At 41.3% G+C, this 138287-nt stretch overlaps 6 protein-coding genes across 8 annotated transcripts; 4 read left to right on the forward strand and 2 right to left on the reverse strand.

Annotated features, from left to right (window-relative positions):
- Positions 1-17503: 17503 nt before the first annotated feature.
- Positions 17504-26692, forward strand: stom (stomatin). Of its 2 annotated transcripts, XM_063890318.1 has the most exons (8): positions 17523-17690; positions 18817-18849; positions 19072-19181; positions 19515-19587; positions 21832-21914; positions 22056-22259; positions 24148-24282; positions 25007-26692. In XM_063890318.1, exons 1-8 carry the CDS (start codon positions 17630-17632, stop codon positions 25193-25195), a joined length of 888 nt encoding a protein of 295 aa, XP_063746388.1. In that variant the 5' UTR covers positions 17523-17629; the 3' UTR covers positions 25196-26692. The 2 variants fall into 2 exon arrangements, with proteins under 2 accessions (XP_063746389.1, XP_063746388.1); XM_063890319.1 differs by lacking the exon at positions 18817-18849 and having other exon boundaries at positions 17504-17690.
- A 57-nt stretch (positions 26693-26749) lies between these two features.
- gsna (gelsolin a) lies at positions 26750-44450 on the reverse strand. The gene is made up of 16 exons (XM_063890317.1): positions 44301-44450; positions 36866-37069; positions 35471-35625; positions 34821-34982; positions 34487-34636; positions 34320-34409; positions 34100-34232; positions 32997-33301; positions 32762-32895; positions 32552-32642; positions 30307-30477; positions 29425-29599; positions 28307-28428; positions 28113-28190; positions 27953-28013; positions 26750-27525 (listed from the first exon to the last, which is right to left on the reverse strand). The coding sequence occupies exons 2-16, from the start codon at positions 37059-37061 to the stop codon at positions 27356-27358; spliced, it is 2193 nt and encodes a 730-aa protein (XP_063746387.1). The 5' UTR covers positions 37062-37069; positions 44301-44450; the 3' UTR covers positions 26750-27355.
- A 3339-nt stretch (positions 44451-47789) lies between these two features.
- ppp2r2ab (protein phosphatase 2, regulatory subunit B, alpha b) lies at positions 47790-59127 on the forward strand. Its single transcript, XM_063889763.1, has 10 exons — positions 47790-48068; positions 50099-50167; positions 52380-52477; positions 53293-53458; positions 54266-54378; positions 55198-55375; positions 55511-55675; positions 56658-56827; positions 57093-57184; positions 57523-59127. The coding sequence occupies exons 1-10, from the start codon at positions 48062-48064 to the stop codon at positions 57800-57802; spliced, it is 1338 nt and encodes a 445-aa protein (XP_063745833.1). The 5' UTR covers positions 47790-48061; the 3' UTR covers positions 57803-59127.
- Positions 59128-59656: 529 nt separating this feature from the next.
- bnip3lb (BCL2 interacting protein 3 like b) lies at positions 59657-70670 on the forward strand. Its single transcript, XM_063889676.1, has 6 exons — positions 59657-59955; positions 64301-64532; positions 66757-66835; positions 67070-67173; positions 67409-67558; positions 68571-70670. Exons 1-6 carry the CDS (start codon positions 59898-59900, stop codon positions 68617-68619), a joined length of 672 nt encoding a protein of 223 aa, XP_063745746.1. The 5' UTR covers positions 59657-59897; the 3' UTR covers positions 68620-70670.
- Positions 70671-78075: 7405 nt separating this feature from the next.
- On the forward strand, positions 78076-107615 carry dpysl2b (dihydropyrimidinase like 2b). 2 transcript variants are annotated; one of them, XM_063889962.1, is made up of 14 exons: positions 78076-78591; positions 91681-91769; positions 92268-92452; positions 95225-95389; positions 95477-95538; positions 97102-97182; positions 97817-97885; positions 99332-99452; positions 99579-99735; positions 99814-99955; positions 100186-100356; positions 101952-102131; positions 102322-102487; positions 103807-107615. In XM_063889962.1, the coding sequence occupies exons 1-14, from the start codon at positions 78325-78327 to the stop codon at positions 103896-103898; spliced, it is 1947 nt and encodes a 648-aa protein (XP_063746032.1). In that variant the 5' UTR covers positions 78076-78324; the 3' UTR covers positions 103899-107615. The 2 variants fall into 2 exon arrangements, with proteins under 2 accessions (XP_063746032.1, XP_063746033.1); XM_063889963.1 differs by lacking the exon at positions 78076-78591 and adding an exon at positions 80859-81147.
- An 8137-nt stretch (positions 107616-115752) lies between these two features.
- adra1ab (adrenoceptor alpha 1Ab) lies at positions 115753-127835 on the reverse strand. The gene is made up of 3 exons (XM_063889803.1): positions 127678-127835; positions 122080-123378; positions 115753-117153 (listed from the first exon to the last, which is right to left on the reverse strand). Exons 2-3 carry the CDS (start codon positions 122993-122995, stop codon positions 116681-116683), a joined length of 1389 nt encoding a protein of 462 aa, XP_063745873.1. The 5' UTR covers positions 122996-123378; positions 127678-127835; the 3' UTR covers positions 115753-116680.
- Positions 127836-138287: the final 10452 nt, after the last annotated feature.

The following is a 138287-nucleotide window of genomic DNA, read 5'->3' on the forward strand; positions in this document are numbered from 1 at the left end:
AAAGAGTGAGATTGCATTTATATTACATGTATAGGTGACAGCCGGTGTTGCTGAGTGTCTTGGTGATCGACAGTAAAGCAGAGTATTGTTGAGAGCCCGGTGAGAGTTTCCGCAGAGCTGTTACACGGACAAGTGTCTGTCACGCTGGGCTCTGTCTCAGCTTAACTCCCTCCCTGCGTCTTCTTAAACAGCTTCTCTCCCACAGCTCCGGGCCAATTCAATATGACAGTCCATTGTGTGGCCGGTGTGGCCCGAGGTTTAGTGCGTTAAGGCTTTTTGTGATTCGTGTTTACAGACGCTTTACGTTCCCGGGCAGAATTCAAAAAAGCCCTCGCTCAACTCCCACACCTTTGCACAAACCAAACGGCCTAATTCGCCTAATGCCCCGGCTATTATCCCTGAGATTGAACGGAGTCGAGCAGCTTTATCAAATCATCCCGTCACGTTTTTCACACACAGCCGCTGCCATGGAGAAGTTGTGGTTTCACACAAGAGGCTTGGATTGACTCATGGCTGTATGAGGAGAGAGTTGCTGTCCATCAGTATTTTGGGCAGTTCTTGTCATTACTGTGGTCTGCCTTTTTTACACTGAAAGGTTTAGCTTCAGCTGGAACATGACACTTATGTCTTACTGTTGGTAGTCAGTCAGTCAGTCAGTCAGTCAGTCACAGTTATCAACTTGTCTTTAAGTCACTTAAGCAGAAATACCAAACATATTGAATATCTTTGGGTCAATTTGGTGATGCTGCCCTGAGCTCTGGGACATACTGAAGATATATTCTGACATTGTAAAGCCTTGACGAGTGATCAACTAATCCTAAAGATGATTGACACTTTATCGAAAAAGAAAATCGGAGTTAAGGCCTGTCGGATAATATTATTCTCCTTAAATCTTCAATCTTAAACCTGCATGAAGAAGAAAAACAATCTAATTGAACCCTAACCCTAGCATGGAAAATAACATTGAGTGTGTTTTTCCAATGAAAAGTGTTGTCATTATTATTCACATTAAAAGTTCTATTAGGTACTGCAATTGTTATTGGGATTATTACTTTAAAAAAAGAAAAGAATAATCCCATAAATAACATTTGTTTAAGAATATATTTCTGAATAAAAATCATTAGATAAACATACACGGATACACAATATATAGCAAATATGTTATATAAACTACCGTCATGTTTGATGTAAAAGTATATTTCATTTGCTATCGTATACAAAATAATTGTTGAATAATTATTTAACTATTCATAGATTTTAATTTGATCTGATTATTGTAATCATTGTATAAAATGAGTTTATATTTACAAGATAATCCCACCACAAATTGCTCTTAACGGATCTTATCTTTATCATCATGATATTTGGATCGCACATGTTAAAATATAAGGCTTTAAAAATGACTTTTAAATGCTTTTGATTATTAAGATCACTGAAAGTTGAACAGAATCTCTTTGACCTGCAAGTGACCTCAAAAACTGCTGGAAATGTTTAACAACAGGAAGAGTGTGGAAGTCAGCAGAGACTTTCCTGTTACGTGACACCTTTCAAATTGCCGTGATAGAGCCCAATCACCTGCAGTTTTTATAACATGCAGTTAAACCTGAGTTCACCCCCACCCACACCCCAAGTCCTACACCACCCACTGCCAGCTCCCAGTATCACCCTCCCTCCTCCTTTCCACTCCTTCCTTCACCCTCACCGTCGCTCTAATTTGCTCTCCGTGCGCAACCTTTGCTGTTTATTGAGATGCTAACTCTCGTTATGAGCACCTAATCCCGGGGCGGGGATGGGTGGTTGGGGGGGTGGGGGGGATAATTTATGAAGCATTTACATGTAGAAGCCCGGCTAATTGGAAGCATGTGTCTGAGTAAGCCTCCCAAAATGTAGACTCGCTGCAGATGAGCAGGCCAGGAATTCTCCCTGCATGTAACATAACATCATAATCATCATTTCCAAAATAAAAGTGATTCCGAGGCGGGCAGATCCTGAGGCGCGTTTCAGCGGAGCCTTATGTCAAAGAGGCCAAGCTCTCAGCGCGGAGAGGCAGGAAAAGCTGCCTTTTGTTTGCCTGGACACGTACGGAGGCAGCATTTTTCTCCAGCTAACTGCCCCATCAGCAGAGAACTGAGGCACTCAGCGCCGCCCCTTAAGGCTTGACCCCCCACTCTGCTGTGTCCAGGTAGAGGTCAAAGGTCAGGTAGGCAAGTCTTTGCCAGCCAGCCAAGAGGTCCAGTGGCCACTTTGACGACAGATGACACCTCGATTCTTTATTTACCGCATCCGTGGCCCTATTCTCTCCCGACCCAGCCAGAAAACAGCCCCATCCTCATTTACATCAGGTCGTTTGTTATGACTTTATGATTATATATGGGGCTTTGTCTGCCTGTGCATGTACCTTCACCACTCCCAGCTGGTCCCCATTAATAACAGGGCCCTGGTGTAGACAGAGCAGGGGAGACGGAGGAGCTTGTTAGCGTCATAGCCGAGCGCAGGGGCTCAGCGTGTGAGTGGAAGGGCCGACAGGACAGGAGGGAGATGTACAGTACACACACATACATTCACAACACACACACAGTCACCTGGAGTATCCTTTTACACTCCATCCACAAATTTGAAGTACATGACATGATGTCCGGCATTTGTCCCAGCAATTGCACAAAAGCCATCATGGCTATTTGTGAGAAACTACATGTGTAAATGTGTCAGTTTGCGATTGTTGGTGTGTGTGTGTGTGTGTGTGTGTGTCTCTGTGTGTGTTTGTGGGCCACTGGGCATGTGTTGGGGTGAAAGCATAATGAGGCTGACTGGACGGGCTCCATTGTGGGTCCCAAACGGGCGGCAGAAGCCCCTAAAAATCTGCGTCCCTGATCTGCGCTCCAGGAGTCGGTTGGGAATAAAGGCGTGGAAATAGGATTTATTTAGCACGCCTCATCAAAAGGGAATTAGCAGGGTTTGGGGAGGGAAGACGGGGCTCTGTTTAGAGCTAGGATGAATGGCAGGATCATCTCTGTAATCCCGGGACCCCCCCTCTCCCCCCGTACTCAAGAAAAAAAGAAACGAATCACCCACATTACCTCGGAGGGTGCCTTCTGTAGCCTCACCCTGAACCTCAAACCAGTGATCCTGAAAGGAGAATCACTTTGTAAGATCTTAGCAGGTGAGCACCTGGAATCCTTTCTTCCTTTCTCCCAGCCACGTCTATCTTTTAATTCCTCCTCTTCCTTCAAAACATGGCCGCGGAGCTGTCACACTCGATGATAGCGGGGCTGACGGCAGAGAGCTGGCGCGTCAACATGCAACAAACAACGAGCGAGCGTGTAAACTAAAGCAAACAAAGCCCCTCTCCGCTCCTCCAAAGGCAGGATCCCTCCCACCTGCCACCCTGCGCCCCTGATGAAACATACAGTAACAGAGAACAGCCATTAAATGGGCGCGCGGTAAAACCCAGTTGTACAATGTGAGGGGGGCTTGTTGTGGCACACTCGCTCTCACACACACAGGAGCGTGTTCATTATCATCCCTGCTCGTGTTTGTGTTTTCCGACTCCTCAGCCCCCTAGACATGGAGGCTAGGTGCATTGTGGGGGATTTGTTACCTGAGAAAAGGTGACAGGCTAAAGGGTCCTTGACTGGCAAATCTCTGTCAACGAGGCAATAAACTCAAGTTCCAGAAAAATCTCATCAACATTCCTCCCAGTATTTATATAACCCGTTTTTCGGTGGGGGGCATCAATAATTGACAGGAAGCTCAATTTCCTGGAGTTGTGCAAAATAAGGTGTAACTATCCATTCTTAACATGCCACCGAAGGAAAGCAGAAGTATTTATTTCTGGGGAGCTGTAAATGCTTCCTGGTCAATAGCTTAATTTCTCAGCTACCGATGCTTAAATGAGGCTAAAATCCACACATTTAGACAAATGAAGTTTTAATTGTAGTAAAATATGCAACAGTATTAATCTACATTTTCTCCTCCCATGGGCTCGTCTCGCTCCCGCTCTGCGTCTCCCCTCCTCCTCCTCCTCCTCCTCAGGAGCAGGGCTGATATAATGGGCCTGGCCAGAATAAGCAATGCTTCCGTGCCCGTATATATATCTCAGCGCCTGGGTAATTCCAGCTCACTTTATGTGTCCTCCAGGCTGCGTCAGGCCCCGGCAGACCCATAGCTCCTTTATGTAACACCCTGGAGAATCTGCCCCCTACACAGGTACAGGCCTATGAGAAACAAACACCATCAGTAACCTGTCTTCCGTACACAGGGCTGCTGGGCCGTCCTCCTCCTCCGATACATCCGTCCCCTCTTTTCTCTCTTGCCACCCCGCAACCTAATCATCGCCGGCCCCCATTCCCATGATTTATCGCTCCACGCGCCGCTGAAAACCAATAGATCAGGCTTGCGGCGGGGTGCCCTGGAGGCAGAAAGGGACATGGGGATGGGAACGGTTGTAGGGGGGCCGTATGGTAAGGGGAGGGGGACCTGGAGAAAAACCCACCTATGATGAAGTGCTCTGTGACGCGGAGAAGAAGCAACAGCGACATTACAGCTCGCAGTCGGCGTCCTGCGGTCCCTGTGAGCGCATTCCTCTTCCCGCCTTTACTCCATCTCTTCTCCACCCCTCTCCAGCGTCCTCCTCTTGTGTCTCCGGTGCTCTCATCTTTTATCTTTATGAATAGCTTCCTCCCTTGTTAAAGCTGTTACTCCACAAGGATTGGAATTCAACTTAGCACAGGGATAATTTCCACAATTAGCTTGGATCAGCGGGCTGCTCAGTGATCACTGAAATGGAACAGGGCCGTAGCCAGGATTTCAGGAGAGCTGGAGTCATGAGTATAACTTTACGCAATTACTCTTGTCTGTCGGGGGAAAAGGTGGACAGAGTTTGTCGTTGTAATAGAGCCACAGAAGCCTCAGAGGAAGCAGCTTAGGATTGTTTGGTGGGTCAGCAAAACGGCGACCACTGATCACTGTAGACCCTTGATCGCCTACTGTATGCAACCCCAACCCTTACCCTAACTTTTAACCACAATAGTTTCCTAACCTGAACCAAGTAATTGTCTTGCCCAAATTAAATTTGAACTTGACCTTAACAATGGTGGTGTGAGATCAGCATCGCACAGTAAAAATATATTTAGTTGGAAGGCTTGCTGGACTGCCCACAGAAACTTCCTGAAAAGTTTCATAAAAATATTATATTTAGCTTCAACTTTTAAACAAACAATGATATTTACTAAAGTGGGATATTCACTCAATAAAATGCAACAGAAAAAAACGATTATGTTGAACATCTGAATTAAACGTCCACAATGGCTTTGGTTTCACTCAAAAGACCATCAGTGGCAGCAGACAGAAGTATACACGAAACAAACAGGAATGTGATGTTTCCAAGGTATTCTATTCAATTGTCATGTCGTCGGACCCTTATTTATTTATATATATAAAATATATATATATGGCAACATGGAGAATAAGCACCACTAGATGTTCATTTGTTTTGATTGTGGTTGTGGGCTACTGTACCTGAGGTTGGTAAGACCCAAGTTCATCTTTAACCTATATTATTTATTATATATTTAGTTGTAGAGAGGTGAACGTAAGAATTTCATTGTACAGTAAAACTGCCTGTTATATTGTAAATATGACAATAAAATATCTTGAAGAAAAAATACTTGAATCTTGAACCTTTAGAGGAGGAGCAAGAATAGTACACCTGTAGTCCAACGACAGAGCATAATGAATTCACTGTGAGTGCTTACAACTCTCCAAAAACAATCAGTACTTGAGACGCTAAAATGACTGAATCATTTGAATAACTACTTGATTAATGAGTTTGGCGAAATACCTAAAAATAGCTCTTACATAATTGCTGTTATATTTATTTCAGATTTAAATTGGTTATTCGGATTTCATAACCCCAACAAAAAATTTTAATGGAAAACGTTTCATACATTTTAGCCAAACTATTTGTAAATGGTTCAACCAATTGTTTTAACTACTGTGTCTAGGATCACAGTTTTTTTTGTAATGATGTTAATGTGCGTGTACTATTAACCCTGTAGTTTATCATACTGAATGTTGACTGCATCGCAACACCATAGTTCCATCCCAATGTGGACGTGTAGCGCTCCCGTCTTGGAAACCAGAATGGCGCAGGTACAGCCGAACACTTGACCTCCCGACCACCTGGCCTCTGCGCACAGACACATGGTGCCAGTCCTCAGAGAGTACACTTCATTACAAACATAGATTGGATTATGCCTTCCCAAACAGACTGACCGTGTCCAATCACTCTAGTGCGCCTTTGAATGAACAATATTCACCTTATGTCTGGACTGGTGCTTGGGATGTTGAAGCACGCACACACACACACACACTCTCTGAGGCTGGCCCTCCTGGGGACTGGTACACGGGGCTGACGGGGAACAGAGGGGGCATAAAAAGAACCGAGGGGGGAGAGGGAGAGAAAGAGAAATGTCTTTTAAATGACATCCCCATTGTGAGCCCGAGCAGGACGATGGCACTTTGCAAAACTGCTAACAATGAGCACAGGAGAAATCTCTTATCCTACAGGGGCCCGGCAGCATGCTCAACATTACCATAGTCATTTAAATACAGTAATCTCATTTTCTGCCTCAGCCGAGGGGGCATGCTAAATTTCCCAGTGTGTGGGGAGGAGGGAGGGGAGTGCATGGCGTCCAGGGCATTCAGGATTACTGACTTCTACAAATCTGTGTGCAAGCCTGAGTTTGTGGGGCTGTAGTGGTGGCACACTGCAAAAAGGAACACATTTTACCAAGACGTATACGTCTACTATTGGGTCCTTAAAATGTTGTTCCACTTTATTATAATTTGGGTTTAATCGCCATCATATACTGTAAGCAACACTCGCAAAGTGAATTGCTAAGATCTGGATCTATGAAGTGACATCATTTAAAAGAAATCCAAAGATCAATAAACTTGGTTAGACAAACTTATGTGTAAGAGAAAATAAAGAATAACTTATATTTTATTAAATTGTTGCCAAAAATACCTGTTTTCAGACCAATATCATGCTCCAAATTTGACCTTCCATATGCTTGCCACAAGCAATTTCTTCCTGTGCATAGAGGGACTATTACACACATTTCTGTCTTGCTCTCTTAGTTTTATATCCAGTCATTGCGATGTACATGTAGCAACGCCACATTAACATATCCTAGTTATCAATCTGGTGATAACAGTGAATCATCACCGATAGAGATGAGGGACAAACTTACAAATGTCTATTATCCTGTGATGCCAGTACACGTCAGCTTTGTTTCCTTTTTTTTTATGCTACTCAGGCTGCAACCAATTGGTATTTTCACTATCAACTCAATGCATCGATTTTCCAGAGATTAATCCAAAAGTGTATTTGTCTATAACACATGTTTGTCTGAAGTGTCTCGGCCCCAAGGTGTTTTTTTATTAATTTAATTTTTGAATGTCTTGTTTGGTCCAACCAATTGCCCCCAGGCCTACAACGTTCACAAGACGCTGATATAAAACAGAGATAAGCAGCAAATCCTTGTCGTTAAGAAGCTAGAACCTTTGAACTGTCGTCAAAAAGGAAAAGCATTTTGTTTAATCGCATTTCAAGTCTTGATATCCCGACATTTAGCCCAGATTCCTAACATTTTGTCTAATACAGTTCCCATAAAGCAACTCAACGCTAAAAAAAAATCCGTTATTTGATCAATCATTTCAACACTAATGAGGGGTGTGAAGAGTCTTAATTTGTCTTGTTTCAAAAGACTGCAGGTGCCCCAGCGACATCACGGATTCAAGAAAACTCAACTTTTAGGACTTTTTGACAAAACAATACTCAAGAAAGGGTGGACATTTTTTGCAGTGCAGCTGTCTGTGTCTGTGTGTGTGTGGGCGTAGGTTGGGGTTGCGGCAGCAGCTTTGGGGATATCATATCAGATCGAACAACAAAAGAGGAGCGGGGGAGAAAAAGCTGTTTCCACATAAGCTGTTTTCATTCTTCTCCGCTTCCGGTCCAGTGGAACAGTTGATGAAGTTTAAATGAAGCAGAATTAGGAGATCAAGCAGACACGGGGAGCTGCTGCTGATGGTATTCGTGAGGCCCCCCGTGCTTGGGGAATCGAAACCGGGGGACAGCTGACCTGGATGAAATCAAGAGAAAGAGAACCAGGGAGAGAAGAAGGGAAAAAAAGGCGAGGAGGTGGTGAAGGGGGGAGAGCTGAGTGAGATAAGGGGATGAAGTATCTCCTAAATGTGATAATCTCCAATCACCTCTAACATCAATTCTGCCAAGGCCCGGGTTAATGAGCTCACAGCCGATCAAGCGTTATGCACCGCCACCCCCCGAGTCTCCCTTTCTCTCCCTCGCTGTCGCTCTCATCATCATTGTTGTTCTTTTGATTTAATCCCTCTTACTTCAGCTGATTTGAGCAAGATGGGAGAGAGGGATGGAGGGGAAGGGAAAAGCCTATTACCCAAGCTCCTCTGCTCTCAACTATCTAAATGCTAACGATGTGAGGGGGCGAGAGCGAGGAGGGGAGGAGAGGATAGGAGAGGAGGAAAATGATGATGGGAGGAAGACGCCGAGGGGAAATGGGAAGGAGAGCACGAGCGTGTTGGCAGGAGAGGACAAGATGCAGCAGAGGGGGGCTAATCTGCTGTTGCTCGGGGTCTCCGGGAGCTGTTTGGTTATTTTGAAAGCAGGTTAGGTGAGAAAGCCGGCCGTCCCGTGTTCTGACCCTCCGTCCCCGGGGTCAAAGCACCTGATCTCGCCTCTTTACTTCCACTTGAGCAGTTTTTGACACACCAACATCCCCATCTCCTGTCTCTGTGTGTGATATGTTTACCTGCTTTCTCTTCTCTTATTGATTAAAACTCAACCTCAGCGTGTCTGCCTGCTGCAAACAATTACATGTTGCAGATGTGATTGGCTTCGGCTGGTGTAGTTGGTCGGAAAATGCCGGGGTAAAAGCTGTGGGTCACCTTGAACTGAGAGTAATGTGTGTTTCGATCGAGTTCTCTGCGGTGCACCGGGGGACCGGGGATTGTTTCGTTATGAGTTTTTCGCTCCTCGCTCTGCCTCCTGAACAATTGTTTTCTTAGTTAGGCTTCTGGATACAGTACCCAGAGGCCCTAAAAAAACAACTGAGTAAATATTTGGCAATTGCTCGAGCTGAAATGATGATGATTATGAGCGAGGGTTTGGCACGGACAAACGATGCCGTGTCTGCGCCACCACAATTGAAACCTACTGCTCTAATTGGACTACAAATTCTCCAAAGAGAGCACACACAATGCAGCGTTTCCCTTGTTTAATTTCCCTTTTTGTGAGCTTTGCAATTACGCTGCGGTAGGTAGCAAGGCAGCTGTGTGTCGCGCATTAATTGCCTCGCAAGTTCACACGGCAACGCTGCTAATTTACATGGCGATATGAGGGAGTGGAACACGCTGCAATGTGCCACTCTTTCAACTGCTACAATCATTTTGATTTGTTTTCACTGCCTGGCACTCAAGCATTTCAATTCATCTGGAATACACAAGAACAATGGGAGGAATTTGCTCGAAACACATTTGGCGCGTCGACGTCTTCCTCGAGAAGCACAGTCACTTATTCTATGCATAACAACTCTACCCCTCAGGTTCTCCTCTTTCAAGAGTCCCATTTGATTTCATATTGGCCAATGAAACAGTGGAGGGTGAGAGGCAAGTGAACAATCAATCTTTGTAATGTGATCCACGGATTGAGCGCGGTGAGTAAATGTTTGCACAGGCAGCCATCCAAGCCTGCAGTCAAACGAATTCTGCAGAAAAGGAATCTATCCAGGGCAGGCCTCTCTCTTTATCTCTCGCCTGCCCGACAGCAGCAGGGTATCAAGCACATTATATTCCAGCGCTCTGTGCATTTTTCATATAGGCTCGCCTTTTATGTTTTATGTACGCCAGCTCAGGGGAGAACAGCTGTGTGGGCGCCGCATCCTCTGTAAGTTTAGAGGGAGAGGGAGAACTCATTTCGGTGGGAGAAGTGGAGCAGAATGCCAAACGCAGCGAGCGCAGTACCTGCGAACAAACAGCAGCCGCAGACCAAGGCCTGCCTCAGCTATTACATTACCATAATACACGGAAACAACACCTCGCATGCTGTTACCGCAGTAATTTGAAAACAGATTGACAGGATTTACAAGTTCTCAGCTTATCTTCGCCGTGACCTCGGTGACCTCAATCTTCACTGTCAACTTTTGGAGTAAAATCAGATGTTGGAAGCTTATTCGTGGTTGTTGCAGACTTTCCCAGGATAATCTGGTATTATATATAATAATGGAAATTGATTTGTTTTTTGTAATATGTCGCCTTTTGTGATGCTGTGGAACTACGCTTGGATCGAGACGAAAATACAAAATATATAGTGCGATTTTATAATTGACCCTACTTGCTCTTTCATACAGAGATGGTAAATCCTTCGAGTTCCTTCTTCCACTGTCAGCCTGTTTATACGACACGTATGTGGAAAATACTGGGAGTAGAAGAACAGCTGGATTAGGAATTAGAAATTGGTTAAACTCTGTCAGGAAGAAATGCAATCAAGCCTATATAAAACTCAGACCCATTCTAACTTTACAGACACACTATTTGTATAGCATACACAATGCATCACTCACATTTCAAGTACAAATTCATTTAGTGTCGTTTCCATACAAATTCATTTTTTGATGGATTAAATCAAACAAATTGAAGGCATTTTTCAAAAACGTATAGGTGCTGTATTTTTAATATTCGCACCTGTCCTAATCTAGATAGCAGATACAATTCGATGTATAATTCTTATTTGGATGCAGAGAAGTGCGTACAAATATTGCCCTGTGCTTTATCCAGCGGTACGGTTTAGTTTCTGTAGGATTATTTACTTGTAATAGTCTTGATACTTCATCAAATCCAGTTGAGGTGTACTGTAAATAAGCCTCAGAGACACACTCCTGACAGACTGAGCTTCACTGCTGCAGACAGGAGGTGAAAGATTTTTGTTTAGAGGGACACACTGCCACCCAGTGTTACAGGCTGAGAGGCAGGAAGTTTACTGAAGTTTGTCCATTCCTGAAACTAGCAACTTCACCTAATCCTCCTCAGCATGAATGATCCTGTGTCATGTTTCAGCAAAGTAGTCCAGGGAAAGTGATTGTTAGAGGTACCCACAACACTGAGCTTTACGTTTAAAGGGGGAGTTTTAAAGACTTTAGTATCCAACTTAACTCTGCTTAAGGTGCTTCCCTTGTCATTCTCAACAGGTGTACACGTTTTAGACAGAGAGTTTGCATTACAAGCCATAGAGTATACAGATCTTTCTCAACCTGTAGATAAACATGTCGATAAACATGACTCATATGTTGAAATATCTAGAATCCAGCGATCATACCCATCCGTTACCGTTTGGTGTTTGCCCAAATATTTCTATAACGTTTACATTTTATTGAATAACTTAGCGGTAATTCAATATTTTGAGAAATTTTTCTTCTCATTTCTGTACACCAAATATGAAGCTAGAGACAGCAGGCCTGTAGCTTAGCTTAGCATAAATCCTGGAGTGTTGAAACAATTTCTTGGCCGGGAAGTCTGCCGACAAGCCAAGAAATTGTTTCAGCTCGTAACTCTTGGATTTTGTACGGATTAAACAAATTAGATTGTGAGAGACTGTTTCCATTATTTATGCTAAGCTAAGCTAACTGCCGCCTGGTTTCAAGCTGCATCTCGCACACAGACATGAGAGATGTATTGTTCTCCTTGTCTATTTCTTGCTGGGGAAGCAAACAAGCATATTTCATCACATTTTCAACTGATAAAGTCTGGTTTCTAGGGGCAGTTTTTGTACATCATAAAATGATATTTCATAAGTTAAAACCACTCATAATTTCTCCAAGCTTCTGTCTGAATGATTCCATTGTTAAACCCTTTTTTTGGTAAACGTTAGAGGTGTGATGGTAAAAGAGGAGTTCCACAGGGTTCTGTCTTTGACCCACTTGTCTTACATTATATACAAATGATTTACCAGAATTAGAGTTGTATGCAGACAATAATGTTGTTTATCTGGTAGCTCTATTGAGGAACATTATTAAGAAACCAACTGTACATTTGTCTATCCTGAGGAACTACTTAGTTTGGTTAGAGCTAAGTACAACTAACCACTGAATAAGACATTTTAGGCTCCCAAACTATTACAATTATCTCAGAGGACAGTGATGAGATTATCCTATCATTCTGGAACGATCTACATTCACTAAAATTGCATTGATCGGCCCAAAAACCTAAAACTTGGCCATAAATAATGAGTTAATCAATAGACCTATCACAGCATTAACTTCAGACAGTACGCCTCTAAAGCCATTTGTTTTATCACTATTCCTTGGATACACAACTACATACATGTCTTTATTTTTAATGGAGTGACTCTATAAGAGAACAATCATCCACTTATATGAGAAAAAATATTTGTTCTTGCTCTCCGTCTATTTCTGTTTTTATAGCACAAGAGTTCTGTTTCTCTTATTCACTCTAGCACTTTCATGCTCTTTTTTTCAGAACTTGATTGCACTCAGCTAGTCGTTGGGCTGGGCTGTTGTCTGCAGATGGAGAGCACTTATAAGCAGGGAACTCACTGGAACCACCTCAGTGACCCCCAGTGGTCACTTATCCCATCACGTATCCAACATATATGTTACACATCTAGGATTTTTGAAGAAATCAAAACCCGCTGTGACATCAGAATTCATATTTTGACAGTTGCACGTATCTATTTTTGGATTAGCACCACAGAATTTATTTTATGTGCTCAGTTAGTGCATCTTTGGGCAAATACTTTCAGCGCTGTGTCTCCATTTCCATTAAATCGTACATAAGATACAACATTTTTACATGTGACACTTGCTTAAAGACATGCAAGTAGACCTGAAGCAATGTTATAACTTGTAATCTACTACAGATTATATTACTTTGTACATTAAACCGGCTTCTGTAAGCCCTATCTTTACATGTTCAAAGATCTGAGTGGGAAGCACAGGCTATTTGGCTCTTAATTGATTCTTTTGTTCACCTCAACCCCCATCAGCATGAGGCTCAGCTTTCATTATTTTCCAAGAAAAGAAGGAGGGATGGAGAAATGGACAGATAGAGCATGAAGAGAGATAGTTAAGGATGGTGAGCGATAACGAGGAGAGCAAAGTACCCTGTAGGATTAGCAAAAAGGGTGGATAATAGGGAGCAAGTGTGACCGCCGATACAGTAGTGAGAGTGAAAAGGGGAGAAGGCATTGGAGATGAGTGAATCATATACTGTAACTTATCCTCCCAGTTCACCAGAGACCAAAGATATAGAAGCAGGAAGACCAGACTCCAGGTAGCCTCAGGGAAATGAGAGGGCATTTTTTCACGCTCGAAAGGCTCTTCCCTGTACCTAACTGGCCACTCTGGCCACCGGTCCTGTACACTGGTCCCAGCTTGGTGCTTTGTCAATGTGCTGTGACTAATCCAGGAGGGGTCCCGCATTTTCTCTCACCCTAATTAAAAGAGGATTAGATGGGATGGAGCTCCACGCCACTCCAACATGCATAGCCACCGTCCCCTTCGCTTTCCCAGGATAATCACACTTACTGGAATTGCCTGGATTTCTGTTGCAGGCCACCACCTGAACACCGAAATAGTTGGTGTTGCTGAGACTTAAAGGCTTACAATTATGGATCGGTCAAAACACTGTAGCCATTCCCAAATGGGTGTCTACTTAGTATATACACTCCATAATTGGCTTTGTTTCCGATCTATACTTCATAAATCGTGATTATAAAAATCCTGGTGGCTTCACCTCATTCAGTTTTATGATAATTTTTGCATGCGTATGGGATTGTCTGAGATTATTTAAATCATATTAACACCCGTGGTCTTTTTTTTTTAAAGAAAACCTAGTTGATTCAGTCTGATCAAAGGATGTATTTATTTTTGCATTTATTCATTGCATTCAACAGCATTTTGAATAACCTTAAATTATTGTTAGCTAAATAAAAAAATGAAAAGGTGAAGTAGGCGACTGCAGAAATGGAGGAGTTTTAATGCCCATCATCCGGTCTTAAAGGCAACTTGACTTTGGACCACACAGAGAGAATTCTGGCACCAGTTGTCACCATAGCTAGATTTCCATCCAAATACTTCCTACCAGCTTCGTATTTAACTATTATTTGATCATTTATGATATATACAAAAACTAAAAAGCATATTTGCAAACTTATTGGAGCAACATGAAATTACAAAAATGATAATAGAATTTAGATAAATAATATAAATTATAATATGGCTCCTATTGTGTGCATAATTAGAGCAGAATGTTAATTTGGAAGGTAAATAATCAAAGTTGCGTTCAGCTGTTAACTAATTCTGCCCAGTGTCCTATATATAGCCATGAGAGATTAGCCAGTTTTGAAGTGCTGGCTAATTTACACACCAGCTGCCACAAAGAGCACATCCCCACTGCTGATGATTGTTGATATATGTTGAATCCTTTAAAAATGGCCCTCTGAGTCCTTGACCTCAACCCAGGACAATATGTCAGTGCCTGCTATGGGTAAAGGCTACAATATATGTCCGAGATTTACAGCTTCAATTGACGGTCAGTTTCTTTCTGAGATGTTACCATACAGATTGCATCACACATCAAACATGGGCGCAAATCTCAGCTATTTTTTTCAATGTTTCACTAAAACTCCAAGCATTATCTTCTTCATTAGAAGGAGAATGAGCCGGGGTATTAATAAGCAGTATATTACTAGGATGTATATACATTGGAGACGTTCATATCAGAGTTGAAAAAATGTTGATTCAAGTCCACATGCTCTTTTTTTCCTCTCCTCAGAACATGGATGTAAGAGCCAATTAAGCACACAGTCATATTTGGGGAAAATGCTAATGTTGGCTTGACATATTACATGGTGCTAAATTTCATTTATACTATTATTTGTGTATAGTTTCGTGTATAGTGATATAGGTGGATTATGCTAAGGTTATGTTTCTGTTTACTGCTTTTTGATGTAAAATGCTAGGTTTCCTATTTCCAACATGGTATTAGGGCCTTGATTGTAGCTTTCAGGACACATGGGAAAAAAGAGTTTTAGGAGCTATGCTGGGCTAGTTGGATGCTGGAAGTCTGCAAGATAGGATCGCAACAAGTTTTTGACCGTGTTTACTGCTACGTGTTATATCAAACTTCAAGTCGGTATTGGACCGAACGAGATGTATTTGTGGATGAGAATCACCTGCAGTGACGCTGTATTTATTTTGAATAAACCCTCGTTCAAGTTTACCTGCCTCCCGTGACTACATTGGGTCTTCACAAAAGGTTTGGAATTAATTGGAACACGAGTCAGAACCAAGATACATTGCAGACTAAGTGGCCTAGGAACTTTGGACAATATTAAAACGGCCACTACAATGGAGTTTGCTCAGTCGTCATCCCCTGAAATGCATTGTTACCGTTAAGATGTATTATCGAACATTAACTCTAGCTCTATAGTAAGTGGACAGTTTGGAGAAAGTAAAGGAGAACGGTTTAAACTAGGGACATCCAAACGTTTTGCACTGAGGGCCACATACAGAAAAACATACGAAGGGCTGGGCCCCTCGAGGGCAGATATATGGCCTCGTAAGTGAAGTTATACATTAGAAAAATCGAACCAAATGTAGCTAAGTATTTCTGATAATTGTGAAGTATATCTTGTAGCGATGTTTGTGAAGATGATGAAGAAGTCTCCGGAGACACCAGCTTGTATATAATAAGGTGTATTACAACAGCATAGTATCAGACACCAACACGGGCAATACGAGGTTCCCAGAGCCAATTGTGGAAGTCCGCCGAACTGTGTTTGTGCATACCATTTATAGGAGAAATGTGGGTGTGTCAAAATGCGATGTTCTATGAGGATGTGGACCCAAATAAGGTGAGATATACGTTAGTCTTTGTCTTACTCATCCCTGGAGGTCTTCTGACGTAGTCCAGAGGTTTGTTCTACAACCTCCTGTCGTACCACATCACTCTCTGCACTCTCTATGACCTCAGGGAGTAAACAACTGCATATGAACTGATTTACTATACCACCTAGGCCCTAACTTTGTATGCCCCACTCGGTGACCTAGGGCATCTTTAACGTATTCAAGATGTTGTTTTTCACTCTTCTTCCACCCAACCTTCCTCTGACCTCAGGGAGTATCTGCCCTGATATATCTCCAGATTTAATACACCACAATTGAATGTGCGTTAAGAAAACAACCTACATCACAGCTCTCCGTATGGTTTCATTTATTCTGGTGCAGCTCATCCCTTACCACAGCAGCCTCAGATTGCTAATAATAGGAGGGGGGGGGGGGGTACATTTCAACCTGGTTAAGCAAATAAGTTATTGGGTTTTAATTATCAACTAAGATTTGTTAGAAAATGATTTCAACCTTTATTGACTGAGTTTATTTGAAATGTGGGCTTATTAGCACATGGATACTACTGTGTAATATCTGTTTAAATATATATTTAAGAAGTATAAGACCAGCACAAGTTTCAGATGTGGGCCATATTTCCATTATACTTGAGAATTTTCTGAGGGCCAATTCAAAAATGGACAACGGGCCGCAGTTGTCCCCTGGGCCGTAGATTGGACACCACTGGTTTACACTATATTTGCTTCTGCTTCAGCGAAAGGCCATTTAAATTAATTGTACATATGAATTTGGTCTATTGTTTTGAATTGGTTGAATTCATGTTCACTTTAAGATACAGTATATCTTTTTATTCAAAACAAACGTACAAACCTTTCATACATTAACTTAATGACTTACCATAATTAAAATATATTTAATCATTTTTATTTGACAGTTTTAGGACATTAGAAAATACAACAACATTTGGGGAACTTTTCGTTTTTATATTTATGTGAGTTAAATTACTTCAATAAAATCAATAAGTTGTGAAACATAGCCTCTCATGTTCAAAATGTGTAATGCCTGCAGTGGTGTAAGTAAATAAGTACATTTACTCAAGTACTTAAGTAGAATTTTTGGGGACTTGTACTTCACTTGAGTATTTCCATGTTATGCTACTTTGTACTTCTACTCCACTACAATTCAGAGGTAAATTGTGTACTTTTACTCCACTAAATGTATTTAGTACCTTGAGTTACTTTGCAGATTTGGAGTAATGATGTGAAATATAGTTACACCTGGAGTAAATTCACAAGCTACCCTGCAGCGTACAAAGGAATTAAAACTAGCTGCACTTTATAAAGAAATAAATACGTCCATAATTATAATCAAAACATATAATATATATGATTCTGAAATTGGACAATCTGCCTAATGAGTGCTTCCTACACTCTGGTACTTCTCAGATCTCAGTACTTCTCCCACCTCTGAAAATGTGTAATTACACATTACAAAATGTGCTTTGGAAACGCGACGCCCTTTTCTGCGTCATAGCACCTACAAGTCAGAGTTGAGGGCAAACCCCTCTCCACTCTCTCAGCAGCAGCCGCAGCAGCAGCTCTTTCCAGTAAACAGTCAGGGCGGCGGTTGCTCCTTGCTACGGTTAAATATATACGTTATTTACCTCATCTATGGGTAACTCGGACGAAGAAGTTACAATGAGAGAATCAAAAAGACGAGAGCGTCAATCAGGTAACGCTTTCTCACTGCTTTGTGGGGCAGTTTAGGTAACAGTATTTACTCAGCAGTAGCAAAGCAAAAGTGAACACGAATACCAACTCATTTGGCTCGTGCATTAATGATGTATTAAACTAGAATTGTTTACGTGGTGTGAAATTATCGAACGCAGCGTTAGCAGTAAATGCTATTTCCTGATAGCTAATATTGACTAGTACGTTAGCATGCCCCACTCACAAGCTAGTATTGCGCAATACACATTAGCTGTCGATAACATGTCAGTATTTAGAGTGAATGTGCCAAATGCGAAACAAATACGGTTGGGTATATCAACACTGGTTGTATTTGTGGTGTATTAAATCTGTTCATACATTGGGTTACTCTCTGGCGTCATAGGGGGTGCAGAGAGGATGCTGTTCAGGAAAATGGGGGACCATAGGATGTTGCTTAACTACAGCTGGAATACGTCAGGGGGCCCCTAGGACCGACACATGTCACTTTAGTGGGGCACACCTTTTTATTGAACAACACACACTTTGGACACGCGCATACATGTTTCTCCTATAAATGGTATGCACAAAGACAGTTCGGGGGGACTTCCATAATTGGCTCTGGGAACCTCGTATTGCCCGTGTTGGTGTATGATACTATGCTGTTGTAATAAACCCTATTATATAAAAGCTGGTGTCTCCGGAGACTTCTTCATCATCTTCACAAACATCGCTACAAGATATAGCCTACCTCATATTCTAAATGAACCCAACGTTAAAATAACGCTAACGGTTTTGCGGTTGTTGTTGTTTTTTCTCAGGTTATGTTTATAGATAAACTGGCATCATAAAGGTGGAAAACTAATTGTAGATGCTGACATCCTGAAAAGTAAGGTTAGCTAGTGTTTTATGTGTTTAGGACATGATGACAAACCTTGTTAGCAACGTTAGCTACACTGCAGGGTGGGGTCAGTTAATGAAGCCCAGTGGTAATCAGTATTGATTGTCAGTGACGTCATGGCAGGGATGAAGAGCAGCATCAGCACCAGACCAGGACAGTTATGGGCTACACCCTAACTTTAGATTAGTCGTTTTTAAACCATGTATTGTAAGTTGTTCAATGGCGCTCTGACTTATAACTTTGTCTGTAGGTTCAAGCAGGTATGCTTTACATGATGTTGAAGGTACGGATCTCCCTCATTTAATGGTTGCATGTCACAATCTAATGTTTACTAGAGTAACATGTGGGTGGAGGTGACTTTCATCTTAACTAACCAAAAGGTGGGTGTTCAGAGATGGATGAAAGCTGCTCTGACACATGATTGCATTAGCAATGTATGTCTGTAAAAAGAGAGTATTGAGAATTGGTCTGAACATTTTTATCAATTGTGTTTTTTCCCCCCCAGCCTTGGAGGATTCTGACTCTGACATCGGCTTGTGTGGCTGGCTGTTGGTGGCGCTGTCCATCCTTCTCATGCTGCTCACTCTGCCCATCTCCATATGGATGTGCATAAAGGTCAGCTGCCGGTCAAATCCAGTGTTTATTTTCCACTTTACAAATAAAGCTTGCCTGTAGTACATTTCTGAGGAAAGCCTGCTCTGTTTGTTCAGTGTTTTGCACATTATATGGCTTCCACTGCACACTCCTCTTCTATATTACGTGTATTTACTTAACAGCTATTGTTTTGCCTTTACTTAATTAAAAGGCATCCACAGCGAGCAGGGCAATTGCTCACTGCTTTTTTCATTTTACATATCTCAATATCTGTTTACATGTGCAAAATGTCAAATAATAGAGAAAGGGAAAACGCGGAAATAAGCCATTTATATGGTTTGTATTTGTACGCAGATTGTGAAGGAGTACGAGCGAGCCATTATCTTTCGCCTGGGGCGCATTTTGCGAGGAGGAGCCAAAGGACCAGGTCAAAAAATCCTTTTATTCACCAGCAAATGCTTTTTATCCTCTGCACATCCTTGTTCTTCTTCACGTATATAGCACATGGTAATTGTATTAACCTTTGTTGGTGTGAATTGCAGGATAATAAGAATTATACTTCTAATTTTGTTATGCCTTATCATCTGCCTTTTTCGAGAAATAACCCAGTAAAACTAAAATATCTTCTATACCAGTTGTATCACAAGTTCAAGTTTAGATTGTCACATTTCAATTTAGGTGTAGTTGCCTTCTATAACAATAAAGCTTATAAAGAGCTTTGTCTTCCCATGTTTTGAACTATATGGTTTTCGAGATGAGTCATTTGGAGAAACACTGAATCTTATCCAAACCAGTGGCTTACAGGCAGCAGAAAGCACAAAACAAAAAAACACACCGCTCAGAAATGGTGCCAGGGCTGCGTGGGTTTCCTGTCTGTTTATCACTTAAACTTTAAAACCTCTTAAAAACAATCAGATAGTCTTCGTTATATCGCGTCAATCACAATTTCTTTTTGACCACATGTCCATTAAAATGTCCTAAAAACTATAAGAGCAAACAGGACTAAAAGGTTTGCATCGACAAACCTGCTGTTGACTCTCTGTTTTCAATTCAATTCACTGAGATGTTTGGCTCTGCTCGCTGTCACACTGCCACACTCACTCTAAACAAACACACACACACACACACACACACATAGAAGCAGCCACTTGGTATTTTCCAAGCCTCCACTGCAGCCATGTTGCTCTTGTTTCGGGGGCTTTTTGTTTTAAGACTCCAGTGGTGAGACACATGTGTTCTTGGAAAACAATGTAGTATGTTTTAGCATAATTGACCAAAATTCAGGATATTTTCTTCAACTGCAGTCCCAGGTTTTTTACCCAATATGAAAAACCTTGAACCTTTAAAACTAAAAAGTCAATTGAAAAATTGAAGCATGCAAGAGGAAGGGCCTCAATCTACTTCCCAAATATGTGTATCCTGCTGGGCAGTAAGACAAAAGGCAAGGCCATGGTACAGATAAATAAAACAATGAAAATATTTTAGGCCTAATAATAATTCAAAAGTTCAGCCAAGTACACTGACGCCCAATTCATATGGGCTCCCTCTACACACAGCCATATGTCTGGTAATGCTACCATATTTGTATTTTATGTTCAAGGTCTCTGAATGACTTAATCATTCTATTCTCAGTGATGCGACTGTCTGTTTTGAAAGGCAGTGGATTTGTTTAAGCAAAGTAACACAGACTCCCATGAGGAATAATTTGCATACATCTCATAACTCGCTGTCTTTTTATCTTTGATTTCTAGTTTTACGGGATCTAAAAACCAGGCAGTGTCCTCTCAAAATGCTGAAATGTGACTCTTCAGGGTGCCAGGGGACCCCGTTTATGACAGTGTGGAGTAATAATAGCTCTGTGGCAGCAAACTTCACATTCCTAAAGAGCTGGAGGAGCTAAAGTTGAATTTAGCATTTGGTTTCCCATAATGCCACTCAGCCTTGCGCTCCTTAACCGGCTCCCTGTTATACTGTGGTGACTTTAAAACACATCCCTGTATGTCTAGGTTAAAACACGCTTGCAGGAATAGTTTGTCATAAAATGAAAGGTGTGTGTTTGTGGAAAATGTAGCATCTGTAAATACTTTCCCCCACCCCCACTCCCTATAAACGGAGATGTGTTTAGTGAAAGCTTTTTCCACTCTGCCTCAGTGGAATTTCCCACTTCACCACAAGATGGTTTACGGAGTCTATGTGAGAGCCACTGAAGTTTCTTATCATGTCTGATAGAAACAATAACCATTGCTGTAAATGTCACAGAGAAAACCACGAGAGGAGTTGTCTTCCTGTGCTGTGATCTCACCACTTAAACACATGCATTATCCTGACAGGAAATGCAGCCCACAAGTCTCTATCTAGTGTGGCATTAATGTTTTCTAAGTGATTGCACACCTAGCACATGTCTGTTCCACTCAGGCACATGCCTAGTATTGTTTAATGCACTAATTCAATCGTTGTGACTTGAAACGGGCTTATGAAAGCTGCAAATATCTGCAGCTTTGCCTCGCTGTCGGCACAGCTGCAGTCTTATAAAGAGAGCTCGACTTGGCCTCTTGCCAGCATTTCCTTCATCCCGGTGTTTTCAAACATTTGCGAAGACGCGTCCTCATTATTGTGTTTACCGTGGCTTTAGTCTTTGTTAAAAACTATTTGCATTCTTGTGATTCCGCAGGGCTGTTCTTCATCTTGCCGTGCACTGACAGCTTCATTAATGTGGACATGCGCACCATCACCTTCGACATCCCACCACAAGAGGTACACTTCTTTCAATTACATTAAACAAACACTTTGTCACATTCACAGAAATTCAAAGAACATCCAGATGACTGTGCCGATTCTTGATACAGCAAATCAGAAATCATTTGTATACTTCCCTTGATGCTTTTTTTCCTCTAGGTTCTGACCAAGGACTCTGTGACAGTGAGTGTGGATGGTGTGGTGTACTACCGGGTCCAGAATGCTACCCTGGCTGTGGCCAACATCACTAATGCGGATGCTGCTACCAGGCTGTTGGCCCAGACCACCCTGAGGAACGTCCTGGGCACCAAGAACCTGGCACAGATCCTGTCAGACCGGGAGGAAATTGCCCACAGCATGCAGGTGGAGTACAACAATATCTGTTAGACACACTGGTAGCTGGGATTGTGATCCATCACAGCATACCTCCCAGCATGACCAGTCTGTACACATAAGAGCAGTCACCAGTTTTTCTCACTCTTTTTGAATGGGGGAAGTTATGAGATATTCAAACTGTTTGAAATAGTTTGCCTTGTGGTGCAGGATAAAGCGTTTACAATCAGTATCTTCATTAGTGAGGCCATATTATTTGGGCCAAAAATACACTTTCTGACATATTTAGCATTGCCCGTTGCCTCTGCTCAGGAGGTGGGTTTAACAAAAATGTCATCAGATGTCGCAGCAGTTGACAGGGTAGGCCACTTATTAGTCAAAAACGTTGCATGTTCTCTCCAAAATGATCATTCTGCTATAACATTGTCTCTTATATGACATGTACATGATGCTATGAGGCTAATCCTGCTACAGGTATAATGTCAACATCCTGAGATGCCTTCACTGCAATGCAAAAGCTCCTGTGACTGCTTGAAAAGAAGCTGTTGCAAATAGTCTGTTTTGAGAGGGGATTGTTAACAAGCAAGCAAACAGAAAAGCAGAATTTGAATGCCACCCGCCACTTTACTTTGAGACAGCTTTCCTGAACAAGCTGCCGTTCGAATGTGTATCCACTGTAAGCGAAGAAGTCCATGTAGAGCCCAGCTGTTCGTCTGATGTAAAGCTCAATTATTTATTATTCCCTTTCAGCTTAAGATGAGCCTCTGTATGATTAGATATGTTTGTCTGATGCACACAGAGTCCTATTCATTAATATCAGTTATATATCTACAGAATATTAATGTCTTAAAGTCAGAGACACCGTTAATGTGGGGTTTCCTCCACAGCAGCAGAAAAACTCTGCTCCATCTCTTCATTAATCATACTGGGATTTGCTCATGGCAAGTTGTGCATTGCTGCCCTCTTATGGCATTTATTGGGGTTGAATTGATTGTAATCACACAGCTAATATCTCTCGGATCCAGTTGTCAGACAACTTCAGAAGCACAATGATGTGCTTGAATCGAAGGACCTTTGAAGCAAGAGTGATTCCTTTACCGCTGCATCAACAGCCCGAATCGAAAGACTGTTATTAGTCGTACAAACCATAAACGACAACACAAAAGCTTCTATACACAGATTAACCAGCATGCAGCACAGAGCATAGCGTCAGATGTTTGCTCTAACAGTAAGAGGTCTGTCTGATTTGATTAAAAGAACAGAGCTGCTTTCTGCAATAACACCACCGTTTTAAACAAGATATATCTGTTGATCTGAAAACATCCTGTATTAAAGCATAACATTCTGCAAAATCTACGTTGTGCAGGTGCTTTAGTCTGTGATAGTGTGTCCTTATTTGTTTTAACCTAAACACCAACTGTGAATGTCTCTCTGCAAGAGAAAAACACGCGCTTAGTTTGAGCTCCACCTGCTGGCCAAATTGAAAACTGCAGCACCGTTGAAGGGAGTGTTGAGCTGATGAGTAACTTCTTTAAAACTCTTCCACAATGCCTTTTTGATGTCAGTAACTATGCTCAGCTACAGACTGGAAGACCTTATCTGGACTTATTGCCCCTTGCTTACATATGACACTAGGGATTCTGGTACCATGTAGTAGTTAGGGTTAGGTTCGGTTACTTTATAAGGATTTGGATAGTGTTTCGTGTTTTTAGGCTTGTACATTTGTGTGTATTATACATGAACTCTTTAGTTATAGATGGGTTAGTAATACATACTGAAAATACTTTATGCAAACTGTCTTGGCCCCTATGTTTAAGCTTTGGATGGCTTTTCAAAGTTTCCCATTTCCTCATTATGTCTTACCATTGTACTTAAATTGAAATGAGAAAACATGTTGAATTCTCTGTGTCTTCTCCAGTCCACTCTGGACGATGCTACAGACGACTGGGGGATCAAGGTGGAGCGGGTGGAGATCAAAGACGTCAAGCTGCCCGTTCAGCTGCAGAGAGCGATGGCTGCTGAGGCCGAGGCCACCCGGGAGGCCAGAGCCAAGGTAAGAGCGCTCTGTTCAAACCAGCAGATCCTCTCAAGCAGATTTCTAAATATTATTACTACATGGCTCTTTCTCAATACCAGACCATTGTTGAGGACGCTCTGATCAACAAACTTTCTGCAGTCCTATCAATCCGCAGAAAGAAGTCCGGTTAATTAATGTCAGTTCTGATCAAAAAGACACTAGTGTTTTGTTTCTGTTTATTTTTGAATTTATTTTTATAGTTGTGGTGAGTATGAATTTTTGGACCCATGATGGCTTAACTGTCCTGTGAGGGAAAGAAAATAAGAACAAGAAAACAACGCAAGAAAGGAAAGAGGAGAAAAGACACAGAGAGCTGGAGGACAGAAGACAGACAGGAAGTAAAGACTAAAGGAAACACAGTATGGGTTTTGTCAGTGTTTAAAGACTGGTTAATGGGAAGAACATGTGTACAGACTTGGCAAAAAAAAACCTCGATCAGTGTTTTTTTGTTATGTTCTAGCCGTTGGTACACAGTAGAAAGGACTATCTTACCTTAGCGGAAGCAATACGATCATTTTAAACCCAAAAGTTAGGTCATAATTCATTCATTTAGTGAGTAGCCATGTAAAAAGCAAACCCTGCTTATTGTAGCTTTGCATCGGGGACCGCTGGATAACATCCCATACGTATTGAGTTGGGACAGACACCCCTCAGCCTGTCTTTTCCCCTCACCTCTCTCCCCTCCTGTTCTCCCCTGAAGGTGATCGCAGCGGAGGGAGAGATGAACGCGTCCCGCGCCCTGAAGGAGGCGTCCCTGGTGATCGCCGAGTCTCCGTCGGCCCTGCAGCTGCGCTACCTTCAGACCCTCAACACCATCGCCGCCGAGAAGAACTCCACCATCATCTTCCCGCTGCCTCTGGAGATGATGCAGGGCTTCATCAAACGTTGAGGGAGAGTCGCGACACACACACACACACACACATACACACACACACACACACACACACACACACACACACACACACACACACACACACACACACACTCACACTCACATAACACACCTTTAGAACCTGTGTCTATTAAGTGCTCAGATCTTCCATTTTTAGCACCTTTAGATCAAAACTGACAGCCTAGCCACATCTGAGCCTGAGAGGCAATCTGTATTAAAAGATACGCGGCCTTACAAACACACACGAGCTGCACTGACCTCATCTAAATGGATTCAGAAAGTAGAAATCGTCCAGAGTAGCATTAAAAAATTCCCACAGAGACTCCCATTGCCTCTCTGTAAATGCAGGCCAGCACTAATACCTTTTGAAACATCTTTATTAGATATTAAAACTCTCACAAATAACATCTAACGGCTGTCCCCGACATACAACAGGATGTCAGATCGTTGAAACTGAAACAAGTGCGACATTCTAGCAGATTGGGAGATTAAAAAACCACTTTACTCAAGACAGGAAAATATTGTCCTTAAAGAGCTTCTAAATAAGGGGGGGGACCTTGCTTAAAAATGAGCTTAATTCTCGCATGGTGTGTACATTTCATTACACATCTTTTCTCCATGTGCCGATATTTAAGTCTTGTATGGACTCAGTCAGCAGGATGTTACTAATGTTTACAGTATTTTTATTATTCATAGCAAGCAGTTTAGACGGGTGGACAAAAGATTTAAACATCACAAAATAGCATAAAACCTCCTCAGAACTTTTTCTCTGCTAGTTATTCAGCCAAAAGCCTTAAATCACTGCCATGGATCATTCTACCGCCTGACGACACATTTCTATGCACCTACTTATGAAATCACGTTGCATTTTTAACAGTATTTTATCTTGTAAGTGTCAACAAGCCAAATAGTTCCATGTATTTGAATTTATCTCTCGTAAAACTAACATGTAGTTGTTATAGTTTCCTCCTTTCAACATATAAAGGGCCGACGTGTTTGTAAATGTGCGTAACAGTATGTAGTGTATGTCTGACATCGTTAGTATATTATGTGTGTTTGTATATACAGAATATATCTCTTTACAGTCCTGTGGATTATATATGGTTTTGCTGTGGTCTGCAGCGGTTTCAGGTTTAAATTTGACCTTTTTAATAGATTTTTTTTGTGAAATACAAAGATTGTTACATTATTTTACAAAACAAAAGGGTATTAGAGAGTCTAAGTGTTATTTTTGCTACGGCTACATAGCAAATGATTTTTGATAACCTCGGTTTCTTCCAGGACAAAGAGAATTGAAGTTCAATTACTCACATTGCTGTCTTCTACACAACACCTCGCTATTATTTTTCTAAGGGTTTATTCTGAATTTATGGTGGTTAGTTTCTGCAGCTAACCTTATTTCTTTGTACAGTTTGCTAATGTTTGCTATAGTTTTATCCTGACAAAATCCGAATATACAGAAGAAAACTTGAAATAAAGCAGAATCAAACAGCATTTCTGTCTGCGGTTTAAATTCTTTTCGGCGTTAGTTAAATCAGAGACATAAAAGACTTCACGTTTCATCTGGTTTTATTGAAATGATGACAAGGCTTAGGGAAACCTTAGAAAGATTCACAGAGGACGTGACTGGTTTTGAAAAGCAGCAAAGCGTTGGTTTCCCTTTTTAGAGTTGCAGCATCACACAAGCTTTCCTGGGTAACATCTGTGACGTTTAAAAACAATAAATACAAGAAGCATCTAAACTAAATATCTATAAAGGCAACTTTAAAGTGGAAAAGTACCTTTAGTAATACAGCAGGTTTACTGTAACTACAGGAAGAGAGTATTAAGGCGTCAGCTGTATTGCTTTCTGCGGTGACTTTGTTTGCATTACATTTCACTAGTGACCAGGTGGAAAGTCCTCGTATAGAAAAGAAAAATTAGTTTCATTAAAAATCTTTTTAGTGCAAATCCTAAAGGAAGCCTGTGTTAAAGCTCTATTGCTATTTGTTGAGACAAAGTGAAAACACTGGACCTGTGTCCCTCAAACACGATAAAAGGTAAAAAAAAAACAACAACATCTGGGCGTTTTGGCAGCTAACAGTCTTCTGATTGCTCAGTGCTTGCGGGGAAGCAGCGGGGTCGAAGGTCAGGGCTGATTGGGACGAAGGGGACGCCTCAAAGGGCCAGCTCAGCCATGGCGCGCTCCAGGGGGTCGCTGGTCCAGTACTCGTGGTCCCAGCCCAGGAACCAGCCGGTGAAGGTGGGCGGCTCGAAGCCCTGCTTGATCTTGACGATGGGTGTACGGGGGTCTCTGTTGGCCGGATCCGTCTCAATGTAACGGGCCGCTACAAAAAAGGAGGAAAATCTTGAATAAGCGCTAACAGGAATTTGAATATGCGTAACAACAAAAGGGGAATCGAAATCTGATTTTACCGAATTTTAGGACCAACAACCTCATCAGTGAAGTTCAGTATCAGGTAAGTCACTTTGAAATAAGTTTGATTATGTAATGCACATATGCTGTTTGACACTATTATATTTAACAAGGTGAAATAGGATTTAATTCGCCTTAAAAGGTATTGTATTGCTATTGTTCCTATGGTAAAACAAAGTCAGTTTAGGATGCCAAAGAATTCTTTTGAAATATGGATACATGGAGGCAAGATTTAGCGGCTTTTACCTTTTCCTCTACAAGTCTAACGTTGTTCATCTTCACAGAACTAAATCTATCTTAATAACATTAGGATGAGCTGATTTCCCAGATGTCCTTACCAGACTTCATGGCTTCAGTCTTCTCCTCCTCTTGGGCCTCATTTCCGATCCAGACAAACACCTAAAAATAAAGGAATGTTTTAAACTCATTGGTGCCTTATATTGTGAGGACTGCTTTTAATGTGTATGTGTTAGACTGTCAAAGCTCTGGTTTCTTTACCTGCTCCCAGGAGTCCAGGATCATGACATCATCGGTGGCGAGGTCGTCCTGGGTCATCTCCCCGGGTACCTCCTCAATCTGAGGAAGAGAAAGATTTATGATCATTTTTTGTGTGGATTTCCAGAGTAACTGGGACATTAATTCTGGAAAGGCATTGTTTATGACTTAAGGACATTCACAGTTGATTCACTTACAATGAAGTTTCCTGTCTTGTTGGAGCAGGCGAAGAGTCTGGGCGGGTGAGCGTCCATCTTGTCCTTGAGTCTGGTAGAGGTGCGATAATCTGTCTTTCCTCCCAGAGCCTCCCAGAACTCATCTGTGAAGAAGATGGACACACTTCAGGTTATTATAGTTTTATATATTTAAACAGGATGTAAAGTAAGCATATAAACACTTAAAGGGCTTCAAGTTATTATGTATTCACGTTTTCGGAACCATCTTTATTTACATCTGTCAGTTAAATATGAAGCTACAGCTCAGAGGTTGGTTAGCTTAGCTTTGCATAAAGACAGTAAACCAGGATGGAAAAGCTACCCCTGCTAAGGGAAAGGGTTGGGAAAATGTCTACCAGCACCTCTAAACCTCACACATAAACCAGTGGTATCTCTTTACTTAACACTATAAAGTGTAAAAAGAACACAGTGTATTTTTTGAGCATTAGCTTACACGCTAATGTCAACCTTTAATTTAGGCCTTCATGACGGCAGTATACATCTTCACATCCAAAAATATCAAACACTTTCATTAGAGCTGAATTATTATATATTTGTGCCACATGGGGGGAGAATAACTAGTGATTTGATCCATTGTTGATGTGAAAATGTAAAAAGAGTTGTTTTTTTTAATACACATGTTGAATGAGCTTCTTTATACTGGGTGCAATTAGAATAATCACTGTTATAAACTAAAGCTCAGAGAGAAGAAGTGTTGAAGGAATTTCAGTTTTTTGTCTCCTGCAGCCATCGATTGAGGCTGGTCTTTAAAAAGCAGACTGTTTATTAAATATTGACTCTGTTTTGTTTTAGCCTGAGGTTTTCTATTTGAAATTGAGAGCAGAGAATTCAGTTTCTTCTTGAGCTTTGAGAGCAAAACGCAAGATCACTGAGAACATCTGAAGGGCTGATGCAATCAGGTCTGCTTTGTTTTAATATTGATGATCACAAGCTCTTTCTTTACCACAGATAGGAAAATAAATCTATTTAGCTTCACATTAGAGTGTTATTTTAACAGTTACACAGTTTGTAGCTGGTTAACCGCTGCTGGGTTACAGTTTGACTGAACAGCATTTATTCTGTTCATCACGTTCCCTCACCAGTCTCTCCTCCCTCGGACAGGTCTGAGGCCGACACTCCCAGGATGTCACACAGCTGCTGGGCTCCCTGCTTCTCCGTGTCACTGGCACCCACACCCAACCACATGAAGCAGCCTCCGGGGGTCACCAGAACGAAGACATCGTTGGAGTTCAGGTTGGATGACGACGCGTCAAGCTGCACGGAAACGGAGATTTGTAAGTTAGCATAAGCTTCTTTAGCTCTGTCAGGGTTGAAGGTGTAGTAAAAAGTCTGTAGAGCAATGGTGAGCGATGCTGGTGTGTATTAGGCAGCAATCATACCTCACTGTTTTGTACGGTAAAGCTTCAATAAATTCTTCTACAGTTTGCAAAATGGACCCAAACAAAATAAAAGTATTTGAATGCAATACATATTATAATGTTCCAGTATAAATTCTAGGGTGCATCGAATTCATGGAGGAAGTATTAATGGACAGTGTGAAAAAAGTAATATTTGCCAAAAACCACAATGAAACTTAAACTATCTATATGTCTATTGCAGTATCTTGTAGTCCTGGTACAGAATTCAATTTTATATTTTAAAAAAATCCTTAACTTCCTAAAAAGAGCTGATCACTGTCATTTGAAGCAAACACATTTGTTTGGGACTATTTTCGGTTGTGGATAAACGCATTTGGTGCTTCAGTAAATACTTTCTGCAGCTGGACAGGGCATAAGGGATTGAGTGGAAATAGACTACAGTGTGTTTGTTCATTATAATGATTGATGTGTTTTGTAGGGCACAGAGGAAACATATACATCAGAGTTGAAATAGTGTTTGAACGCAAGATTTAAGATGGTTTTGGTCTTTTTTGTTTTCAGTGAGAAAATGAAAGAATATCCATGACGTCAGCTCTCTCTTACCTCCACAGCTCTGGTGTGTCCTGTAGAGTTGGAGCGCACCTGGAAGAGGCGAGTGTCTGCGGGAGCCGACTGACCTCCGTCTCTGGACGTTCCTCCCTTGTACACCACCATGGGCTGTCCTCCGAACAGACTCATCAGGTGGGCCGGCTCTTTCCCTTGCACCACTCTCACCTGGCACAAAAACATCAAGATAAAACTCAGGAATGATAGGAATGATTTTACCCTGAAACACCTCATGCATTGGGACAATAGGATATCTCTGGAGGTGATAGATCTTCCCTTATGAGAAAGGCTTCAGCAATAGGTGAAATATGTCTGCTGCAATCCCGGCTACAGACACAAGAGAGCAGCATGAGTCTGAGCCACAAGGTGTGGAGCGTTTATGGCTTGAGAACACACAGATGACGCAGGTTAGGTCTAATTTCTGTTTATCTTGAGTCCCTTTGGCTCTGCAGCTGTTCTTATATAAAGTATGGCTGTCATCTCTTGATAAACCTGTCATTACAGCTAATTATGCTAACCCTGAGAGAAAAGCTAAATAATCATTATTGGGTTTACATATTGTCATACACAAAATGCAAATGCTCAGAAGTCACAACCCTTTGAGCGTTCTCTAAGGAAGGATATTTTTGTCATCTCAAAACTCTCAACAGCAGTAACATAGTATATTTGTGTAATGATTAACAGATTCCTGGTTTTGGTTCATAACATATTTAAATATGCTGCGCTAGGTGACCAATCACAGACCTCCTAAAAGCCTCACTGCCCCTTTTGACCCAGAACTAGAGACCATCTGACCAGAGGAACAGATATATTCTATCACCTTTTAATGTTTACTTCTGCAATTTGATGCAATACTTGACTTGTGCTGTCAGTATGGATACAACATCCTATTTCTGGGCAATAATACGAAGTTGTGTGGGACCTAGTATACACACACACACACACACACACACCCATTTCTGTATTATATAACCTGCTAATTTCTGGCGTCTTTATTTTAAAATGTGACTCGTCTAACGGGACATGTTTGATCCTCAATGTCATACCAATAAAAAAAATTCAATTAAATGTACAAATAAATTAAATTGAACTGAATCAGACTAAATTAACGTACTGATGATAAGCTCTTTTTATAATCAGGGACATTTCTTTTGCTTCTTTTAATCTTTGTGGTCTCATGTTCGGCATGTCAATATTCATCATAGTACACATGGGATCTCAAACTCATGTACTGTATCAGTGTTAGCACAAAAACATGCTGACAATACCCAGACTAGGTGCACTAATAGTCAAAAAATGTAAAAAACGGTTCATACAAAAGTGTCAAGACGTGTGCAAGACAGCTGTTCTCTAGTTTGACAAACGTGACGTGTGCAGAAGTTTCCACCCTGCATGAAATCACACACTTGATCTTATATGATCAATAATTATTCTGTTTAAGAATACGAGCAAACGTTCAACTAAAGTGCAGCTTCAAATATCTAAACTAGACAAACAAAGTCCAGAACACACACACAGAGGGTCATTGCACAGCACACACACACAGGAACAGGAAGTTGTGCATGCAAAGTAAAGGAGAGGGAACATAGAAATGAATGAATGAAGACTCGCGTGAGGACAGAGCCAGGACTCACTCAAAGCTTACAGACTGATGTCCACAGCTACTTCCATACTATACTATATTATATTAGCACTTATTTTCAAGTTATCTCATGACATCAGAGTTTGGGGCTGACATTCGACGACAGCAGAGGAGGGAAACTCCCATTAACTTCCACAGTGGAATTTCCTGTTTGTGTTCAGACGAGATTTACTGTTCATGTAATTTAACTAAAAAAGAAATCAGGTCTTAAAGGAGCCCTAAAAATGGAGACAAAGACCCCTCAAAATTCTTATTTTTTGTATTGTTCTGTAAGGTGAAGAAGCTTGCAATGTCACTGGCTCTGGACTAAGTGATGAGTCATTGTGGGAGGATGAGAGGAACAGGGAAGGGAAAATACCTGAGTGGTTATAGGAGCACCAACAACCTGAAGACACAGAAAAGGTGGGAAACCAAGGAGGAGCGAAGCAGCGGCGGAGAGGAGAAACAGTTTACAGACAATGTAAAGGTGAGAGATGAGGGGACTGAGCTCAGTAAGCCATAGCACTTCAGAGACATATGAACTTTAATCTGGGAATTCATTGTTTAGGTACAATGGCCCTCATGGAAACATAAAGCCACTAAAGGAACTATATGTTTTACCTGCACAGGACCACCACCAAGCTCCTCGTCCAGCTGGGCCCCGAGGATTGCAGAGGCACCGATTTCATCCGTACTGGAGTCCGCTCCCTGCCTGAGAGACAATTCATCATCATTACACTGAATACAGTATGGGCTTCATTCAGGGTTAAATCTACTGTAAAATCTAGCCTTATTCAGCTTTAAGTAAACTACCGTGTCTCTTATTCTCACCACATGTAGATGATGTGTCCCTGACGTCCTCCGAAGCTGTAGTTATACTGGATGATGTAGCTGTCTCCTCCGTAGAACTGTCCATGTGTGGCCGGGTCCACTTCCGCCTTATCAGACCCCTCAACACGCCAGATCTGTCCAGAAAAACACATTTAGGGTTTCAAAAGCCCCCCAAAATGCCAACAGCCATTACAGAAGTAAAGGTATTACAAATGAGCAGCCTCGGCCCCCTCACCTTCTTCTCTCCGTCGCCGTTATCCACCATGCCGTGCTGGGCAGCCATGGCGGGGGAGTCGTGCAGGCTGGCTGCGTCGAAGTCCACCTTCTCGATCTTGGCGATGCTGTTGGCGATGTAGGCTACTCCCAGACCCTCTGTCTGGTCTCTGTCCCTCCAGTTCTTGAAGAACTGCTTGAAGAGCGGCGTCTCGCCCATCTCTGGCAGGATCTGCACCTGAGTGTGTTTGGGGTAACCCATCTTCTTGATGAACTCGTCCGCTGCTTTCATGGCCTCCTTTCTCTCGTCCATGTTGGCGTCTTTGCCTGTGAGAAACAGAAAAGATGGCAGTGATTAATATATTAAACTTAGACAACATACTCTCTATCAACAAGAATACTTTCTGATTTGCATGATGATCTAACTGTGGTAGTGACTCGTATAACTGCAACACTAACCTATTTTCAATGTCATTGCTTCAATGTGAAGAAAACATGTCACAAAAAGACGGTTAGCTTAGCTCAGCTTAGCATGAAGAACTAAATCAGGATGATAAGCTAGCTTGGCTCTGTCGAAAAGTGAAAAGATTTGCCTACAAGCATCTTGGAAGCTCACTTATGTTATCGTACGTATCTCTGATTTGTTTAATCTGTAAGAAAAATATATTTTAACTTGGACCTATAGCTATTTCCCCCTCAACCGTGCGCTAAGTTAGGCTAAGCTTACAGTCTCCAATACAGCTTAATACAGTAGTAAGCTTACAGGCAGGAAAGTGGTACCAAGCTTCTCATCTAACTCTTAGCAGGAAAGCTAATATGAGTGTTTCACTGAATATCAAATGATTCCTTTTATTCTTCTTAAGTTATCTTAGTGGAAAGAGTTTAGCTTGTGTAAAGACATGTTTGGAATTGGTCCATATGTCATAGAAAATATGATGTCCTCGGGGACCAAAACTCTTAATATGTTTAAAAGGTACTATACAATAAAGATTGCTCAAAGCACAAACCAAAAAATGATTTAATATCTGGTTTAGGAAGTCATTCAGTTGAACCTGGGCTCAGGATGAATGACAAAGCTCTGCTAAATGAACATAAAGGGATCTCACTGCAGCCTCCTGCACTCACCTTTCCAGACGAAGATCTTGCCGTCAGAGCCGTGGTCCAGAATGAAGCAGTCACCGGAGTCCAGGGCGCTCTGAGCGAACGGGTTCTCTGCTGCAACCAGCGCAATGGTCATTCCTCCAGTGGCATTGGACACCTGCAGGGAGAGGCGGAGAACAAAAGAGGTTGTTTAAAGAGGTTGGCTTTTAAGTTCCCACTGAAAGTACCCAGGACTTGTGCCCACCTTGTAGAGTTTGGCCCTCTTCCTGTTTGAAGCATCAGCCTTGATGTCATCAGAGGCTCCAGGAGGCAGGTCTGGTTTAGGCCCCAGCACCTGAGGACATCAGCGGTAGTTTAACTCAGACGTTGGATTTTAAGACTTTATTTCTTCTCGTAATTCGCTCTGCTCACCTCCAACATCTTCTCCCTCTCCACTCCCTCATCACAGACGTAAACCCGGGCCCTCCCACTGCGCTCGTTGTCACGGATACCCTTGGCGACCTGAGTGGCCTTCAGCTTCTCGAAGCGGTTGCTCTGGGAGCCGCACCACTGGTAGATCTCCTGCAGAAGACGAAGAGCAGATTCAATAAACTGGAACTAGAATAACACTTAGGTTTCTCCCATAATGCTTTCCTTCTATTTGCTGAGAACAACATGTTGCCGATGCACTGTATGTCTACTGAGATAAACTCCCACTGGTATTACAGTAATTATATTTAATAATGATGTGCTCTGAGTGACTCACAGCCCCCAGGTCCAGGATGAAGCAGTCTCCCTGGTTGAAGCTGTCCCAGCTGACAGCCACCTCAGTTGCCCGGACGACACGGCGGCCTTTGACCTGGAGCACCCGCTGCATGACCACCTCGTTGGTGACCACGTGCTTGAACCCGGACGCCACGCCCCCTTTCTGAAAGGTAAGAGATGCATTTTCAAAACAAAATCCCTGCCTTTTAAAAAATAGAATCATAAGTAATATTAATTATACAGGAATTGCAAATGAATAAACTGAATAAATATATCGAGATATATGTATTTATAAATGTGTAAACCATCTATAAAAGTTAAGTAGCAATGTTTTAGTTTATAGAATAATAACAATTTTATTTAAATTTAAGAATTTATTAAATTATTACAATCAAAAGAAGTTCATCCAACATTAACAAAAAAAGAAAAAGCAGACTGGATCCTGTTTTTGTATTTTACGAAAGATAAAATGATGTGAGAATATGATTAAATATAACCTTAAAATTCTAATTAAACCGGCAGAAATCCCACTTTACATATATCATTACCTATACACGTTCCTGGGTTTAAAACAAAAGCAAAAAAACACGCAATACATGCATTTTGTCAGGATATTAGATCGGTATTTGGAGCTGTAAACATGACGTTTACCATGTATTTGAGTCCAGACTTGAAGTAGCCAAGAAAGGTTTTGGACTCGTGTCCCTGCACCTCTCGGTACTGGATGGGCGACCCCCCCAGGAAGTCGTCCATTTGGACCGTAAAGATGGCTGCCGAGCCTCTCTCATCCTGGGTGCAGAAGTCACCTGCACCAGAGGAACCACAGATGTTCTCCATATTAACCATTTCATCTCAGCAGTCAAACCGTAACTCTACCCAGAGTCTCAGTTTGTGTTGGATGAGTTCCTCTCTGAGGGAGTCGGACACATTTATACATGCAACAAACGTGTTTGTGTTCAGCAGCATATGGATGGGTTACATCACGTCCTGTTTCTTGGTAAAAGCCTAACATTCATCAATCCAACTGACTAAAAAGACATGAAATCAATATAAAGGCATGACTCAGCTTCTGCTATTCGAGTACAAAGTGCCAGCTGTGATGACCACTCGAATCTATATGTATAAATAGATGACGCTTTTATTTGTAACAGAGCATTTTTACAATTTAGTAATGCTACTTTAGGAGTAATAAATGTGAGTGCTTCTTCAACCTCTGATTATTTGTGTGTTTGAGCTGAATGGTCTAGAAGGAAATCCCTTGTACTGAAATGAAAACATCATGCGCACTACATTAGGTTTCTGATCGTTGGCAAAGCGTTTGCCATGTAAGCCTTTCAAGTACAATCAGAGCGCACATCTGTTCCAGGAAAATAGGCCAGTCACAGTTTCAGATTCTGATCAAATCAAACAGGATGAGACGCAGCAGAAACACAAAACACAACAGCAGCGGTAAACAAATGTGTTGCTGTGAACGTACAGTGGCATCTGTTATTTAAAGAAGGCATGCAAACTGTCAAGATACCAAAATGGAAAAAGGGAAAGGCTTTTTCTTCTTGCTTAAATAATCTATGCGATTTTCTTTTCAAAGTATGATATCTGTGGCATAAACGGTAGAAAACATTTTCTACGGAGAACCTAAGGGGACGAGAGAAAACAATAAGATAAATACTTACCCATCATCCTGAGATACTGCTATGTTTCCTTGCTACGTTTATTTAATTCAGCGAAAAAACACCAAAATTGTTCCTACATTTTTATACCAGTAGAGTCATTGAACAAAACACAAAAAAGAAAAATGCTGCAAAATGAATATTCTGCTTTAAAGATCACTTTTGCATCCTCCCACTCTGTTCTATTGCAATTTATTTTTAATTCATTTTAATTAAGGGTCATTAGGACATTTTGAGAGACATAACCAAAAGCACCTCTATATTTTTGTCCCAGTAGAGAAAGGACTCAAATGTCCCCTCCTGGTTAAAAAATGAACATATGTTAAGGTGGATATTCTCTTCTCTCTGATCATAGTATCCGTCTTCCTGTACTCACCCAGCCAGAAGTGCAGGTCGTACTGCAGGTTCCCGGAGCGTTGCTTGATGGTGTTCAGGATGAGGTAGGCGTCTCCGGTGTAGAATCCCCCGTACAGGTTCTCGGGGACGGGCACCAGGTCGAAGTTCTCCACCCTCCAGACCTGGAGGCCTGGCTTCTTCCCGGCCCGATCGAACTCTGGGTGCTGCACTGCCATGCTGCCTGCTGGGAAATCACACAGCTCAGATTCAGCTTCTATACTCCCCTTAATGCAGCATTCAAATACTCCAAAGATAAGAGCCGTATAAAATAACCTTTTAAAATAGATTAGAAAAACCCTATGTATGAGACGTTTGATTTGGAAAGCCACTTCCTTTAAGGCTGAGGTGTTGCCATGGACACACAGATAAAGTTTAGGGTTATAGTTAGATATTAATGGTACAGCAGGGTGAGTCACTGATACCCTGTGCTCAGGGTGGTTCCCCCTGTGAGCAGGAAGAGGAAATGATGACTCAGGCAAAGCCATAACTGGCAATATAAACCCTGTGTGTATAAATATGTGTGTAACTCCACATCTCTGCTCTTCGATCCCAAAATTGGTCACATGGGGTCGGAGATAAGAAAAGTGAATCTGCTATCAGAGTAATCTTGATTTAGTTTTTTCTTAAATGTACCCCTTGTCTCTGTGGTCTCAACGTATATCCAGCACAGCCCTAATAGAAACTTCAGCAGTCCGACAGTTGTCTCACAGTCAGAACACCTCCTAAACATTCATGCACACACATACCATACACTTCAGCCATATCTGAAAGCATAAAGGACCTGCAGTGTTTCAAGTAGGTGTGTGTGTGTGTGTGTGTGTGTGTGTGTGTGTGTGTGTGTGTGTGTGTGTGTGTGTGTGTGTGTGTGTGTGTGTGTGTGTGTGTGTGTGTGTGTGTGTGTGTGTGTGTGTGTGTGTGTGTGTGTGTGTGTGTGTGCGCTGCATTGGATTACAGCAGCTGGCCCCTCAGTATGCATGTGTGGATGTTTGAGATTTTTAAATTGGGAGTTGAGCATCCTGTTAAAATCTTTGTTGTGGGCGTCTGGAAACAGAACCACAGTTAATGAATGGGTTGGACATGTTTCATATTTCAAAGAAGTGATCATTTAAAGGTTTAGGCTTGTGATGCTGCACTCTTAAATTGTGTGATGCGTTTATATTTTTTAAAATAATTTTTGTGCATGTCAATAGTGTGCAAAAGCTAGAATCCCAAAGTCACTATGTAACACATGCACTTCTACTGGCTAGTGCTCCAACACATTGTACCTGATAGGCTAAGGGGCGGGACATCCCTAAGCGGTTGACTAATCACAGAAGAGCCAGACAGCTAACCGATTAGAGCAGACTGGGCTCTGGTTTCAGACAGAGGGTGAAAAGAGGTGCTGCAGCACAGGCAGTATGAGAAAAATAAAGAGCTTTTTAAAGCATGGAGACATGTCACAGTAGTCCAGCAGTGGCTCAGTCAGTAGGGGCTTGGACTGGGAATCGTAGGGTCTCCGGTTCAAGTCCTCAGTAGACTTGAAATATGGAAAGTGGACTGCTACTTGGAGAGGTCCCAGTTCACCTCCTAGGCCCTGCTGTGGTGCCCTTGAGCAAGGCACCGGACACCTCCAATCCCCCCTCCCCATTGCTCCCCAGGCGCTGCACAATAGCTGAGCCACTGCTCCTAGTACTAGGATGGGTTAAATGCAGAGGACCAATTTCACTGTGTGTGCTCTGCTGTGTGCATGTATGTGGCTAATAAAGAGGGTTTCATCCTCCGATTCTATCTATCTATCTATCTATCTATCTATCTATCTATCTATCTATCTATCTATCTATCTATCTATCTATCTATCTATCTATCTATCTAGACGTAAAAAAAAATACAAATATAAAACCTGAAAGAGAGTATAATAGTCTAATAATTACTCTTTAACGATACATAACTGAATTCTTTAACAATGAATTCTAACTTACCAAGTGCCTTTAACTTGCAGAGAGAGCGCAAACACCTTTCTGAAGTGAAGCGCGGTTCTCAATTTAGACCCTGTCCTCTCTAAAAAGCACTCCTTTGAGCTTTTATGGCCGTTTCTTCTTTTTCTTGCTTATTTAATCCAATTACGTGCCTAAACGACATTCAAGCCCTCAGTGTTGTCTCCCTGTTCAGGTTCAGGTATAAACCAAAACATATAAAATAAAACTGGAGGTCATGAAGTTCAACATGAACACAGAATGTAGTTTCCCACAGGAACGCTGCTTGGGATCAGCTGCCACGACTAGCAAGAATTTCCCATTCTTCTAGGCGGCCGTCTGCCCACAAACACGGCTGGAATCTGATCCTGACCCTGGAAGTGGGAAGTTGCTCCAAATTCAAGTAACAAGACCAACAATTTTGGGGTTCTTATTTCCCCCGTTTCTGCTCTCCTTTTATGTAACGGCCAGAGGCTCTGAGCAGCTTTGTTGGAATGTTTCAGCATGGAAAAGTTAAGTGGATAGAATTGGATAAGAAGCATTTTCACCGTTAACTTAAGGGGTATTTGTCCTGGTGTCAGCACATGTGGCTTATTAGCTAGATATTTGACATTGTAAGGAAAGGATGGCATATTTTCAGGTGTCTGAAAATGAAACAGCTTACTAACTCCTTTAGAAAATTGCGATTGTGCTGTCAAAACGACCCAAAAAGCAGCCAAAATGGCGAGGAATCCTGGAGTCATACCAGGTCAGGAGCTGTCCGAATTTCCATGACACTGCAGCGCCTGTGTTGTGAGTCTTCTGGGAGGTTCCACTGGGATCCTTATTGACAGAGGATGTGGAATGTCAAATTTTCCTACAGTGGCTCTAAAGAAGTCTGGTGGAATTTCCAGCCTGGAGAAGCTATAATGCTACAAAAGTCAGACAGCAATCCTCACTCAGGACGGTTTAACAAAGCCTCTGGGGGAGGGTTAGCAATGTGGGATCCCTAATTTCTTACGACTGATTGCAGATAAACAACAATCTATTAAGATATTGGTTAATGGCTTATGAAAATGAAGATTCCACCAATAGTCAATCAAAACAGTTTTGAAGTTCTGTGGTGGACTTGAAATGCACAAACATAGACTCCTTCTTCAGTCCTCCAACCACTTAATCCAAAAGGTCTGTGTCGCAATATTTGAGTGTATACAAAAATCTGTTGGTATCCAAATCTTTCATAGGGTTTAAAAAGTACAGTAGACATGTTTCTCCTTTTCCACCAAAAATGTGGGAATTACTTTCGGAAACTCAACCCCAGCCTTGCAAACTGTTGCATACTTGTTAGGAGATGACCATAACAGACAAGAGACCACGTTTCCCAAACTGTAGTGATAACCCCAATTGATATGGACATTACGAATGCCCTGTATTTCTGTCCAATAATGCTCCTACAACCTGAATAATATCGGCATATCGCGACATATTAGAACAGTGCAGCGCAGTGCAGTAATAGACCAAAAGGCCCTGTAGGTTCAACGGTGAAAAGCACAAAGCGATAACAAAGCACTTCATCGTAGGGGGATCAATTTGATAGAGCGATAAATCGTCTGTAATTTTGTGGAACTGATTCATGTTATCTCGACACAAATGTCTGCTAGAAGTTATCCTTATTAAGTTAGAGGAACAGCTCAACTTTGTTGGAAAATAATTGTATCCCCAGAAAGTCCAAGGAGAAGATTTATATCGCTCATGTTTGTTTGTTACCAAAGAGCTACAGCGAGGAAGTAATTAGCCTAGCTTAGCATAAAAAATAAAAGTGCCAAACTGCTACTTCCTGAAAACAGCAGGGAACACAACAGAAGAGTACAATAACATTTGTATGATTTATGTTTCCAAAACAATGGTAATAAATAAGTTACTTCTGCTTAAGATGATTTACAGCCGTTCATTAACTCAAAGTGACATACCCAGAGAAATGAAAACAGCTTGTGTGCAACATGTGAGCCGAGCGTGGGGATCGTCATTAATACAGACATGAAGCTTAATTGGAAACCAAGTCCCTGAAGGCAACATAGGGCATCTTAAAGGCTACTGGTTTACATTTTATGACAAATGTACCCATTCATGTCTCTTCCTCCAACAGATACCTCTGTTCATTTTACCTGTTGAATGATACCCTCTTATTCCGAAGGCGTTTTAGAATAGAAGATAGAAGATAGAATCGGAGGATGAAACCCTCTTTATTAGTCACATACATGCACACAGCAGAGCACACACAGTGAAATTAGTCCTCTGCATTTAACCCATCCTAGTACTAGGAGCAGTGGGCAGCTATCGTGCAGCGCCCGGGGAGCAATGGGGAGGGGGGGATTGGAGGTGTCCGGTGCCTTGCTCAAGGGTTTTGTTTTGTTTCTATGGTGTGAAATAAATGTGACTTCTTTTGACTGTGATCTTCCCCTTTAACAGAGAGAAATGCTTTACCTGTCATCGCACATCAGAGCTGTATTCTCCCACACTCAGAAATGGTGTGCCACGTCAGAGGGGATACACAGCAGCTGATTCACCTCACACTTTGAAAAAATCAAACCGAGTATTTCAAAATGTGATAACAGCTGTGACAAACAGTATAGAACTAAATCAATCTTGCAAGAATACGGGAGAAGTTTAGAGAATTAGAAGCTGACTTAAACTATATAAACCATGAATGTTTTTGCTAATTCCGTCAGTGACTCAGTGAGGGGAAGCTTGTTTGACTAACACACACACAGCTCTAGCCTAAATAGAACAGGTCACGTGACTGTTGGTTAGTGCTTCTCTTCAGGCGTGCTGGGAAAAACATATGGTGTCTGCAGGCACACGCTGCAGAGCCGGAGGGATTTGTCGAGTTTTTGCACCCTCGCTGCAGGCTCTTTGCCCCCCTCCCTCGCCTCCAAATAATCATAGAGTGAGTCTGTCATTCCAACCTCAGCTATGTGGCCCCCTCCCCCATATTCACCAGCCTCTCTTTTGTGTCTGCCTTCCCCCGGAGGCCTCAGAACTCGATCCTCTGTGCAGCAGAGTCAGATGATTTATTATTTCATCTCATGTGATTTGTCTGCTGGTGTCCAACTTCAAAAACAAGATCATAATAGTTTGTAATCTAAGTTTCTGGCTGAAAAAAATAAAATCCTCTTTCAGTAAGGATTCGACGATGACTCATTTTCTCCACTCATGCCACTCTGGAGGGCCGAGCAGCTGTCCTGCAGCTCAGAGCAGATAGCAATCTGCTTCCCTCTCATCTGTTTGCACAGTGTAAGACAAAGACAATCAAAATGGCTGTTTATGACTATCAGTAAATAACTAAGCTTGTTTATGGATGGTTATTAACGGATATGAGAGGGAACAGTCTATCTCAAACCAGTTCTATTGCACAATTAATCATAGCATGTCAAATGGCCTTGATTGCAAAGCAGCTAGAAGATACCATGTGTGTTTTAAATCAAAGGTCAATGGGAAACCCCCCTCTTTTCTGCTGAAATACTTTGTCTCTGAACAAGTTGTGGTCTCTGTTGCTAACTTGTTCTCTTCCAATATTGTTTAAAAGAGATTTGGAAAGTAGCTCTCTCAATTAGAGGGCGTTAAAGGCGCTCACAAATCTGGATTTGGGTATCTTTCAGTCCCGGGCTTTGAAAACACTTTCATTGATGATAAAGGGAAAATAATCTCCCTTAGAAAAGATATGAACTTCATGTATGGATATTATATTATCTGATATAATAAGCAGTGTGTACTGTTTATAATTTATTTGGCTGTTTTGACTGAAAATTTGCATTTTTTTCTGCCACGGTGTCTGTCATAGCTTCCTCTTGGATTCATGCTCACGATCTGGCATCAGGTTGCTAAGCTTCATTCAGACTTGGACACTGAGAATCGACCCAGACAGAAAGAGAAAAGAGCTCAGAGGGCTGCTGAGTCTCTGCAAATCATATACACACTGTGAGGATGACGGGGTAATTTTTGTATGAGTTTACATTGCTTTTCTAGAAAATCCCACTTCATGTCACTCTAAGGCTTTTAGAAGGAAGTATTTGAGGTCTTTTTTTTGAATGCCCCACCCAACTGTTTCATAGACAGTACATTCATACGAGCATTTTCTGGTCTGCCACCCAATGCTTAAGATACGGTTAGGTTAGGTTAGGTTAGGTCACCTGAAACTATGTGGGTACTGAAGGGAACGGCTGCCTCCATTGTTCGAAAAATCCAAGCCAAGCGATTCAAGTGATTCAAGCGCTATGTATTCCAACACAACGTAAGGATGATTAACCTCACAGTAAAATGCAGTGCTTGAACAATGGTACATGTGGTATGGTTTGATATAGGTAACCCCATGTTTAAACTGGACATTTTCTGACCTCCAAATCACCCAATACATGTTTACTGGGCGTGTAAGTTAAAACTTCCACCGTCTTCCTAGGGAAGGGTTTGTTTGTCACGCTAGCTCCACTATTGCTACTCAGAGAGGGCAGTAAACATGACTGAAAAACCAAAAGAGGATGCTTGTCAAGAGATGTAAATATAACTTCTGTTTACAGTTCAAATACTTAAAGCGAATGATGCTTCGATGTGAGGAAAGGCAACTCAATTTCTAGGAAGGTCTTCTTGGAAAAGTTTTGGTGATATCGCAAACAGTGTTGTTTGTTTTTATGTAGCCTAGGGCCTAGAAAAGGCATTTGGAGACCTTGACTTAAACATGAAGAATATGTGCGTGTACAAACATCCACACCATCCAGCTGTCCTCCAATGCAAACAGTTGTTATTAGAGGCTTTTGTTCCGGTATCTCCTAATCTCTGTGCCGCTGAGTGTCGATCTGACACAGCGCTTTCTGAATGGCTGACAAAACTCTGTCTGTATCTCATACACAGTACACTGTCTGACAAACCTCAATAATAACCACATGCAGGATGCTGTGACTAACTTCCTGAGTTCCTCTATTTGGTTGTGGGTTTCTATGGCAACCACAGCTGTCCTTAAATAGAGAAGAGTAAACTGAGGAAAATCTCACAGGTTTTGGTACTCAGATGCTCAAACAAGTGACGTTAAAAAAATAACATGTTTATGTTGCTTGGGGTTTCACATCATGGCAAGATGACGTCACTTTAAGGAAGAATGTGCAGTTAAAGTAAAACCACTCAAGATTTGTAATCATCATCTAGGGTTTCCACCACTGTCCATATAAGGAAGCTAGCCTACTGCATTGCACGTTTTACAACAGAAGCAGGGTTTACACTACTTTAGGTGAGCTTGACAAACATGCTAAAGTAAACCCTTTTTTAGAGGTATTTACTCCCTTTCTTCCCAGCCTATCAAATCTTTGTTCCAGCCTACGTGGAGAGTAACGGTCTAATAAAGCTGCCTTTTAATTAAGGCATTAAATCAGCGTCCTGCCATCTGTGCTAAACAGGCTTGTATTGTCCTGGAAAAAAAGATGGGGTTTAACGTACCTGAAACGTGTGGGTTGTGATCGGTGTGGACCTGAGTGAGCCGCGGAGAGCGCTTCTAGCTGCAGCGGGAGCAGAGAGGCGTCGAGTCGGCAGGGCTGCGGGGTGAGGAGCCGCTGTTTATGCCTCTGGCCCGGGACACTCCCCGTTATGACACTCCCCTGCCAGGCTGCTGCACCGCCCGCCTGCAGAGGGGCAGGGCAGCCCATACATGCACACGTTTATCAATCTACACACTCTTTATCTATCTGCAATCTTTCGAAACCATCAATAATAATAAGTGTGTCTGTAATGATTTTACTTCATGTGTCATAAAGGTGAGGGTTTTGCTCTTTAAATTGGATTACAGAGAGTCCATGTTTTTTGGGCGTTTTATTAATCGGCTTTACATTCAAACGCCTTACTTTTGCTTGAGTGATGCCAAACCATTACTCAATAAAACATAGCAAAACATCTGTTCTTTCTTTTCTTGCAGGGGTTGTCACACTAGGGTCTGCACTTCCGGTTTCCAACAGATAACATCTTGCCCAACACTGCCCCTACCTGGTGTACTTACTGATGTATAAAGGGAACGGTGTACTGTACCCGCAGGTGCTTGCAGGGCACACCTTGTTCCTTATCTACAGTCTGGTTAACACACTACTAACAGAATGGGAATAATCACGACTTTTCCACTTAGGGTCAAAGATTTAAACGTTTTTAAGAAAAATAACTTACTGTGATATTTATTAAGTAGGGTGGCCGACAGGGGCAAACGTGTCACAACTGCCTACAACACTTGAACAGTTTTAGTGGATCTTTAAGATGAAGTAAAGGTGGTGCAGGTGCTAGTGTTAGGTGGTGACTGCTGCAGGGTACAAGTTATGGTTTCATCCTGCTAATGTTGTATATTTTCCATTGTTCATTTATGTGATGAACTTATTTTGTGCTTCTATTGGCTAGCCCTCCAACACATTGCACGTGACTAAGCAGTTGCAGCAAACGACAATAGAGCAGGCCAGCTAACCAGCCAGAGCAGACTGGGCTCTGGTTTCAGACAGAGGGTGAAAAGATGTGCTGCAGCACAGGCAGTATGAGAGAAATAAAGAGCTTATTGAACATTCAAGCATGGAGACATGTCCCAGTAGAGGCACACATTACAAATATGAGACTGAAAATGGGTATAATAGAGCCCCTTTAACATGGTGCCATTCATCTTGCTGCAAACCCACATTTTCAAATCTGGGTGGCCCTCTAGGTGGACAAAAGACACAGTAACAGAGGGTCATTACTGTTCATCTTTGCCACTGACATGCTTACTAGACAATTTTGAGACCTTTGACTGAACAAGAAAGGCAATAACAGAGTACCGTTGTCAGCTGGTGTAACTTAGCATATAATTTGATTAAAATAATGCAGAAAAGTAGCAATTAGGTACAGAACATATGTGGCTTTTCCTCTTTTACCACCTATTGATAACATTTAATATAATTAATGTATGCTATGGTAACAAGGCAGAGTGACTGATGATATAATGATATACAAACGATACATAATATGTCATAATAGGGCAATATAAACATGTATTTCCTCTCTTTGGCAACCAAACGTTGACAATAGACTCAAGGAAAACACATGTTGCCCTGCATTAACAAATAACTCTCACTGATGTTCATTGTCTCGTCGACTATTTTCTAAAATTAGCAGCTGCTCACATTGAAAGGCTCCAGTCATGGATGAAAACATAGCAACAAGAAAGTCTTGTTTTTGTGCCGTGTTGTTTCGGACAGTAACAGAAGCTGCATTCAGCCTGACAGGAAGTCCAGCCAGCCTCAACAGGCAGAGCAGGACACTGGAGACTTGGACATGAGGTGGAGAGATCAACCAAATCACAAAAAACATGTTTTCCCACAAACCCCTGCTGATCGCCAAATAGTTTTAACTTCATTTGCAGAAAGATATTAGAAACATTAGTAATGTAATACCTGACCTACTGTAGTATTTCAAAAATAATAAGAAACATTTTATTAATATCTCTAAACAATCACTATCTCAACATGGAAAAAGAATGACTAAGTATCTCACTAATAATTATATAGTATCTCAAAGTATTGACTCTACATCTTTACAATAATGACTTAGTATCTCAAAAAAATGACTAAATATTTCAAAAATAATGAGAAACTATCTTTAAAATTGTTAAGTATTTCAAACATGAAAAGATAATGTTTCTATGTATTGATTTGGTATCTTGAGATAATGACTTTATCTTGAGACAATGACTTGATATTTCAAAATAAGGACTTGGTTTGTTAAACGAATGAGAAAGAATGACTTAGTATCTTACAATAATGACTGTAGTTCATTCCAAGTCTGTTTTGTTTGTTTGTTGACAAAATCTCTTGATAAGATCATGCTTTTTTGTCAGATTGCCAGAAAGGGGCTTCCATACCTTACTGCCATCAATGAATCACAAGATGTACTCTCAGTGAAAAGCTGACTGCAAGGTTTGTGGTTAATCCTATGAAACTCAGGCTGTCAGCTGGCCATTGCAAATTCTGAGCCTCCCCCCCAATCTTTCCTTTTACTTCTTTAGTCTCTCTGTCTCTGTGATGAGAGGTAGGTGCTGGGCCAGCACAGGGGTCCATTCCTGCTGATCGTTTGAAGAAGATTGAGGGGTATCTTATCTTGAGTAGTTGATTTCAGGGTTTGAAATCATTGACAGGTGAAGTGTATCAGAAAGCAGTGCCTGGGAGGAAATTGACAGCATCACTGGCAGTTTTGATAGCTTTGCTCAAACTGAACAAGCTTCCTTGTTCGGATATATTCATCCTCTTTTCTGCTTCCCTGGCCATTTGATGGAATTTCTAACATTCTTGCATTTCAACTCATTAATACTGCATTTCTCTTTTGTTCCGTGGGCAACCTTCTTCTGAAAGAGATCTGAAGTGACCGTGTGGGTGGAGAGACTATTACTTACACATCGAAGACCTTCGTGTTTGTGGCACTGAGACATTTTAGAAGCTCTTCAATCCCTCCAGAGAGTGCCAGCAGTCTACTGTTTGCTTTTACAGTATAGGATAATAAATGTGAGGGAATGAGACATATCTAAATTGCAAATTCTGACTAAAAGACAAAGCACAGGTCTATTTTGGATTGCAAAAGGCATGCATGGAAATACATGTTCGGAATGTGAATAGGGGTTTATATTTAATACTGCTATTAAATGCAGGCGCTTTGCAGTTCTGATTTTCACTGACTATTACATGTCCTCCTAGATCAAAATGAGTGGTGCATTATATAACTTTGTTATAATATCTTGGTTCACTAATACATTGTTTAGCAATCTATGTAGTTATTACTGAGTGCTTCAATTACTTTTCAAAACATGAAAAATACTGTAAAATTGTATGCTTGAACAGGCCACTCAGATGTGCACGCGCGTGCCTGTGCATCTGCCAGTCATTGTGCCCGCGCATTATAAAAAGCCTTTAGTTCACGTGCGGAAAGAGACTCGAGAGGGGTGGGGAAGAAGTGACTTGTGGGATGCGGCAAGAGAGACAGAGGGGGAGAGTGAGTGACACCCATAGTGAAACAACAGCGAGACTAGCGGGAAAGAGAAGGAGGAAAGAGATAAAATCCCTGCTTTACGGTTAATTTAGCGCCTGACATCCAGGTTTGCGCAGACAGACAGCGGAAGAAAAGTTCAGATCCCACGAACCAGCGCGTGGGAGTGGGAAGCAGGATCGTGACTGACTGAGGCAAGCTCCACTGTCTGTCTCGTCATGGCAGGTAATTCATTTTAACCATTACACACATAAACATCACCAACTGTATGGCGTTTTTGGTACGAGACTCGGCTCCAACAAGCTCTCAGCCCCAACGATTGGAACAGTATTTCGCAAACCCAGCCCAGTGTCAGTTAAGCTAACGGCTGCTAGCTAACACAACTTAGCTAGCTGTTGCTAACGTTAGCTAGCCCGCAAACCCGAGTGTCATCGCCCGTGTATCTGGCCTGTCTTTGCCAGCTAAAGCTAGCTAGCCAGCTGCTGCTAGCAAACGATAGCTGTTTACCACTATTGCCGGCCTGGGACCTGCTTTGCAAGCTAAAGCTACATACCGTGTTAGCCAAACATAGCTATCCGCGACACTAACATGTACAGCTAACTTGTCATATCCGTAACGTCTGCGGCTTCTCACTCGTGCACGGGATTTACAAAGGGCCAATTTAAGTTATCTATTTCGCTGTTAACACATTAGCCTAACTAGCTTGATGTTAAACTGGCGGTTTTCACTCCCGTGCACACCATTCCTAAAACATGCCATGACTGGCTTGACAAGCCAGGCGTGCTAATGTTCTAGCTAGCTCAAACTTTGACATTGCCCACATGCAGGCTAATTCTCCAGGCCTTCTGCAGACTAAACAGGCTCTTACCTATTTTGTGCAGTTTCTGACAAAAGGGACTGAAAAGTCAAGCCAGTATCGGAAACATAAATATGCCTTAGTAGAAATTTGCTTTCCTCAAATAAGGCCTATGTAGTCATCATTTCTGTAGTCTAACGTTACGTTAGCAGTTCACATTTCATTCATTAGCTGCTACTTGTGCGGTGAATACGGAGTTATTACACTTAATATGCGATTTTATTCTATAATAGCCCATCGAGATAGTTGGTTATTTATTCATCTTGAAGAAATGGTAACTACTGTCTATTTTGTACATGTATTTGGTCCATTTGGGCGGGGAAATGAGTCTGGTCTTTAGGCAGAGGCATTGCACATCATCCTTTCGTTGAGACTGACTGACTGAGATGATTTCCCCATTTAAACACCTATGTGTTTTATGCATTTTCTCAAGGAATGCAGGCAATCCATCATAGTGCTGAATTTTGCTTTGACCAGAACCATCCCTTTCCTGGATGTTTGTTTTAAATCATGATTCATCTCAGAATGGTGACTCATAAATGTCCTTGATTATTCTGCAGAGCTCTTCCACAAGGTGTTATCAGACCTGTTCTCATTGTTATAACATAAGTGATCACATAGAAATATGCCGTATTCAAATACCACTGTTGTGTAATGATCCATGTTGCAGGGAGAACCTGTTGAGGCGAGCGATGGATATCCTTAATGAACAATCCAGCATGTCTTTTCTTGTTCATTTATTTAATTATAGCAACCTGCTGTAAGAGTATCTCTTGCTGGTATAAGAGGTTGCCAAATTTAAAAGGATAGTTGTTTGAACACTGCATTCACCACTGTTACTATGATCTGGAAAATAAACATTCATTATGAAACCTGATTTGCAAGCTACTTTTTCTCTCAAACTGAAAAACGCCACAAACTAAAGTTCAAATCTGACTTTTATTGGATGCATTTAGACTAGATCTTTAATATCAGAGTGGCCTGTATTTCATAATAGAAAATAACTCGTTGGTCTCGTAGTGTGGCCATAGCATAAATGAACATGCAGGTATTGTGCATATGTGTGTTGTGACACAATTGAGTTTAATTATAGATGGATTACAGATCATACGGGATATCAATCTCATTTATCTTAAGAGGCTAGACCAAACAATGGCGAAATTAAAACTCCTTTTAAGGAACCCAATCAGTACATTGTTTTGACATAACACTTGGTGTAGTTAATTATTGCTTAGGCACTCCTTTTCACTGTCAGCAAAAATGTTGAAACTCGGCCATCTTATTCCATCTCATCTTACATCATAGTCGATGTCCAGCACAGTTAAGATCCGGGAAACTGAAGCTTGAAATTAAAGTACTCTGTATTTACTCAAATGTTAATATTTCCGTATCTCTTCAGGACCTGGAGGTGACATGCAGTGGTGCTTCTCTCAGGTGAAAGGAGCCATTGATGATGACGTGGCTGAAGGTATGATATCTGCAACGTATTAGTATTTGGGAGCTTAAGGAACAGATGGGACATTGGGACAAATGTAATTGACTAATATACAACAACTTTCAGTGAGGGAGCCAATGGCATCTCAACATCTCCCTTATTTGTTCTGTAGCCTCATAGATGTTGCACAATTTAGCTGCAACTAGCAGTGATGCTACACATTTCAACTGTGCCCTCCTGGCACCAGGACACAAATATAATGGGTATAAGCCTAATTTGATAAAGTTAACTGTGTTAAATACTCAGATATTTTGCAGCACACATGTAACAAAAGTTCCAAGTATAGTTCCACTCCTACACTCCTGGATTCTGCTTGTATCATACATCAAACTGTTTTCTGAGTCATTGACTGTACTAGAGCTGTGTGTTAAGGTAGTGCTTATGCAAACCGACCACTTCTTCCTCTGGCTGCTTTACATTAAAAGCTTTCTACTGGCAAGCCACAAAAAGATGTCCAGCCTTATTTATTACTCAAGTTAGTGACCAAATAAACAATCAAGATCATTACTGGATAATACGGCAAAATATAGACTTTTTAAATGACATTGTTTTAGAACAGATGATAGTATTAGACACAGGTTCAGAGATGCTTAGTGTAAAGATCTTTCAAACATTGTACAGCAGTTTGTATAAACAGGATTTCTGTTAGGTTGTCACAGCAGGAATCGTTTCCCCTTCTGTCTTAATGCAAAGTAAACTGTGGAATTAGCACAATGCTACGCTGTTCACGGTATAAGGTATTTCACTGTGAATGTGAGCTTACACACATACTTAACTAGCCTATGCTGTACTTTGCTTGCTGATGTTGCATTGCATCACACCTTGTGGGTAAGAGGTGTTCCTGTTATTCTGCCTACTCGTATTGATGTAAATGTGGTAGACTCAAAAGCATCACCATGCTGCTACTCTTAGCCTTTCTGTGAAGGAGTTGCTAGTAACTGCAATATATACAGCTGCAGAAAAAATGAAGAGACCACTTCAGCATTATCATTTTCTCTTGTTTTATTATTTCTAAGTATGTCTTTGAGTTAAATTCATTTTTATTTTATTTTATTCTCTAAACTACTGACAATTTTTCTCTGTGTTGGAATTCAACAGAACCTGGACTGGCTGCTATACATGTAGAGATAAAGTTTTCAGGAACATTTGGAGTGGTCTCTTTTTTCCGGAGCTGTATTCAATGCATAATATATGTCTTTAATAATATATATTTTCTCTTCATTTTTTAAATTGTTTCATTGAGCCAGTAATAGAAATCGTTAGGTAATTATAGCTAATACAGTATTCTTAAGTTTTACATCGCTAAGCACTGTAACTTGCACTAAGGGTGGCCTATAGCTGGATTCTAAAGAATGGCAACACACTTTACTGTAACACCGTAAAGGTAATGCTGTTCAGTTCGTGATGTTCTGCAGCAGTCTGGCATGTTTCAACCCTTTGACACATTCCAACAGTGGAGTGACAGAAAAAACGGTACATTGTCCTCGGCCTACATTCTGGCTTCCTGATTCATGCAGCATCAGTAGATAGTAACGTCCATTAGCCATTAATAAATAATGCATTTATAGCAATGCAGTTAGGTCTCTACTGCTGCTGTTTGTTCATATCTGATGGGCATTCTTCAGTATTTGAAAGGGCAAGTTGTTGAAGTATTAGAAAACGAACAATGATGGATGATGAGATAGTTGCTGCTCTGATAGAAAAGGAGTTTCAAGTATATTCATTTAAGTAGCCTAGTTGAAATACATGACCCCCTACTTTTGGCCCCAGGGGGCACAACATACACAAAGACCCCCTACCACGACCTTTTGCAGCATTGTCTTTCTGCTCCAGTGGCTACCAAAGGGTTAAGTGTGGGTGTGTGTGTTACAGTTTATAAAGCAACATGCTACTGCTGGGGTAGTGTAATGCTATATAAGTGAGGGATGGGGGGAGAAAAGGAGGGAGAATCTAGGTTACCAATCATTTTCCATCTGATCTACATGCTCTGACATCCTTCTGCATCTCCGGCCTGCACTCTGACTCCGGCACGTATGAATCCAGGGTTAGCTGGGATTAACAGAGTGCTTCCTCTTTATCGTTTCTATTAGTCATGTTATGTCTGCGCACCGAGAAATATGGGATATGTATAAATAGAACATTTCTAGATGTGCAGGTTTATAATGTTTGTGTGTTTCTCTTGCAGCGGACATCATATCCACAGTCGAGTTTAACCACACAGGGGAGCTGCTAGCCACAGGAGACAAGGGTGGGCGTGTCGTCATTTTCCAGCAGGAAATAGAGGTACAGCTGCAACTTTGTTTTATTCCCACACAATATTCATTTTGGAGTGTCACCCCCTGAACTCAATAACTCTATTAGAAACAGGATTATTCTGGAAACAGCTTTGTATCAAGGATTAATAGAGGAGTGAGGGCGAATTGTGTAGGCCGACCCAGAAGTAAGCATTGCAAGGGGTTTCTAAACTAAAAGCAATGGGACCTTTTCATTGAGTTATTGCAGATAATGTGCAAACACACCTTTTTTATGATACTTGCACATTCATTTCAGCAGGGTAATCTCCACATAGCGACACCCCTTCTATAATAGTTCAAATGTAAATCAATCGCCATAGGTAAAAAGCTAAGATTAGGCCTACATCACGGTCACATGACAGCCACTAAGCTAAAGTCGGACGCCATGTTCGGTGTGATGACGTTGAATAGTCTAATTCTGTCACTTGTAAGCACACCCCCTTTTTTGGAAACGTTAAAGCTCCAGAGTGTGGTATTTACTGATGGTTTTTATGTCGGAGAACAAAACATGAAGTCTCATAAGCTTGATATAACCACAGATCTTATTTAAGGCAAAAAGTACTAAAATGCTTACTCATTTCCAGGTTTAGGACTCAATCAATACCCACTATTAGGTTTTACATTTAAACTTGTATTATGCTTTACGTCTAAGTAGCAGTCACTTCTCAATTAAAAGACAGACAAGTATTTTTGAATGAAACTAATCAAATGTATGAAAAGTAATGCTCATCACTGGCTTGTTCTTTTCTAACGTCTGTTCTTTTTCTTTATCCTTTTCTGATATTTTGCTCTGTTGCCGGGCAGAATAAGAATCTGCCTCAGTTCCGGAGCGAATACAACGTTTACAGCACTTTCCAGAGCCATGAGCCCGAGTTTGACTACTTGAAGAGTTTGGAGATAGAGGAGAAGATCAACAAGATCCGCTGGCTTCCTCAGAAGAATGCTGCTCAGTTCCTGCTGTCGACTAACGGTGAGTCGAGTCATTTTAAAAGCATCGGTTACTTTAAAATGAATACAAAAAAGGTGGCATAGGAACCATTTATAACCCAAAAAACGGCTCCTCTCACTCATCACAGTCCAATGTGAGCTATAACTGGAATAAAAAAAATATAGAAAGCTTAAAAGCAATTTTCTCTTAAGTTTTCTGACTCAAACACAACATCCAACCCTTTATAAAACATGTGGCTGTCGAACAGCTACTTAAAGAGTGACTAAAAAAAGAATGCAAAGAGGCAAATAAACTACACTCCCTAGAGATTTAAGCATGTCATACATATTTACCCTTACATTATAAACCTTTTTGAAATGCAACCAAAGTATGATCATAATTCATGTAGTTTTCATAGAGTATTTGTCGTTGGTGCTGTTCTTAAAGCGACGCTACAGTAAGAAAAAGTTCCTGCTCCATTCTCAGCTGGAACAAAGTGTTGGCTTTAAACCCATAGGTTACAAAAACCCTCTGCTATCCTTTGGTCTGTCTACTCTCCCGTATCTGTGATGAGTTCAGGCTGGTTATTCTGCTAATGTCTTTCATGTTTGTAAAGCACTTTGAATTGCCTTGTGTTGAAAGGTGCTATATAAATAAACTTGCCTTGCTGCTTTTGTTTTTAGAAATGAGCTTTTTATTTGATTATTAAGTACCTAAGTTTTATTTCTATTTTGAAAAACTGGTTTGCGAGAAATGTAGTCTATGTATGAGCTGAGCACCATGACAAAACGTCTGTAAAACAGGAAAGCTTGATTGTTATTGACGAGGTTATTGTTGTTTTTTCAACAGATAAGACAATCAAGTTGTGGAAAATCAGTGAGCGAGACAAGAGACCAGAGGGCTACAATCTCAAAGAGGAGGATGGACGTTACAAAGACCCCAACTCTATCACGTCACTGCGGGTCAGTTCAGCCAGACACAACCTCAGTGTGACTCTGACAGACCAGCGTTAAAGAGTCTCTACGCTTGACTTGGTATACTGAGAGAGCAGTTCTGTCCAGGCTAGAAGGTTTCTTTCCCGTTAATACACTCAGATTACCTGCCCTGTGCTTATATTGACAGTTTTGGATGATGACACAAACTGCAATGCTTCAGTAGCCCTTAAAACTCCCCTCGTATGGCTACACTTATTCTACAAAAGAGTACGTTTTTCCTGCCCTAACAAAAACGGGTGTGACAAAACTGACCAAACTTGGTTTTTCAACCAGACTAGTTAAATGTGAGTCAATCCCCGTGGTTATTCTAACACAGCCCTGAATGGTCTTAGCAGCCAAAAGAAATGACAACACCTTTTTGGGTGTAACAAAGGTGTGTTTGCTTTAACTGTAACTATAGTTCACGCATCCTCATGCATGATGAACAAGATATAAATGATTTCACCTCTCACCGCTAGTCCCTAAGCTTAGGGACTTATAAAGTATGTCTTCTACAACAAATCAGAAAACGACACTCCTTCCTAGTTTCTGTCTGTCTGTCTGTCTGTCTGTCTCATAAACTCAGGGAAAATGAAGGGGAAAACAAAAGTTTGATCGACAGAAAAATAGCCAACATTATTTATAAAGCTAATTAAATAGCTGTTTCTTATTTCATCTAGCTAACTAAATACATACTACTTGGTGACACACTGACTAGTACTGGCCTCAAAGAGCTTTCAGAGCTTCAAATTCCCTTCCTGTCTTTATAATGAATTTCACCTAATGTCCTGTTTGTCTCCTTCTCAGGTACCCGTTTTAATACCCATGGATCTCATGGTGGAGGCCAGTCCGCGGAGGGTGTTCGCCAACGCTCACACCTACCATATCAACTCCATCTCGGTCAACAGTGACGAGGAGACCTACCTGTCTGCAGACGACCTCCGCATCAACCTCTGGAACCTGGAGATCACCGACCGCAGCTTCAGTATCCTTTCACACACGTGTGCCCCTTCCTGATCCATGATACGGTTGAATGACTTTGAGATCATCGTGGTTGTATTGTTTTAATCCCCTGACCAAATAACACCACAGGTTTATTCCTTAACCCTTTGCCCTTAAGACATTGTTGACATTAAACCGGCCAACATGGAGGAGCTGACGGAGGTGATCACAGCGGCAGAGTTCCACCCTCATCAGTGTAACACCTTTGTCTACAGCAGCAGCAAAGGAACCATCCGTCTGTGTGACATGCGGGCTTCAGCGCTGTGCGACAAGCAGTCCAAATGTGAGTCCCTAATGTGGTCACTTTAAATCGCTATTCCTCGACATGTGGCTTAAATACCTTGAGTCATTAAGTTAGCATCCTGATTGAACTACACTTTGTCTCCTGATTTGCCCTTTAAAGAGTAGTGGGGGTTTACTTACTTACAAACCAGTGCACCAGCAGAGAGGTATACAACTCATTGACACAAAGTATTGCTTGTTTACATTTACAGGTTGTCATTCAAGACTAAAATTAAAATAGGGAACTATGTGCAAGACCGGTGTTGCTCTAGTGACTAATCAGAAGTCTGCAGTCCTAACTCCGTCTGATATTGTCTAAGATTGTTTGGAACTTTGACAAAGATGTTCCGAAACCAACCTTTGGGGAAGTGGAAAACCAAAAAAGAACATTATTTATCTTATGTTAAATATTTATCTGTAAATCTGCAGAGCCCCTGTTGGCTTAAATTCTGTTTGTCAAAGCTCATCAGCCAGAAGCACCATTTTAGAAGCCGTAATAATACAGTTTTATTTTTTCGGGGCATTATTTACCAGTTAGTCAGGCCACAGGAGATTGTGAGAAGACATTCTGCAAAACCTGATTGGGATGACTCTTGTGATGCATGCCACTAAGTAACACTAAAAGCAACTTGCGTTACCCACAGCTCAAACTGATCAGCGTAGTATTGATCACAGACCCTCATCAACGTTCAGACATTGCATTCAACGACAGGAAAAGATCACTAGATGCTCGCATCTAGAGTCTTCTCTCTTAGCTCAGAGGCGATATTCTTCTGGGGATAATACACCTTTTACTATAGTCATGTGTGCAGTTGATGGTTTAAATATTGCTTTTGTTGATCTCCTTATAAGCTCTTCAGATTTTGTTTTCACGCTTGTCTGCACACGCATCCTCCTAATGTCCCTCAGAAACCTGACTCTGCTGCAGTCTGTCTGTATTTCATCTTACTCACTTTTGTATCATGTTCCTCTCCTTTGTCCAGTGTTTGAGGAGCCTGAAGACCCTAGTAATCGCTCCTTCTTCTCCGAGATCATATCCTCAATCTCAGACGTAAAGTTTAGCCACAATGGACGCTACATGATGACCCGAGACTACCTGTCCGTAAAGATCTGGGACCTGAACATGGAGAACAGGCCAGTGGAGACCTACCAGGTGAGGGTGACAAACACATTCACAGTAACGTGTATCTACTCTGTAACTTTGTCTTTTGGTAGTTATATTGTCACCAACAGCTTTACCCAGCAGCTGCATGCATCACGATGGCCACACCTTATTTGAATCCTACCTTGTAATTCCAGGTTGTGGCCACACGGGGGCGCAAAATATATGGTTATGCTTTGCGCTGATGTGTACAGTACTAACAGTGTATCTGTCAGTCTTTAAATTGGTCCTTCACACCTGCCTTTGACTGTTTCAGGTTCATGAGTACCTGAGGAGCAAGCTGTGCTCGCTGTACGAGAACGACTGCATCTTTGACAAGTTTGAATGCTGCTGGAATGGCAATGACAGGTGAGTACATGCAGGAGGGAAAGAAAATGCACATAAAAAAAGTCTATGTTTTAGTTAGCATTTCTTTGTTTACTTTGTTGATGCTGCTTATGCGTGTTTGGAATAGGATTTTATTGAGGGCGCCTTATCTATTACTTATTATCTATATATGATATTTGACTTTGAACAAATTTTGGGCCGTGTGATTCAAATATTGCACAAGCCCATATTGTGATTTCTATTCATTGTGCAGCTGGTTACCGATGCATTTATTTTAAGAAGTACTTTGGTAATGGACATTATTCTAGCATTACTTACGTTAAAAGCTCCCGTACCTTTCTCCTATCACCCCCCGTCAGTGTGGTGATGACCGGCTCATACAACAACTTCTTCCGGATGTTCGACCGCGGCCAGAGGCGGGACGTAACTCTCGAGGCATCCCGAGAAAACAGCAAGCCCATGCAGGTCCTAAAGCCCCGCAAAGTGTGTGCGGGCGGCAAGCGCAAGAAGGACGAAATCAGCGTGGACAGTTTGGACTTCAACAAGAAGATCCTCCACACCGCCTGGCACCCCCAGGACAACATCATCGCCGTGGCGACGACCAACAACCTCTACATATTCCAGGACAAAGTGAACTAACGCCGGGGTGAGTTTACGTGAGATCTGGCGCGGGGGGACGTCCCGTTGCATCACCCGCAGCCTCGCAAGCCTCACCCAGGGGTGATCGGCGGTAACGCCCGACAACCAGCATCCCTGTCCGTCACTACTGGGTGACCAGACTTTGCCACTTTGTTCTAGATGTGGACAGAGGAAGCCTCGCTCTTGCCCATCATCAGCCTGTCTGTGGCAGAGTAACACCCGCCTTGATGTTTAAGTGATGTTGTGCCAATTTTATTTTTTTTCCTTTTCGGTATGGCTTTATTTTGTTTGCCAGCCCACCTGCCCTTCTTCCCCCGGGGTAACATGGGTACACAAGTTTAATTTCCTTAAAAATTCTGAATACACTTATTTTTATAACTTTCCCCCGCCAACGGCTCCATGGTTGAAAACAAACACTTATCTAGTATGTCCCCTTATTGTCCTGTGCCATTGTAGTGTTTATTTTTCTAAGAAACATTTGCCAGTCTTTTTTTTTTTTTGTGTTCATGCACATTTTTTTAATTACACCGTTAGACTGTCATACTATTCTTCACAAACCTGGTTCATTCAACCATACATACTCAACAGTCACAGACGAATGCTCACAGTTTTCTCTCCACACTTGCCGCTCGTACATGCAAGGACGGCATCACCTCAGTGTTGGCCTCCAGGAGTTTGAGGATCGTTTCACAGATTTAAGGCACGGCCCAGTTGCTGTGCCTCAGGCTAAAATAGGTCCAGACTACAAAATAGGTTTTCTTTCTTTTGATTGGCTCTGTCCTTTGTTCATCTGTTCCTCTTCCTCCTTTGTTTGTGTTGGACAAGGTATAAGAGATAGCCTATTAATAAATAATTATTATGACTGTCATATTTATATTAAAAAAAAGTTCAAATGTCACCAGATTTGTTCCGTCCTATTTTGTGAAATGGAGCTGGACCTTACACATCTTTTGGAGTGATCTTTAAGTATTGTCTTCCCGTGGTGTACCACAGCTCCGAAGCAGTACTTCACAACAGGGAAAAACCTTTTTTTGATTTGACACTGGACTCTTGCTGCACCAACTTAAGTACTTGGATGTGTTGTCGGTTTAAAAGAAAACATTATTTGAGGCATTACGTCACTTAAAGTGTTTGTTTAAAACTACTGCAGATATTATTACTGCTACTGTAATGTGATGGTACAATAAGCTGCACTTGAGCTTGCAGCTGTTGATGTCTCCACACGTATTTAAAATGTGGACAGTTCAATTAAATTGATGCCTCTAGTAATGTATAACTACAGTTTTAATCTATGACGGTGAAGATAATAAAGGAACTACTTTTTGCACCCTTGTGATTGCCTGATTGTTGATGAGATCTCATCAGTGCTGTGTTCTACTTTTTAAATGTGTTATCCATGTTGTTTTTAAGGTTATACATCATTATAAGGTATCATAGTTCTATGTTTACAGTACATTACAAACAAAGAAAAGATCATTTCACTGATAAGAACTCTTTCTGCTATGTAGTGATTCTCCATTTTTGTATCTGCTGGTTTTAATGTCAAATTGGGAGCACCTGGCATTCGAGGTGTCCCTGATCTGAGTGATAGACATAACACAATCACACCACCATTGAAGATGTACTGCAATCAGCTGATGTAGTGTCTAGATTGGCATGCGTTTGGTACGTGGGTGCACACCACCACCTGCACGGGAACACATCTATCACCGCCTGTCGTGTTTCAATGTGTTCTTCCGCTCAGTTATGGATACTTATAGCTCATGCATGCCGTGTATCGGGTGTGTTTTTCCTGCTCGTTATGTAATTCCACTCCCCTCTCCCTCTTTTGTTATAAGCGGGACAGCGTGACGTCATCACCCAGCTCCGCGAAGGTCTGAGCGGCTCGCGCGGCTACTGCTGCCTCCAGACCAGCGCACGGGCGACAAAACAAACAGCGGCGGTGCCTTAGCTTAGCTAGCCGCGCTCTGAAAAACGGAATAGACCACTTGGTTTAATTATACTATCGCATGTGTGAGTGTGCGCAGATAAGGTAGTGCATGTTGAAGCACTGAAGTGAACCTTTTTATGAATCTCGCCCTGCTCGCTAGGCACCATGTCAGACGCTGCTAACGCTACTTCTACAGACAACAACGGAGACTCCGGGCTAAACGGTGAGCACAATGTTACCATATTTACTGGACTCTAACCGCCTGTCAGTGTGTTTTCTCTTCATAGCACGATTCAATGTAAACTACAGTGTGTTTTTAATGCGTTTGTTGAGAGGTTTTAATCGTAAAAGATAGTTTATTCTGCTCGTTTATATTTTTTCTTCGAGCTACATTGAAGGGGAGACGTGGGAACGCAATGTTCAGTTTATTGACAGTGGGGGAACCAATAGCGTGAAGACACGCTTGACTGATGTGTTAGTGAGCCAATCAGCGACTCACTCGGAAGGCTCGAGGCGGGTTTAAGCTTTGTCAACAAGGCGAGATGGAAGAAGTCAGAACAGGCAATAATGGGGAAGGGCATACATTTTACACAGTTCAGTCAGTAATATCTTTTGAAGCAACATAAACCAGCGCGAACATTACCACTTCATACTTTTTATTTGAAAAAACGAAGTAATATGGGATTTCTTAACCAATTTCTACATCGATTCCATTTGGCAAATACAATATGTCACAATGAGTTCACTATCTTTTACAAGTGTGTGGAAAAGTCTCACCTGAACAGACCAGTTGTTGGGATCAGCTACATGCAAGAACTAGGCTTGCATAAGCCATTAGAGACGTAAACAAAGGCATGTTTATGAGCCTGTTGCACTGACTCAGGGGCTTAACGTTGCTTACGGAGAGCTGCCATGGTTAAAGTTTTACCACACTATGGGGGTCGTGACTTGGCATGCTATTTATGGTCTCAGTGACAAGCGGACAGACGTTTTGGACGTGAGGAAAGGAAGGGAAAGTGTTACAGCACACTGCACTGTGGGAACATGGAGGCTGGTTGACTCAAAGCCACAGTCTCCTGGGCAGAAATCAAAGTTTTCCAGCCACTTTATTTATTTCAAGAGACACATACGTTATTATTTTCATAGGGTTGGATAGCCAGTGATGGAAAGTTATTGTTGGAAGTGTACGAGTTTGGAAAGTTTTGTATATTTTTCCTGTTGCATACTTTTTTAGAAGACTTCAACTTTAGTTCTACGTAATTTGTCTGCCTTTTATGCCAGTAAAGGAAAAAACCTGCACGTATTTCAAAAGGTTCAGACATATTTATTTTTGTCTGTGGCCCCATAATCCCTTGCTATCACAACATTTACCCTGCACTACTTTTTATTAGCTAACTTTGATAAACGTCTGACTGAGACAGGATAACATATGAAATCAGAATGCTAAAAATGGACAAAATGCACACCAAATTAACGATTATATTTTTCATTTAATTACTGTTAAAATGTCTAGATATTTTTGTAATAATGAAATTACAGTGAATTGTTTTTGGCATGGATGTAGTAAAGATCTGACACCATGTCTAGAATATTATGAAGTATAAAATCCACATCACATTTTTTGAGAGGCATTGATGCACTAGATATGAGACTGGAACAGAGCATGCTGAGACCCTTCTTTAGGGACAATAAGGCCTTCAGTGGTCAGATTCAGAGGCCAGTCGTGTGCTCTGCTATCTGAGACTTATGTTATTTTAGGCGTTTCCTGGGGATCTCATATCAAAGTCATTTTTATCTAATTCCTGGGATCTTCAGGAATCCTCGGACCCTCCACCCTCCTGTCCGAGCCTCAGAATCAGTAAATCAAAGAGGTCTCATCACGTCTGCCCCCTTTAAACCCGGCCAACAGCTGACGGCTGCTCTCTAACCAGAATATTCTGAAGCTTTTACTAATGGCCGTGTGGTTTTAGTCCACGGAGCGCGGACAATGGGCTGTCGCCAGCAGCTTGGCTCACTGTCCGATGTGTAATCCGCAGGCTGAGAGCAAGTGCTGAGTCGGGGTCAGTTCCAGGGGGGAGGGTTGCACATTTGGGTAGTGGGTATATCTGGCTTTATGCCTGAAATGTGAAATTTAGTCCACTGAAACCTCCTGTTAACACAGTACAGTTACATGGTCATCTGACAGAAGGCCTTCCTCTTTATTTTAGGGAGGAAATCAGAATCAGAGTCCCTTATTTATCCTCATGGAAGTTTGGTTTCATTTGAGAATGAAATCAAACACAAAATAAATTAAATGTAAAAAAGAATGGAAATATTTCAATAAATGTAAAAATATCTAAGAAACAGAGAAAATAATATTTGAATAAACATGAGAAGGTAAGGAACATGTCCAATAGTTATAGAAACATAAGAAATTAAAGGGAAAATGTGCAATTAAAAGCAAAATAGGATAAAATATTTATATAAATAAGAAGTTAAAGCAAAATTTAGCAATAAAAAAATGGAATACAAATTTCGCAATAAAAAGTTCTGAGACACTTTATATATCTTAGGATATATAAACATGAGGGGTTAAACATAAGGGGTTAAAGTGAAATGTTAAATAAAATGTAAGAAAGATATTTCTAAACAAATAAAAAGGGAAAGTAGAAATGTGCACATAGGAGGAGAAAGTGCTTTTAAAGGCTGCATAAAAAAGGAATATTAGGGAAGTTTTCCCTCTTTCCAAATTCTTGGCCTGGTTAACCCTCCTCAAATGCCCTCCATGCTGGAGCTCACGTACCAACAGGCCTGGCGTCATATATCACAGTCGAGGTCTACAACACTCCATAGCACATTCAGTACAGGCAGGCATCTTCATCACACAGCAGTTGAAAGACCCTTACTGTTGATCTCGTGTCACTGACAGGATCAGGACGTCTGCCTCGTTGTCTGTTCTCAGATTAGGACCAGGTAATCATTTTTGACACATTTTGCCTCTTTCTGATCCCCCTATTTCTCTTTGGCTTCTGAGACTTACTTTAGCACTTCTGACTGTAACACCACTGTTAAAAAATGAGCAATGCTATGTCCAATACTTTACTGCTACTCCACTTACTTTGATATGTTTTTGATTCTGAAAAGAGCAAGTGCTGACCACAGCGAGATATTGTGACATGTCATGGAAGGTGCCATTATATCATTTATTATGTTTCCTAATCCATTTAGGTGTGTTAGTGTTTTCTCCTTAGTGTGTGGTGGCTCACTAGGACACTCAAAATATCTAAAAATAGCCACCATTAATCTGGTTACTCCTTTGTTTTCCCTGTTATGGAACATCAAACGTCTGCAGTGAGAAACTCTCTCATGGTTCTGTCTATGTCTTCTCTCTCTGATATATCAAGAGGCCGATGTAGGTAAAGAATAAATAAATTACAGACCCCGGGGATGGTTTTCACGGAGAGAATAATGTGGTATATTTCTGAGAAAATCAAATGCAGGATGTTTTAACACTATTGTATATAGGACTCCATCATCTCGGTAATATTTTTTTTCTCCTTTTGCTAAATTGGCCCTACGACAACATTGTAGAAATGTGTTAGTCTGTGGTAATTAAGAAAAATAAGACTAATGCTTTGACTCGAAATACCAAACCGATCTGCATTGTAGCATCCCCTCTGTTTCAGCCCTGCTCCAGAAGTGCTGATTCTGTGTCTGTAGCTTTAAGTGCTAATGAGCTGCTCCTGGCCACGCCCCCCTTCGAGATGATTGGTTTAAAAAGACACAATGGTGCTCTAGGAGGAGATCGGGTGATGAGGTGGGCGGGTGCTATATTGGTTGGTTATTAGCTAAGGTTGCACAACCCAAAATAAAAATGGCAACACAAAGTGGAATCCGATCAGCTCATTTTCAGACAGCTTTTCATATTTGTGGAAAATGTTACAAATCTCTTAACGCAGAGGAGACACATTTATGTAAAGACATGAAAAAGTGGATTTTGCACAATTGGTGACCAATAATACTTAAATGTAACAACCACTAATGAAACTGATATTTTTTCATCGCGTATATGATCCACATTAGAGGCTAGAAGCATAAATGGCAGTGTTGACCCCTGCTGTAGTGGCACAGACAAGCTATTATCATGGGATTGTAGCCAACAGTGTGGAAAGAACCGTTGCTTCAACTTGCACTCTTGTGATTTGTGGCTGGAGTCAGTAAATATCCGGCTCCTTGGGGCTTATCAGATGCTCAGAGCAGGAAATTGGCTTATTCGTTTATTGACACGACTTCACACCAGATCCTTCTCATGATCCGACCCTGACACTTGTATCCGCACATGTTTATATGGAAAAACAGCTTGAAGTAATATGCTATTTTATGATATCTAATGTTTATTTATTTATAAGCACTCATGCAGTCTAGCAGTTCATTTCATTTTCAGTTGAAGCAATCATTTTGAGTGATTTTTGGCTGAACGATGCTTTCAACCAGCATTTTGATAAGCCTGTTTGTCTGTTATGAGGAAAGTTTATTCATAAGCAAGACATGCGCAGCGCTGACAGAGGTTTGTCTGTTTGTTCCCACAGGGTCCTGGGTGGAGTTGGAGATGAACAGAGGCTCGGCAGGGGCCACCCAGCCGTCGTCCCCAGGCGCCACGACTCCCAGCCTGCTGCCACTCCCCGAGGTGGAGGAAGAGGAGGCCATGGTGGGTGGGCTGGAGCACGTCCCATCCTCGTCCTCCATCCACAACGGAGACATGGAGAAGATCCTGCTGGACGCCCAGCACGAGTCCAGCCGCAGCAACTCCTCCTGCGACAGGTAGAGGGGAACCATCCCGACTTTACACCGCATTGGACTCAATACATTGTTTGGATAGGCTAAAGGGCGGGACAGCTAACCAATCAGAGCAGACTGGTGCTCTGGTTTCAGACAGAGGGTGAAAAGAGGTGCTGCAGCACAGGCAGTATGAGAAAAATAAAGAGCTTTTCGAGCATTAAAGCATAGAGACATGTCCCAGTAGAGACACAAAATACTGATATGACCTGAATGTGAGCATAACAGGGTCTCTTTTACCATTACTGGCACAAAATCCCGACTTCAATAAACTTCCCTGAACTTGAATCTGAATCAGACTGCATAAGTAAGACGGTAGAAAAAAGCTACTTATGTTTATTTACAAGTCAATATAGTATTATATTCTTTATTGAACTGCTCTGAAAAGCAGGCTTAACTCCTTCCCTATTTTCTTGTTATTGAATGCAAACGTAGCGCACAGGAATTTGCTCATGCTTGAGGAATTTGAAGAAAGTCATGAGTTGTGCGGTTATACAACGCTATGTTGATAGTGGTGGAAGATGTAGGACACGTGGTGGAGCTGCTTCCTGCTCCTCATGACTCGTTCACAAGTCACATCTGATCTTAAAGCCAAAACACAATGACTTCCACGCTGTAGGCTGAGGTCATTATTCCCCTTGATCTGACATAAAAAAAGTTCCCTTTTTTCTTTTGAACTACAGCGAGAAACAGCCATATGTCCGTTCATCTATCCCTGTGAAAAGTGCAGTGGTGGAAGAAGTACTTCAGACTTATTAAACTATATTTATACTTTACTTACTCTTCTATTTGTAGAAATTCTGTCCTTCAATTAACATTCCGGCATTGAAACTCTATTTTTGTGTTCCAAAAGTAAAGTAGTAGCAGGACTTAAACATAAGGGTCTACTTCAGACACTGTAATGAATAAATTGGGATTATTGATGTATTAATGTGTCTATCACAGCTGCTAAAGGTTATGCTAATTGTAACTACTTTATATTCTGCTGCAGGATATTTGAACATAAAATTACATGTAAATTTAATTTCTTTATGTGTATTCTGTATTTTCTCATAAGTTAAATCTGTAACTAAAGCTATGAAATGAATGTAGAGGAGAAGGGACAATATTAGCTTCCAAAATGTAAGTGTCAAGTGGCATAAATTACAAAAAAGAGGTACTTCCTCTCCTGGAAAATTGAAACAGAGAGGCATATGATATTGGTCAATTTAAAATCCCTTGACTTTCATTAATATTCCAGTTGTAAATCATCCAATCAATCAATGGGCTTCTCTTTCGCAGAGTCAGCTTTGACTCGGCCATTACAGCTGCTCAAGAGTTGATTCACCTTCTGGAAATAAAAATCAGGTCGCCTTATAGCAGCGGCCTCCCATTTTACAAGGCAGGTTAGAAAGACCTGACCCTTTAACCCCCCCACCACATCCCAGCGCTTGTGTGTTATGTTCCTGTGATAAAAATGGCTTATCAGAGCGGCGGTCAGCTGTCAGTGAGTCACCTGAGGGTGTTTGTGAGGAGGACGCTGCAGCGCTGTGTCAACACGCTGCTCTGGAACAAGCTGCGACACAAACATCAGCGTGGCACTATTTCAACACAACAGGGTGTCACATTACACTGATTTAATTAGGGAAACGTCCTGCCGTGACACACGATCACCGGAGAGTACAGGAGCGGCAGGACTTTAATGCTGTGTCAAACTTTACACACTGTTCTAATCGGGGTGCTGGGATGTCAAGCTCTCCTGCACAGAATCTTTAATGAGTCAAACTGAAGACATAAAGGAAAATATAATACAACATCACTATGATAACTTAAGCATGAGTCTGATAAAGCAGGCTCTTGATATGTTCCATTTTATCATCTGAATGTTATCTATTTTTCTGTATTGAGAGGTGACTACACTAAGAGTCATTGGTATAAACTACATTGACAAAAGTCACGTCCCTGTCACTTAAAGGGGCCCTATAATGCTCATTTTCAAGTTCATATGTGTGTTTTGTACCTTTCACTGTGGTTATTAAGGTTTAACTTCTTATGTAATTTATAAATACTTGTGTCTGTTCTTCAGTTTGTTGGATTCATCATATTTAAAGTGCCACAAGACCAAATTTCCCCGCCCTAAACAAAGTATTCTGGTTCTGATTCACCCCCACCTCAAGGAATCCTGAGCTCTCTTTGAACGGTTTCTCTGATTTGTTGTTTTTTTTCTCAGCCCCCCGCGGCCCCCCAGTCCCCAGGATGACGGACAGATCATCTTTGACGTCGACGTGAGCGGCAGAAGAGACAGCCTAGTAAGAGCTCCTTTCCCTTCCTCAGGTTGTTCCATCCGTCTGTTGTCATGGCAACATCAACCACCTGCCCCTAAAGTGCACAAGCTGTCTGCCTTGAGTTTCCATGGCGATGGCTGCCGCGCCCAATGTGGATTCCTGCCTTCTTTTGCCTTTGGTGTCACCGTTAGTGGACTCAAAACACGCATAAATATACTGTGTGTGTGTGTGTGTGTGTGTGTGTGTGTGTGTCTTCAGTCAGAAGAGGACACCCTGGAAAAGGAGAGGGACATGGACATCCTGATGAAGGACGCAGACTGGGTCGCTGATTGGTCCAGTCGACCAGAAAACATTCCCCCCAAGTAAGTAACGTGCTGTTTCCATGGCAACTGAACACACACAGCTGCCTGTTTGTCCAGAGGAGGCGGTTAGTCGTTACAGCGATTAAGACGGTCTAAAGCACAGATTAAAAAAAAAAGCAGCTGCCAGAGACTGAGTGTAAAGCTCTGACGGCGTGTGAAGAGCTGATGGTTGATAGATTGTCAAAGTTTAGCACTTCCTCTGAGCTGTGTGTAAAGCCACCTGTGGTGTTTGCAGGGAGTTTCATTTCCGTCACCCCCGGCGCTCCGTAACACTCAGCATGAGGAAGACCGGCGCCATGAAGAAAGGAGGAATCTTTTCCGCAGACTTCCTGAAAGTCTTCATCCCCTCGCTGCTACTATCACACATCCTCGCTCTGGGGCTGGGGTAAGAGACGCACATCTCCTTTGCCCCCCATTTTCAGTGGTCTAAAACCCCAGCAGGGGGAGCTATTTAGCTGTGTGTGAAGTGTCAGAGCAGCTGCTGGCTCAGAGGCTGCACACCTGCTGTCTCATAGCGAGCTCAGATACTCCCATGAGCCCTTCCTGCTCCAGATAACACGTGTTATAATAACCCCCAGACTCCTGAATCAGATAATGTCACAGCAGGGATGGCTCCGGGCTGCGGGCTCTCCTCTTACGAGAGGCTGAGAGTCATCAACTAACCCGTCGTCCTCACATAGTCTCTGTTGGCCAATCTGACAGCTGTGGTGCTTCTCTGTTTGCTTATGATAATGGCTATATATTATAATCCTCCTTCATATACGGGACTCTGATTTACCTGTGCTTTGGTGTTCCTAGTTTTGCACCAAACTGGTGTTACAAACGCACCTTATGTGATCTAGATAAAGTAGTATCCTGGGCCTTGTAAAGACTAAACATTAAATGAATAATAATTAGTTAAATGTCTAAGAAATGAGTTAAGGGTTGCACTCTTTAAAAAATGACGTAAAGGTTATAATAAAAAGTTGATAATTATATATAATTTCCCTTTGGAGAAATACTGATTAGATTGAATGGGTATCATCTGTATAAATGCTGTGTTTTATATTGTATGTATAATTATAGTCAACTTGTTTTTTATATGAGTTATATTTTTGTTTATTCTATATTTATGTTTATTTCTTCTTCATGTGTTTATTGTGGGCACTAAAAGTCAATGTCCTCGTACGGAAATGGCAATAAACTTTACCCTGATGATGACAAATCAATCTCAATAGCTTTAAATTGTAAGCCTCATTGAATGAATACGTGAACAAATACTGATACTAAGCTATCTTTGGCTCTTTACTTGCTGTAACACATATACATTTCCCCTCTGTAGGACGATTAACGGTATTCTGATTCTGATAGACAGCCTCTAACCTGCTCCCCCTCTGTGTGCCCCCCTTTCTCCTCAGGGTCTACATCGGGAAGAGGCTGATCACGCCCCCCGCCAGCTCCTTCTGAGCGTGGGACCAAAGTTTAGTGCCTGAGGAGCGGCCACGAGTTATTTCAGAAAGTTTTGCTGTCGTGAGAAGAACATCCCGCTTCTTCTCACCTCTGTCCCGCCTGCTCCCCCCCCCTCCCCCCTTCCTCCTCGTCCCTGAGATATGACATGTTCTCAGGAGAAATGCATCTGCCTTTCCCCGTCCCTCCCTACCCTTATGTTCTCTTACTATCTGTAGGTACCCCCCCTTTTCCCATGCCTTCACTAATTTGTGTAAGCTTTTCTTAAAAAAAACTCCCCTTTTCCCTGGTTTATAAAGGACGGCTCTTCAGGGAGGGTCGCAGCATCAAACCATGTGACCACAGATTGTGCCACCACCTCCATGAGTCTCCCGACACTCATTCTCAACAGGGCGAGCTAAAAAATGCCTTTTTGAAAGTAGCCATTTTGCTCTTTTCCTTCTGTAGGTTACATCACATTTTTGTTTTGCTTTTTGTACTTTTCCTACAACAGGTGGTTTCATGACAAGGTGTACTGATGACAGGAGTTACCACAGTGGCCATGCTAAACCACAAGCGCTCATGAATTGCACTGGGGAAGTCTAGATGAGAGAGATTTATGTGACCTTTTTTTTTTTCGTTTATGGAAACTAGAAAGGATCTGCAGCTGGATAAGTGGATAACAGGGTGTAGATGTGCAGAGACTGGCAGTATTTTGTTGCCGGGTAGTTTTTCTTCCAGGGAGCTTCCTGGTTTGTCTGCAACATATCGTAGAGCTAATCTGGTCCACTTCCTGTTAGTCCAGATGGGGACGGATATAGCATACCATGGCAATTCTTTAATATTTTGGTGGATTTTTAAGTAATCAAAAAGGAATCGGTACCAAAATAGCTCAAAATGTGGATTTGAATGGAAACCTGCTTTATTGACAATTATTGTAGTAATCTTTGAGTTTTTCCAAGTAAGAAAAGTCAAATATGAATTAATTGACTTCTAAGATATTGGTATAGGTCAGGAGGATTGTTGTCTAATGCCGCTGTCAGCCCTCATTTCTAACTGCAACGTGTTTCCACAGCAGTGCTTCATCACTTTGAAGTAGACAGGAGCTTATTCCAGGGTTTTGATTGGCTGCAGAGGTTCAGAAACTCCTAATGGCCTGAGGGGAGGTTAGTTCTGACTGGCTCTACTTTATGTGTCAACACAAGCACTTAGGTTTGATATCTGCAGTATCCACCCACAGCCAGGCTTGGGTCAAATCATAATTCATTTAGATCATCTGATCCAATCAAATGCAGAGGATTTCTGGATGACATACAAGGGTGTATTTTTAAGTAAATAATTCCTAGAGGTCTGGTATTTCAGGAACTCTTTTTGGCGCTTCCTTCTTCTTCTCTCTTCTTCCTCTTCTTCCTCTTCCCCTTCTCCTTCTACGTTTGTTGTATAGGGTTGAGACTTATAGGATGACGTAATGAGATTTAAAGGTGAGAATTAAACTTTTCACAGATATGAATTTATAATTGCTGCATTTCAGTGTTACATTTCACAGAGCCAGAAAAAAAGACGAGAAGAAAATAAATACCCTTGTACATCACAACGATAGGAAGGTTTTGCGTTTGGATTTATTTTTAAAAACACTACTTTTTATTGCATAAACTATCTGACCCAGCAGGTGGACTCAGGACGCTTTACCTTTTTAGTTTTTCAATAATATTGAGCGGGGTTTTGAACCCCTTTTCAGCCACAAAGGTACTGATGCTACACACACTTCTCTGCCTGTGTCTGATAGCAGTGTTTCCGGATTGTTCCTTTGTGTTGAGTTGTCTTGTTTTTAAGATGTTTTCTCAGAAAGATTGTGAACGCACAGAGCGGGAGAGTGGAAACAGAAGCCCCCTGTTGTTGGCTGCGGGGCGTAATGTGAAAAGGAAAAGAAAAGGTGTGGAGAGAGACTTCCCTCAGAAGGAGACGCTCTATTAGTAGTGATTATTGTTATGATGCATTTGCTTTGATTTTCTTTTTCCCACCACATTGGAATAATTAACAAACATTTTGTCATTAAAGATGACCTGAATGAAGGAGTGTGACTTTTACTGAGGGTGGTTTTAACCATGTGTCTAAATCAGTGTTCAAAAAGCTGTTTATTGTTCTCATACTGCCTGTGCTGCAGCACCTCTTTTCACCCTCTGTCAGAAACCAGAGCCCAGACTGCTCTGATTGGTTAGCTGGCCGGCTCTGTTGTGATTGGTCAACCATTTAGGGATGTCCAGCCCCTCATCTTCAATGTGTTGGAGCGCGAGTGTTACACAGTGTTGTCACTTTGTACAGAATACTTTTTATATAGTCATTTTTCTAATATTCCTTCCTGTTTTTATAATTACAGTTTTGAACAAAAGCCCAAAGATCAATGTCCAAAAAATGGTTTGTGATCCTGAAAATACATTTCAAATCGCAGGCAAAATAATATCTATAATATTCAATTTACTTCAATATAAAACCACCAAATCTATCTCCTCAATAATGCCACATGAGTTCTTAAAGTGAACATTTCACATTTTAATATTTAAAACAGTTTAAGTGAAAAGTCCTTGGTTTTTTTTTAATCTCCGAAGACATTTCCAAACTTTTCCTAAATTCCTAAAGTCTTCCTGCCGCTTAGCTACGGTTAGAAGAAGCTGCATTCATTTAGGTTGAAATCTGTGCTAGTAATGCATTTTTTCAGCTCTTATAGGGGCCAATGTGTCCAGAGAAGAGCCCTTGCCCTTGTCTGTTATTATGAGAGTGTCCTCACTACCCCTGCTGTAACAAACCTGTTGGTTCAAAGTCCCTGCTGTCAAATACAAAAGTCAAGTTGTTCTTCGCAGAACCCTCAGCTGTCAGACCTCTGACCTTGTCCTGGATGTTTGAGCTGCTTGAAACCAGAAGCTCATCAACTTTCAGGAAGACACCGTGTCAGCGCTGACTCTAAAGGGAGAAACAGATAGGAGTGCTAGAGAGAAAGCTAGTGGGTGCAGCAGAAAAACATCTAAACAATCCCTTTTACTATTTGAAGCCGGCCAATGGGCCACACACAGCGTCTCTCTCTTACAGGAGACAGCAGTAAATCTTCTGGAGAAGCACTGCACTCCAGTGGCAGACCCTCTGCAGTGCTGACGGTCACTGGGAGCTTCTCTTCTTTCCACGCAACAAGCAAGCTCTCTTATATTCACTACTAGAGGCCTCAATTTGGCTGAAAATATGATAAGTCTGAATGTATTTTGAAAGAATCACAAAACTTTACTTAAATATATTTCACGGACCCTTATCACACGCCTAATGTGGATGTAATTAGTTTAGACTGTAGATTAGAATTTTTAAGCTATTGAATTGTCTTTGTTGCAAAAAGGACACAGCATGAACACTGTTCTTGCCTCCTGAAAGCCAAAGTGCAGCCATGTGACAAAGGTATTCAGGTAATGTACTTTTCCCTTTAAAAGCTTCAATTCTACTTTCATCACCTCTCATTCACTCAATGGTTTCACTGGGATTTGTTGGTACTGAAGGATATTAAAGCTTCCCCACTTGTAACAAAACTCCTCCATACTTTCACCTCTGGTAAGACCCCGTGTAAAACTCTCCCTCTCTTAATGAATAATTATAGAATTTTCTCGCTGAAGTCCAACGTGGATTTATGGAAATGGGGCATTGTGCATTTTGTGTCCCTGTGCTTTCATTTCTGAATGAAATGCTCCACATTTAAGAGAGACAGGGTGCACATCCTGTATGTTTATCAAAGGAATGGTTTGATATTTCAGGTGGGAACATTGATACCACCATTGTTTTGCTAAATGTGAAACTAGCGATGAGACAGTTAGCTTAAATTAGCTTAGCTTTGCGTGACAGCTGGGAGCAGGAGAAAATTGAGTGCTTATCTAAAGGTGACAACAGCGGCCTAACAGAACATTGAATGATCACTTATAAACATGACCTTGGTTGCTTAACCCCCACTGCTAGTCAATACCCTACCGATTTTAAATTAGCCCATAAATAAACAATAAATTACACAACATGTAAATTAGAACCGGAGAAAGTAAAACAAGCAGCAGCTGAACGGGATAAAAAGCTTAAGAGAAAGGAACACATCATGCAAAATAGGACATGTGAGATGCATGCCATAAAAACACAGCGATGTTAAGCAGCTGATCAGCAGTCAGAACATCATGACACAAAATCAGGTTGCATTCCAGAAGGAGGGTGGAAGAAGGTAGGATGCAAAGACAAAACGCAAAAAAAGAGAAGAATTCAGATTTCAAAGAGACTGACTTTTTGTTTGGTCTATAATAGTTTCCTCCTGCTTCCAGTCTTTATGCTAAACCGGCTGCTGGATTAAGTTAGGATAAATACTTATATCAAACAACAACAAATACATTTTTAAGTAAAAAGAGGAATAAATACAAGAATAAGATAATAATAAAATACTGTAGAAACAAAACAAGACCTAAATAAAACATTTCAATGGAGAAATACAAAGAAATAACTTAATATTATAAAATAATGAAACATATTGTCATGGATTGATTTTCTTTAAACACATCTTATAGTATTTGTCTTTTATTTCATTTTTTCATTTTTACGATTATGAACCGTTTTTCTCGAAAATGAAATATTTTTCCAAATGTCAAACTTTTGTGTATAAGAATAATTCCTAGTGCAAAATCGGTTAAGGAAACTAAAATCAATAATACATAAACAAAGGCATGAAGCTAAAAAAACGAAGATAATTATAATTAATAAGACATTTAAGAAGGCAGAGTATTTAATCAAATGTTTCAGACATTCTAAATTGAAAAGTACAGAATGAGCGAACCCTACCCTGCGAGATTGAACTATGTGACTGTTGAGCCTAAGAAATAAAATAGATTTAATGTCAGAAGTTCACATTATCCCAGAGAAATATGACAATAATGACATGCGTCCTCCTCCAGTCCTCCTCCACCTTCCCTATATGGAACCTCAGGACACCTGTTCCCAGCCAATCCACACACAGCGAGACACTCGGCTCCTCCCACTGCAGCTCATGGCGTTACCATGGGTTACAGGGTGGTGGCCAGCTCCATCTCCATCCCTCTTGTGAGGAAGGACTCTCCTTCCCTCCTCTCCTCCTCGGGATTCAGCACTGCAGCAGCTTTCGCAGCCACATGAATCATCGGAAATCAGGAATAATTCAGATCACTCACGAGACACGCTGCTGAGGATCTGCAAACACAGACAGCTGTAATGATTGTAAAACATCGGCTGTGTTCATGAGTAATTGATAAAGTGGATTATAGAGTCGGCTAACACAAATTACAAACAAATGGAGCCATAAAATATAGAAAAAGCATTTTATAGTCATTCATATTTATTTATACAGCAAAGTCAGATGCATGCAGAGCGTCTTCCTGTTGGCAGGCGGGTTTCCTGTTTGTCTTTCCTCTTTGCACCCACTTCCTTTGGTATGTACAAGGAACAAATGTGGGTTAAGTGCCACTCAAACCACTCCTTGGAGTTAAACATCTGTGGCAAAGGATGATTTAATATTAATATGGGCTTCTTGTTCCTCATCTCATTGCGCTGCCTTGTTGTTAGTCACTGCCGACACGGTGACGTTCAGTGTCTACTATGGGAATGCCATTGGGATTGCAGCTATTTGGTCCTAAACCAAAAATGTGAAGGACTTAACATGATGGTGGCAGTAAAGAACCACCAAAGTTAGCAGGGATCATCCTCTAGGGACAATGAATCCTGTACAAAACTTGCTAGCAATCCATGATACGGTTATAGAGATATGTCAGTCTTACATCAACTGACCGCCTGAAGGACAAACAATATGTATACTATGAATAACTTTAAGGAATCAATTGGATTACCCCGACTCGTCCTCCTGAAAACTGTGTTCATAAACAACAACACTACTTTGTAAATGACATTCATTACATATTTTATCTCAGAATACTTAGTTTTTATGCATCACAAACACAGTTCTGATCAAGTCCATTAAAGTCTGTGTATGGAGGAGGTCGTGTTGGATAGATGGGTCAACGAAACACCGAACCTTCACTCAAGTTGCCACATTTAATCTTCCATACATTAATGAAGTACCTAGGAAAACCTAAATGAAGTCTGTCTAATTTAGGTTTTAAGTATTCCCTTTGGGGTGAAACGTTTTTTGGTATGGATGCCTGACCAATATAACCTTGATTAAGTACATCTGGCAGTGTTCAGGGAGGATAACCAAGAGACGACTGCAGTGATTCTATATCTTTGTATTTCATTAGATCCTTTTCTTCCTTGGTTTTGGTCTCTGTTTTTAAAATAATTCCATCGTCACCATGACATATGCTGATGCATTTGAATCTCTTAAATCTTTGGATGCTGCATAATCAAGCACTTAATAAACTGTCTTTGTTGAGATTGTCATTCTGCTTTTTGCAAACAAGCACTAATCTAATCTAATGATCCCGCCGGAGAGGGCACTCACACTGCGGATCTCACTGCACGTCCTACATGTGTTCCCAATGCAGGACCGCGGCCTTCCTGTCCAGAGACCACACTCTCTCTCTCCCAACTGTTTATCAGGCAGGCTGCCAACTTTCCTCTCTAATGATCCAACACTTGGCACCCCCTGCCCCCCCCCCCCTTGCCCTCCTCTGTCTGTCTCTCTCTTTCTTTTAGCAGGGGACATGTGTTTTGTGTTGTGGAACAATAGCCTCTGGGCGTGGCTGCACCTTCCACATTTTCACTTTTCACACAATCAACCTTTGACATTTGGAAATCAGACTGTCTGTCTCTCTTACAGGGATGACCAGCCCCACACACACACGCACACGCACACGCACACAGACCACTGAGAGAGGAAATGGTAGCGGCAAAGCCATTTGCTGCCCACCACGTTGTTATGGAAACTGAGTGGACATGAACTCTGCTGAAATGTTTCCACGGTGCAGGACAGCTTTTGTGTGTGTGTGTGTGTGTGTGTGTGTGTGTGTGTGTGTGTGTGTGTGTGTGTGTGTGTGTGTGTGTATGTGTGTGTGTGATGGCTGTTTCTATCGGTCATTATTGATCACCATGCAGTACTGATTTATTTATACCTCACAGCCATTAAGCTCTATGGGGTCGACTAAAAATGGAAATATGTCCATAACAAAACATCATTTATTCAGGTACATATTCTTCAAATGACAATCTAAATTCACTGTGAGTTACAGGAGCTGACAAAGTTAAATCTACGTCTTTCAGGATGTTACTAGTTGTCTTGGCCAGGGGTTGATTGTGAGGACCCCTGGGCACAGACATGGAAAAGGCCAAAGCTCCACTCCAACATAAGAACAAGACGTACGGACGTTGAGGTTGTTTTGCGTCTTGTGTTGTTTTTAGGTGTCTCTTTGAAGTCCAAACACATCTCTCTGGGTTTGTGTTGGATTCTATTCATTGTGAGACCCTTTGTGGTTGTTTTGTTTTACCTTTGTAGTCATTTTGATTTGAGTGTGTGGTCATTTTGTGTATTCATTCACCTTTTCGTAGTCATTGAAAGTCTCTTTGTGTCGTTTTGTGCTTGTTTTGCATTTCTTTGTAGTTTTTATGGTCTCTGTTTGTGTCTCAGTAATCCATTCATGTTATTAACCTGTGTAATTTAGGGTATTTAAAGCAAATTAATATAATGATAAGTTATTTACACGTCATATTCATGTTGTTTGTCTCAAGTTTGTGTGATGATAGTTAATGTCCAGCAGTGGCTCAGTCAGTAGGGGCTTGGACTGGAAATCGTAGGGTCGCTGGTTCAAGTCCCCGAACAGACTTGAAATATGGAAGGTGGACTGCTACTTGGAGAGGTCCCAGTTCACCTCCTAGGCCCTGCTGTGGTGCCCTTGAGCAAGGCACCGGACACCTCCAATCCCCACTCCCCATTGCTCCCCGGGCGCTGCACGATAGCTGCCCACTGCTCCTAGTACTAGGATGGGTTAAATGCAGAGGACCTATTTCACTGTGTGTGCTCTTCTGTGTGCATGTATGTGACTAATAAAGAGGGTTTCATCCTCCGATTCTATCTAATGATCTGGCTGGGTTGCATTGAGATGTGCTTACAATGCCTGCTTGATGACTTGAAGGGCGTTACAGTGAGAATGAAGAGCCAGGAGAATGTTGTCAAACTGTTGAAAACATGTGCTTGTGTTCAGAGAGGATAAGCCTCCACCATTCTCTTAATATGTTCTATAAATATAGACTGAGAACTAATACATGAGACTCTAGCAAGATATCATTCTTGACTTCAGGGATGAGCATGTTCCTCTGCATCAAGCCACATCTGGCATTCAGAAAAACGAATTGAGTTACACTAATGTGCATTTCTGGCTTAATGATATAAGTGTATTGATATTTATGTAGCATTCTGAATACTGAACACATCTGCTCTCTGTGTATTGTAGCTGCAGTGTGGTATACTGTGTGCTGGCAGATGTATGGCGTATTCTGTATGGCAGTGTGACACAGGCAGTGTATTACATCAGCCTAGAGTAAACCGTATCATATGAGTTACTACCTAGAGTGAGCAGACCATATGATGCTGAAAAAGTGTTGAGGTTGCAAATCTGAAAACATTCTTCTGAGTCAACGTTTGTACTGCTTGATTTCGCAGGGGTTACAATCTATATAAGAATAAGAGTGGGTAGTGAGTAAATTAAGACTGGTTTTATGCCACTGTTATTTGCTATAGACTTATATTTTAGTATGTTCTCATATTGTATATTAAAAAAGTTCCTTTACCTTTAGAAGTTGCGTTTTAAAATGTAATATTATTTGTAATAGTAGTAAATGTGTATACTCTACACTGGATTAAAACCCTGGTTATTGTAAAAATAGATAAGTGTGTAGACTGTTAACAGATAAACACATGTAAGTGAGACACTTCAAAGCTCAGTCTTATAACCTGAGTGATAAACCTGTCCTTGGTCCCCAGTCCCCAGTTTTTCCTTTCATTATACTTTCATGTCATCACTTCTAAATACATTCTGCTTATGACTCTACACCTGTCCTGTATCATAGCCCATGTGGGCTGTGGGCAGGGTTGTGCTGAAGGGACAGCACCCTGTTGTGTTGGACAGGGTGTGACTCTGTGGCGCTCTCCATGGTGCTGATCACTACAAACTTTCCGCCCTTCTGAGACCCACAGCTGTATGACACTTATACCATGACTCAGCTTTCACACTCCCTGACAGGCAGCAGCTCACTGATGGATTAGATGTGCATAGGACAAGTCTTTACTTTGCACGAGAAAAGGATCTGATCACTTCCGGACGCATGGTGCATGTCTCCACGCAGGCTACAGGTAATTTCTCATCGGGACCTCCTCCTCCTTAGCCAATTGGATCTGTATTTTGACAAAGGCTGACTGGAGGTCTCTCCCTCATATGCTGACTCGCACAGGGTGGACATTGGCTGGAGGCTAGGAGCTAATATAGACTCATGAGTAAGCAAACTGTTTGCTGATCTGTAGCGCATTTCTGATATTACGCAGATTTATTTCTCTCTCCAGAGTGGGAGTGTTTTCACGCAGCAGATCTTTTGTCACTGTGCGACCACCTGCAATTGCAATCCGGCAAAAGGCGGTGGCTGTTCAGCTGAGAAAAAAAAAAAAGGAAAAGCTGATCATCTGTGCAGATTTACACCCCCACAGAAACCTCACCGCCGTCCCCTGCCTCACTTGCAAGACTTGCAATGTCCACCGCCGGGGAAGTACCAGCGTTTTTTAAGAGCATGGGCTCTGACAGCCCCGCCAGGCCCAGGCAGAAATTCTGTGGCATGTTCTGCCCGGTGGAGGGCTCCGCGGACAGCAAGACGCTGGACTTTGACGCTCTCCAGGCGGGCAAGGAGAGGAGTGACGGGCGGGTGATCGACCGGCAGACCGACATCTCCCAGCCCAGGAAGGTGGAGATAAGGGAGAGCACCGGGAAAGAAGCTCTGCAGAACCTGGATGATAAAAGGGTACATGTATATGATATTAAACGCTTATTTTTTTACGTTTTTATGTCCTATTTATTTAATCCACGTTTACATATTTGCGCCATTTTCATGCAAAATCATATGAATGACACTCAATTGAGTTTGCCTGTCAACTTGCCCTGACTACATTTCCCAGAAAGCAGTGTGGTGATGTAATAGAGTTGTAGATGGAGGGGCCTCACCATGCAGGAGCTGCGGGAGGGAGTGGCTCCTGTCATTGGAGGCTTATATTTTATCCCCTCTGCTGCACAACTAGAAATACATAAACTGTGGGCGTGTGTGTTTCTGATCTGCTGAAGTGTCCTTGAGCAACACATCTGCTATGATATGATACAAGTCTGAATGATACAAATCAGCAGAAATGTTTACCTGGTTCTGAATGGGATGCGGGGCTGCTGCATTGTTGTGCTAGTGCATTAAGTTCTCAGGGTGCGGAGGGTGATGGCAGATGTGACTTGCATGACTTGCAGGAAAATGTCAACTTTTCTGCTTCATGATTCAAACTCATCACCTAGGTTTTGCACTTGTGTGGTTAACTGTGGCACTAACAGTATCAATACTTCCTTTACTTAGTATTAAGCACTCAGGATGCTGGTAAAAGCTTTGGGGGGTAGCCTCATGTTACATATTGATTGGGAGCATTAGTCACACAGTGTACCCTTAACCTACTCCCTTTATCTTTCTCTTATATCTGCTGATGTTTTTTGTGTGTAGACGTTTCCCCTGTGGCTCTCTAAGAAAGGAATATACATAAGCAACGCATTTATGTGTTAATAAGAGAGATTACAATGTAAAGATGGGATGTTCAATAGCTATTGTGCTTGGTCATCACATTAGCAGACTGCAGTGGTGGGGAGTACATTGACTCAAGTACATGTGTCATTTACTTGTGATTTTCCGCTAATTTGTACTTTTACTAGATTTAAAAAGGTAAATCTACATGTAATATACTGCAGATTTTAAACTAATAACACAAATAGATAATCAACGGATAAATGATCATAAAAAAGGATTACATCGGGGAGAATGTACAAGCTGTCCAGCACTATAAGCTATTCCCGTTCGACCACATGAATGCGGCAAGGATTATAATTCAGTAACATCATACAATACATTGTCCTGAAATGCCCCAATCTGCATGATGAGTACATTTGATACTTTATTTGAATATCAATTTTACTTGTGTACAATATTGAATGCAGTATTTTCACACACTGGAATTGCCCTTTTGTATATTCTGTTCAAAAATATCTTCCCACTGTGCAGCACTTTTAAAAGTGATTGAAGAAGGCTTTTCTGCCACAGCATTATTTGTGTGGTATGAGATGAGTGTGCAGCCAGGTGTTGTGCTAAGCTAACATTAGCAAACTTACATCACTTTTTGAATCTCCTCTTCTAGTGTACTGCAAGTGAAAGAAGAAGGGCCTGTACTGAAGCAAATGAACATGACATTGAAGTTCTCCTCAATGTGTGATTGCAGCAGACAAGGAGACTATTAACCATGAGGAAATATATATATATGGTTTAACTTTTCAATGTGTTTGAAATGTGTTGTATTTCAAAAACCAAGTATAGGCACATACTCTGGCTTGTGCAGTGTATGGAAAATAGTTCCTCTCAATGCAAGTCAATAGAAACACCAAGGAGGCTTGGTTTTCGGCATGGTTTGTTTGTCGTTCTGTCAGAAGGAAGAACTACTGGCCTAATTTTCAGGATATTTGATTGAGTGTGTAGCATGGGCAAAAAAAGAACCCATTAAGTTTTGTATCAGAACCAGAGACCGAATACCCAAATCCTTTTCACTTTCTTTGTCATTGTGAGTTAGGAGATTTGGCCTTTGGACAGAGGTCTGCACTCTTCTAGTTTTATATTATCTTAGTTGTAACCAAACAGTGGGAAAAGAAATTCCCATTCTCTTAAAACTGCTGATCCCAACAAGTGTCACTCATATCTTGAAACTACTTTTAAAATCACCAACAAATATAAATGCAACAAGTGAATTAAGTGAGCCCACCTTGCAATTAATGACATTTAATTTGTTTTAATAATCTACATTTTGAAATTGAAGAAAATAAGATGGCTACTTTCGCACTTGGCGCACTCTTGACTAATCCCAGGAGAGCAATTGATGGCATTAGAGGCTCTTTCCTGTCAGTGGAGCAGGGCGAGGCTCTGCGCATGCCCCGTGCGGTTCTTTTATGGGACGAGCCTCGCTCCCGGCCCCTCCCCTCCTCACCCCTCCTCTCTTGTCTGACTCCAGTCTGGGAAAGGAAAGCTTTGGTGCATCGGCGGAGAGCGGGGAGGCTGCCAGGGACAGGACAGGACTCGAACCGGAGTTGAAAGATAAGTTGGACTCTTTGTGTGGCCTCAGCTGCGAGCTTTCTTCATCCTTTTCTCTCTCCACGGTCATCTTCGTTCCACCCGGCGAGCAGCGGTAATCCGTCGCATTCATTGCGGATCAGGCACGGCGCAGCGCAACGCGAATCACCGGTGAACATGTCTGGATACCAGGGCAAGAAGAACATCCCCCGCATCACAGTGAGTGTTAGGTGCTTTAATGTTGTTTTGAACAGAGGATTTACCCAGCTGGGTGTCCGGTGTGTGTCGGTGCGGGCCTGCAGGGTGTGGGTGCAGGATGTCACCCGGGCGGCGTGCTCCCTGCGCCGCGACAAACCTGAGCTCCGAGCTGCAGGATTTTACCTCACAAATGAGCTTTTCTTTCCTTAAAATGCAATTTTGCACATCGGGTTTACTTCAAAACATGCACCGCTGACATTAAAGGGATCATAAATATGCTGAGGCCGGGTGGAAATGTTTTTTTTTTAGCATCTTTGCGACAAGTGCATAAAACCCATCCTTAATCTGAAAGAATATTAATTTCTCCATTATATTAACACTCAGGGTGCCACTCTTTGTGCATGGTATGCATGACAGTTGAGATTTCACATTTCTTTGTGTGTGTGTGTGTGTGTGTGTGTGTGTGTGTGTGTGTGTGTGTGTGTGTGTGTGTGTGTGTGTGTGTGTGTGTGTGTGTGTGTGTGTGTGTGTGTGTGGGGGTTAGCCGGGTATCACTGCTGCACACCAACTGGTGGGGCAAATGCTTCCCTGCATCCACTTCAACCCCGCTCTTTATGTCAAGCTCTCCTCATAAATTAGCATGTTTAAGGGGATGAAAAGCCATTACAAACCACATACATGTTGCTGTTACATTATATCCCCCTGGTTTAGTAGCAGAGCTTCAGGGATGGTGGTGGTGCTTCAATGGAAAGTAGAGAATAGGGAGGGGAAGGTAGGGGAGGGGAGCCAGGGGAAGGGAGGGGACGGTGGGTCCTATTTCCTTCCATGTTTCTCCTCTCAGCTGTAATGACGAAGATGCACACAGGAAGGAGGTCACTGTCCTCATGCTAGTGTTAGTCGAGTGTACGTAATTGGGTTGAATTACCAAAGATGGCTGAAACTGAAGCAATATGGAGGAAATATTTGGTTAATATTCAGAAATCTGAGGGACAGTAGGTGCTCAGGGGCTTCCTAAGCTTTAGCTATAGTGTTCAGTAATATGATTGGTGGGTGTAGTTTGTTTGAAAGAAAATAGTCCCCCGTGAAATTGGCTTATAACCAGGTCTGTGGATTATCTTGAGAAACTGGGTCAGGATTTCTGAAAGGAAACATTGCTTTTGAGTTAGAAACTAGTTTTTTTTAGTTGCTTGATGAACCGTAAGCTGGGTACCATCAGTCTTATTATATTGGAGAGAAGGCAGACATCTCTACGGCCAACATCTCCAACACTCTGACTGTCTCTAAAACCATCTAGATTAATAAAACACACTACAGTTAAGAGGGAAAGATTGTGTATCTGTTCTTCTGAAACCTTCTAATTCTCTTTCTATAATGATGTGGGTGGGGCGTTGGCTGTATGCTCGGAAGGATGCGGGGCCTTTTAGTGAACTGTGCCCAGGTCTTCATCATTCTTGTTTATAGTGTATATCAAGAGGCCTGAACCTCCACCCATCCTGCACTAGGTGGATGTCAGAGTGCAGTGACATCGACTTGGAACCACACGATGCTTTATAATAACTTTGGATCATAGTTCTTAAAAGATGGGAACGATATTTGTTGGAGGTTATATGTTGCAGCCTCAGTCTGTGATAGGAATTGGTCATTTCTTGATCAAGCAAAGAAGACCACTTCTCAAATGCCGAGGATTTTCTAATGTTCTCTGTTTTTGCTATGAATTAATGAAACATGACAGTAGAAACCTCTTGTTGCCAATGGGGAAAACTAATCAGTAGAAGAACATGTGTGTGTTTTTGGATAGCTTTGTTTTGGACTATGTGTCCCCGGGGAAAACGGGCAGCCTCTCAGGTGGATCATTTCCCCTCCTGTCTCTGGAGAGAGCTCAAGGAGTCAGTCAGCAGCCAGTGAGAGGGGAGATCAGAGGATTAGCAATGGTTGTATTTCCATCAGTGATTAGGTCAGATCTAAATGGATCCACTGCCTATTCCTGAAAAGTGTATGGAAGAAACAGAGGGTCATGGACATCATTTCAAATGTGTATTTTCTTAAAAATGAGGTGTTGCATGAACAGTAAAGTATCCTAAAGACTTTGTGGATTTAGTTTTTTCCAGCTATTCCTGAGTTAGAATTGGTTCCTTCACTGAATTGGTGTCAGGATGAAAAGTGGATGACATTATTAAACCAGACAGATGCTGGACAGGAAATGATGAGGTTAAATTGAATAAGAGCTGAACAGGAAAAGCTGCAGTCACTCAAAGGAACTGTGTGTGTTTCCATCACAATTACAGTTAACATAATCATGTTTATGTTTCATCCATCCCTCCCCGGTCATTAGGGTGGAGCCACTGTATTACAGTAGAGCGGGCCAGTTGGTGCGGGACAGATGGAGTCCGGTCAGCTGCACAGGCAGGGACGTACTTAATGCAGATCTCATCAAATATGAATGAACCTCCACAAGTTCACCACCTGGATTTAGCTCATGCCTGTTCTCAAAATCTCAGACGCATACAGCGAATCCAGAACTGAGTTAAAAAGTATACAAGAGAACAGAAATTTGAGCTAACAAGGTTTCAAGGTTTCAAGGTTTCAAGGTTTTATTGGTCATATGCACAGCAGATACAGCGTATATGTTGGCAATGAAAATCTTATGTCGCGTGCTCCTCCAACAACTCAACATACATGGTGCAAAAGATAAATAAAATAGTGAAAAAGAGAGAAGAATATTTACAATATCAACAATACAGATTTGAGGATGTGAAATATATACATATGTGGAATACATTCAGAGTATTCAAATACTTTACACTGTTGAATGAGGAGGTATGGACAGATGCATATATTATGTATAACAGATGTATGTGGCAGATATGTATAATATATAGATATGTGTACTATAAACAGATATGTATAATATATAGATATGTGTACTATAAACAGATATGTATGGCAGATGTGTATAATATATATATATATGTATGTGTGTACTATAAACAGATGTGAGTAGACATTCACACAGCTCAGGAGTTCAGTAGTCTTATAGCCTGTGGTATAAAACTGTCTCTGAGTCTGGTAGTCTTGGTCCGGATGCTGCGGTACCGTCTGCCAGACGGCAGCAGACAGAACAGATTGTTGCTGGGGTGATGGGGGTCCTTTAATATCCTACCGGCCTTCTTCCTACACCGCTGGGTGTAGAGGTCCTCCATGGATGGCAACTCCGTCCTGGTGATGTGCTGAGCAGTTTTCACCACCCTCTGTAGAGTCTTACGGTTGAGGGCGGTGCAACTGCCATACCAGGCGGTGATGCAGCCAGTCAGGATACTCTCGATGGTGCACCTGTAGAAGTTGCAGAGTATCCTGGAGTCCATGTTGAACTTCCGCAGCCTGCGGAGGAAGAAGAGCCGCTGTCGAGCCGTCTTGGATATGACCCTGGTGTGATGTGTCCATGTCAGGTCCTCACTGATGTTAACCCCGAGGAACCTGAAGCTGCTGACTCTCTCCACAGGAGTCCCGTCGATGGTGATGGGTGTGTGTGCTTCTCTCTGCCTCTTCCTGTAGTCCACAATCAGCTCCTTTGTTTTGCTGACGTTGAGATGGAGGTTGTTGTCCTGGCACCAAGATGTCAGGGCTCTGACCTCCTCTCTGTACGCCGTCTCGTCGCCGTCTGTGATCAGGCCGATGACGGTCGTGTCGTCAGCAAACTTGATGATGGTGTTGGAGCTGTGTGTGGCCACGCAGTCGTGCGTGAACAGGGAGTAGAGGAGAGGGCTGAGCACACAACCCTGAGGGGCTCCGGTGTTGAGGGTCAAGGTGGAGGATGTGATGTTCCCCATCCGCACTGCCTGGGATCTGCCCGTCAGGAAGCTCATGATCCAGTCACAGAGGGCGCTGTTGAGCCCAAGGTCCCTGAGCTTAATGATGAGCTTGGAGGGCACAATGGTGTTGAATGCTGAACTGTAGTCAATGAACAGCATTCTCACATAAGTGTTCCTCTGGTCCAGGTGGGAGAGGGCAGTGTGGAGGGTGAGGGAGATGGCATCATCAAATACAATGTTTTAGTTGTGTTTTAAAGGGGCCCTGTTCTGCTTTTTGGGGGTTTCCCTTTCCTGTATTGTGTTACATAGGTTGTTGTGCATGTAAATGGTCTGCAAAGGCTGAAATCCCAAAGAGATAACCCCCCCCCCCCACCATTGTATGTGATAGGCTAAGGTTCGGGACGTCTTTAAGTGGTTGATCAATCATAACAGAGCCGGCAAGCTAACAAATCAGAGCAGACTCTCATTTAAGAGGTCAGAGAATATTGGATTTGATCTTTTATTCTTAGTGAAAATACAGCTTTACATTTCTCCATTCAAAGGCATAACAACTAAACAATACATTAGAGAAATATTGAACAGATATAGAAATAATCATTAGTTTTTGTCCATTACCAAATAACAAGGATAATGTGCAAACATTAACATTAATTTGCTGATAATTTCTGCTCTAGAAATTAGCCAAAAATTATTCTTGACCCAAACAAGAACCGTGTGTCTCGACAGTGAAGGAAATAAACAGAGACAAAAGCAAAGTGAGAAACAAAGCTAATGTTTTAAAGGCAGGTAAAAATAGTGTGAGGCTATAATCAGACTGTCCTGGATTAAAGTCTGAGACTACAATCCCCAGAGGATGAGGGATCATTAGGCAGTCTGCTAGTACACCACGCTGTAGTACAGTAGTTTTCCCTAGTGGGAGCTCAGTGTGTGTTTGTTGTGGTCGCCTCAGTGTGTGTTCACGCTCTTATCTCTGAGATGCACAGCAGCCCGAGGGCTCTTTCTGATCGCACACCTCAGTCTCGCTTTTCCACGCTCAAAATGACCGTGAAGCTCTCATTCATTGAGCCAGAAATGTGTGAAGAAAGATGAACTTTTTTATTTATCAGCAGAATAAAGGAGAATTACTGTTTAGGAAAATTCTGTAACGGAGCCTCAAGCTGCACTGCATCCTCAGCAAACCACAGAAAGAGGTCAATGAGAGGATTCTTCATAGTTCAGAGGAACAATTTATTGGATTTATTTCTTCAGGTTGGTTGAAATGCTGATTAATTTAAATATAAATAGTGAAAATAGGGGATTTAAGGGGATCATTTTCAGGGAATTCTTACATTGAAGAGAATGTATTCAATCAGATAAATTAAGGGGTCTTTATAATGCTTTTTTTCCCTTTCCATATTTGTATTTTGTGTCTCTACTGGGACATGTCTCCATGCTTTAATGTTCAGAAAGCTCTTTATTTTTCTCATACTGCCTGTGCTGCTGCACCTCTTTTCCCCCTCTGTCTGAAACCAGAGCCCAGTGTGCTCTGATTGGTTAGCTGGCAGGCTCTGTTACGATCGCTTAGAGATGTCCCGCCCCTGAGCCTATCACGTGTAATGTGTTGGAGCACTAACCAATAGAAGTGCCGAGTGATCTCGCTATGTTACGGAAGTACACAGAGGAGACCAATGGAGGTGTTTTAGGCAGGGGGTGGGGGAGTGTGTAGAATTTGGGGATTCCAGGCGTTGCAGACCATTTACATGCACACAAACCTATAAAACACACTACAGGAAAGGGAACACCTCAAAAAGCACAATAGGGGATTTTATAGTCATGCAGAAATATCTCAAAAACAGTTTCCTGTCTGTCATTTTGGGATTTGCTGCTTTCTCTGATTTAATACTGTATCAAAGTGAATATATTTGATGCAGTATCTATCAGAATCTCACTATATCAGGTAAATGAACACACATGAATCACTGTTCAGAGTTATGGTTGTATCTGAAGGTCTGTGCTGTATTTTGCAAAACAAGGTGTTGCGTTACACATTCATCCTCTGGGAGTTAGTTTCGTGCCTGTTGGGCTGGTTATTCTGTAGTGAGCCACTCTTCTGTTTTAAATTAAAAAAACAATAAAAAAGTGAACATGTGTTTTCGCAGCAGTTGTCTGAACATGCATGGATATATCATTTTGGTAGGCGACTGTGTTTCAAATAATCCGGGCCTCATAAATCACAGTGCTGAATGTCTGACCTGGCAGCGTTCTCCACCTGACTGCACAAATGCTCCAAGGATATTTTCCCTTTGTGCAACAACACACCACGTTGCCGGGATACGTCTGACACGAGCAGGAATTTTTTCATAGTGTGCATATGGATTTCATTCTGATTTAATACAGGTTTCTCCTCCGACGCGTTTCAGTTTTGACCTGTAAGGCTTTGTTTATACAAAATATCTACCTTATGTAACACGCGTCACGTGATACAAAACATTGATCTGTAATAGAGAACTAATCAATATTCCCAGAGTCCATTATCAGCAGTCTATTAATGTATTCTTTGCAGCCATTTGCATCAGAGTGACCTCTATAGATAGGTTAGTTTTAAGCTGCTATAATCAATATTGTTATATTAGTAAGTCACATGGTTATATGCAATGTAACTCTGAATGATGAACCCACAGAGAATTAGCACCTGAGTCTTTGGATTATTGTTTCTGGTTTAACTGGTGACTTATTTACTGTTTTTAAAAGACAAAACTTGTGACCGAGTGCTGGTTGTGTAGATTAGCAGCCGTACGCTAACATGTTTTAGCCAGATAAACTTTGTATGGTGATAACATGTCAGCGACGTGTTTAGAGTTAGTTGTTCTGCTCTCGAGTGGCTAGACACTAGTGGTCAATTTTACTTCAAGTTTTTCAAGCAATAAATTAGCAACAAAACGAGCTAAATCCAATCCTATTAATCCATATTTAAGTTAAACTGCTAGCCCTTAGAGACACAAGGCTCTTTTGCTTTGTTGAATGTGAGATAGAATAAGAAGTGGATGCATTCATTGTGATTTTACCCATTGGTTTGTGTTGGACGTTTCCAACTTAGTTTTTTGGAACCAGAAATGAACATATTTGGAAAAGAGGGTCAAGTATTAGGTGAGCAAGGCCATGTACCGTTAGCATACCAAACGCTAGCTAGCTTTGTTAGCAAAGTGCATCTTTAAATGACATTGATTACCTTGTGGTATTGATTTGAATGCTAATTCAGGTTTGGAAAAAAGCATACAGAGTTTCTATTAGTACAACCAAATGCTGAAGGAGACATTTTTTTTCTATTCTAGATTACAGGTAGCAGGGGTTTGATATGTCAATCACAAAGTAGCCACGCCCTGAATAATACCCTGTTTTATCATATATTTTGTAACTGACTAAATGGGCATCATTATTTATTAAAGATGACTTTAAACTAGCAATTTAGACCATAAACTTGTTGGGGAAAGTGTTTACTGAAGTAGTAAATCAAGTGAGAGTCATTTTTTCATAGACTTCTATAAATTCAGACTTCTTTTAGCAACTAGTGGAGTTGAAACCATTAGGCTACAAAGAATGCAGGTTTAAAGCTCTTCCTCATTGACTTAACTGCAGAGCCATAGTTTTCCCAAACTACAGGGAACCAGTGAAGAAGACTTTATGTTTAACCTTTTTTATGTGTTTGAATAATTCATGCAAACCTGAATCTGGCTAGGCTAGTTAGCATGTGAGTAAACTTTCTTGTTTTCACATTAAAGAAATAAAAATCAATCTTTGTTAGCCCTCTAAATGCTTCTCAATGCCCCTCCTGCCCAGTATTGGAGAACCAGATGTGGGGTTAAAGAAAGGCTTATATGCCTAAAGTATATTTAATAATCGATGAATAAACATTGTATACGCCTGGTGACATTTATATTAGCAGGGCGGTTACGTATTGTAGTGTGGAATGAAAACGCAGCAGCTCAGCAACAGTGAGTGCATTGAGCTTTGTCCACATCCTGTTTGTGAGGCGGTGAGAGGTTCCCATAAAGGAAAGGTCGCTGTCATGTTTGGCTCCGAGCCAGTACAATCAGACGCTCCAAAACAATCAGAGGATTATGCAAACGGGATTCAGGGCAGGCGATTGTTCTGCTAATTTCTCATCTCTTTACTGTTCCGCAGCTTAAGAAACTGAACCCTTTCAGAGAAAAAAACACCTTTTTTAGTTGTACTCCTCAAACCATCTGCCTCTCTCGCACTGAGGGACCAACACTAGCCCTTGTTTATGCATCAATAATGAGTAATTGTTTCTGAAAAGATCATTTAGCCTCTCAGTCTCGGCTCCCGCAGCTTTGGGTCTGTTTGAGTGTTGGGACTGGAGAACCAAAGCCTCTTGGCGAACTCACGGCAGTAATGTGATAATGACAGTCATGATGAGGCACATGATGTAACGGCATATTTCAGAGCCGTTGTCGGGATGGAAGCAGGCCAGCGTTGGCTTGGAGCGAGACCAGGCGTTCCATCAGCGCGTAGATCGAAGATTACCACAGGATCTATTTGTATTAGTCCCATGAGCGCTGTCAAAGCTCGCCACACCTTCGGATGACAACTGCAAAGCATTTTCCAGACCTGCTGCAGTCAGCTGGAGTCCTCAAGTGTGTGTGTAATGTGTTTTTGTGTGTCCTCCTCCCTTCTACTGTAAGTCATGAGTGCGTAGCTGCCAAAGAAGTTTAAGAAGGAGGATGTGACTTTATGAGTTTGCTCTCCACGTGTCTGTGTGGTTATTGTACAGCTATATTAAGAAGAAAATAAGATGAGATAAGATGCACTTTGTGTATCGCGATGTCCCTTTTTTAAATGACTGCCAAAACAACACTTAAGTCGGTGCCAGTTTTGGGGGGAAGACTATGAAGAAGTGTGGCTCTAGGCAGCCTGATGTGGGTTGGCAGTGGCTTAACCCCAAAACCCCAAATTTGCTCCCGATGGCATGGTCAATGCTGTCTAAATGTATGTCAATTTAAGGGTCCTTGAGCAGTTGGCCCCCTCTGTATTTATAAAGTATATACAGTCTATTAGTGGTTGTCAATGGCTGAATGCTGACTTGTATTTGTAAAGCTTTTTAAAAGGGTCGACAAACTGGAAAAGCGATGAAGAAATGCAATACATTCACCATCCTAGTCCGAGAGTTAGGGTTAGATAGAGTAAATGTAATGTTTGACAGAGCAGGGTGCTGTAGTGCTCAGCTGTGTTTGTGCTGCTTCACTTGGAGGGTGGGGCTCTGACATGGGGGCCTCAGCAGAGCAGCAGCAGTTGTGTCCGGGGCCCGAGCTGCTGGCCGGGCTTTCAGTGAGCGGCAGGAACAGAGCGGTCTTTGTTAGTCGGGTACGCTGGACGCCTTGTGACCAGATCTGCCACTCCCTTTTTGGACAGAGGAGACCCCGAGCTGAGGGGGTGACTCCAGGGGGCGGGGGGTGAAGGGCCCCTGGTGGGAGGCTGTGGAGGTGGCAGACCATACTCCCTCCTCTCCCACACAGAGACACAGCAGTAGGCATGGAAGATTGATTACACAGTCAGCGCTCTGATTGGCTCTCTCATGTGACAGCTCGAACACATGAGGGGGGGGCGTGTCTGCAGGCGGCTCCTGTCTTCATTGTTGCACAGTGAATACTTTACCCCTCACTTTGTTACTCAAGCAGAGCTGGAATTAAGAAATTAAAGCAGTGATGCTTCAAAAGCTCTCTGAACAAAACGTTATTCTTCCTTTTTAATCTAGATTTAAACTCATCTGTTCACCATCAGTCAAAATAGTGTAACTGTATCAAAATGGATTACATTAACAGGAGGACCAACATTTATATTGACCTTATTATGATTTTTTTGTCCTACCTTTGATGCAATAAAAATAAAGTGATGGATGAAATGATTTCAGTAAGTTTAAGGGCCAATTGAAGAGTTTTGAGGATATTTTGATTATCTTTTGGCTATATCCTGAATCACAATAATTGGGACAAGGATATCCATGACATGAATCCCCCTGCAAATTCTGTTACACCAATAAATATGTTTTTTTGTAGGCTCTTTCACTTTACATTAAATCAAAAAAACTTAACATCAGTAAGTGCAAAAATACCTTAAACAAATCTAAAGAATATTTGAATAATGTATGACTAATTGAAACTTCTGGGTAGCATGGAGAATGTTCATGTTATCTATTTCTTAAGATAAAAGAGTCCCTAGCATTGAGATTTGTCAGGGTCTGCTCGCTTCATAAGCCGTCACGTCATTGTGACTTACTGTCTATTTGCTCCGTAGATTCAGACACTTGTCCTGCAATGAACCTTACAAATCACTGCCAGGCTGATCAAATGCCAGACTCCAACCCCAGGTTTTATTCGACTCCCGCTCTTCCATCCCTCTGCATCTTTTCTTTAATCCAACCCCCCTCACATTATTTGTGCGGGGAAATGAAGAAACCCAGTATCAGTTGACAGCCATGTGTTCCTTATCAGAATCCAGCAGGTTTCATCTATTTATTTTCCATTGCGAGACCAATCCACCCTTTTATGTGACGTTTCCCTAAATGCCTTGCATCCAATCCGGCCAAGTCGGATACTCTGCTTTATAAGAGTATTTTTATAGGAGTCTGTAAAACCCTATCCTGCCTTAAAATGCTCTTCACAAAGGTCTGGTTCCCACAGCCTAATGTGTTTTCCTCATGAGATATGAAATGTAGTTAAATGTGCAGCGTGTCTTGACTCTTTTGCAGAGTGACCGTCTCCTGATCAAAGGAGGGAAGATTGTGAACGATGACCAGTCCTTCTGTGCTGACATCTATATGGAGGATGGAGTCATCAAGTGAGTTTACTGCTTTTTATTCCAGTTTCTGACGGATTTACAACGTTTTAATTCATCCACATGACTTGGTTAAATAAGGTGTACGGAAGCCCTTAAATGCCAGTTAGGAAAATCTGTAATCTGTTGATGCATTTTATAAGTCAGGTATAAATAGTGTTTCTTTGTTTTTGACTAAAGAACAGCTGAAAAAAAGGTTTTGCCAGTATAAACTCTCCAAGCAATTTCCCCCCTATCTATTAAACTTGTACTCTCCAGCCTCTTGTGGCAGAACTTAGTATTACAACAACAAACACACAAAAAACAATTATCATTATTAAACATTTGTATTAACTTTTACATGTTTCCATCTCTTCCCTTAAAATGTACTTGGTCTTTTACATATGTCCTTTATTGATTTATTCCTGAATTAGTTTTTGTCTATTTCATTTACATTACACATTACATTTCTACACTTTTGTGAATTTTGTTTTAATTTATGACGTTTTTTTCCTTTTTTAGACAAATTGGGGAAAACCTCATCGTGCCCGGGGGGGTGAAAACCATCGACGCCCACGGCCGCATGTTGATGCCGGGCGGCATCGATGTGCACACGCGTTTCCAGATGCCGGATCGAGGCATGGTGTCTGCTGATGACTTCTACCAGGGAACCAAGGCTGCTCTGGCAGGAGGAACTACCATGATCAGTGAGTTATTCAGAAAGATCCGACTGATGGAAATGTAAACCATCTTCCTTACTATGAAGCCAAAATGCAGACAGCTAGAGCATTTAGGACCCTATTGAAACCATTAAGCCATTAAAGCATGTTTTCTATTATATCAGGCTTTCAATCTAAAGCCCTACCTTCAGAATTGTAGATTCTTTCTTACCATTTTCCACAAAATTGAGCCATTTTATCATATAAATTAGAAATGAATGTTGCCCTAAAAAATACAATTGCATTTAAAAGTAAAAGTTTGGAAAATGAATAATATGTGGTTATTATCCGGACTGAAGTCAGTTCAAACATTACCTCTGTGGGGAAAAAGCCACAATATATTACATGTATATATCAGTTCTTACACGGGAAGGTTTGTCAAGGGTTAAGTTTATCAGAACGTTATCAGTGTTTCTGTGAGGGATCCTTCACTCTCTGTTTGGCTTTAATTACAAATATTTGAATGAGAACTGGACCGGTGCCAGGCCTGTTAATGAGCGAGCCAAATATATAAAACCGTCCATCTGCTCTGACACTGACTGCTGTTCAAATTCAGACAGGAAGTCGCTTAATTTTCCCTTGACCCACAGATACTGAAGTCCTGACTCTGTTTATTTTAACAACTTAAAAGTGTTGCAACCTTTTATAGAATTGGTATAAATTGAAGGAATGTTGATTCAATAAAAGGATTTGTTAGTAGATGTTGTCCATAAACTATCATTCCCCAACTAGTGGTTTAATTTCCTGTTTACGTTGTTTAAATGTGACGCAGGACTGCATGGATAACACGTTTAAATATTGTTGTAAAAGCTCTGCTCTCCCCTGTGCTGACTCGGCAAATGAACCCTCCCTCACAGTAAAACAAACACTCCCAGGCGACTCGTGTGTCATTGCCACCTCAGATCGTAAACGCTGACTGCTGCAGGATCAGGTCTGCAACGCGGCCGAAACGCATGGCAGAACGTGACTGCACCAAAAACATAAAGAGTGACAGAGAGAGACGGAGACAAACGGTTCAAACGTGGACAGAAAGATGTGTTTGAAATTAAACATTAAGATTAAACTCCAGTCCAGACTTTAACCCTCTGAACCCCGAGGAGTTTGAGGGCGTTTCCTCCTCCTGTCCCATTACACTCACTGCAGCCTCGTTTGTCACTGCAGTAAATGAGTCCTGCACCTCTGGTAAAACTGCACAATCATGGCTATTAGAAGGGAGAACTCATTGCTGTTGTGCAGTATTGCATCGCTTTAATGCCCTACTTTCTTTTTGATAATTCATTTTACAATAATTGGACAAGTGCTAACAATATTTAAAGAAACAGAGACTCAGGCTCTACTTGAACTATCGACATTTGTACAACTTTACTTCAAACCTCAATTCTTTGATCCATTTTTCATGTGACTGTTGGATTTATGATTTTTTTACATAATCTGTTCAGTGCGTACTGTTTAATGTTGTGTACAATACAAGGCTTTTTTACAAATGATTGATCTAAGGACTGTCGTGAATTGTCAAATCTCCAAATAGTTGATGGTCTGTATAGTTTCTGGCTCAGATGAATGGTGTGATTTTTTAAAGGAAAACATGCTTTTCAATCCTCCTGTGTATTTTGGGTTTGAAAATAATCCAAATTCAGTCTAAACTCCAGAAATCTGATGTGATCCATCAGTCTGAACATATATTTAAAGTATTTTTTCGCAAAGGAAGTTAGAAACTCTTGGGACCAGATGGCACAACTGAACTCATCTCTGAAATGATTAACTGATAAGTTTACTAATAAAAAAACACAACTTTTATAATTGATTCATCATGCAATACTGGCTCGTTCTGGCTGTTTAGCATGGGGATTGGCTAGTAAATTGAATCTCTCTCCATGCTTTTATCTACTGCAATCTTAAGAAATGTGGAGATAACATCTAGGAATTTGTGATGTTTAATGTGAACTGCGCATTAGAAGTATTACAGACTAAAATAGAGAGGCATTTATTTGACATGTCGACCGTCAAACTGGATAAAAGTGTTCGTGATTTGTAGCCCCAATGTCAAAAAGCCCATAGTTTCCAGGCTTACTGAAGGACCACACATCAGCAGATGGGAGCCATTACATTCACTGAGAAGTATCATCTTCAAAAATAGCATCTTGAGATCATATAGTTGTTCTCTGTGTGGTGGAAACCATGAGCAGATGATGGTTTGTAATGACAGGAGTCATGGATCTGGTATCCTCGAGGATTAATATCAAGGGTAATTTGAGAATGATCAGGAACAAATCTGACCATCAGGTGTCAACTTTAATCTGTGCCTGTTTGTGTGCAGTGTCATTGCAACGTAAAATCAGTTGCTGTCTGGTTAGTGCTTCGTCAGGCAATATCGTTTATTTTCCACTACTGAGTAACATACAGCTGTATAAAGAGTTACAAGAAAGTGACTTTAAAACACACGTTGTAAAACACCCCATGGCCCGGGTGCCCGCTATAAAACACTGAGACACACAAGATGTTTACATTGAATGGGATCCATAAGAGTGTGAACTTTATAACCCCGGGTCAGTTTGTGTTTCTTCCCACGGCCCCTTATCTTTCAGTGGTATAAATACATGGCTTTTAAACACATGTTTATGAACAGGCGACACTTAAGGATTACATTCCTTAAAAGTGACACTGTTATTATCGTCATTTCAACAGACAACATGGTAATCATGTATAAAGGATAATACCAGTGGCTAAATCCATGTCTGTGTGTTTTGTGTGTGTGTGCAGTTGACCACGTGCTTCCTGAGCCCGGCGTCAGCCTCCTCTCGGCCTTCGAGCAGTGGCGCGAATGGGCCGACAGCAAGTCCTGCTGCGACTACTCGCTGCATGTCGATATCAGCGAGTGGCACAAAGGCATCCAGGAGGACATGGAGACGCTCGTGAAGGACCACGGTACTCTTCTAACACTTTCACACATTATACATGTTCTGCTTTTATCTTCCCTTTCATGGTTTTCACGCTGATGTCCTGTGTCTGCAGGTGTGAACTCTTTTCTGGTGTACCTGGCTTATAAGGACATCTTCCAGCTTACTGATGCTCAGGTAGGGACCTCTCCTCTTCTCCTTGTCGCACGCAGAGGACTTGAAATGCATTTTCTCCCTCGGGGTGCAGGACTTTTAGATATGAGTAATGCTATACTAAACGTCAAATGAAAATCTAATCATATGTCATCGATTTTAAGGAAAAGGTGAGGGAGTTTGTCATCTTGTAGCTCAATCACATTGATACTGTTTTGCCTGCCCTAAATCTAATTAACATGGGACTTTCTGCTGCTGCTGCATGAGTCCAAATAGGATCCATGTTAATTTCTAGTCAGTATTATGGATATCATTGTAACATGAAATATGAAGTGACAGCACACAATCCACAAACAAAGATGGTGCTGTTTACTGATGAAGCGTTTTTGCATTAACAACTGAATCATAACTTGTTTACTGGTGCTGTCATTCAGACTAATTACGGGAAGAACAAACCATCTTTTTTGAATCTGTTTTGTCTGCTGGGATGAACTCCTGTCCGAATGAGTCAAAGAGCAGATGTAGAGACTGGCCCACAATAACCCTGATATTAAAATATCTTAGACGTCAGAGCCTTGATTTCAGCTCTTCATTTCGTACTAACTTCGTGTGTGTTTCTCCAGGGAGAGTGAATGGATAATGAAAAATACATCTCTGTCCAACTCTCTTCCTGACTCATGGTACAAAGTGAATGAATCCATGTGTGAATGTCTTTTGAAACAAATCTGTGTGGGTCTTTTTGCACCTGCGAAACAAGAAAGGAGATTACCATTTTGTTCTCGGGTGACAATCTCTGGCAAGTCTTTATTATAAAGCGTCTTGCATTTGGGAAGTGATGACTGAACAACTCGTCAGTTTCCCTACAGTCCCTGATTTTATCGCATGGCTTGATAAACAATCAGAGTGTGAGAGATACTTTGTAGAAATCGGGGTCTATTCTTTCGTTTCAGCGTAACAGTATTCTTTCCTTCGAAACCTCAAATGTCATGCTGACATCGGCATCCCAAACATGGTCAAAAATAGAAATACACAACAAGAAAAAAAGGAAAACTGAATCGTGTCAGAAGTGTAGAAAAGCTTTGTGAAGCGACTGAGATTTTCTGTTTCCCCTTTTCTAAGTTAAATCCAAATATTTTTCTCTCTTGTGGTTAGGACTTGAAAAGCACTTTGACAATGATTCTGACAAAAACAAAAAACAGAACCCTTTTTAACCGATGAAAAAGGTTTTTCTGAGGCCCCTTTGGCACTAAAGGAAGGCAAATATATTCTGTATTTATTCCTCAGAAAACACAGTGATGGAAAAGTCCTTTTTAAAAGATGGGGGAGACAACATACTATGCATGCTTTCTCTACAACGCCCAAGCACCCTATTCCATGTTTATCCCAAATAGACAATCAATACGAAAGAGAAGCTTAGACAGAAACGGTGAAACAAATGTGCCATGGCAATTTCCAAATAAAGGCATTTAAAGACATCTATCCATGTTTCACTTTTCATCAATGATATTGGGACTTCAGGATTAGTGTCAACAGATTCCAAGTTGCATTCATGCACCAGATCATAACTGCGTCTCCTTCTCGCTGCAGGTGTACGAGGTGTTCAGTGTGATCCGAGATCTGGGAGCCATCGCCCAGGTGCACGCTGAGAATGGAGACATTGTAGCTGAGGTACGACATCTCACTTCATAAGAGCTGGACCAAGGATGCATAAAGAGAACTGGAGACAGCGTTGGAGGCGGGGCCCTGTTCATTTCCGTTAAAGTTACTCAGTGGAACAATAAGCCAAAATGCTGTGACTCAAGGACATAAATACTTCGATTTGGACCCATAAACATGCATACTTTATTTTTCCACGCCTGCCTCCATTTGGCTTCGCTACACCAGCTTTACTTCTGGTCTCAGCTCAGTTAAATGAATAGGATTTGGATTCTACTTTTAGTGCATTTCACAACTTCTAGGACGTGATGATTTAAATAAAGGCTATTCAAGTGTTGAACTGGGTAGTTCAAGGTTAAATGATCTGCTCATTTATAGAGGTCTCTTTCCCAGTGTTAGTCAATAGGAAAAGGTATTTTTGGGCCCTATGACGTCGTGTGACTAACACAGCTGTAGTATCACCGTTTGGCCAATACGAAAAAATACCTAGACATGAATATACTGAGCATTTTCTGCTGGATTTTGCCTTTAAAATTGCCATTGAGTTAACAAATGAAGTATTCAGCTTTAAGTGCCGATGCATGCACATGAACATGACTCAGTATCTCCAGTTTCCAGGCTGATTTGTTTGTTTGTTTGTGTTTAGGAGCAGCAGAAGATCCTTGAGCAGGGGATCACTGGGCCTGAGGGACACGTGCTGAGCCGCCCTGAGGAGGTAAGACCGATTCAGCCCTGTTGACACTGACCACCTCAATCTGGTTTGACTTTGGGAAGTGAGAAATCAATGAATCTCCTGAGTCCCTTCCCTCACTTCAAGGGTATTTGACCTTTCCAAGCCGCCCAGCTGTTGGCTTTACGTTGTTTGACAGTTTTACACTGACGCATGGGATTCTCGCTGCCTTGGCAAATACTTTAACATCCGCTTCTGATCCACCTCCATATATATTGCTTGAAAATTCCTGTTGGGAACACAGAGGCATTACAGAGCATATCCTTTACATAAATCATGGTTGTTACCCATGAACGTTCAGATGGTGGAACAAAGTAGTGATTGAAACATGTAGTATGTCAGCTGGGTTTGAGGATCAAACTGTTCGTCTTCTCCTCATCTTCGTCTAAAGCAGGGTTTTATAAAAATAAAATAAATTGCATGTATTGTCCTCTGTGGCTTTAACATGAGTAATGAAGGGTTACTCATCATCCAGCAGGAAGTTGACATGACAGAGCCATTCCTGCTTAGGTTAATCAAATCTTGATTGTATTCCAAGCTTTTATTTCACTGATTTATTGAAAGTATTATTAGAAACGTCAAAGAAATAAGAAGCCAAAAGGACTCCCAAAAATACATAAAATGGCAATACAGCATGATCCAAAAGAAAAGAGTCTTCTTACTTCTTTGAACACTTTGTTATTGTGTCATAGAAATACCATTATCCTGACATCTCGCTGTTCAAAATAAATTGCCAAGATCATCTTAAGTTTACCTTATTTTTGTTGCTATGGATGAAAAACAGATTTTAGAGACACTAAAGCATCAAAACACTATAAATGATGGCAAATATCCTTCTTTGCTTTTCTTGCCATGTCTTTACTATAAATAAAGAGTTCCTGTCAGAAGCCGCTTAGCTTAGCGTAACCTAGCATAAAGAGTGGAATCCAGAGAACAACTAGCCTAACTCGTCCGAAGCTCAATGGACTACCTAAGATATTATCCTATCCTTCTTAATGGCGAAAACAAGTTCAGAAACGAGTAAACATGATGTACAATACGTCACTTCCTTTAGCTGTTTTTTAGTCATTAAGCTAGGCTAAGCTAACCAGTTGTTTCATAATTAGTGTTCAAATGAGTGACATCCTTTCCTTTTCTTTTTTATAGCTAATGTCTAATGTCATAATTATCGATCTATTCCCTTAATAATTGTTGTCCAAAGGCTGTATATGAAGCCAGTTTGACTCACTTTGATTGACACTTTATCTGTGTATTGGTCTTATATTTAATTCTTGAGAAATTCGGAAATCTAGAAATTATGAATTTTATATAGGACTGGGGAAACGGCAAGAGCTGTGGAGATTATATTATAAGAGAAGTGATGGAGATGTGGTTATCGGTATACAAACGAATATCATCCCTCCACTTTCTGTTGTCCCCTCTCTTGTGCAGGTGGAGGCGGAGGCTGTGAACCGCTCTGTGACGGTGGCCAATCAGACCAACTGCCCTCTCTACATTACCAAGGTGATGAGCAAGAGTGCTGCTGATGTCATCGCCCAGGCCAGGAAGAAGGGTGAGACTAAAAAAAACACAAATCACATCTGCACTAATTAAACTGTCTGACAAATGATCGTGAAACAGACACCAACATACACACACTTTAGGAGTGTAGTAACTGGTGTCATATTTGGGATTGCAGGCACTGTGGTCTATGGAGAGCCAATCACTGCGAGCCTGGGAACAGACGGCTCTCACTACTGGAGCAAGAACTGGGCCAAGGCAGCGGCCTACGTCACCTCCCCTCCCCTGAGCCCCGACCCCACCACTCCAGACTATCTGAACTCCCTGCTGTCCTGGTGAGGAAGGATCCAAACTGTGAGAAATATCCTAATGACAAGTTAGACTTTGTGTGACAACTTAATTGTGTCTTTCAGCGGTGACCTGCAGGTGACAGGAAGTGCGCACTGTCCCTTTAACACCGCCCAGCGTGCCGTGGGCAAAGACGACTTCAGCTTGATCCCTGAAGGGGTCAATGGTACTGAGGAGAGGATGTCTATCATCTGGGACAAATGTGTGGTACGTATATTTATACTTTTCTTTTCCAATGAAGCCCATGGTAGGGTATCATATCCATCATAGCACACTTAAGCAAATGGCTGTAACTGAAGAACACAAAAGTCCGTACTGAGCAAGAATGATTGATTTAAACATGTGGAAAAAGTTATGGCACGGAGAAGATTAGGTCAACACGGCTAAATGGAAGTGGCTCCTGTTCTATCCTCACTCCCAGTTCTGATTAATTCCAGGTGACGGGTAAGATGGACGAGAACCAGTTTGTGGCAGTGACCAGCACCAACGCGGCCAAGATCTTCAACATGTACCCCCGCAAGGGCCGCATCGCGGTGGGCTCAGACGCTGACCTGGTGCTGTGGGACCCCGACGTCACGAAGATCATCTCTGCCAAGACCCACAACTCGGTACCAGCTTCACTCAGTTTCATAACTAATAATATTTACACATGCTGAGGCCACCTGACGTCAGATATTGAAGCCACATGTGTATATTTGTTATGTGGTTTGTGCCCACAGGTCTTTTTTTGATAAATCCTGAGTCAGACATTTGGAAATTCTCAGTGTAGTAGCTTTAGGATTCTTTTCAAAGCTTCTCAGGTTACTGGTGCTGTCAATACAGGTAGCAATAGCCCTACAAATAAGTGAGATCTGATTGATTATTAGAATCCATCTTATATTTCTCAGGACAATCAGAGCCACTCATTTATTTCTGCGCTTTTGGTTGTATCCATGTCTGACCGTTGAACAGGGTGTGGGCCTCACACGGCGTCAAGGGAGTGATGTCATCCTTAAAATCTGCCAGGGAACTTGGTGTGTGTGTGTGTGTGTGTGTGTGTGTGTGTGTGTGTGTGTGTGTGTGTGTGTGTGTGTGTGTGTGTGTGTGTGTGTGTGTGTGTGTGTGTGTGTGTGTGTGTGTGTGTGTGTGTGTGTGTGTGTGTGTGTGTGTGTGTGTGTGTGTGTGTGTGTGTGTGTGTGTGTGTGTGTGTGTGTGTGTGTGTGTGTGTGTCACAGAGACCTATACTGTGTATGTCTTCGGACTTCTATGCTTAAGTACATGTTCTTTAGTTTCCTTTTATTCCGCTTGGTCAGAGAAATTGACTAATGTTCAACGGAGAAACTGCCCATTTATAGTGTGTGTGTGAATGCATGAGTGTGTGTGCGTTACAGGACAGCCCGGCCTTCTGATGATCTCATTTCAGGCCCTCAGACTCCACCAGCTTGCCATGACCTCAGCTCAAGTAGCTTCTAGGAAAGAGCATTCACGCAGCTTCCAAATTCTTCACACAGCAACCTCCCCGCCCTCCCTGTCCACACACATCCAAACAGCCAAACCCCTCACAGGAACCCTGCTCCTTCATCTCCTTCCTCTTCCTCTTCTGGCCTGAGAACTGAGGACTGTTTACCACATCAGGCCTTTTTTTTTTGCCCAGCGAATCACTTTCATCTCCGTGCAAGTTAAATCAGTTAAGCTCCTTTCACAAGTGCACCGTAATCCATCGACATTCTGCCAATTTCACACAGTGGCAAGCATCATCTGTGGACACACAAACTGGGAAGTGCATCAACATTTCTGTGGCAAGTTTCCAGAGGAAATCTGAAGGAGATTTTTAGGATAAATATGTGAATTAAAGCGGCAACTTTCCCAGATACAGCACGAGGCTAAATCTTTATGATGATGGTGGGAAATCCGCTGGAGATGAATCAGCTTTAAATGTGTTTCTGTGAGGATTTATCTTCATTAGTAGATTAAGTACAACCTGTAAAGGAGCACAACTGTCTGCTGTCAGACGAGAACTCCCAGCTGCCTCAAAACAAAAGAAAAAACCATAAATCACTTCTTTATATTGCGGAAAGGCCAAGAATGTGCAACAATCCTCAAGTAACTAATCGAAAAAATGTCAAATACTCCGGCCCAAAATCATGCTTGCTTGTACTGTACTGTCTTTCGTGTGTTCACACTCCATTTTCACACTCACGTCTATCTTTCCTCTCCTCTGCAGACTGTGGAGTACAACATCTTTGAGGGCACGGAGGTGCGCGGTGGGCCTCTGGTGGTGATCAGCCAGGGGAAGATCGTTTTGGAGGAAGGGAACCTCCACACCATCGAGGGCTCGGGACGCTTTGTGGCCCGCAAGCCTTTCCCCGACTACGTGTACAAGAGGATAAAAGCTCGCAGCAGGGTACCGTACTCAAGTTTTCTGGATTCAAATCATTTTAGCATGCCAAGGGCTTCCTCAAAAAGAGGCATTCAACCAAAAACATGTTTTAAAAATTTTTTTTAGAACAGTTGTGGGAAGCAGCTTTTAACAGATATTTCTTGCCTATTTTCTTGCCATGACTGTTGCGTCTGATTCTTTGTTTTAATTCCAGCTGGCTGAGCTGAGGGGTGTACCCAGAGGACTGTATGACGGCCCAGTCTGCGAGGTGTCCGTCACACCTAAAACAATGACTCCTGCCTCCTCCGCCAAGACCTCACCGGCCAAGCAGCCCAACCAGCCCGTCCGTAACCTGCACCAGTCTGGGTTCAGCCTCTCCGGTCAGTTCTAATCAGCTGTTTTTTTGTCTTGTAAATGTATCATTTTCTCACATCAATGTACCACTGTGATCTTCATTTTTGTTTCTCAATAAAGAATTTACTTTAATCTTGAATATTCTAAGTTATTCGCTTATAATATAACCCCCATACCCTGGCGCTGTTTACTTACAATCGCCTTAATTAACAACTAAAATAAAGAAATGCACTTTTAAACATCTATAAATACATGGCTGATGAACCAAAGTGGAATAACAAACCTCTATTTTGCACACGTCTATCTGCAGTACACAGCATGAGAGAAGCTGCACTTCTGTACTCTACACTTCTGTGCCGCTTATTGGTACCATGAACATCTATAAAGTGAACTAAGGACACCAGTCAGCATCTATTTCTGCACATGGAAACGTAAAGCGTTCCGCCAAACCAGCATTAATAAGAGAGAACATTGAACCAAATCCAATCCATCGGAGCAGAGTCACTGCAAACGAATGGATTCTCTCATAGCAGGGTTACATGAAATCTATAAAGAGTTCAACTAAAGTAAACTTTGAGATGTGAAGTCACATTATTGACCTCCAGCTAATTTCCATCACTGTTTCCCCTGACCCTGCCTGCTCGGCGGTGCAATTCAGCAATGATATGTTATTATTACTCAAACACTAATGTGTATATATTGTAAAATACATGTTATATATTGTAGTTCAATGTCTTTCATTGGACAATTTACGTAAACTTCTTATTATATAAATATGTATATCTATTATTTTCCTTTTTTAATTTCCTTTTTATTCATAAACATTTCCATTCCTGTGTTCATGTAAATATTTTTAATATATTTCTTATTTATCTTTAGTTTTAAATGGAGCAACTGTCACAAAAGCCCGTTTCATGCAGGATAAATCAAAGTACTTTGAAGATTTCTGATAGACTTTACATATGTTTAGTTAAACACAGTTCTTAAGTGAAATAATGCATGGAATACATTTTCCCACCACCTTATGGGATACCTGATTCTATGTCTTACCTAAATTATTTTCTCTCCTGTTATTGATTAACAAAACAGGTGCGAAAAAATAGACACACCATGCGGTAAATGCTGTAGTTGTTAGGTATTTATATAACTTTGTTACATAATATGGGTAAAAATGACCTATCATTTAAGGTGTATGGAGACATTAACCTGGATTCACATGCAAGTAAATGGGTTCTGATTTCCGCAGGTTTGACTAGGTCCAATGAACCAGTTGTAAAATTGATGGAATTCCCCCCAAATTACTGAAATATAATTTGAATAGCCATCTGTCTATTTGATCTCCCAGGTGCTCAGACTGACGACAACATTCCTCGCCGGAACACCCAGCGCATCGTAGCCCCCCCCGGCGGCAGGGCCAATATCACCAGCCTGGGTTAGGGTCCGCCCTCGGCCACTCAGGAGGACACAAAGACTGGAGGACGGGTTGGCCAACAGGAGCTGAGGGGGTCGAGAAAATCACGTAACGACACCGGGAACCAAACCCTTCACAGCACCGGGCCATCCATCAGCCTCCATCTTTCACCTCCTCCTTAACCACCTACCCGCCCTCCTCCTCTTCCTCCTCTTCCTCCTCTTCCTCCTCTTCCTCCTCCTCCTTCCCCAAAACTGGATCCTAGAGGACACAGTTAGAAACAAAAAGAACAAAAAAAGGTCTGCCTCATATGATGAAAAAATGAAACACTCCTTATTTGAGCACTTTTGACTGCATTGTTTTTGTTTTTTATACCGTACTTTCTCCCTGCCATTGTATTCTTTTAATGTTTGTAATGTTGTTGTTTTATTAAGGGGGGTCAAGTGTGACTGAATTAAGAGAAGAGGAACATTAAATCATGCGGGATGTCCATTGTGTTTCTTTTCATTTTGGGAGTAGTTTAAATGGAGCATTGGTACAAAACTAGATTTGTTATTTTCTTTTCTTGCTTTCCTTGAATAAGTCAAACTGGACGATTGAAATTGTCTTTCAGTTTATTCAGGAGGCAAAAATCGAGGACTTCTTTCAAAAATCTGTGATTTGTACTGTGTTGCATTTGAATTGCTTCCGTTTCCAGTGCACAGCCATCCATCACACACTACTGCGATCCATTTCAAATTGATTATTAGCCATGACCACGGTCTTAAGGTTTATTTGGGTTATAGACTCTGGCTGCACTGGCTCTCATCTCATGTTTCCCTTTTGCTAAGCTATATAAGTAAAAAACATATTCCGTATTTGGCAGCTGCCTTAGAGCTTGTGAGTGTTAGAAGGAGAAGGAGCTTTGGCAGGTAGTAAATAGAGCTTTATGCCTCGTTTTCTTTAAGCGTTAGGCCATTGTTAAGTGGGAGAATTGTAGGAAAGATTTAGGGAGGAACGAGAAAGTTGTACTCGCTGTCACTTCAAACCTTTCCTTGCCTTATTGTCTCTTAATGCCGTCCTATTAGAGATCTTTTAGAGGTGCGAGAAAGGTGCCATTCACTGCTACATAATCCTCCGGTTTGTCATAACGGTTTTGATCGACAGCTGTCAAATCAGCCGTTAACCGTCCCATCACCAACCAGTGCATTTACATACAGAATGTTTCTCCTCCTCCAAATGTGACTGTTTTATACTCATCCAAATCCCTCTTTCTTTTCTACTCTTTATGTGCCTGAACCCACAGAAGTTGTACTGATAGTTTGTTTCTTGTTTTGTTATTCTTATTAGGTAAGTGAAGGATGTAAGATTAAAAAAATATATATGTAAAATTGCGAGGATAAACCGATTCAAAGGTGCCAGAGTTTGTGCTTTCAAAGGGCCTATCTTGCCGGTAGAGCCCCTGAAAAGACGAAAAATGCTCGATATCTTGAAATGTTTTAGAGTTTTTAACTTGTTGTCAAACTGCTTTTTAGTGTCATTCTGTAACTAGGTGCCTAAGGGCTGAGCACTATTGATTTACGCTTGAAAGTAGACATGAGCTAATGTACTTTTGTGCAGTGTTAATGTGTGAGGAATGGGACACGCACAGCAGGCTCCTGTACAGCACTGCTTACTGTTGTGGACGTGACATCGCTCTGGCTGTGCAGCACTCATACGTTCTTTTTTTTGGTTTTCTTTACATGATCTGGTTTTCATTAAGCCAGGCAACTTATTTCCTGTTTTTGTTCTTGTGTCAACGAGGTCTTAGCCACCCGTCACCGTCTCTCTGCAGCCCCCCCATCCCCCCAAGAGGGATCAGGGTCCTCTTTACAGAATCTTATCTGAGCTTACATGTTTCCTAACTACTTATAGGAAATAAAAACCCTATCTGAAATGTAGTATTTTACTTTTAACAGAACTATACTAAGTTAGGATGGCATACACCCTGTCCTTCATTTTAGATAAACAGCACTGCTAGCTGTCGGCTCTGTATGCCAAAGAAAACGGGACAGATCAAACATGACACACGAAAGGCCACTCAAACCGTGTGATCACACTTATTTTTAAACAAAACTAACCAAAATGATGGGGTTTCATATCCTAATCGAAATAAGACTATTGCCTCTGAGTTTGAACCCCTGTCTTTTTCCCCCTCCATGGTTACACGCTGGCTAGCTCTCACTAGCAATTAGCTTGCTTGCTAGCTAGCGCTCACTGCTAGCTAGCCGATGACAGTGCTTCGATATTATTCTGTAATGAGGCCCCAGTTTCTTCAACTCTGTAGACCACTTACACAGACTTAATGTAGTCAACAGAGTGGTTAAGACCTACTTGTCGCTATAGCAGCACATAAGAGCTAGCGTTAGCGCTACTGGCCCCTGACTCACAAACACGCATACTGTAGGTTAGATACACACCACTGCTCTGTCTGTGCTTTCAACCCCCACTTTTTCAGCCTTCCCTCTGATCTAACTGAAAGCCTATAGAAGGCAAAGTGTGTCAGTGTTATGCATGGCGTGTATGTATTTAAAGAATCCACAGCAGGGGGAATGAAAGCATTCAAAGATGAGTAAGATAGGAATGGGAAATGGAAACTTAATCTCCACGGCAACTTACTCATCACACAACAGGGTTTTTGTCAGTCAGGAGAGGGGGATTTGACCAGTTACTTTTAGTCTAAACTACACTGTATTTCTCTGCTGCTTTGGGCGGGAAAGTATGTGGGTGGAGATTTTGGAGGCGAAGTCCAGCACACAAATACAATTTGGCAGCAAGTGTAGCTCTTGAGAGAGTTATAGCATGCTGCTTGGGTTTTTTGTATTTTCCGCGTCACTCCTTCCTTTCAGTTTGTCTTTATCCGTCTTCCTCCCTCCCTTCCTCCCTCCCTGCTTCCCTCCCTTTTTTGGGCTCTTTTAATGTGTGTTGTTGCCGGGGCGACCGACCCCTCCACTCCTGCAGGGTCTGCTTTTTTGTTTGTCATGGCAACGCTTGCCAGATCGGAGGTTGCCATTCGCAACCTGGCGCTATTAGAAACAGCTTTACACACACACACACACACACACACACACACACACACACACACACACACACACACACACACACGTTTTTATTATTATTCTGTGACAGTTCAGCACCATTTCGACATAGTCCTGTGCTGAGTTGCTTGGAACCCCCTGCTGCTTAAAAGGGAATCAGTTAGAGTTGAAAGCACTGCAGACTATAGACGAAACACAGACTTTGACACACAAACACCCCGCCAAACATCAGTTACTGTTATGCAGCACCCATGCCTGGAGACTTCACATGAAAACATCCGTCAACACCGGCATCCCCTCCCCGTGTCCCATGCCTCCTCGACGTTCACACACTAAAACACACACTTATATTCCTTTTTAATGCTCTGTCAGCTTGAATGCTTTTCTATGCCATATTATGCTAATGATATACGAGTGATATGTATGTACGCAACCTGCTGCAGGCTGAGAGGAGCTTCTTTTGTTGCTGTTGAACACCTTCTTGCCCCCGAACCCTCTCGCCCCCCCTCTGTAAGCCCCCACCCAACCCCACCCCTTGTGAAAGTGAAACTGTGTGATGGTATTTGTCTCGGTGGCTGTGGGGTTTCTGGGATGCTTGATAAGTATGGAAAAAGAGTCAAATCCCATGGATGGTGATGTAAAAAACAAACAAACAAGAAGGTCAACAAACAATTAAAAAAATGAGAAAAAGGGAATACAATCTGTTTCTTTTGTTACTGAAGCTCGTGAAATAAACACACAAATAGCATTTCAAGGGTAGCTACTACCTTTATCATAATGAATCTGTCACCTTTTTTCAGAGTTTTTTATTGTTAGGTTTTTGTAGATCATATAAAAAGAGAGGCAAACCAAATGACTGCAATGATATTTGTAGTAGTAGTAATCTGTTATTCAGGTGTTAACACCAAGCTCTCGATCTGAACTGTACGGAAGCCCAGAGAGGCCAGTGAGAAACATTTTAGAAGTTTTATCCAAACACTTTTATTTCCTTTGTTTATAACTGAAGAACAGGGGTAAAAAGGTTTTGCTAGATCAACAGAATTGCAGAAACAATCATGATAATTTAACTATATAGCAGATGAACAGAGCAGATGCTTGAAGCCTTAGTATTCTTGAAACAAACAAGGTTAACCTGACTTTGTGTGAAATCATACACCCTCGACATAGGCTAAGCAAAAGGCCTGCTAAGCAGTTAGCTGCCACCTCCAGCTGCGGCTTGTCATGTGACCATGGCAACCACATAAACCAGAGAGGGATGACAGCAGATGATAAAACTGGAGTCTGAGCTCCTGATTGATTTACCTCCAAACTGCAGAAGAGAAACTGTGGGTGAGTGTTTAGGATTCTAGTTAGCAAAACATTGCAAATTGTTATTGTAATGATGTATGAGTTTTTGTTCCCTTTTTAATTTGGAAGTGGGTGCCAGTAGATCCTAATAAGTATGTGGCATAAAACTACAGGTTTCAATTGCAGTTCTGCTTCTACCATAGTGACAACATCAGTGCACAGACAGACGGATATATGAACATCGGGCTAAACAGTGGGAGTCTCCAGGAGCACAGTTTGCCACGAAAAATACCAACATTCTTGCAAGGGGAATTTGAACGCATGCACTGTTAGCTCAGCAATACACCAGTATACTCAGCTCCGTGCATGCAGGGAAAAGTTCCAGCTGGACAACCAGGTCATAACAAGTGGGTAGTTTTAAACACTAGTCTGCCAATGCAGCCTCAAAAGCACTGCAGCACGGTCTCACATTACATAAACCTCTGTGTTACTGCAGTCAGTGAATCAGTACCAGGAGGAATCATTCAGTTGTTGTACACTAGGTGGCAGTGCTGTCATGTTGTTCACTCACTGCTTCCTGCTTCGTCTGCCACTGTCTGGACTGGGATTTCCTTTTCATTCAGCTAATGAATGAAAAATGCCACAAGTAGTTAAATGACACATCTTCTGCTGCACTTATAAATATTTCATGTGCGTGCCTTAACTGACTGAAAAAGGTAGCAATTAGAGTAATACTCATGTTTGATCATTGCAAAAATTAGTCGAAGTTTAAGTGTGGAATAAGTGGTTACCAAATATTAACCTGCCAGGTCTGTTCCCAAGAGCGTTAAAGTAAAAATCCCCATCATTTCCAACTCGGTCATGAATTAAAGTACTTCCCAACCTAAAAGGATTCAGAGGCTCTTTCATGTGCCTTCCTCAGAGGAGAGTAAGACAAGATATACTCTGGATGAATGAACTGTGTGAGATTCAAATGAAAAGTATATTTTATGTTTTCTCTTTCGGCTTCCCTTCTTTCTTTTTGGGGTTTTATCCTGGCCTGCAGTGTTCAAAGGGAAACGGGTTTAAGGCCAGATTCTTGTTTTTATGGATGAGTACTTACCTTAGAGGCCAGGGTTCGAATCCAGCCTGCAGCCAAAATTTAAAAAATCCAAGTTCACCTGTAATTTCCTTTTGAGAGTATTTCATCCATTTGTATATACAATTTGTCATCCATACAGGGATTAAGTACGCTGTGTATTTTGTTTTTAATCAGGTGTTTTTGTGACAAATGCTACAGTGCATCACTATGGTGTTCCTCAAGGTTCACAGTAACGCCACACACAGACCTCTAGTGGCTGCTTCATGTCAAGTCTCATTGACACAGTAGGATCCATTGCAAAGCTTTTTTCCATCTTTGCTTCCTCTTAATAGCCTCCACCCATTCATTTTCTGTACCCACTTTTCAACATTCAATGTTTCTATCATCCCACGGCAACTATTCACACTCACATTCATAAATAGTTGAACATTTTAAACTCTGATTCACCTTTGGCTACACATGTTTTCTTAGGAAAGAAAAGGGCCTCAGCCAGCTTGGATTTTTCATTCAAGTTTAAAACCAGAAGACTAACTACAACACAAAATAAATGTAATTGTAATCAATTACAGTTACCAATAAATAAGTAAAATAATTAGAGTTACTTATCAAAAATGTTAGTGAGAAATAACCGTTTATTTAAGGTTCATTGCGGAAAAGGCAACACTGTTCATATCAGAACCGGACCAAGGATCAAAAGCTGACTCGACCGAACAGCAAGACATAAATACAAATGTAAGTAATGAGGAGATTAAGTGCTAATGGAGAAAATGGAGGAATAGGTCAGGTGTGCTAATTAGGCAAGAGAACAGGAGGGGAGCTGATTGGCTGAGAGAAAGATCTGGGAGCAGAGAAAGAGGTGAGGTGGAAACAGATGTGAAGATGGAGAAAAAAGGAGGGAAAGGCAGCCAAGGGATAACACACTCAAGCAGAGGGATGCAGAGTATGGCCGTGACACACACATGAACACATACAATTATATCTATGTGGCTACTGTCATTGCTGTAGAACTGTTAGGATGGGTTAAATGCTCTTAAGTGAAATGTGTCCTTACAGTACAGAAGCAAATTTTGTCTGAAAAAAAACGGGAAATAAACCAACTGTGAAGTCAATTACCGCGCTTTGACTTTGTGGGGCACTGTGGGTCAAAGAAACCTCTTTGTGGTGTTAGTGGGGCTAATAAGTTTGGGATTTTCTGATTTTGAATACATTTATGAATAGAAAGGAAAGTTAAGCTTTTAAATGCCTGATAACAGAGTCAGAGTTTCTGTACTTCGATCTATAAGTCTCCCACACTCTCCTTAACCTTAACAGTCACTTGGCCCTTAACCTGTTTACATCAAGTATTATATATGCCTCTTCTGCGATTATTTTTCTGCCAACTGTGGAATGAAAGATGCATTCAGCTTTAATGCTTTCGCACAATGCCAAGGTCGACTCAAATTTGATACCTAAATCAAGAAAGAATATGCCGTCAACACTGTGTTTATTTAACACTTAAAAGTGTCTGGATTTAGTGCGCACTTCCAGACTACATGTGAGCACTGACCGGAAGAGTGCACTGACATTTTCAAGCTGATTATGGCTTTCAGAGAACAAGTCCAAACAAAACTTGTGGTTGTTGCTGCCAGAAATCAAACTGTAGCTATAGTACCCACCAGAGCATTGCTTTTATCTCCATAGAAAACACTTTTAAGCGTCCTTTTATGTTAATGAATGAAAATGCAATGTAAAAGCTGTTGTGCATTTATCAGAGGAGTTGTTTTTGTGTTCGGTCACTGTATGGCACTGACCCTGAGCCTGCAGATGCATCTTCTGCGTCACTAGCAGTGTAACAGCTGCAGGATGTGTTGTTTTTTAAAAGATCTGCATGGACCTTCACACCCACACAGGTCATTCACCTATTGTGCCTGATCAGATTCCTCCTCAGGTCTAGAAAAGCTACGAGTACTACGAGTTCGGAATAACCAATCTCTGCAAGAATCACATAAGTCTGTCTCTAGTTAGGGACGATTAGAGAAAACCCCTGTGTGGAATTCCTTTCATAAATTATGGGAGTTACTCAGTTATTCATTTCACTTAACTGGCTTCAGCGAAGGGTCTTTCCTTTTAGTAGTTGTTCTGGGAAATCACATTATGTGGCCTCAGCTTGGCAGAGGTCGGCAGTGTTCGATTGCTCTTCTAGTTCTCTTTGGTGCCTTTACTGTAAATATCCACTTGACATTAAATCAGTTGTTTTGCTGTGTCTCAATTTTCGTACTTATGTACTTATATCGTTTTTTCTGAGTGCACTTATATAGGTCAACAAATTGAGGGTGGAAAGCAGGATCCTCAGAAATGATCATTTTTGCTACGTGTAAGGAATGCTCTGCTAAATACAGCTCTCAAAGAATAAAAGTTTTGCATGAGAGATTTCAACTATTTATTAAATGTACCACTATACGAGTGTGGAAAAAAGCTATCTTGCATTTGTTGGGGTCAACAGAGATGTCTGTGGGGTACTGCAAACGATAACGTTGCTACCTAGCAAGCTCATACCAATCGTAAATTCCGGTGAGGGCACAGCAGTTGTGTGCGCTTTGAGACAACACGCCATAAGGTCAAAGTTCACACACTTTGCAATTGTTCACAGCCTACAACATGGCAGTGTCCGAAGGGAAGTATACTAGTTTGTTAAATAGTATTGATGAAGACTGTTGTCATTAGCATCCATGGCTGAAAAAGCCTTTAAACTGCTATAGCTGCCCAAGATGTAAGGGCATTATATTGATGATGTTTCAGGAAATAAGACTGCAGATATTTTCATTCAGTTTTGTCATTTTACAACTCTAACTGCTGTCAAATCCATCCAACTGAATTGGCGAGACGTGTGTCATTTGCCCAAAGCTTGAAAACCACTTCAATGATCGGGAAGTGTAAAATAAAACTACTTTGTTCAATTGAATTTGTGCTGGTAAAAAGAATCTGTCACCTCCAATGACACAAACATTTTTTTTTACAGTGTGGAATTTTGGCATTAATACCAGGAGATGCATTTGAGAATACGCTACTCACACAGACGTCAGAGCAGATACTCGCAATATGAGGAGCGTCTGCAAACGAGTTCAGCAGCAGTTGAACAGTGGAAGGTTTTGGTGCAGTGACTTTCTTACATTTCCTACGAGTTACTGATGGGAACACTTCTGCTGGTATCAATAAAATGTAGAATTTATGCTCAGTCCCAAACTCAAGTAGAAAAGACTGAAAGAAGTTTTTTGGAAGTCTCACAGCTTGATGCATTACTCATTGCAAATAATGAGGCCCCTTTGACTTCCTGACGCAGTTTAATTCTTGTCATCTCGCTGCTCAACATTATTATTAATCATGATCGCCGTTTCGTAATGAAACATCACTTTGCAAAGTCAACTGATTAAGTTAAACGGCACGCACTTGTCTTTTCAGTAATGGGAGCCTGGAGCCATTCATCATAGCACTGTTTGCCTTAATACGACAGCTGCTGCGGCACTGTTTGACTCTTGTGCTGCTTTTTTGAAAATGAGACTGGAATCTTTTATAGAAATCAAATGCATCTTTTTCCATAAATCCTATCTGGAAATATGCTCATTTCAGGTTCATATTTGCATATGTGCTTTTTACTGTGACATGTTAACATCCTTTAATGTTTGTCCTTATACTGCCTGTGCTGATGAACCTCTTTTCACCCTCTGCCTGAAACCAGAGCCCAGTATGCTCTGATTGGTTAGCTGGCCGGCTCTGTTGTGATTGGTCAGTTGTCTAGAGATGTCCAGCCCCTTAGCCTGTTATCTACAATGCGTTGAGCGCTAGCCAATAATAATAGAAGCACGAGTGTTATATATCACTAAGTTATGGAAGTAAACAAAGGATTACAAGGAGGTGTTTCAGGAAGTGGGGGAGAGAAACTCCCTATGGCGTGAACCTTTTTTTTGTGCTTTTGCACAAAAACATGCACAAAAACCTAAATAAAACACTAATTCCTTTTATACAACACTGCAGTAGAGGGGAAAACCCTAAAAGCGCAATATGGCCTCTGCATCAGATATCTGGTCCTTACAGGACAGTGACACAACTACAACCATTGTAGTTAAAAATAAAATTGACAGTAGTGAAATGCAACGTACACATTGATGCAGCCGTAATAATAAACCATGCATTTGATGTATAATAGTTCAAGATTGATTGATTAAATAGATAATCAATGATTTTGAATGCTTGACTTTTACCTGTAGTTGAGTGTTTATCACAGAGTAGGATTTGTATATTCATATAAAGAAATCCTCTGAATACCAGTGACCCTGCAGCACTTGCATTGTGTCACGCACCATTAGCTTTCAAGGAGGAAAGGCAGTGTCTGCTCTGAATTTCAGCAAAACAGAAAAAAGGATAGAATATGTTTGTTGGTTTGACATTCAAACATGAGAACATTTTCTGGAGATGGAGATGCAAATTCATTTTTTTATGTTTGTTCACTCAGAGGGAGACAGACGTTATTAAGATCCTAAGGAATAATATGATAATGTGTTTTTTTAAGCCTTAGCGTTAAATGTCATTGTATTTACTTATATATTATATTCATTGCATTCAGTCATGCCTCTCTAATGAAAAGTCAACACATCGCCTTCAGCTACTTGTAGCCTAACGCGGCGTAACATTGAGTCCCTGGCTGTATAATGGCAACAAACGAGAGCTGCTGTTATTTTTTGTCCTTGGCAGTCATGACAACATAACGTGTGGGGGTATGCATACTTTAAACAGACTTTATCCCCCCCGAACAACAACATAATACCAATTTTTTTTAGCACAGCAACCCAAAACAATAAGGTAACTTCTTATGGTGTCCTTACCTTGGGTGACTGCAAAATAAGAGACAAACTGTTTGTATTCCAGAAACTCTTTCAGCACCCTGCGCTTCCCAGATAAGCATGCTCCGCCATTCGTCCCTGTTATGTCTGTAGGGTAGAAAAATGTCTTTAATCCGAGTACAGCAGCATAAAACACAACAAAGGATTATTAGATAAGAAGAAACGTTTGACAACTTCTTACAAAAGGATCAGACAACCTGAAAACATGTTTTTTAAAAAGCTATTAATCAATGTCATGTTTCTTAATGAAATGCTGCCGTTATCTTGACACCGGACCACACAATGTTTGTTAGTGGAATTGTGTGATATGGTGGGCTTGCTAATTAATACAATTACTTACTTTTCAATAAAGACGGCGTGGGTGGGCACACCAGAAAATTCCATACAGTATAATGCAGTCAAATCCTTGGCAATGAAAACTATCTATTCAATAGCTCTCTGTTGTTGAAAGTGCTTTTCTGTGTGGGTATTTGTCACTTCTATTGAAGGTTACATTTATACATCTTTTTAGATTCTATTGCACCAGTGATTTTTTTGAAAGTCAATTACCTTTTTCATGATGAGAACTGAATACCAACAACCTCACAGCAATGTCGCTTCATTAGGATGCAACAAATGGACATTTATGTTAAGCCTTGAATGCAAAAATGCTTGTAATGATTAAAAACTCAGATGTCTCAGATGTCATACTTATATTTCTGAACCAAATATTCAAATTTGTATTATTCACTATGGCTTTTTGGTTTTACTTTTTGGAATGTTCCCTTTCCTGTAGTGTGATGTATAGGTTTTTGTGCATGTAAATGGTCTGCAAAGGCTGAACCCCCGCCCCCTGCCTGAAACACTTCCATTGGATTCCTTTGGTTTAGTGACATCATTATGCAACACTGGCACTTCTATTGGCAAGCGCTCCAACTCATGGCCGTGATAGACTAATTGACAGGACATCTCTAAGTGGTTGACCAATCACAGCAGACCCGGCCAGCTTACCAATCAGAGCAGACTGGGCTCTGGTTTCAGACAGAGGGTGAAAGAGAAGCTGCAAGCAGAGGCAGTATGAGAAAATTAAAGAGCTTTTTAACATTAAAGCATGGAGACATGTCACAGTAGAGGCACAAACTACAAATATAAAACTGAACAATTAGCCTTTTTTTAAACATATAAAGCTAATCATCTATTATCTTTTTCTTGGCTAGTTAATGTTTTATTGTGACATGAATTTTTCCTAAGCACCTTGAGCTATATCTCTTGTATTAATAGTGCTCTACAAATAAAGTGTATTTTTATTTAAGAAACTGACTGTACACTACCTGCAAAACACCAAAAATAAACCCAAATTGCTAGTGAAAAAAGTGATGAGCTTAGTCGCCTGTTAATTCCCTCCAGGGTTTGCTAGCAATTAAAACTAGAGCCAAAGTAAAGGTTGGGCGGACACAAACACAACTCAAAGGAGACTATTATGTTGTTGTGTGTCTTCTGGATGTGTTTAAGTAGATAATTGTTTGTTTACACGCTAGTCATAACTTGATAATAGTCGGGGCTGTGTGTCAGCTCCCATACAGATGTCAGTTAAAGAAATACAATATGTTTGCTTGAGGAAAACAAAAGTGCACAGGCAGGAAACCAGTAGTCAAAGATCCAGAGAAAACATCTGACACCTCTTCATTTATTCAACAACACCACAAGCTAAGATGTCAAACATAAAAAGGTTCATTCAAAACACTTTGATACAACCTCAATAAAAACAGAACATTGAAAGCTTCAGAGGGGTACAATGAAGGGCTTCTGTTGCTCCTGCAGACGGTTGTTCATCCCACAGGCAAAGATAAACTCCTGTTTCTCTTCCAAATGACATTTCAAGCGTTTTTTCTCTCTCTGTGGCGAGTATTATTACATCAAATCCTGCAGGTGTTTTGTCCCTTTAAAAACATCGAGGACACATATAATACACACAATGTTTCACTAGATTACACCTTTTAAGAGCTGTCAGTGAATGCCGAGTATTATGAGTTTCCGGTCCTTAAGGACATCTGTGTATTCTGAATAAATGCCACTAAGGTTTAAAGAAATGTTATTTCACAATGGCATTTCAGTAAGCTTATATTATTTATTTTCAAGTGCAGAAATGATCCCTTTTAACCTTGTTTTTTAATTATTGTAATGTTTTTTCCCAAAAGAATCTTGCTGTAAGTCTTTCTCCAGTCTTCTTCTGGTTGGTATGATCCCGTTTAACACTTTGACACTTGAGAGCAGAGTCTTGTCGTTGAATCTGTACAAAAAGTGTATTCATTCACTTTCCAAAATCATATTTTCTTTGACACTGGCATAAAGTCTTAAGTCACCAGTTGTCTTCTGCCAGTACTTGAGGAAAGTCACATGATGGCCTAGTCCTGCCCTCTATGTCTCTCAGAAATGTTAATACACATGCAAAAGTTGTGCAGAAGTTTTTCCGCAGAGCAAACCAAAGGTCAAATTCCCCAAAATCTGGCATTGCATCAGCTTGCCAATCAAACAGCTTCTCCTGCCACGCTGAGAGAAAGGCGCAACACCTTAGCCGACCTGTCACTGCAGGGCTTCTGGGGCACCGGTGTTCGGCTCGCCGAGAAACACCACGCCTTCAGAAGACTCTTACTCTGGATTTGAGCGCTTTGATCTGGACCAACGACTGATGACGAAGAGGTCGACAGCGCCCTGCAGCAGCCCCATGACGAAGCATTGGCGTGGTTTTGGCACGAGACATCAGAGTTGCGGGACGGGGGGCGCCGTGGACTGGAGGAGTGGGGGGCGACGAGTACTTGTGGTTTGGCAGCAGGCGCCCCAGTTCTAAGGCAGCGACCACGTAGCACGTTTTGGAAGGCTTTCTTGAACTCCCGGCTGAAGCATGGGTAGATAACGGGGTTGAGGCAGCTGTTCAGGTAACCGAGCCAGAATGTAATCTTAAAGATGGTTTCAGAAGGCTTACAGGACGGGAAGATGGATCCTAGAGTAACCACATAAAGAGACACAAATCAAATCAGGAAGCAAACACAGTAATACATCGCTTCAAGTCCCTAACCCTAATAAGCACTTGGGCAGTCAGAACCTCCATGCAAGCTCAACAACCCTCAAAACTTTCCAGCCATATTTCCTATTCCCTACAGACTGTACCATCAGGCTCATAAGGGTTACTGGTTTCTCTAAATCTCACACTCAAGAACGTTAGCTATTGTTTTGCACTGATAGGCAATTCATTTCCATTTACCATCCATTCACCAGATGCCCTGAGACTTTCCCTCCTTTCCCCATTGCCCTACCCATCTAACACCTGTTCCTTCTTAATCAGCACTGCAGTTGCCATAGATTCCCCTCTCACCTCCATATCATTACCTTATCAGCCTATATGTGCTATAAATTCCTGTCTAGTTCATCAACGTTTAAATGTCTCTTTTTTTGCCTTGTGATTTGTCTTTGAAACTTCTTGTACTTCTACATTTACCTTTTTCCTTTGGCATTACATTATAAAACTCAGTATGGCGACAAACTTTTCACCGTGGTTGTAAATCCTCGTCGTTCAATAATCAATGACCTTAATCTTAATGTGTTTGTAACTTGGTGGCAACAGTTTGTGTTTTGCTTTCACTTGATTCAACATGACAATACCCCCAAATGTAAAGTGTTTACTATTTCATATTAAGTACGAGTCCACAATTAACATCTGAGAGAATAAGCTCAGTACTTCTGGGATAAATTGCTTAAACTGGGGTCCAAAATGTACTTTACCTTACATAACGCTTCACAGTGTCATACTATGCCGTTAATCAGCTATCACATTATTTTCTGTGCATACTGTAATGCCAGTGTTGAAAAGTTTTCCTGGCGGCCACCTAGTGCTTCAGCACAAAACAGGCTTTCTCTCTGAAGTGCTGCGCAGGAATAATAAAATACAAAATTCAGTATTATTTTTCCCCCAACAGCCATCTGGGAATTTCAGACTATCATTGCCTCAAAGCTTGAATGCTCACTGTGCCGTGAGCCATGAAGGTCTGTCTCAATTGAAATGCATAACTATTCTCCAATGACTGGCTGCCTTGGGAGGCTACAGGGTGACTGAGGATGCCTCCTAGCATTACAACCCATTAAGCCTGGTGCTTATTATCTATAATAGCTTTCATAGGAGGCGGCTGCAGTTTGTTTCATTCCATTTCCTCTCACAGTAGAAGCCCATTCTGTCCCATCGTGGTGTCTTATTTGGTCTATTTGGTTGCTTGTAATTGAATTTCTTGATGTCCCTTCTGAAAAAACTCAAGCAAAAGAGTCAAGGGACAGCGGAGAAGTAGCAAGACCCTGCCCGAGGTTGTGTTCAGGTTGATCATCACGAAAGATGATACGAATGACTCAGATTTTGGATCACAATGGCTACAATGCTACACCATGGGTGGGTTGCTATTAGATCTACATAGAAATGTTGGTATGTTAGATCAACTGTCAGTCAAATAGTCAGTTGGTCTGTGGGCCACTATGGGTCAGACCAAAATAGCTTGACAACTATTGGATGGATTACCATGAAAAATTGGTCAGATAGTCATGGTCCCCTGGGGAAGAATCCGGACATTTCGTTATCCCCTGGCATTTCCTGTAGCGCCACCATAAGGTTGGCATTTTTGCTTTTTATGACTTTTAGATGGATGGCAATTAAATCCGTTATGGATATTCATGGTCTCCAGAGGATGAATCTATCTTGTGACCTGAAATGTCCATCTAGCGCCACAAAGAGTTTGACTTTTACAACTACAGTAACAAATGGATAGCCACAAAACTAGCATTGTCATTGTGACCGTGTCTTCTTTAGCATGTAGCATTAAGTTGCTAATGCGGCTGTAGACAGTGTTTAACAGGGTGTAAGGTGTTTATGTATTTGTTAAGATTAACCCGGTTCTCTTTTGGTTTTTCTGATGTTGGGAATTGTAAATTAAGGCTGCTCGATTGGTTCAACCTACAGACCAAAACTCCGCAATATTTGTTTTACACTGACATAGCATCCTTTAACAGTGAAAAGCAGAAAATTGTCGCACCAGATAAACTTTCTGTCAAACGGATAACTAATTAAAACATCTCTTCTCACAGCAGGCGTGTTGACTTGTCATTGGGGAAGCACAGGTGTTACTAATAACATTAATCATAGCTAATCATGGCAGTGCTATTCAAGGGCAACAGTAAGCCATCACAGTGTGGCAGCGAGCCAGTATACACAACAACAGCACCCTGCAACAGAAGCAGCTATATTCAGCCATCATTAATTGTATTATTTACACCTGTGTTTTTCCTATTGTGACATTTCAAAAGAGCTTCTGTTTCAGCACTACTGAAATAACAATAGCCATGAAAGTTAAGTAAAAACTATAATCACTTAAGTGTAGTTATAGACCTTTTAATACATTTCCTGACAGACAATTAACCCGAGTTTCTGGCAGAATAACCCTTTTGTTTACAGTTGGATTCCATATTTGTGCTTTAATACACTCCCTTGTGAATGTACACAAAAAAGGGAACAAGATAATGCATATTACATGTCAAGATGTGTTTCAACCACATCTCCTCCATCCTGTTCAACACAATTAGAGTTTGTGAAACCTAACACGCATTTCAGAAATAATCTCAGCATCTATGACCTGGGAGGTAACTGCTGACAGACTATTACCCTTTAAATACACACTGGTCCACACTGACAATCACTTATCACAGCCAAGCCATAAGAGTTATTTCAGAAGCAATTAAGATTCAAGATTGGGTTTTACAATGGTCGGTTTCTAGCCTCTCTTACATTTGTGATAACATCGCTGTTATCGCCTTCTGTGAAAGAGTCTGACAAAATGTAGGTGTAATTTATAGACGATAAAGTTAAGAATATTGAGCTTAGTAGACATTTACCTTTTCCCTGAGCTCCTGTTATTGGCACCCAAAGCTCATATCTACATGGAGTCTTGACAACAATGGTGGAGTAATCCTTAATTACTTCATTTCTGTTCTGTGTTACTTCTGCTGAATTTAAATTAGCAGAATAAAACAGGCCTCTACAGGAAATAATTAAAGCCCTCATTATGGACTCCAATTAATGTCTGAATCATTTAATTACCATTTATATTCAGAGAATACCTTATTTCCATTTTCAGACGCAGCAGAACAAATAATTTTAGTTTCTTTTCTTTGTTTTCTTTTAGTTAGTTTGCATTTTACTTCCTCATTACATCATCATTGCATTCAAGTCACAGAGCTACCATAAAGACTTGTTTTTCTGGAAAATGCAGTAAATCTTCGACAACCTTCCAGACACCCAGAAGATTGTTTGACAAGGTTGTTGTTTAAAGTATATCCAAAATCCTTAAATGTTATTCTATCCATCTGGATCTACAAGTATAACTACCAAGGAGATTTAAAAATGACTTTCTCCATATTTGCACGTTTTTGGAGGTACATTTGGAGGAAAAGGCATTTTCAAATGTACCCTCTGGTAGTTTCATCTTTGTAACCCCTGTCTCTACACCCTATACTCTTCTATATCACTGCATAGGTTGTCAGCTAAAAAGCAGTTTGTTGTGTATTATTACAATGAAAGTGTGTATTTTATAGACGTGTCTTACAAAATAAGCAAGTTAACCTGTGACTTCCTGCTAACCTCCTTTCGTTATAATGAACAAGATTGAGATCCCTATTACAGTGTACATGATCAGATGACAATGTGATAGGAGTCTTTTGTAGCAATACACCTACAGAGAATCATCAGCTAAATCTGTAGCTGCGTTGGCAACACCATTTAAAGGAAAGTTTCCATCTGTTATCTAGGTGTCTGGTCGACTCTACTCTCCATTCTTCTCTTTCAATGCTCTCATAGTGCTGTCTTAGATACAGCAATCAGTTTTCAGCAAAAGAAAGCACTAACATGTCTTGCTCACCCATTTTATCAGCTCATTAAATGACCATTTGTAATTGTTATCTGTCCCATAGTGATGCCGATCAATGGCCAAATGGCATCTATGCACATAAGAAAAAGGTTAAGGATTGATTTGGTTAAGGAACGTTTCTATGTCTGGGTAAATACGTATGTGTGTTGTGTGACTACAGTTATATACGCAAGCGAAGTGAGTTTTCTTTGGATACTTACGTACATCACTTGCAACATGTCACTTAGGCACTGAGTAAACTTTAGGTCACCGCCTAACAATTTTGCACCTCCCTGCAGTTATCCAGCTTACCATGAAGTAACAGCATGCTGATCTAATTGGGGGTTGTGTAAGGCCATCAAATCTAACCCCCAATAACATCTGATAAACCTCATTTGATCGGCGGATAACATGCAAAGTAACAGACCTGTTCAGTATCAGGAAAGACATTGTTAGCAACTACATGGTTAACATAGTGGATTGTTTAGCAGTGTATGAGACAGATATTTCCTCAGCAGTTGGTGAAGATTGTAAAAGTGAGTGCTGCTGTTGTAATTCAATAAGCTCTAACTAAATGTTTTAATAACTGCAGACAAAATATAGTTTCCTAAAGATGGACTGGATAGTCTTTGAGGAACCTGTAAATACACCCAACCAGCAGTAAAAGTGGTTAAAAGGCCTACTTTGTTATACATTGTTTTTAAAGAATCTTCCCTTTGTGACTTGAATATAATAAAGACAGGTTATATCACATTACAGGCAAAAGTGCTTTGGTGTAGTGTACATTTTGTAAGCTATTTTTTATTTTCTTATTCTTCTTTGACACAACCATTTAGTCTCAAAATAGAATTAGCATATTGCATATTAATCTAGTTCCAGTAGGTGTTTGACGTTGGTGTTGTCTTGTCATCATACAGCCTTTATCATGGGACAAACCATATTAAGTCATAATTAATTAATGACATAATCACAGGTTAAGAGGTACCTACCGATGGGTAATACCAGGAAAAAAGGAAGCCAGCACAGAATAAAGCACCCGACAACGATGCCAAGAGTCTTGGCTGCTTTCTCTTCTCTTGAGAACCTAAGCATCTTCGGCAGTGTAAAGGTAAAGCGTTTGCGTGTCACCGTTCCTTCGGTTTCCTCTTGCTTCTCAGTCTGAGCTGCGGGCCCTCTGTGAATCCTCAGCGTCACCCCTTCTGTCTCAACCCCTTCTCCCGTACCGCTCTTCCGGAGGGTAACGTTCTTTCTCTTTGCCACAGTGTACACACGGCAGTACATGGCCAGGATGATGCCCAGAGGGATGTAGAAAGATCCTAGCGCCGAGAAGAAAACATAGACGGGTTCCTCCGTGATCCGGCACACCGTCTCGTCTTCTGGCTCCGGTTCCTTCCAGCCAAACAGAGGGCCTACAGATATAGCCGCAGAGAGTACCCAGAGAGCAGCCACCGCGGTCAGGCCTCGTCGGCCCGTAGCTATGGCAGGGTAGCGCAGAGGGTAGCTAACTGCCAGGTAGCGGTCGATGGAGATCACACAAAGGCTGAGGATGGAGGCGGTGCAGCAGAGAACGTCCAGAGCGGCCCAGACACTGCAGAGGAACCGGCCAAACACCCATCTTCCAAGAGCCTCCGAGGTGGCAGAGAAGGGCATCACAGCCGAGCTGAGCAGCAGGTCTGCGGCTGCCAGATTGGCGATAAAATAGTGCGTTACAGAGCGCCAGTGGTGGTGGAACAACACCGACAGGATAACAAGGATGTTGCCAAGGACCCCAAACACGATAAACACCAAGAGTACCATCCCCAGAACCACCATCTTGGCGACTTCCACTTCAGTTTGGGCAGATGAGCTGCAGTTGAGACATGGATCTGCTGCAGGGAAAACACTCGAGTTCTCAGCAGGATCCATCGTAAACTGTTGGGTACATCACTTTTCTAAATGCCTTGAAGAGTGATAACACTCATGACACATCTGTTACTCCAATTAATACAGCTACATCCCTTTTTCTGCTCCTCCTAATGCAGAGGATGAAAGCTCTTCCTGCCACATAACCTGCTCTTCCAGTTCATAAGTAAATGCAGTGACACTTGCCAACGATCCACCACTCACATGGCCTCTGCCAGAGTTCCTTGGCAGAATGTCATAATCAGAGAGGGAAACTCTGCCATGGGTTGTCATATTTAGTCCAGAATTAAAGTACAGCGTAATGGAAATTCAAAATATTCTTTTTCTCAGAGGCGGCCACTGATGGATCTGGAATGTCATGTTGAAAAGGCTTTCTTGAAGGAACCCTTTTAGAAACAAGAAAAGAGATTTAAAAAAGTATATTTAACAAAACATTAATAATCCAAGGATTACTTTAACACCCACAACAGGTTCATTACCCTTTTAAGTGCTGATATTCTTTCAGCAGCGTGGGAACTAATCAAAACTTCACACATTAAGACATTAAAAGGTAAATTGGGAAAAAAAGTAATTATACAGCACTCAGATATGATTAAAGAGTAAAAATATTCCTCAATAGTCTATTTTCAGAGGAGACAGTCTCTCTATTCTTCCCTAGCTGCATTAGGGCAAATTGAGTATTCTGCTAGAATAAACTAAGTGGCAGACACAATTTGCTTTTCATCCAAAAAAGCATCACAGCCGCCTTGTCTTTTCGTATTTGCAAGCAAATAAATGGCAAAGTAAAAACATCCCATTACTCATACCTGGTTTTTGTTTAACCTTTCAATTAACCAGGCCAAGCGATGATCTATTTAATAGAGCTGGTGAGCAGTGGGGTAGGGCGGGTTTTATAATAGAAAACATAAAAAAGGAGACATAATCAGAAACAACAACAGGGGATAAAGACAAGGACACCACGGCAGCAATTACGATCCATGGGGGGATAATGAAAATCATCCGTGGCATTATAAGAGAACCAGCCAGCCATGCGGATAATGCAAAATAAATGAAAGCAGAGATAAAAACATTTGTTCAGAGCAGACGTTCCGACGGGGCCTGACATGGCTTCCTCGAAGGTCTTGTGAGTGCAAGCTGGGCTCTTACTCAAGCGGCGGATGACAGGCCAGGAATTGAACCTTGAGGTGGGCTCTATATTACCGAAGGGAAGGCTCTGGCCTGCCGATAGTCCCACTCAGTAGCACTCTACGTGTACGTGTTGGAGATCTGGGATGTCACCGAGTGAGATAAACAGCGGCTAGGGGAAGAAGAACGTAAAAGAAGCCGCGATAAAGCTCGTCACGTGTTTGTGCAAGATCAAAAGCTTTATCCCCTCTGCACATCCCACCATGAGGCGGAACGAAAAGCCATCCAAACAAACACTTGATGCCGCTATTTCCAGCATCAGTAGCCTGAGGGGAAATGGAATTCAAACAGGCGGTGAACGTATAACTCAAACTGTTTCTGCAGGACGGCTAAACGTATGTGATATTTGGAAGGCCTTTTCGAATGTAATGAGATCTCATGGTGCGGTGGAGTGCCGGTGTAACACGGATAACCCCATTGAAAACACAGCCTGCTGTTCTCGCTGGGGCTATTGTGACAAGGGGAATAAGTATTTCATATGTTCGAACCAACACATTAAGTTTTACTGTAGTTTCATGTGCTGTGTTGGCACCTGCCCTGAATTTATCTTAGCTTAGCTTTCAGGAAAACCGCCAAATCAATCACTGTTTTATCAATTGCTCACATCGTGGCATCTCCAAATCGTTACGGAAACTCTTTAAACGTTTAGATGCATTGAAGCGAATGAGAGCCACTTTAAATGACAACTTTACTATATCAGTTTCCATAAAATGTGTGTGTTGGGAAATAGTGAGCACACAAATGATACTTGAAATATAGGCTACTGCACAAGTTGTCTAAGAGTGTACGATAATGTTTGGAGTTCTCTTGAAGAATTTAAGTCAAAACAGGATAAGTAATTAACGAGTAAAGAGTAACTTCATTGGAAAAGTATGCCTTTTATTTAACTCCTACATGTATCTGTGCTTCCTGTTTTATTCATGCATGTAATAGTGTTAGTATTGAAGTAGTGGGGTGATGGCAGTGCAGTGACAGAATGATGAAGTGGAGTGGGGTGTGTTAAAGGATCTTTGCGTTCTGCTGCATTATTGACTGCCTTCACAGCCCCCTTGCATCAGTTTTCTGGCTTCTCTATTCATAATGTCCTTCTTCTGGAACAGGAGGAAAATGCAAATCTTATTGAGCCATTTATGTTTATCACGAAAGGACAGTTGGCAGACACATGGAAAAATACGCCCGTGCATTTATCTACATATTTAGCTGCAGAATGAAAGCTTCCCATAATAGCTTCTGTGTTAGGTCACGACTGCAGATGTAGAGTTAATCTACAAAAGTAAACTAAATGTCCTTAATCCCATTGATGTGTTGCCCTGTGTCCTATGTGACAATAGCAGAGGATCAACTAGTCAATTTGATGGATCAATAGGCCTTTTCAGAGCATTCATGATTAATGGATTTTAAGTCATTCATCAAGCATAACGTCTTTGCTCATACCTTCTGCCAGAAATGTCTCGATGTGTTGCTTTTCACTTCTCTTTTTTTGCGATTGTGACTTCAACGTCTTTGGGTTTTGGATTATTTTTACTGAAGAAAGCAAGATTACCTGGCTCTCTGAGAAAATACATGTTTACTCAGTTTGAAAAAATGAATGTAGAGGTTTTATAGAGAAGCCCTCACCTTTTGACTTCCCTAAGTGCATTTCCTTTCCGTCATACTGCATACATCTCTTATTCCCTGCGCATAATATTTGATCAAAAGCTTTCAGCGGACTTCATTACTCTCCAATTTACATCTGGAACCCAAAGGTTCACCGCTCATTGAATTGCATTAGTGGGAGCTTGTGACAATTGCTCTGCCCTTGAAGAAACTTTAGTGCTATAGCCTCCTCAGCCTCCGAGTGGCCATTAAACAATTTAAACAAGACAGCCAATTAAATCTTATATTGGATTCCCAATTAGGGTTTTGTTTTAGGGGACAGAATATATGCGGGCATAATATACAGCTTAATGTAACATAAGCATGGGCATATTTAATCAGAACAGCAGTTCACAGAGAGGACAGTATTACCATCACAAGGGTAATGTGCACAAAATGGGCATAAAGCTTCCTGACAGTTAGTCTATGCAGCAGATCCTGCAGCTCCTTTTCTTTTTGCAGCATGTGTGTCTGCCATAATGCTGACAATTCTCTGCATTGTGTTGCACAAAGGCCTATACATTCATTATATTTAACAACCACATCATCAAGGCTGTTCTGTAGAAAGAAACGCTTCAGCGCTTCCTCAGACACCTCTTATTACTGTCTTCAGGGCTGGAAACAACAATTATATTCATTATTGATTCAATCATCCATTACTTTTTTTACACAAAACGGTTTAGATTGAACCGATTCTTCCTTTAAAATCAAAATAATTCCGATATTTTATGACACGGATTATTATGGCTGTCCTTATCTGTTCTTTATTTGTTTTGTTAGGTTCATTTAGTTGTATTTGTTTACTGTTAAGTTATATGTCACCTTTTATCTGTGTTGTTTTCTTTCTGCACATAGGAGGGAAAGAATGACAGAAAATAGAGAAAAATAGACAACAACATTTCCTAGACACAAAAAATTATTCTTTCAATTGTGAATTTTATCTAATTGGTTCTGGAAGCAAAACATGTTGTCGAAATTGCAACATCCCATATATATTCCTCCACATCCACACTATTTATAATTGTGTTACAGTATTCAACCCTTAACTTTCCTTAAGGTGACGTTGGACAAATGCAATTAAACATCTCAGTATAAAATCTATTGTGTTGCCACTGCAGATTTCATACATCATTTGTTTTCACAAACACTGTTGCCAGGTTTGTAGCAGTGCACTTCCTTGATGAATTACTTTCCATTGGAAGTCTATGTCTAAAAAGCACTACTCTCCAGGGGAGGGAATTCAGAAGCTGCATTACATTAATCATTATGTTTTATTAACCTTGAGCTTTAGCTGCACACCGCCCTACAGACAGCTAAAGTGTTGTGTCTCACGCTTCTGTCCATCTGAGGACGTTGTGTTGTTAGTGTTTATCCCCTCATGACAGTTATACGTCTGACAGGATCATAATAAATGTTCCTATACTTGGAGCCTTCGCAGCTTCAGTCATTCATCATTTTAAAATATGAATAAAACATGTGTATTAACATCCCATAAGCCAAGTTTTTAGATGAAGATGGCCAACCTGTTGAGGGGAGATTCTCAACAAAACAAAAAAAGGGACTAGCCTCTTGTATTTGTATAACAAACAATATAAATCAATAATATACAGCTTTTTGCTTGTTTGAATACTTAAAAGTAAGCAAGGAATAAGCTACCTCTTAGTGTTAGGTCGCATTAGCATCACTACCTGATGTAGGAAATAAAGCAATTTTCACAATCAGTGCCCTATTAAGATAAATAGTCATCACATCCTCCACCTGATTAAAAATACTCATAACTTATCCAGTATGGAAATAAGAAGTCACTCAACCAGGGAAGTAGCCTGATGTGGGATGAAGGGAGAGGAAGAAAAAAAAAGTCCTACCTTGTTCAGAGCGCACACACCTCACTGCAGCGAGTTTAAAAAAAGGGAAACAGTGAACTAATTTTCTCTGAAAGCAGTCATGCGTTATTGTGTGTGTCTTCCATGGGCAGCACGGAGACCACAGAGCTCCCGAGCCTCCTGCCTGCCGTCCTCCTGACTCCTCTGGCGGGAGACAAAGTCACAATAGAACACCCCCCCCCCTCACACCCACCTCCCCCCGGCCTGATCCTGACAGGCCCCACCCCCTGCCACAACAGCTCGTGCCTTTTCAATTTAATGGCTTTCCGTGCTGCCATATTTGACCCCATAACTAACAAAGCTGGAAGAGTTGTCACTCTATTAAAAGACTTTAAAACAACTCGAGCAATGTGATTACATGTTTGTAGATGTTTATCATCATTTACAAGTACTACAATGGTGCAGGAATGACTTCTAAATGGAACATAAGTTAGCATTTTATCAATGATTTTCATGCCTAGATGTATGACATAAAGAATGTCAGTAAATACCCCACTCGGATATCTATGACATAAAAACCCTAGTTACTAACGTGTCTAAATGGGACTACTAAACGCCATCACGCTGAACGTGAGTCCTTCTTTAGCTTAGCTGTGGTGACTGTGATGTCCACTGCAACCGTAATGTTGTCGTGTATAGGCTTACGTTAGCTTTTTTACTTACGCTTCAAGAAGTGAATATCCTGTTGAACAAAAAGTATTATAAACATTTGCAAAAGCAATATTCCAAATCCAACTGCTAACTTCCGGATACTGGTCAAGTATAATGAGTCATCCGCGAATCACTCTATAAAACAAAGCCAAACACGGGTAATCCACAATGTATAACATTGTATTTCACCAAAGATCTTCTGCCTCTGAACCGTCTTTGGTTGCACTTGGCACTTGGCTATGAGTCGGAGCATGCTTAGCATTGAGTATTGTGGATCTGGCGTTTAGGCATGTTGCTTTACGGAATGAAATGACGTGCAAGCTTAAATTAAACACAGCCGTCCTGGTCAGGGTGTAAATAGCCAAATAGCTTCCGTGTGACTATTTTACCCTGGGTACAAATAGACACTCCGTATCTAGAAGGTGCCATAGAAAGCATCTATCTGGTGTTTTGAATTGTTCTCTGATGTCTACAAAAAAGGTATATAACTTTGGTTGATCCAAAAAATGTTCAGATGCGGTTTTAAAGACCCATTTATAACCCTATGATTTGGTCCTAGAATGAAACAAGCTGAATTGCCTTATTTGGGGCTCATTTAAATAATTATGACGAGCTCTGCTCTGATTGGCTGGTTTATAAGGAGCAATCCATGGCTGCCTCAGAGCCCACAGAAGTAAGTGAAGTTCGTGAAACTGTGAGAGATGAACCATGGAGGCTATTGGCATCCAACCTTACATGTGTGAGCCTTTATCGGAGGAGGAAACCGATGAATTTGAAGAACAGCCACTTGGTCGGAGATTGGAGAGCAACGTTACGGAGTGGTAAGTGTTAGCGTTAGTGTTTCCAGCAACTGGTGTATGCAAATGCTGGGCCTGGACTACCGTGTGTGACGTAACACACAGGGATTGTTGTAATTCGCCCGTTTTACCGCTGTGATATGCATATTCATGATTTGCACGTGAAGGAGGAAACAATGGTGTTTGGCGTTCACGGTATGTCAGTTCAATGTACCGAACTCTCCTTGTTCGACTGTGCCAAGGTAAATACAGTTTTCCATTCTATGGCACCTTTAAGGTAAAACATGTAAAGTTACCTTAGCTATAACAACATTTAAAACAGCAGTACAATCTGAACTGGGCACAAAGAATAGTTGTCTTTGTCCTTGACTAACACAGATTCTCTAAATAAACCAACATTGAGGTTTTTGTAAAAAAGAAATAAAGCTTTATTAAAACCAGACTTGATCGTCTGGGAGACCATCTGCTGCATTGTGTCTTTGAACAGTGGCAGTATACTATTGTATGCAGTCTGCATACAGAAGAATACTCATTATTTCCCTTTGACATCTTAGTTTTGTAAGGTTTTATTTCTTAAGCTAGATGACTGAAAGTGTGGGACAAAATATCTCTTTTCTTTACTCATGATGATGTCAGGACCTACATTGTATGTTGTCAAACCCCACAAATAGGCAAAGTACCATACAGTAAGTTACATGAACTTACCTCAACCCAAACACATCCATCTTTCCATCTTTCATCATCGCTTATCGGGTTGCGGGGTAAACAGTTCCAGCAGACGGACCCAAACTTCCCTTTCCCTGACCTCAACAACCTGCTCTGACTGGGTGATTCAGAGGCGCTCCCAGGCCAGCGTGGAGATATTATCCCGCCACGTCTTTTCGTCCGCTTGTGTTTGCGATCTCTTTCTTTTGGTCATGACCCATCCTTCATGACCGTGGGTGAGAGTAGGAACTAAGAATCTTTGCCAAAACTCATTGTTCGCATTCTTCATAAGCTATCATACAAACTGACACACTGTCATGATGAAACAGCAAATATCCGTACACACTGGGGGGACACAAAGTTAGAATTTTCAGGACCTTTATTCAGTATAAAGATGAGGGATGTGTTCTGCTCCACAGGGCCGAAGGGAACGGCTCAGCCCTGGTGTTGCCTGGCTTTATTTCTTAGTGGAATACCAGACATACTGACACAGGGTTGGGATGTGTCCAGTGCATCCCCAATACCTCAAGGATGATATATCGGCTATTTAATCTCTACGGTTATTGTTTCAGGTTGAGTTATTTAAGGCTTCTGCGACGGCTCCGTGAACCGACCACAGGTGTCTCAGATGCTGCTGAGGGCCCTGGCATCGGTGTTCACTTTGAGATTTTTTTTCACTCCTGTCTTGAATGTCAGGGTGATGCATTCATCTTCCAATGGCACAGTTTTCTCATAAGTCGGATGCCGCCGGGTGTATTGATCTAGTGTATGGATTGCTCTAGTCTGCATTATGGGTGTATATTGCAGCAGTCAGTGTCCATTCAGGGCGGCCCTTATATTGTCCTTAGTCTTGTCCCTGTCTGAGTATAAAAAAGTATTTTATTGTGGAATGTGGAATTTACATAAGCTCATTAACATTTGCATTGGTATTCAGAGTGTTGGCTTTAGTCAGTAAACTGAATTCAAGGGAACAGTGAAAAGAAACTTCTTATTAAGATTCATCTCATGGATACTGCACAAACCACAGCCAAAGAGTGTGGTGAGGAACACAACCGTTAGTAGTTGCATATTTGGTGCTTTACTTGGTATTTTAAGACTGTGCATGAGCACAGAGCTGGCTTATGATTGTGTTGCTTCTTCCTGACTGCATTAAGTCAGATACACTTTATAACACAACTAGGGCTTTGCAGAGGTATAAAAAATTGCAATCCATTATTCTAGAGACCACATTTAAAAATGCTCTGGTTCTGTCGCAAATTAATCCCATTACCAAGTTTGACTCCAACTTCCTCACTTAATTCCAATGCGGATGTTTACCATGAATAGCACGTCACCGAAAAGGCAATAAATAAATATTGCACTGACTGGAAACCACTGGAACAGAACAGATAGTGCTCGCAATGTGAATACTTACCAGAACCATACGAGCATATGCCCAGGGTAGCGCACATTATACAGAAGGGGAATCACAGCGACAACACCACACGTGTGTTCAATTATTTCAGATTAATATGTGTTATTCCACTAATATTCCCTTTTTAAATGCAGCAGTGAAACAGGATTTCTTTCATTGTTGATATGCAAACACACCCTTTTAATTCCTTCAATTTCTTTCTTGAGTAGATTGGTGTTTGACCTCAGTGAAACCCTGACCTTTCATTAGAAAAATAACCCCCGCACTTAAGATTTGAGCTTGTCCGCCAACACTTACAATGTCCTTGCATGTGTGAAGTGAATATGTCAGCCGTGTTCTTGTTGTCCTTTTTTGAATCTGTATGGTTTGTTGCACTTATTGTAAGTCGCTTTGGATTAAAGCGTCAGCTAAATGTAATGTTATTCGATCAAAATGCAACAGTACTTCCAACCTACAGAACAAATGACATTCCCATCTGCCTTCAGAGTACTTTGTGTGTTATGCATGACCTGCAACACCTCAGCATCTTAGCAAAGTCACTGAGCATATTAGCAAGCTGATGTTAGCATTTAGCTCAAAGCATCCACTGAGCCTAAGTACGGCATCAAAGAGCTGCAAGCATTGCGGTGACCTCTCAAGAGAAGACCATCAGTCAGGGATGTTGAAGGAAATTGGATGGACATAGTGATTTACTGCGATAGATGAGGATGAAAGCATGTCATCATGACTACAATCATTGACTACACAAGAATGAACCTTTCATCCTCAAATCCAAACATACTGTCATCTTGAAAGCAAAAATAAATGGCAACATGATCAAACGTATATATATCCATCCACAATTGTTCTTATTCTGTTGGCACATGTATTATATATTTTTTATCTTTGGCAAGAGAAAATGTGGGATGGTTGAGAAAGAACATTGTTTACACAGTCCATAAATAGTTTTTCCAACTTGTTTTAAACTTGAGGAGCATAAAGAAACGCATCAATATCACGATTATTGTATGCCTTAGAGTAATTATAATGAATAAGAAAAGCTTTAGGTCCATTGATCCCTGTCAAGATGATTAAAAACCTTTTGAAGGATGAAATTTGAGTGTTTCGCTACTGAAAGCTTACATACTGCTCTTGGATGCTTTGGATTTTCCTGCCAGTAATGACAATCTGGAAAATCACATGCTTACATTTATCAGGACCTCACTCACGCTACTGCAGCCTTTTTCCAGTGGAACCTTTACATTTCTATGGCATGTCTCAGATCATTTGCACATGGCCCTTCTTTAGTGTTAATGGGGTGGTAGCAGGGTAGGAATTTCACGGCGGCCCCTCGGTCTGGCCGTGATGCCCGTGAAGCTCTGAAATGCATTAGTCCTCGTAGCTTGGAATGGTTACACGCACCTCACATGTCATACATCGCATAATTCAATCATCATTGTAGCGTCTCGCTATAAGAATACAAGGAGGCCTCGTGTCTCTTTTTGTCCGTGAGTTCATTCACTTCTGAGACAGGTAACTGTCGTCCGGACCACGCCAAAACAACAATGAAGTACATTTATTATAACTTACACACACATATATCGTTAGCTCTCTCATAGCATTCCCCCATCTATCTCTCTCTAGGAACCTCCCTGCTCCACACCCAGTGGCGTTTTTATATGTACAAAACTGGTGGGGCATGAACAACTTACATATTTATATATAGGCTTCTTGTATCTTAATACAATAACAACAACCGTGATGCCTCAGCATGAAAACATCAGACTGTAGGAAAACACAGACACTCTTCACCGTGGTTACAATAGCAATTGATCCAGCAGATCGATAGCCTAAAGGCTAAACAGACATCAACATAAACTATACTTTTCGCTCACCAAAGCTCCAGTAGATGGTCAACTTCTTTCATTTTCTGTTTTGTGTTATTTTCCGTTAAACGAAATTCCAATCATGGGTGGTAGTTATGCTCATAACAGACAATCGCCCACATGTTTCTAATCTATACACAAGGACATTAGGAGGAAAGCATTTTGGATGGTTAAGAGCATCCGGAGGAGACTTCTCTTATTTTATGTCTTAAGTAAATGTTGTCCACCCTCATTATTATAATTAATTATTATAAGATACTCATTTGTATACCTCAATACAATTTCACAGGGCCACACAGCTACCAGAATTACCATAAGTTGAATTAGCACTTTTCAAAAAGGAATTAAAACTTGACCATGATAACATTCAGGAATCATTTCTTTAAATAATGCAAAGTTGTATCTGTTTAAGAAAGGCTGTCATACAATGTGCCAAAATAGAAAAACAACCTGGTCTCAGTAGAGACACCTTTAAAGTGGCTCTGTGTGAACATCTCAGAAACCTAAACGCTGTACAGTTTAATTTTGTTTTCTTAAATCTTCTTCCAACCCCTGTCTTCTCATTGCCAAAGGTCACAAAGTTATATCAGATGTAAACAATGAGGAGTTCTGTCCTGAAATGACAGCTTGACAGTTTTCCTTTTGAACGTTTATAGAATGACTCACACACTGAAGTACATACTGCACTTTAGACTTCAATAAGAGAAGTCTTTCTTCCTCGCTGTTCCCTATACGGTCTCTTTCCTTGATCTGTGTGATTATTGCAGGTAAGGCGGTTTGCTAAGCTATGATTTGCTGCTTTCAAATAGGACACTCGCACTGGTGCCTATGTAATAAAAGTTTTGACTTTGTGGCCCTCTCGTCATTCATCCCTTGGGTAACAGTTTCTCTGATTGTGGTATTCAGCTCCTGTCTGTAGCCTTCTTGTTTATATGGTGTTACCTTTTGCAAAAAATATAAAGTATAAAAGTAAACTTCTCCACTTTAAATGTCAAGTTCCTCGCTGTGGGCAGACAGACAGCTCAAAGAGCCATTACTGCAGCGTAGCGCTCCGAGCGTCCTCTCATAACTGATGTTCTCTCACATTCGCTGACATCAGACATCTGAAAGTGATTACATTTTGGATAAAACCTACACTCTCCTTTCAGTGCCACAGGGAATGCAAAAGCACGCGGCTGCAGCCTCCGCTTGGCAGAGGGAAATACATTTCATTGTTATCAGCTATAGCTGGTTAAATGCTAAATTATTCATAGGGAGGTAAAGGCTTGCCCTCATGAGATTAGTACTCCTAATTGTTCATCCAGTTTGCTGCTCGAATGGAGAAGCGAGGCTGGCTAAACACCAGCATCCGGGATGATTTCATTAATGAGAAAAAGAGACAAGACATTCAGAAAGTATTGACAGAGCGCCTTCGACTTTAAATGTAGTCAGCTAAGCGAAAATGGCTACCTCCAACTTTGCAGATTGGTAAAACTGAAATGAAGTATAGTGGTGCAGCGATTACTTGTTTTAGTAAGACAGCCCCGAAGAAACATTGTAATTGCTCCCTCGTCTCGAAACTGTTTGGATAATCTCCACACACTAACACCGCTTTTATTATTGTTAAAGCCTGTATCCAATCGCCAGAAGTTGTACGCAATGCTATAAACAAACTACAGACGATGCATGACTTCACTTCACAAACACTTGGCTAGTGGCGGCTAATGATCGAAGTGATGACGTTTAATACTCTCATTTAGTCAATTGTTAGCGACCGCGCTTTTCAACACTCATATAAGGTCAAGGAGTTCGCCCACTGGATGTTACTGACGTATTTCATAGAAAATGTGAGATTCTTGCCAGCTTGTATTAGTCAAAGGAATCCCACCAAACACTCAACAATCCATTGACTTGAGACGGGTGAGCCCAGAGTTTGTGTTTAGGACTCATTCTTGCTGTAAAGTTTATGATGTTTTCTTCAGAAATCACAGAATCTAGCACCTGTGTAAAAGTTTAACACATAAAGAAATCATTTATTTTCTGTGAAAGCAACCACGAAGCAGCACAACCTTTTAAAACCTTTAGTAGCAACTGTATCATTTTGATTTTAATTGGGTCTCTTGCATTGTCTAAATGGTCTGTTTCAAGCACCAGCAAATACATGAATATTCTATTAAATCCCTCCACAATATGCAGATTTGTTTGCTTTCTCGTTTCATTTTAACACTAGCAAATATACAATGTTTTACCGTCAAGTTGAGCGTTTTTAAACCAAAATTCTGCAAAATAAAATCCTTGGAATTGCTGCAAGAATATCAAAGCTTATTTGTGAACACATATAATGCTTTTTACGAGCTTCAGTGTGAATGCTTAGCTTGTTGCTATAAAAGGAAAATGGCATCTTGGCTGCAATGGATGACAAGCACATAAGGAGCCTTTGCTTAACTGCTCTGAGGCGTTTTATTTATGAGTCAGACTCCAAAAGCTCGGCCGCGCAGGGTGCACAAGGGAGCAAGTGATACAGCAATGCGAACAGCATCGAATAGAAATGTGTTTGTCCCAAAGGTTTGCTAAATGATGCTAATTTCGAATTTGGTCTCAATGCCAAACACCAAAGTGTTTTGTTGAACTTGCATTCATGAATATTTATGTATTAACATTGAATAAATGAGTGTATGAAATGTATATGGGTCTCTAATGCCACACCTTTAGAGAATTAGCACCAAACCCTGCCCTGTTAGCCGCTTTAGCTCATTGTATTTTGGTTTTGTTACCAACTATGATGTCCCTGAGGGGCCAAACTCATTTCACATTTCTCTCAATTAAAACCATCTCAAAATACATACATATCTTGGTGGTGTTGTGAAGTAGGCTGGGAAAGTGATTTTGTACTCACCACTATCAGTCAGTTTCACTAGGTTATGATTCCTTCTTCATCTTTCAGGAGGATTTCACCAGTAAAGAAATGATCCTCAGAGGTATTTCCTCTCCAAAAGGAATTACTGAGCGGCGTATTGAAACCCCTTAAAATGAATAAAGCAGTTCCACATAAAAAAATCTATGTTTTTCTGACGCTGCATGACTAAGACGTCCTGGAGGGGCTGCGGGCTGAGTTGCCACTTATGTTTGCCAAGCTTGTTTCTCTGGTAACTTAAGATCCAGACAACAAGGACAATTTTACCATAAGCTGAAAATCCTCAGAGTTCTCCTCTGATCCAAAACCAACAGACTTAGTGATCAAAACCAATAGAAATACTATAGGAATCAGTTTCAAGTCGAAAATCTGTGTTTCTTTGACGCTGTTTGACTGCTACAATTTCTAAGCTTGTTCAGATATCTGATACATATATTATTTTGTCTGGATAAGAAATATAGTAAAAAAAAAAAGATCAGGAAATATAAAGTACGAGGCTTGAAACTCGATAAAAAGTCAATTTACGTCATTTTTTGACAGATTACTAAACCTATATAAGGAGGTACAACGACATTAAACGTCAGAAGACTGTAAGTCACAGAATCTAGCACCTGTGCAAAGGTTTAAATTTACAAAGTGTGGGTCAATTTATGACATGAACACCTACACCTAATACTTGTACTCAAGGAGATACAAGCCATTTTTACCCATGTCCTTGTGGCTCCAACCAGCTCAGCAACCTTTGTTATTTGCTGACATGCTGTCACACAGAGAAGCTTGAGCTCTCTATACTGAGCAAGAAAACTGATTAACATTTCTGTACAGTCTCCTTTGCCTTCTAGATTTAAGTTAGAATGTGGTGCACTTACATCCATCAAATGGACGACTGGATGTTGTCATCCCTTTATACACACGAGGCTGTCGGTTCAAAGAAATGATGTCAATCCTAATTTGATTTCTTGTGCTGGGCAGAGTTCTGTAGGGAGGATAGTGGAGTCCTGTGATACCATGGGGACTTGTTTGGGAAAAACAGTGGGTCCAATTAATCATGGAATGCACTTAGGAACGGGAAAATGGAATTTGGAATGAGCGCTTTTGTTTCATTAACTTATAAAGCCTCTAGGCTGGACAAAACACAGGGTGGATTCATCAACAGCCTGGCCAAGAAGGGGAAAAACCTCAGATGGAAACGTAATGGAGCAACAGCCCATGGCTTGCAATTAATGGCTTGGGTTAGCCAGTTTGAGGAATGTCCTATTAATTACTGCAAAAACTGTGGTGGCGACATTCGTTTCAATTAGAAGCTGGTTTGGTCGGCCCTTACCTGTTTATAATGAGTCTCAAAGTTGTTCTCCTTTAAAGTTTTATCACTATATGGTTTATTAAAGGTTAAGATTTAAGATGTGATGATGGATAAATCATTTAAAGATTTTTAAAGGGGCCCTATGATGCTTTTGGTGGTTTCAGCATTTCCGTAGTAAGTTATATTAAAAGGTTTTTGTGCATGTAAATGGTCTGCAAAAGCTAAATTCCCAATGTAGTAGGGAAGCCCGTCCCCCCTTCAACACATTGTAAGCGATGGCCTAAGGGGCGGGACATCTCTATGCGGTTGACCAATCACAGTAGAGCCAGCCAGCTAACACATTGGTGCAGACTGGGCTCTAGTTGCAGACAGAGGGTGAAAAGAGGTGCTGAAAAACAAGACGTATGAGAAAATCAAAGAGCTTTTTGAGCATTAAAGCATGTTCAAATGTGAAGTTATAAAGGGGTCTGGTGATGCACGATTGTATTTAATATAGAAAGAAAGGAAGACACGCTGCTGTCATAAGTCATTTTAAATACACTGTATTTCATTCCCTCACAACGACTTGGATGATAGTTATGATATAAAGCTTTTTGTTTAACTTAACTTGCCGGGAGCTGTCTATATTTCACACACTGATCAAAGAGGTGTAGTCCTCACTGTGATGTCTTATTTATGATGCTATGGAGATCCTGTTTGAGCTCAGTTAGTCCCCCGCAAAGGGACCTGGTTTCCTGCCATTAGTAGAGAAAGACAGGCGAGACTCCAGGCTCAAACCGTTTGTTCCCACCAGTTATCGGCTTTTCCTTCTTATTAGTGCCAGCGGCTTCCCAGAATGTGTGCATGTGGTTGTGTGTGAGTTATTTGGACTTGTCCTCGTGAAAAAAGGTCTCCTATTTAGGTTGTGACAAGCAATATGTCAGTGTTGTTATACCACCTTAACCAACTACTGTACTGTACAACA

This window comes from Eleginops maclovinus, chromosome 8, assembly GCF_036324505.1.
Source record: "Eleginops maclovinus isolate JMC-PN-2008 ecotype Puerto Natales chromosome 8, JC_Emac_rtc_rv5, whole genome shotgun sequence".
Taxonomy (NCBI): Eukaryota; Metazoa; Chordata; class Actinopteri; order Perciformes; family Eleginopidae; genus Eleginops; species Eleginops maclovinus.

Excerpts from the sequence above, each read along its gene's own strand:
- stom (XM_063890318.1), top strand. The coding sequence starts at position 17,630 with ATGGGTAACTCGGACGAAGAAGTTACAATGAGAGAATCAAAAAGACGA. Across the intron at positions 19,588-21,831 it reads AGGAGGAGCCAAAGGACCAG|GGCTGTTCTTCATCTTGCCG; the intron begins GTCAAAAAATCC and ends GTGATTCCGCAG. Across the intron at positions 24,283-25,006 it reads CCCGGGAGGCCAGAGCCAAG|GTGATCGCAGCGGAGGGAGA; the intron begins GTAAGAGCGCTC and ends TCTCCCCTGAAG.
- gsna (XM_063890317.1), bottom strand. The coding sequence starts at position 37,061 with ATGGCAGTGCAGCACCCAGAGTTCGATCGGGCCGGGAAGAAGCCAGGC. Across the intron at positions 29,600-30,306 it reads GACACACCAGAGCTGTGGAG|CTTGACGCGTCGTCATCCAA; the intron begins GTAAGAGAGAGC and ends GTTTCCGTGCAG. Across the intron at positions 28,014-28,112 it reads TCCTGGACTCCTGGGAGCAG|GTGTTTGTCTGGATCGGAAA; the intron begins GTAAAGAAACCA and ends CTTTATTTTTAG.
- ppp2r2ab (XM_063889763.1), top strand. Across the intron at positions 52,478-53,292 it reads TTTTCCAGCAGGAAATAGAG|AATAAGAATCTGCCTCAGTT; the intron begins GTACAGCTGCAA and ends GTTGCCGGGCAG. Across the intron at positions 53,459-54,265 it reads GTTCCTGCTGTCGACTAACG|ATAAGACAATCAAGTTGTGG; the intron begins GTGAGTCGAGTC and ends TTTTTTCAACAG.
- bnip3lb (XM_063889676.1), top strand. The coding sequence starts at position 59,898 with ATGTCAGACGCTGCTAACGCTACTTCTACAGACAACAACGGAGACTCC. Across the intron at positions 59,956-64,300 it reads CGGAGACTCCGGGCTAAACG|GGTCCTGGGTGGAGTTGGAG; the intron begins GTGAGCACAATG and ends TTGTTCCCACAG. Across the intron at positions 67,559-68,570 it reads ATCCTCGCTCTGGGGCTGGG|GGTCTACATCGGGAAGAGGC; the intron begins GTAAGAGACGCA and ends CTTTCTCCTCAG.
- dpysl2b (XM_063889962.1), top strand. The coding sequence starts at position 78,325 with ATGTCCACCGCCGGGGAAGTACCAGCGTTTTTTAAGAGCATGGGCTCT. Across the intron at positions 95,539-97,101 it reads TCCAGCTTACTGATGCTCAG|GTGTACGAGGTGTTCAGTGT; the intron begins GTAGGGACCTCT and ends TTCTCGCTGCAG. Across the intron at positions 102,132-102,321 it reads GGATAAAAGCTCGCAGCAGG|CTGGCTGAGCTGAGGGGTGT; the intron begins GTACCGTACTCA and ends TTTTAATTCCAG.
- adra1ab (XM_063889803.1), bottom strand. The coding sequence starts at position 122,995 with ATGGATCCTGCTGAGAACTCGAGTGTTTTCCCTGCAGCAGATCCATGT. Across the intron at positions 117,154-122,079 it reads TTTCCTGGTATTACCCATCG|GATCCATCTTCCCGTCCTGT; the intron begins GTAGGTACCTCT and ends TGGTTACTCTAG.